The sequence below is a fragment of the Hippocampus zosterae genome, chromosome 1, assembly GCF_025434085.1.
Source record: "Hippocampus zosterae strain Florida chromosome 1, ASM2543408v3, whole genome shotgun sequence".
NCBI lineage: Eukaryota > Metazoa > Chordata > Actinopteri > Syngnathiformes > Syngnathidae > Hippocampus > Hippocampus zosterae.
Window position 1 is genome coordinate 42477813 of NC_067451.1, and position 144179 is coordinate 42621991.

Genomic DNA, 144179 nt, shown 5'->3' on the forward strand with positions numbered 1-144179 from the left:
GCCCGCACCCCGCCATTGAGACTGAACGGGGATTATTATTTTTTTTAACTCGGCCTCCGGGCCGGGGCGGGCTTCGCCCCCGGTACCTCCAGCCGCTTCTATTTACGCGCGGCGCGCTCCAACATATTCACCCCGGCCAAGAGGCCTATTCCCCGGCCCGCACCCCGCCATTGAGACTGCATGGGAATTATTATTTTTTTATCTCTCAACCTGTCCAAGAGGCCTGCTGCCCGCCGCAATCGCCGCCGGGCCGGCCCGCACCCTGCCATTGAGACTGCACGGGATTTATTATTTTTTTATCTCTCAACCTGTCCAAGAGGCCTGCTGCCCGCCGCACTCGCCGCCGGGCCGGCCCGCACCCCGCCATTGAGACTGAACGGGGATTATTATTTTTTTTAACTCAGCCTCCGGGCCGGGGCGGGCTTCGCCCCCGGTACCTCCAGCCGCTTCTATTTACGCGCGCCGCGTTCCAACATATTCACCCCGGCCAAGAGGCCTATTCCCCGGCCCGCACCCCGCCATTGAGACTGCATGGGAATTATTATTTTTTTATCTCTCAACCTGTCCAAGAGGCCTGCTGCCCGCCGCAATCGCCGCCGGGCCGGCCCGCACCCTGCCATTGAGACTGAACGGGAATTATTATTTTTTTATCTCTCAACCTGTCCAAGAGGCCTGCTGCCCGCCGCACTCGCCGCCGGGCCGGCCCGCACCCTGCCATTGAGACTGAACGGGGATTATTTATTTTTTTAACTTGGCCGCCGGGCCGGGGCGGGCATCGTCCCCGGTACCTCCAGCCGCTACTATTTCCGCGGGCCGTGTTCCAACACTATTCACCCCGACCAAGAGGCCTATTCCCCGGCCCGCACCCCGCCATTGAGACTGCACGGGAATTATTATTTTTTTATCTCTCAACCTGTCCAAGAGGCCTGCTGCCCGACGCAATCGCCGCCGGGCCGGCCCGCACCCTGCCATTGAGACTGAACGGGGATTATTTATTTTTTTAACTTGGCCGCCGGGCCGGGGCGGGCATCGCCCCCGGTACCTCCAGCCGCTACTATTTCCGCGGGCCGTGTTCCAACACTATTCACCCCGGCCAAGAGGCCTATTCCCCGGCCCGCACCCCGCCATTGAGACTGCACGGGAATTATTATTTTTTTATCTCTCAACCTGTCTAAGAGGCCTGCTGCCCGCCGCACTCGCCGCCGGGCCGGCCCGCACCCCGCCATTGAGACTGAACGGGGATTATTATTTTTTTTAACTCGGCCTCCGGGCCGGGGCGGGCTTCGCCCCCGGTACCTCCAGCCGCTTCTATTTACGCGCGCCGCGTTCCAACATATTCACCCCGGCCAAGAGGCCTATTCCCCGGCCCGCACCCCGCCATTGAGACTGCATGGGAATTATTATTTTTTTATCTCTCAACCTGTCCAAGAGGCCTGCTGCCCGCCGCAATCGCCGCCGGGCCGGCCCGCACCCCGCCATTGAGACTGAACGGGGATTATTTATTTTTTTAACTTGGCCGCAGGGGCGGGCATCGCCCCCGGTACCTCCAGCCGCTACTATTTCCGCGGGCCGCGTTCCAACATATTCACCCCGGCCAAGAGGCCTATTCCCCGGCCCGCACCCCGCCATTGAGACTGCATGGGAATTATTATTTTTTTATCTCTCAACCTGTCCAAGAGGCCTGCTGCCCGCCGCAATCGCCGCCGGGCCGGCCCGCACCCCGCCATTGAGACTGAACGGGGATTATTATTTTTTTTAACTCGGCCTCCGGGCCGGGGCGGGCTTCGCCCCCGGTACCTCCAGCCATTTACGCGCGCCGCGTTCCAACATATTCACCCCGGCCAAGAGGCCTATTCCCCGGCCCGCACCCCGCCATTGAGACTGCATGGGAATTATTATTTTTTTATCTCTCAACCTGTCCAAGAGGCCTGCTGCCCGCCGCAATCGCCGCCGGGCCGGCCCGCACCCCGCCATTGAGACTGAACGGGGATTATTTATTTTTTTAACTTGGCCGCAGGGGCGGGCATCGCCCCCGGTACCTCCAGCCGCTACTATTTCCGCGGGCCGTGTTCCAACACTATTCACCCCGGCCAAGAGGCCTATTCCCCGGCCCGCACCCCGCCATTGAGACTGCACGGGAATTATTATTTTTTTATCTCTCAACCTGTCCAAGAGGCCTGCTGCCCGCCGCACTCGCCGCCGGGCCGGCCCGCACCCCGCCATTAAGACTGAACGGGGATTATTATTTTTTTAACTCGGCCTCCGGGCCGGGGCGGGCTTCGCCCCCGGTACCTCCAGCCGCTTCTATTTACGCGCGCCGCGTTCCAACATATTCACCCCGGCCAAGAGGCCTATTCCCCGGCCCGCACCCCGCCATTGAGACTGCATGGGAATTATTACTTTTTTATCTCTCAACCTGTCCAAGAGGCCTGCTGCCCGCCGCACTCGCCGCCGGGCCGGCCCGCACCCTGCCATTGAGACTGAACGGGGATTATTTATTTTTTTTTCTTGGTCGCCGGGCCGGGGCGGGCATCGCCCCCGGTACCTCCAGCCGCTACTATTTCCGCGGGCCATGTTCCAACACTATTCACCCCGGCCAAGAGGCCTATTCCCCGGCCCGCACCCCGCCATTGAGACTGCATGGGAATTATTATTTTTTTATCTCTCAACCTGTCCAAGAGGCCTGCTGCCCGCCGCAATCGCCGCCGGGCCGGCCCGCACCCTGCCATTGAGACTGAACGGGGATTATTTATTTTTTTAACTTGGCCGCCGGGCCGGGGCGGGCATCGCCCCCGGTACCTCCAGCCGCTACTATTTCCGCGGGCCGTGTTCCAACACTATTCACCCCGGCCAAGAGGCCTATTCCCCGGCCCGCACCCCGCCATTGAGACTGCATGGGAATTATTATTTTTTTATCTCTCAACCTGTCCAAGAGGCCTGCTGCCCGCCGCAATCGCCGCCGGGCCGGCCCGCACCCTGCCATTGAGACTGAACGGGAATTATTATTTTTTTATCTCTCAACCTGTCCAAGAGGCCTGCTGCCCGCCGCACTCGCCGCCGGGCCGGCCCGCACCCTGCCATTGAGACTGAACGGGGATTATTTATTTTTTTAACTTGGCCGCCGGGCCGGGGCGGGCATCGCCCCCGGTACCTCCAGCCGCTACTATTTCCGCGGGCCGTGTTCCAACACTATTCACCCCGGCCAAGAGGCCTATTCCCCGGCCCGCACCCCGCCATTGAGACTGCATGGGAATTATTATTTTTTTATCTCTCAACCTGTCCAAGAGGCCTGCTGCCCGCCGCAATCGCCGCCGGGCCGGCCCGCACCCTGCCATTGAGACTGAACGGGATTATTTATTTTTTTAACTTGGCCGCCGGGCCGGGGCGGGCATCGCCCCCGGTACCTCCAGCCGCCACTAAACCGCGGGCCGTGTTCCAACACTATTCACCCCGGCCAAGAGGCCTATTCCCCGGCCCGCACCCCGCCATTGAGACTGCACGGGAATTATTATTTTTTTATCTCTCAACCTGTCCAAGAGGCCTGCTGCCCGCCGCACTCGCCGCCGGGCCGGCCCGCACCCCGCCATTGAGACTGAACGGGGATTATTATTTTTTTTAACTCGGCCTCCGGGCCGGGGCGGGCTTCGCCCCCGGTACCTCCAGCCGCTTCTATTTACGCGCGCCGCGTTCCAACATATTCACCCCGGCCAAGAGGCCTATTCCCCGGCCCGCACCCCGCCATTGAGACTGCATGGGAATTATTATTTTTTTATCTCTCAACCTGTCCAAGAGGCCTGCTGCCCGCCGCAATCGCCGCCGGGCCGGCCCGCACCCTGCCATTGAGACTGAACGGGATTATTTATTTTTTTAACTTGGCCGCCGGGCCGGGGCGGGCATCGGCCCCGGTACCTCCAGCCGCCACTAAACCGCGGGCCGTGTTCCAACATATTCACCCCGGCCAAGAGGCCTATTCCCCGGCCCGCACCCCGCCATTGAGACTGCATGGGAATTATTATTTTTTTATCTCTCAACCTGTCCAAGAGGCCTGCTGCCCGCCGCAATCGCCGCCGGGCCGGCCCGCACCCTGCCATTGATACTGAACGGGAATTATTATTTTTTTATCTCTCAACCTGTCCAAGAGGCCTGCTGCCCGCCGCACTCGCCGCCGGGCCGGCCCGCACCCTGCCATTGAGACTGAACGGGGATTATTTATTTTTTTAACTTGGCAGCCGGCCCGGGGCGGGCATCGCCCCCGGTACCTCCAGCCGCTACTATTTCCGCGGGCCGTGTTCCAACACTATTCACCCCGGCCAAGAGGCCTATTCCCCGGCCCGCACCCCGCCATTGAGACTGCACGGGAATTATTATTTTTTTATCTCTCAACCTGTCCAAGAGGCCTGCTGCCCGCCGCAATCGCCGCCGGGCCGGCCCGCACCCTGCCATTGAGACTGAACGGGGATTATTTATTTTTTTAACTTGGCCGCCGGGCCGGGGCGGGCATCGCCCCCGGTACCTCCAGCCGCTACTATTTCCGCGGGCCGTGTTCCAACACTATTCACCCCGGCCAAGAGGCCTATTCCCCGGCCCGCACCCCGCCATTGAGACTGCACGGGAATTATTATTTTTTTATCTCTCAACCTGTCCAAGAGGGCTGCTGCCCGCCGCACTCGCCGCCGGGCCGGCCCGCACCGCGCCATTAAGACTGAACGGGGATTATTATTTTTTTAACTCGGCCTCCGGGCCGGGGCGGGCTTCGCCCCCGGTACCTCCAGCCGCTTCTATTTACGCGCGGCGCGCTCCAACATATTCACCCCGGCCAAGAGGCCTATTCCCCGGCCCGCACCCCGCCATTGAGACTGCATGGGAATTATTATTTTTTTATCTCTCAACCTGTCCAAGAGGCCTGCTGCCCGCCGCAATCGCCGCCGGGCCGGCCCGCACCCCGCCATTGAGACTGAACGGGGATTATTTATTTTTTTAACTTGGCCGCAGGGGCGGGCATCGCCCCCGCTACCTCCAGCCGCTACTATTTCCGCGGGCCGTGTTCCAACACTATTCACCCCGGCCAAGAGGCCTATTCCCCGGCCCGCACCCCGCCATTGAGACTGCACGGGAATTATTGTTTTTTTATCTCTCAACCTGTCCAAGAGGCCTGCTGCCCGCCGCACTCGCCGCCGGGCCGGCCCGCACCCCGCCATTGAGACTGAACGGGATTATTATTTTTTTTAACTCGGCCTCCGGGCCGGGGCGGGCTTCGCCCCCGGTACCTCCAGCCGCTTCTATTTACGCGCGGCGCGCTCCAACATATTCACCCCGGCCAAGAGGCCTATTCCCCGGCCCGCACCCCGCCATTGAGACTGCATGGGAATTATTATTTTTTTATCTCTCAACCTGTCCAAGAGGCCTGCTGCCCGCCGCAATCGCCGCCGGGCCGGCCCGCACCCTGCCATTGAGACTGAACGGGAATTATTATTTTTTTATCTCTCAACCTGTCCAAGAGGCCTGCTGCCCGCCGCACTCGCCGCCGGGCCGGCCCGCACCCCGCCATTGAGACTGAACGGGGATTATTTATTTTTTTAACTTGGCCGCCGGCCCGGGGCGGGCATCGCCCCCGGTACCTCCAGCCGCTACTATTTCCGCGGGCCGTGTTCCAACACTATTCACCCCGCCAAGAGGCCTATTCCCCGGCCCGCACCCCGCCATTGAGACTGCACGGGATTTATTATTTTTTTATCTCTCAACCTGTCCAAGAGGCCTGCTGCCCGCCGCAATCGCCGCCGGGCCGGCCCGCACCCTGCCATTGAGACTGAACGGGGATTATTTATTTTTTTAACTTGGCCGCCGGGCCGGGGCGGGCATCGCCCCCGGTACCTCCAGCCGCTACTATTTCCGCGGGCCGTGTTCCAACACTATTCACCCCGGCCAAGAGTTCTATTCCCCGGCCCGCATCCCGCCATTGAGACTGCACGGGAATTATTATTTTTTTATCTCTCAACCTGTCCAAGAGGCCTGCTGCCCGCCGCACTCGCCGCCGGGCCGGCCCGCACCCCGCCATTGAGACTGAACGGGGATTATTATTTTTTTTAACTCGGCCTCCGGGCCGGGGCGGGCTTCGCCCCCGGTACCTCCAGCCGCTTCTATTTACGCGCGCCGCGTTCCAACATATTCACCCCGGCCAAGAGGCCTATTCCCCGGCCCGCACCCCGCCATTGAGACTGCATGGGAATTATTATTTTTTTATCTCTCAACCTGTCCAAGAGGCCTGCTGCCCGCCGCACTCGCCGCCGGGCCGGCCCGCACCCCGCCATTGAGACTGAACGGGGATTATTATTTTTTTTAACTCGGCCTCCGGGCCGGGGCGGGCTTCGCCCCCGGTACCTCCAGCCGCTTCTATTTACGCGCGCCGCGTTCCAACATATTCACCCCGGCCAAGAGGCCTATTCCCCGGCCCGCACCCCGCCATTGAGACTGCACGGGAATTATTATTTTTTTATCTCTCAACCTGTCCAAGAGGCCTGCTGCCCGCCGCACTCGCCGCCGGGCCGGCCCGCACCCCGCCATTAAGACTGAACGGGGATTATTATTTTTTTAACTCGGCCTCCGGGCCGGGGCGGGCTTCGCCCCCGGTACCTCCAGCCGCTTCTATTTACGCGCGCCGCGTTCCAACATATTCACCCCGGCCAAGAGGCCTATTCCCCGGCCCGCACCCCGCCATTGAGACTGCATGGGAATTATTACTTTTTTATCTCTCAACCTGTCCAAGAGGCCTGCTGCCCGCCGCACTCGCCGCCGGGCCGGCCCGCACCCTGCCATTGAGACTGAACGGGGATTATTTATTTTTTTTTCTTGGTCGCCGGGCCGGGGCGGGCATCGCCCCCGGTACCTCCAGCCGCTACTATTTCCGCGGGCCGTGTTCCAACACTATTCACCCCGGCCAAGAGGCCTATTCCCCGGCCCGCACCCCGCCATTGAGACTGCATGGGAATTATTATTTTTTTATCTCTCAACCTGTCCAAGAGGCCTGCTGCCCGCCGCAATCGCCGCCGGGCCGGCCCGCACCCTGCCATTGAGACTGAACGGGGATTATTTATTTTTTTAACTTGGCCGCCGGGCCGGGGCGGGCATCGCCCCCGGTACCTCCAGCCGCTACTATTTCCGCGGGCCGTGTTCCAACACTATTCACCCCGGCCAAGAGGCCTATTCCCCGGCCCGCACCCCGCCATTGAGACTGCATGGGAATTATTATTTTTTTATCTCTCAACCTGTCCAAGAGGCCTGCTGCCCGCCGCAATCGCCGCCGGGCCGGCCCGCACCCTGCCATTGAGACTGAACGGGAATTATTATTTTTTTATCTCTCAACCTGTCCAAGAGGCCTGCTGCCCGCCGCACTCGCCGCCGGGCCGGCCCGCACCCTGCCATTGAGACTGAACGGGGATTATTTATTTTTTTAACTTGGCCGCCGGGCCGGGGCGGGCATCGCCCCCGGTACCTCCAGCCGCTACTATTTCCGCGGGCCGTGTTCCAACACTATTCACCCCGGCCAAGAGGCCTATTCCCCGGCCCGCACCCCGCCATTGAGACTGCATGGGAATTATTATTTTTTTATCTCTCAACCTGTCCAAGAGGCCTGCTGCCCGCCGCAATCGCCGCCGGGCCGGCCCGCACCCTGCCATTGAGACTGAACGGGATTATTTATTTTTTTAACTTGGCCGCCGGGCCGGGGCGGGCATCGCCCCCGGTACCTCCAGCCGCCACTAAACCGCGGGCCGTGTTCCAACACTATTCACCCCGGCCAAGAGGCCTATTCCCCGGCCCGCACCCCGCCATTGAGACTGCACGGGAATTATTATTTTTTTATCTCTCAACCTGTCCAAGAGGCCTGCTGCCCGCCGCACTCGCCGCCGGGCCGGCCCGCACCCCGCCATTGAGACTGAACGGGGATTATTATTTTTTTTAACTCGGCCTCCGGGCCGGGGCGGGCTTCGCCCCCGGTACCTCCAGCCGCTTCTATTTACGCGCGCCGCGTTCCAACATATTCACCCCGGCCAAGAGGCCTATTCCCCGGCCCGCACCCCGCCATTGAGACTGCATGGGAATTATTATTTTTTTATCTCTCAACCTGTCCAAGAGGCCTGCTGCCCGCCGCAATCGCCGCCGGGCCGGCCCGCACCCTGCCATTGAGACTGAACGGGATTATTTATTTTTTTAACTTGGCCGCCGGGCCGGGGCGGGCATCGGCCCCGGTACCTCCAGCCGCCACTAAACCGCGGGCCGTGTTCCAACATATTCACCCCGGCCAAGAGGCCTATTCCCCGGCCCGCACCCCGCCATTGAGACTGCATGGGAATTATTATTTTTTTATCTCTCAACCTGTCCAAGAGGCCTGCTGCCCGCCGCAATCGCCGCCGGGCCGGCCCGCACCCTGCCATTGATACTGAACGGGAATTATTATTTTTTTATCTCTCAACCTGTCCAAGAGGCCTGCTGCCCGCCGCACTCGCCGCCGGGCCGGCCCGCACCCTGCCATTGAGACTGAACGGGGATTATTTATTTTTTTAACTTGGCAGCCGGCCCGGGGCGGGCATCGCCCCCGGTACCTCCAGCCGCTACTATTTCCGCGGGCCGTGTTCCAACACTATTCACCCCGGCCAAGAGGCCTATTCCCCGGCCCGCACCCCGCCATTGAGACTGCACGGGAATTATTATTTTTTTATCTCTCAACCTGTCCAAGAGGCCTGCTGCCCGCCGCAATCGCCGCCGGGCCGGCCCGCACCCTGCCATTGAGACTGAACGGGGATTATTTATTTTTTTAACTTGGCCGCCGGGCCGGGGCGGGCATCGCCCCCGGTACCTCCAGCCGCTACTATTTCCGCGGGCCGTGTTCCAACACTATTCACCCCGGCCAAGAGGCCTATTCCCCGGCCCGCACCCCGCCATTGAGACTGCACGGGAATTATTATTTTTTTATCTCTCAACCTGTCCAAGAGGGCTGCTGCCCGCCGCACTCGCCGCCGGGCCGGCCCGCACCGCGCCATTAAGACTGAACGGGGATTATTATTTTTTTAACTCGGCCTCCGGGCCGGGGCGGGCTTCGCCCCCGGTACCTCCAGCCGCTTCTATTTACGCGCGGCGCGCTCCAACATATTCACCCCGGCCAAGAGGCCTATTCCCCGGCCCGCACCCCGCCATTGAGACTGCATGGGAATTATTATTTTTTTATCTCTCAACCTGTCCAAGAGGCCTGCTGCCCGCCGCAATCGCCGCCGGGCCGGCCCGCACCCCGCCATTGAGACTGAACGGGGATTATTTATTTTTTTAACTTGGCCGCAGGGGCGGGCATCGCCCCCGCTACCTCCAGCCGCTACTATTTCCGCGGGCCGTGTTCCAACACTATTCACCCCGGCCAAGAGGCCTATTCCCCGGCCCGCACCCCGCCATTGAGACTGCACGGGAATTATTGTTTTTTTATCTCTCAACCTGTCCAAGAGGCCTGCTGCCCGCCGCACTCGCCGCCGGGCCGGCCCGCACCCCGCCATTGAGACTGAACGGGATTATTATTTTTTTTAACTCGGCCTCCGGGCCGGGGCGGGCTTCGCCCCCGGTACCTCCAGCCGCTTCTATTTACGCGCGGCGCGCTCCAACATATTCACCCCGGCCAAGAGGCCTATTCCCCGGCCCGCACCCCGCCATTGAGACTGCATGGGAATTATTATTTTTTTATCTCTCAACCTGTCCAAGAGGCCTGCTGCCCGCCGCAATCGCCGCCGGGCCGGCCCGCACCCTGCCATTGAGACTGAACGGGAATTATTATTTTTTTATCTCTCAACCTGTCCAAGAGGCCTGCTGCCCGCCGCACTCGCCGCCGGGCCGGCCCGCACCCCGCCATTGAGACTGAACGGGGATTATTTATTTTTTTAACTTGGCCGCCGGCCCGGGGCGGGCATCGCCCCCGGTACCTCCAGCCGCTACTATTTCCGCGGGCCGTGTTCCAACACTATTCACCCCGCCAAGAGGCCTATTCCCCGGCCCGCACCCCGCCATTGAGACTGCACGGGATTTATTATTTTTTTATCTCTCAACCTGTCCAAGAGGCCTGCTGCCCGCCGCAATCGCCGCCGGGCCGGCCCGCACCCTGCCATTGAGACTGAACGGGGATTATTTATTTTTTTAACTTGGCCGCCGGGCCGGGGCGGGCATCGCCCCCGGTACCTCCAGCCGCTACTATTTCCGCGGGCCGTGTTCCAACACTATTCACCCCGGCCAAGAGTTCTATTCCCCGGCCCGCATCCCGCCATTGAGACTGCACGGGAATTATTATTTTTTTATCTCTCAACCTGTCCAAGAGGCCTGCTGCCCGCCGCACTCGCCGCCGGGCCGGCCCGCACCCCGCCATTGAGACTGAACGGGGATTATTATTTTTTTTAACTCGGCCTCCGGGCCGGGGCGGGCTTCGCCCCCGGTACCTCCAGCCGCTTCTATTTACGCGCGCCGCGTTCCAACATATTCACCCCGGCCAAGAGGCCTATTCCCCGGCCCGCACCCCGCCATTGAGACTGCATGGGAATTATTATTTTTTTATCTCTCAACCTGTCCAAGAGGCCTGCTGCCCGCCGCACTCGCCGCCGGGCCGGCCCGCACCCCGCCATTGAGACTGAACGGGGATTATTATTTTTTTTAACTCGGCCTCCGGGCCGGGGCGGGCTTCGCCCCCGGTACCTCCAGCCGCTTCTATTTACGCGCGCCGCGTTCCAACATATTCACCCCGGCCAAGAGGCCTATTCCCCGGCCCGCACCCCGCCATTGAGACTGCATGGGAATTATTATTTTTTTATCTCTCAACCTGTCCAAGAGGCCTGCTGCCCGCCGCAATCGCCGCCGGGCCGGCCCGCACCCTGCCATTGAGACTGAACGGGATTATTTATTTTTTTAACTTGGCCGCCGGGCCGGGGCGGGCATCGCCCCCGGTACCTCCAGCCGCCACTAAACCGCGGGCCGTGTTCCAACACTATTCACCCCGGCCAAGAGGCCTATTCCCCGGCCCGCACCCCGCCATTGAGACTGCACGGGAATTATTATTTTTTTATCTCTCAACCTGTCCAAGAGGCCTGCTGCCCGCCGCACTCGCCGCCGGGCCGGCCCGCACCCCGCCATTGAGACTGAACGGGGATTATTATTTTTTTTAACTCGGCCTCCGGGCCGGGGCGGGCTTCGCCCCCGGTACCTCCAGCCGCTTCTATTTACGCGCGCCGCGTTCCAACATATTCACCCCGGCCAAGAGGCCTATTCCCCGGCCCGCACCCCGCCATTGAGACTGCATGGGAATTATTATTTTTTTATCTCTCAACCTGTCCAAGAGGCCTGCTGCCCGCCGCAATCGCCGCCGGGCCGGCCCGCACCCTGCCATTGAGACTGAACGGGATTATTTATTTTTTTAACTTGGCCGCCGGGCCGGGGCGGGCATCGCCCCCGGTACCTCCAGCCGCCACTAAACCGCGGGCCGTGTTCCAACACTATTCACCCCGGCCAAGAGGCCTATTCCCCGGCCCGCACCCCGCCATTGAGACTGCACGGGAATTATTATTTTTTTATCTCTCAACCTGTCCAAGAGGCCTGCTGCCCGCCGCACTCGCCGCCGGGCCGGCCCGCACCCCGCCATTGAGACTGAACGGGGATTATTATTTTTTTTAACTCGGCCTCCGGGCCGGGGCGGGCTTCGCCCCCGGTACCTCCAGCCGCTTCTATTTACGCGCACCGCGTTCCAACATATTCACCCCGGCCAAGAGGCCTATTCCCCGGCCCGCACCCCGCCATTGAGACTGCATGGGAATTATTATTTTTTTATCTCTCAACCTGTCCAAGAGGCCTGCTGCCCGCCGCAATCGCCGCCGGGCCGGCCCGCACCCCGCCATTGAGACTGAACTGGGATTATTTATTTTTTTAACTTGGCCGCAGGGGCGGGCATCGCCCCCGGTACCTCCAGCCGCTACTATTTCCGCGGGCCGTGTTCCAACACTATTCACCCCGGCCAAGAGGCCTATTCCCCGGCCCGCACCCCGCCATTGAGACTGCACGGGAATTATTATTTTTTTATCTCTCAACCTGTCCAAGAGGCCTGCTGCCCGCCGCACTCGCCGCCGGGCCGGCCCGCACCCCGCCATTGAGACTGAACGGGGATTATTATTTTTTTTAACTCGGCCTCCGGGCCGGGGCGGGCTTCGCCCCCGGTACCTCCAGCCGCTTCTATTTACGCGCGGCGCGCTCCAACATATTCACCCCGGCCAAGAGGCCTATTCCCCGGCCCGCACCCCGCCATTGAGACTGCATGGGAATTATTATTTTTTTATCTCTCAACCTGTCCAAGAGGCCTGCTGCCCGCCGCAATCGCCGCCGGGCCGGCCCGCACCCTGCCATTGAGACTGCACGGGATTTATTATTTTTTTATCTCTCAACCTGTCCAAGAGGCCTGCTGCCCGCCGCACTCGCCGCCGGGCCGGCCCGCACCCCGCCATTGAGACTGAACGGGGATTATTATTTTTTTTAACTCAGCCTCCGGGCCGGGGCGGGCTTCGCCCCCGGTACCTCCAGCCGCTTCTATTTACGCCCGCCGCGTTCCAACATATTCACCCCGGCCAAGAGGCCTATTCCCCGGCCCGCACCCCGCCATTGAGACTGCATGGGAATTATTATTTTTTTATCTCTCAACCTGTCCAAGAGGCCTGCTGCCCGCCGCACTCGCCGCCGGGCCGGCCCGCACCCTGCCATTGAGACTGAACGGGGATTATTTATTTTTTTAACTTGGCCGCCGGGCCGGGGCGGGCATCGTCCCCGGTACCTCCAGCCGCTACTATTTCCGCGGGCCGTGTTCCAACACTATTCACCCCGGCCAAGAGGCCTATTCCCCGGCCCGCACCCCGCCATTGAGACTGCACGGGAATTATTATTTTTTTATCTCTCAACCTGTCCAAGAGGCCTGCTGCCCGACGCAATCGCCGCCGGGCCGGCCCGCACCCTGCCATTGAGACTGAACGGGGATTATTTATTTTTTTAACTTGGCCGCCGGGCCGGGGCGGGCATCGCCCCCGGTACCTCCAGCCGCTACTATTTCCGCGGGCCGTGTTCCAACACTATTCACCCCGGCCAAGAGGCCTATTCCCCGGCCCGCACCCCGCCATTGAGACTGCACGGGAATTATTATTTTTTTATCTCTCAACCTGTCTAAGAGGCCTGCTGCCCGCCGCACTCGCCGCCGGGCCGGCCCGCACCCCGCCATTGAGACTGAACGGGGATTATTATTTTTTTTAACTCGGCCTCCGGGCCGGGGCTGGCTTCGCCCCCGGTACCTCCAGCCGCTTCTATTTACGCGCGCCGCGTTCCAACATATTCACCCCGGCCAAGAGGCCTATTCCCCGGCCCGCACCCCGCCATTGAGACTGCATGGGAATTATTATTTTTTTATCTCTCAACCTGTCCAAGAGGCCTGCTGCCCGCCGCAATCGCCGCCGGGCCGGCCCGCACCCCGCCATTGAGACTGAACGGGGATTATTTATTTTTTTAACTTGGCCGCAGGGGCGGGCATCGCCCCCGGTACCTCCAGCCGCTACTATTTCCGCGGGCCGCGTTCCAACATATTCACCCCGGCCAAGAGGCCTATTCCCCGGCCCGCACCCCGCCATTGAGACTGCATGGGAATTATTATTTTTTTATCTCTCAACCTGTCCAAGAGGCCTGCTGCCCGCCGCAATCGCCGCCGGGCCGGCCCGCACCCCGCCATTGAGACTGAACGGGGATTATTATTTTTTTTAACTCGGCCTCCGGGCCGGGGCGGGCTTCGCCCCCGGTACCTCCAGCCATTTACGCGCGCCGCGTTCCAACATATTCACCCCGGCCAAGAGGCCTATTCCCCGGCCCGCACCCCGCCATTGAGACTGCATGGGAATTATTATTTTTTTATCTCTCAACCTGTCCAAGAGGCCTGCTGCCCGCCGCAATCGCCGCCGGGCCGGCCCGCACCCCGCCATTGAGACTGAACGGGGATTATTTATTTTTTTAACTTGGCCGCAGGGGCGGGCATCGCCCCCGGTACCTCCAGCCGCTACTATTTCCGCGGGCCGTGTTCCAACACTATTCACCCCGGCCAAGAGGCCTATTCCCCGGCCCGCACCCCGCCATTGAGACTGCACGGGAATTATTATTTTTTTATCTCTCAACCTGTCCAAGAGGCCTGCTGCCCGCCGCACTCGCCGCCGGGCCGGCGCGCACCCCGCCATTAAGACTGAACGGGGATTATTATTTTTTTAACTCGGCCTCCGGGCCGGGGCGGGCTTCGCCCCCGGTACCTCCAGCCGCTTCTATTTACGCGCGCCGCGTTCCAACATATTCACCCCGGCCAAGAGGCCTATTCCCCGGCCCGCACCCCGCCATTGAGACTGCATGGGAATTATTACTTTTTTATCTCTCAACCTGTCCAAGAGGCCTGCTGCCCGCCGCACTCGCCGCCGGGCCGGCCCGCACCCTGCCATTGAGACTGAACGGGGATTATTTATTTTTTTTTCTTGGTCGCCGGGCCGGGGCGGGCATCGCCCCCGGTACCTCCAGCCGCTACTATTTCCGCGGGCCGTGTTCCAACACTATTCACCCCGGCCAAGAGGCCTATTCCCCGGCCCGCACCCCGCCATTGAGACTGCACGGGAATTATTATTTTTTTATCTCTCAACCTGTCCAAGAGGCCTGCTGCCCGCCGCAATCGCCGCCGGGCCGGCCCGCACCCTGCCATTGAGACTGAACGGGGATTATTTATTTTTTTAACTTGGCCGCCGGGCCGGGGCGGGCATCGCCCCCGGTACCTCCAGCCGCTACTATTTCCGCGGGCCGTGTTCCAACACTATTCACCCCGGCCAAGAGGCCTATTCCCCGGCCCGCACCCTGCCATTGAGACTGAACGGGAATTATTATTTTTTTATCTCTCAACCTGTCCAAGAGGCCTGCTGCCCGCCGCACTCGCCGCCGGGCCGGCCCGCACCCTGCCATTGAGACTGAACGGGGATTATTTATTTTTTTAACTTGGCCGCCGGGCCGGGGCGGGCATCGCCCCCGGTACCTCCAGCCGCTACTATTTCCGCGGGCCGTGTTCCAACACTATTCACCCCGGCCAAGAGGCCTATTCCCCGGCCCGCACCCCGCCATTGAGACTGCATGGGAATTATTATTTTTTTATCTCTCAACCTGTCCAAGAGGCCTGCTGCCCGCCGCAATCGCCGCCGGGCCGGCCCGCACCCTGCCATTGAGACTGAACGGGATTATTTATTTTTTTAACTTGGCCGCCGGGCCGGGGCGGGCATCGCCCCCGGTACCTCCAGCCGCTACTATTTCCGCGGGCCGTGTTCCAACACTATTCACCCCGGCCAAGAGGCCTAATCCCCGGCCCGCACCCCGCCATTGAGACTGCACGGGAATTATTATTTTTTTATCTCTCAACCTGTCCAAGAGGCTTGCTGCCCGCCGCACTCGCCGCCGGGCCGGCCCGCACCCCGCCATTGAGACTGAACGGGGATTATTATTTTTTTTAACTCGGCCTCCGGGCCGGGGCGGGCTTCGCCCCCGGTACCTCCAGCCGCTTCTATTTACGCGCGCCGCGTTCCAACATATTCACCCCGGCCAAGAGGCCTATTCCCCGGCCCGCACCCCGCCATTGAGACTGCATGGGAATTATTATTTTTTTATCTCTCAACCTGTCCAAGAGGCCTGCTGCCCGCCGCAATCGCCGCCGGGCCGGCCCGCACCCTGCCATTGATACTGAACGGGAATTATTATTTTTTTATCTCTCAACCTGTCCAAGAGGCCTGCTGCCCGCCGCAATCGCCGCCGGGCCGGCCCGCACCCTGCCATTGAGACTGAACGGGAATTATTATTTTTTTATCTCTCAACCTGTCCAAGAGGCCTGCTGCCCGCCGCACTCGCCGCCGGGCCGGCCCGCACCCTGCCATTGAGACTGAACGGGGATTATTTATTTTTTTAACTTGGCCGCCGGGCCGGGGCGGGCATTGCCCCCGGTACCTCCAGCCGCTACTATTTCCGCGGGCCGTGTTCCAACACTATTCACCCCGGCCAAGAGGCCTATTCCCCGGCCCGCACCCCGCCATTGAGACTGCATGGGAATTATTATTTTTTTATCTCTCAACCTGTCCAAGAGGCCTGCTGCCCGCCGCAATCGCCGCCGGGCCGGCCCGCACCCTGCCATTGAGACTGAACGGGGATTATTTATTTTTTTAACTTGGCCGCCGGGCCGGGGCGGGCATCGCCCCCGGTACCTCCAGCCGCTACTATTTCCGCGGGCCGTGTTCCAACACTATTCACCCCGGCCAAGAGGCCTATTCCCCGGCCCGCACCCCGCCATTGAGACTGCACGGGAATTATTATTTTTTTATCTCTCAACCTGTCCAAGAGGCCTGCTGCCCGCCGCACTCGCCGCCGGGCCGGCCCGCACCCCGCCATTGAGATTGAACGGGGATTATTATTTTTTTTAACTCGGCCTCCGGGCCGGGGCGGGCTTCGCCCCCGGTACCTCCAGCCGCTTCTATTTACGCGCGCCGCGTTCCAACATATTCACCCCGGCCAAGAGGCCTATTCCCCGGCCCGCACCCCGCCATTGAGACTGCATGGGAATTATTATTTTTTTATCTCTCAACCTGTCCAAGAGGCCTGCTGCCCGCCGCAATCGCCGCCGGGCCGGCCCGCACCCTGCCATTGAGACTGAACGGGATTATTTATTTTTTTAACTTGGCCGCCGGGCCGGGGCGGGCATCGCCCCCGGTACCTCCAGCCGCCACTATTTCCGCGGGCCGTGTTCCAACACTATTCACCCCGGCCAAGAGGCCTATTCCCCGGCCCGCACCCCGCCATTGAGACTGCACGGGAATTATTATTTTTTTATCTCTCAACCTGTCCAAGAGGCCTGCTGCCCGCCGCACTCGCCGCCGGGCCGGCCCGCACGCCGCCATTGAGACTGAACGGGGATTATTATTTTTTTTAACTCGGCCTCCGGGCCGGGGCGGGCTTCGCCCCCGGTACCTCCAGCCGCTTCTATTTACGCGCGCCGCGTTCCAACATATTCACCCCGGCCAAGAGGCCTATTCCCCGGCCCGCACCCCGCCATTGAGACTGCATGGGAATTATTATTTTTTTATCTCTCAACCTGTCCAAGAGGCCTGCTGCCCGCCGCAATCGCCGCCGGGCCGGCCCGCACCCCGCCATTGAGACTGAACGGGGATTATTTATTTTTTTAACTTGGCCGCAGGGGCGGGCATCGCCCCCGCTACCTCCAGCCGCTACTATTTCCGCGGGCCGTGTTCTAACACTATTCACCCCGGCCAAGAGGCCTATTCCCCGGCCCGCACCCCGCCATTGAGACTGCATGGGAATTATTATTTTTTTATCTCTCAACCTGTCCAAGAGGCCTGCTGCCCGCCGCAATCGCCGCCGGGCCGGCCCGCACCCTGCCATTGAGACTGAACGGGATTATTTATTTTTTTAACTTGGCCGCCGGGCCGGGGCGGGCATCGCCCCCGGTACCTCCAGCCGCTACTATTTCCGCGGGCCGTGTTCCAACACTATTCACCCCGGCCAAGAGGCCTATTCCCCGGCCCGCACCCCGCCATTGAGACTGCACGGGAATTATTATTTTTTTATCTCTCAACCTGTCCAAGAGGCCTGCTGCCCGCCGCAATCGCCGCCGGGCCGGCCCGCACCCCGCCATTGAGACTGAACGGGGATTATTATTTTTTTTAACTCGGCCTCCGGGCCGGGGCGGGCTTCGCCCCCGGTACCTCCAGCCATTTACGCGCGCCGCGTTCCAACATATTCACCCCGGCCAAGAGGCCTATTCCCCGGCCCGCACCCCGCCATTGAGACTGCATGGGAATTATTATTTTTTTATCTCTCAACCTGTCCAAGAGGCCTGCTGCCCGCCGCAATCGCCGCCGGGCCGGCCCGCACCCCGCCATTGAGACTGAACGGGGATTATTTATTTTTTTAACTTGGCCGCAGGGGCGGGCATCGCCCCCGGTACCTCCAGCCGCTACTATTTCCGCGGGCCGTGTTCCAACACTATTCACCCCGGCCAAGAGGCCTATTCCCCGGCCCGCACCCCGCCATTGAGACTGCATGGGAATTATTATTTTTTTATCTCTCAACCTGTCCAAGAGGCCTGCTGCCCGCCGCAATCGCCGCCGGGCCGGCCCGCACCCTGCCATTGAGACTGAACGGGAATTATTATTTTTTTATCTCTCAACCTGTCCAAGAGGCCTGCTGCCCGCCGCACTCGCCGCCGGGCCGGCCCGCACCCTGCCATTGAGACTGAACGGGGATTATTTATTTTTTTAACTTGGCCGCCGGGCCGGGGCGGGCATCGCCCCCGGTACCTCCAGCCGCTACTATTTCCGCGGGCCGTGTTCCAACACTATTCACCCCGGCCAAGAGGCCTATTCCCCGGCCCGCACCCCGCCATTGAGACTGCATGGGAATTATTATTTTTTTATCTCTCAACCTGTCCAAGAGGCCTGCTGCCCGCCGCAATCGCCGCCGGGCCGGCCCGCACCCTGCCATTGAGACTGAACGGGATTATTTATTTTTTTAACTTGGCCGCCGGGCCGGGGCGGGCATCGCCCCCGGTACCTCCAGCCGCTACTATTTCCGCGGGCCGTGTTCCAACACTATTCACCCCGGCCAAGAGGCCTAATCCCCGGCCCGCACCCCGCCATTGAGACTGCACGGGAATTATTATTTTTTTATCTCTCAACCTGTCCAAGAGGCTTGCTGCCCGCCGCACTCGCCGCCGGGCCGGCCCGCACCCCGCCATTGAGACTGAACGGGGATTATTATTTTTTTTAACTCGGCCTCCGGGCCGGGGCGGGCTTCGCCCCCGGTACCTCCAGCCGCTTCTATTTACGCGCGCCGCGTTCCAACATATTCACCCCGGCCAAGAGGCCTATTCCCCGGCCCACACCCCGCCATTGAGACTGCATGGGAATTATTATTTTTTTATCTCTCAACCTGTCCAAGAGGCCTGCTGCCCGCCGCAATCGCCGCCGGGCCGGCCCGCACCCTGCTTGAGACTGAACGGGATTATTTATTTTTTTAACTTGGCCGCCGGGCCGGGGCGGGCATCGCCCCCGGTACCTCCAGCCGCTACTATTTCCGCGGGCCGTGTTCCAACACTATTCACCCCGGCCAAGAGGCCTATTCCCCGGCCCGCACCCCGCCATTGAGACTGCACGGGAATTATTATTTTTTTATCTCTCAACCTGTCCAAGAGGCCTGCTGCCCGCCGCACTCGCCGCCGGGCCGGCCCGCACCCCGCCATTGAGACTGAACGGGGATTATTATTTTTTTTAACTCGGCCTCCGGGCCGGGGCGGGCTTCGCCCCCGGTACCTCCAGCCGCTTCTATTTACGCGCGGCGCGCTCCAACATATTCACCCCGGCCAAGAGGCCTATTCCCCGGCCCGCACCCCGCCATTGAGACTGCATGGGAATTATTATTTTTTTATCTCTCAACCTGTCCAAGAGGCCTGCTGCCCGCCGCAATCGCCGCCGGGCCGGCCCGCACCCTGCCATTGATACTGAACGGGAATTATTATTTTTTTATCTCTCAACCTGTCCAAGAGGCCTGCTGCCCGCCGCAATCGCCGCCGGGCCGGCCCGCACCCTGCCATTAAGACTGAACGGGAATTATTATTTTTTTATCTCTCAACCTGTCCAAGAGGCCTGCTGCCCGCCGCACTCGCCGCCGGGCCGGCCCGCACCCTGCCATTGAGACTGAACGGGGATTATTTATTTTTTTAACTTGGCCGCCGGGCCGGGGCGGGCATTGCCCCCGGTACCTCCAGCCGCTACTATTTCCGCGGGCCGTGTTCCAACACTATTCACCCCGGCCAAGAGGCCTATTCCCCGGCCCGCACCCCGCCATTGAGACTGCATGGGAATTATTATTTTTTTATCTCTCAACCTGTCCAAGAGGCCTGCTGCCCGCCGCAATCGCCGCCGGGCCGGCCCGCACCCTGCCATTGAGACTGAACGGGGATTATTTATTTTTTTAACTTGGCCGCCGGGCCGGGGCGGGCATCGCCCCCGGTACCTCCAGCCGCTACTATTTCCGCGGGCCGTGTTCCAACACTATTCACCCCGGCCAAGAGGCCTATTCCCCGGCCCGCACCCCGCCATTGAGACTGCACGGGAATTATTATTTTTTTATCTCTCAACCTGTCCAAGAGGCCTGCTGCCCGCCGCACTCGCCGCCGGGCCGGCCCGCACCCCGCCATTGAGATTGAACGGGGATTATTTTTTTTTTTAACTCGGCCTCCGGGCCGGGGCGGGCTTCGCCCCCGGTACCTCCAGCCGCTTCTATTTACGCGCGCCGCGTTCCAACATATTCACCCCGGCCAAGAGGCCTATTCCCCGGCCCGCACCCCGCCATTGAGACTGCATGGGAATTATTATTTTTTTATCTCTCAACCTGTCCAAGAGGCCTGCTGCCCGCCGCAATCGCCGCCGGGCCGGCCCGCACCCTGCCATTGAGACTGAACGGGATTATTTATTTTTTTAACTTGGCCGCCGGGCCGGGGCGGGCATCGCCCCCGGTACCTCCAGCCGCCACTATTTCCGCGGGCCGTGTTCCAACACTATTCACCCCGGCCAAGAGGCCTATTCCCCGGCCCGCACCCCGCCATTGAGACTGCACGGGAATTATTATTTTTTTATCTCTCAACCTGTCCAAGAGGCCTGCTGCCCGCCGCACTCGCCGCCGGGCCGGCCCGCACGCCGCCATTGAGACTGAACGGGGATTATTATTTTTTTTAACTCGGCCTCCGGGCCGGGGCGGGCTTCGCCCCCGGTACCTCCAGCCGCTTCTATTTACGCGCGCCGCGTTCCAACATATTCACCCCGGCCAAGAGGCCTATTCCCCGGCCCGCACCCCGCCATTGAGACTGCATGGGAATTATTATTTTTTTATCTCTCAACCTGTCCAAGAGGCCTGCTGCCCGCCGCAATCGCCGCCGGGCCGGCCCGCACCCCGCCATTGAGACTGAACGGGGATTATTTATTTTTTTAACTTGGCCGCAGGGGCGGGCATCGCCCCCGCTACCTCCAGCCGCTACTATTTCCGCGGGCCGTGTTCTAACACTATTCACCCCGGCCAAGAGGCCTATTCCCCGGCCCGCACCCCGCCATTGAGACTGCATGGGAATTATTATTTTTTTATCTCTCAACCTGTCCAAGAGGCCTGCTGCCCGCCGCAATCGCCGCCGGGCCGGCCCGCACCCTGCCATTGAGACTGAACGGGATTATTTATTTTTTTAACTTGGCCGCCGGGCCGGGGCGGGCATCGCCCCCGGTACCTCCAGCCGCTACTATTTCCGCGGGCCGTGTTCCAACACTATTCACCCCGGCCAAGAGGCCTATTCCCCGGCCCGCACCCCGCCATTGAGACTGCACGGGAATTATTATTTTTTTATCTCTCAACCTGTCCAAGAGGCCTGCTGCCCGCCGCACTCGCCGCCGGGCCGGCCCGCACCCCGCCATTGAGACTGAACGGGGATTATTATTTTTTTTAACTCGACCTCCGGGCCGGGGCGGGCTTCGCCCCCGGTACCTCCAGCCGCTTCTATTTACGCGCGCCGCGTTCCAACATATTCACCCCGGCCGAGAGGCCTATTCCCCGGCCCGCACCCCGCCATTGAGACTGCACGGGAATTATTGTTTTTTTATCTCTCAACCTGTCCAAGAGGCCTGCTGCCCGCCGCACTCGCCGCCGGGCCGGCCCGCACCCCGCCATTGAGACTGAACGGGGATTATTATTTTTTTTAACTCGGCCTCCGGGCCGGGGCGGGCTTCGCCCCCGGTACCTCCAGCCGCTTCTATTTACGCGCGGCGCGCTCCAACATATTCACCCCGGCCAAGAGGCCTATTCCCCGGCCCGCACCCCGCCATTGAGACTGCATGGGAATTATTATTTTTTTTATCTCTCAACCTGTCCAAGAGGCCTGCTGCCCGCCGCAATCGCCGCCGGGCCGGCCCGCACCCTGCCATTGATACTGAACGGGAATTATTATTTTTTTATCTCTCAACCTGTCCAAGAGGCCTGCTGCCCGCCGCACTCGCCGCCGGGCCGGCCCGCACCCTGCCATTGAGACTGAACGGGGATTATTTATTTTTTTAACTTGGCAGCCGGCCCGGGGCGGGCATCGCCCCCGGTACCTCCAGCCGCTACTATTTCCGCGGGCCGTGTTCCAACACTATTCACCCCGGCCAAGAGGCCTATTCCCCGGCCCGCACCCCGCCATTGAGACTGCACGGGAATTATTATTTTTTTATCTCTCAACCTGTCCAAGAGGCCTGCTGCCCGCCGCAATCGCCGCCGGGCCGGCCCGCACCCTGCCATTGAGACTGAACGGGGATTATTTATTTTTTTAACTTGGCCGCCGGGCCGGGGCGGGCATCGCCCCCGGTACCTCCAGCCGCTACTATTTCCGCGGGCCGTGTTCCAACACTATTCACCCCGGCCAAGAGGCCTATTCCCCGGCCCGCACCCCGCCATTGAGACTGCACGGGAATTATTATTTTTTTATCTCTCAACCTGTCCAAGAGGGCTGCTGCCCGCCGCACTCGCCGCCGGGCCGGCCCGCACCGCGCCATTAAGACTGAACGGGGATTATTATTTTTTTAACTCGGCCTCCGGGCCGGGGCGGGCTTCGAACCCGGTACCTCCAGCCGCTTCTATTTACGCGCGTCGCGCTCCAACATATTCACCCCGGCCAAGAGGCCTATTCCCCGGCCCGCACCCCGCCATTGAGACTGCATGGGAATTATTATTTTTTTATCTCTCAACCTGTCCAAGAGGCCTGCTGCCCGCCGCAATCGCCGCCGGGCCGGCCCGCACCCCGCCATTGAGACTGAACGGGGATTATTTATTTTTTTAACTTGGCCGCAGGGGCGGGCATCGCCCCCGCTACCTCCAGCCGCTACTATTTCCGCGGGCCGTGTTCCAACACTATTCACCCCGGCCAAGAGGCCTATTCCCCGGCCCGCACCCCGCCATTGAGACTGCACGGGAATTATTGTTTTTTTATCTCTCAACCTGTCCAAGAGGCCTGCTGCCCGCCGCACTCGCCGCCGGGCCGGCCCGCACCCCGCCATTGAGACTGAACGGGATTATTATTTTTTTTAACTCGGCCTCCGGGCCGGGGCGGGCTTCGCCCCCGGTACCTCCAGCCGCTTCTATTTACGCGCGGCGCGCTCCAACATATTCACCCCGGCCAAGAGGCCTATTCCCCGGCCCGCACCCCGCCATTGAGACTGCATGGGAATTATTATTTTTTTATCTCTCAACCTGTCCAAGAGGCCTGCTGCCCGCCGCAATCGCCGCCGGGCCGGCCCGCACCCTGCCATTGAGACTGAACGGGAATTATTATTTTTTTATCTCTCAACCTGTCCAAGAGGCCTGCTGCCCGCCGCACTCGCCGCCGGGCCGGCCCGCACCCCGCCATTGAGACTGAACGGGGATTATTTATTTTTTTAACTTGGCCGCCGGCCCGGGGCGGGCATCGCCCCCGGTACCTCCAGCCGCTACTATTTCCGCGGGCCGTGTTCCAACACTATTCACCCCGCCAAGAGGCCTATTCCCCGGCCCGCACCCCGCCATTGAGACTGCACGGGATTTATTATTTTTTTATCTCTCAACCTGTCCAAGAGGCCTGCTGCCCGCCGCAATCAACGCCGGGCCGGCCCGCACCCTGCCATTGAGACTGAACGGGGATTATTTATTTTTTTAACTTGGCCGCCGGGCCGGGGCGGGCATCGCCCCCGGTACCTCCAGCCGCTACTATTTCCGCGGGCCGTGTTCCAACACTATTCACCCCGGCCAAGAGTTCTATTCCCCGGCCCGCATCCCGCCATTGAGACTGCACGGGAATTATTATTTTTTTATCTCTCAACCTGTCCAAGAGGCCTGCTGCCCGCCGCACTCGCCGCCGGGCCGGCCCGCACCCCGCCATTGAGACTGAACGGGGATTATTATTTTTTTTAACTCGGCCTCCGGGCCGGGGCGGGCTTCGCCCCCGGTACCTCCAGCCGCTTCTATTTACGCGCGCCGCGTTCCAACATATTCACCCCGGCCAAGAGGCCTATTCCCCGGCCCGCACCCCGCCATTGAGACTGCATGGGAATTATTATTTTTTTATCTCTCAACCTGTCCAAGAGGCCTGCTGCCCGCCGCAATCGCCGCCGGGCCGGCCCGCACCCTGCCATTGAGACTGAACGGGGATTATTTATTTTTTTAACTTGGCCGCCGGGCCGGGGCGGGCATCGCCCCCGGTACCTCCAGCCGCTACTATTTCCGCGGGCCGTGTTCCAACACTATTCACCCCGGCCAAGAGGCCTATTCCCCGGCCCGCACCCCGCCATTGAGACTGCACGGGAATTATTATTTTTTTATCTCTCAACCTGTCCAAGAGGCCTGCTGCCCGCCGCACTCGCCGCCGGGCCGGCCCGCACCCCGCCATTGAGACTGAACGGGGATTATTATTTTTTTTAACTCGGCCTCCGGGCCGGGGCGGGCTTCGCCCCCGGTACCTCCAGCCGCTTCTATTTACGCGCGCCGCGTTCCAACATATTCACCCCGGCCAAGAGGCCTATTCCCCGGCCCGCACCCCGCCATTGAGACTGCATGGGAATTATTATTTTTTTATCTCTCAACCTGTCCAAGAGGCCTGCTGCCCGCCGCAATCGCCGCCGGGCCGGCCCGCACCCTGCCATTGAGACTGAACGGGATTATTTATTTTTTTAACTTGGCCGCCGGGCCGGGGCGGGCATCGCCCCCGGTACCTCCAGCCGCCACTAAACCGCGGGCCGTGTTCCAACACTATTCACCCCGGCCAAGAGGCCTATTCCCCGGCCCGCACCCCGCCATTGAGACTGCACGGGAATTATTATTTTTTTATCTCTCAACCTGTCCAAGAGGCCTGCTGCCCGCCGCACTCGCCGCCGGGCCGGCCCGCACCCCGCCATTGAGACTGAACGGGGATTATTATTTTTTTTAACTCGGCCTCCGGGCCGGGGCGGGCTTCGCCCCCGGTACCTCCAGCCGCTTCTATTTACGCGCGCCGCGTTCCAACATATTCACCCCGGCCAAGAGGCCTATTCCCCGGCCCGCACCCCGCCATTGAGACTGCATGGGAATTATTATTTTTTTATCTCTCAACCTGTCCAAGAGGCCTGCTGCCCGCCGCAATCGCCGCCGGGCCGGCCCGCACCCCGCCATTGAGACTGAACGGGGATTATTATTTTTTTTAACTCGGCCTCCGGGCCGGGGCGGGCTTCGCCCCCGGTACCTCCAGCCGCTTCTATTTACGCGCGGCGCGCTCCAACACTATTCACCCCGGCCAAGAGGCCTATTCCCCGGCCCGCACCCCGCCATTGAGACTGCACGGGAATTATTATTTTTTTATCTCTCAACCTGTCCAAGAGGCCTGCTGCCCGCCGCACTCGCCGCCGGGCCGGCCCGCACCCCGCCATTGAGACTGAACGGGGATTATTATTTTTTTTAACTCGGCCTCCGGGCCGGGGCGGGCTTCGCCCCCGGTACCTCCAGCCGCTTCTATTTACACGCGGCGCGCTCCAACACTATTCACCACGGCCAAGAGGCCTATTTCCCCGGCCCGCACCCCGCCATTGAGACTGCACGGGAATTATTATTTTTTTATCTCTCAACCTGTCCAAGAGGCCTGCTGCCCGCCGCACTCGCCGCCGGGCCGGCCCGCACCCCGCCATTGAGACTGAACGGGGATTATTATTTTTTTTAACTCGGCCTCCGGGCCGGGGCGGGCTTCGCCCCCGGTACCTCCAGCCGCTTCTATTTACGCGCGCCGCGTTCCAACATATTCACCCCGGCCAAGAGGCCTATTCCCCGGCCCGCACCCCGCCATTGAGACTGCATGGGAATTATTATTTTTTTATCTCTCAACCTGTCCAAGAGGCCTGCTGCCCGCCGCAATCGCCGCCGGGCCGGCCCGCACCCTGCCATTGATACTGAACGGGAATTATTATTTTTTTATCTCTCAACCTGTCCAAGAGGCCTGCTGCCCGCCGCACTCGCCGCCGGGCCGGCCCGCACCCTGCCATTGAGACTGAACGGGGATTATTATTTTTTTTAACTCGGCCTCCGGGCCGGGGCGGGCTTCGCCCCCGGTACCTCCAGCCGCTTCTATTTACGCTCGCCGCGTTCCAACATATTCACCCCGGCCAAGAGGCCTATTCCCCGGCCCGCACCCCGCCATTGAGACTGCATGGGAATTATTATTTTTTAATCTCTCAACCTGTCCAAGAGGCCTGCTGCCCGCCGCACTCGCCGCCGGGCCGGCCCGCACCCTGCCATTGAGACTGAATGGGGATTATTTATTTTTTTAACTTGGCCGCCGGGCCGGGGCGGGCATCGCCCCCGGTACCTCCAGCCGCTACTATTTCCGCGGGCCGTGTTCCAACACTATTCACCCCGGCCAAGAGGCCTATTCCCCGGCCCGCACCCCGCCATTGAGACTGCACGGGAATTATTATTTTTTTATCTCTCAACCTGTCCAAGAGGCCTGCTGCCCGCCGCACTCGCCGCCGGGCCGGCCCGCACCCCGCCATTGAGACTGAACGGGGATTATTATTTTTTTTAACTCGGCCTCCGGGCCGGGGCGGGCTTCGCCCCCGGTACCTCCAGCCGCTTCTATTTACGCGCGCCGCGTTCCAACATATTCACCCCGGCCAAGAGGCCTATTCCCCGGCCCGCACCCCGCCATTGAGACTGCATGGGAATTATTATTTTTTTATCTCTCAACCTGTCCAAGAGGCCTGCTGCCCGCCGCAATCGCCGCCGGGCCGGCCCGCACCCTGCCATTGAGACTGAACGGGATTATTTATTTTTTTAACTTGGCCGCCGGGCCGGGGCGGGCATCGCCCCCGGTACCTCCAGCCGCCACTAAACCGCGGGCCGTGTTCCAACACTATTCACCCCGGCCAAGAGGCCTATTCCCCGGCCCGCACCCCGCCATTGAGACTGCACGGGAATTATTATTTTTTTATCTCTCAACCTGTCCAAGAGGCCTGCTGCCCGCCGCACTCGCCGCCGGGCCGGCCCGCACCCCGCCATTGAGACTGAACGGGGATTATTATTTTTTTTAACTCGGCCTCCGGGCCGGGGCGGGCTTCGCCCCCGGTACCTCCAGCCGCTTCTATTTACGCGCGCCGCGTTCCAACATATTCACCCCGGCCAAGAGGCCTATTCCCCGGCCCGCACCCCGCCATTGAGACTGCATGGGAATTATTATTTTTTTATCTCTCAACCTGTCCAAGAGGCCTGCTGCCCGCCGCAATCGCCGCCGGGCCGGCCCGCACCCTGCCATTGAGACTGAACGGGATTATTTATTTTTTTAACTTGGCCGCCGGGCCGGGGCGGGCATCGCCCCCGGTACCTCCAGCCGCCACTAAACCGCGGGCCGTGTTCCAACACTATTCACCCCGGCCAAGAGGCCTATTCCCCGGCCCGCACCCCGCCATTGAGACTGCACGGGAATTATTATTTTTTTATCTCTCAACCTGTCCAAGAGGCCTGCTGCCCGCCGCACTCGCCGCCGGGCCGGCCCGCACCCCGCCATTGAGACTGAACGGGGATTATTATTTTTTTTAACTCGGCCTCCGGGCCGGGGCGGGCTTCGCCCCCGGTACCTCCAGCCGCTTCTATTTACGCGCGCCGCGTTCCAACATATTCACCCCGGCCAAGAGGCCTATTCCCCGGCCCGCACCCCGCCATTGAGACTGCATGGGAATTATTATTTTTTTATCTCTCAACCTGTCCAAGAGGCCTGCTGCCCGCCGCAATCGCCGCCGGGCCGGCCCGCACCCCGCCATTGAGACTGAACGGGGATTATTTATTTTTTTAACTTGGCCGCAGGGGCGGGCATCGCCCCCGGTACCTCCAGCCGCTACTATTTCCGCGGGCCGTGTTCCAACACTATTCACCCCGGCCAAGAGGCCTATTCCCCGGCCCGCACCCCGCCATTGAGACTGCACGGGAATTATTATTTTTTTATCTCTCAACCTGTCCAAGAGGCCTGCTGCCCGCCGCACTCGCCGCCGGGCCGGCCCGCACCCCGCCATTGAGACTGAACGGGGATTATTATTTTTTTTAACTCGGCCTCCGGGCCGGGGCGGGCTTCGCCCCCGGTACCTCCAGCCGCTTCTATTTACGCGCGGCGCGCTCCAACATATTCACCCCGGCCAAGAGGCCTATTCCCCGGCCCGCACCCCGCCATTGAGACTGCATGGGAATTATTATTTTTTTATCTCTCAACCTGTCCAACAGGCCTGCTGCCCGCCGCACTCGCCGCCGGGCCGGCCCGCACCCTGCCATTGATACTGAACGGGAATTATTATTTTTTTATCTCTCAACCTGTCCAAGAGGCCTGCTGCCCGCCGCAATCGCCGCCGGGCCGGCCCGCACCCTGCCATTGAGACTGAACGGGGATTATTTATTTTTTTAACTTGGCCGCCGGCCCGGGGCGGGCTTCGCCCCCGGTACCTCCAGCCGCTACTATTTCCGCGGGCCGTGTTCCAACACTATTCACCCCGGCCAAGAGGCCTATTCCCCGGCCCGCACCCCGCCATTGAGACTGCACGGGAATTATTATTTTTTTATCTCTCAACCTGTCCAAGAGGCCTGCTGCCCGCCGCAATCGCCGCCAGGCCGGCCCGCACCCTGCCATTGAGACTGAACGGGGATTATTTATTTTTTTAACTTGGCCGCCGGGCCGGGGCGGGCATCGCCCCCGGTACCTCCAGCCGCTACTATTTCCGCGGGCCGTGTTCCAACACTATTCACCCCGGCCAAGAGGCCTATTCCCCGGCCCGCACCCCGCCATTGAGACTGCACGGGAATTATTATTTTTTTATCTCTCAACCTGTCCAAGAGGCCTGCTGCCCGCCGCACTCGCCGCCGGGCCGGCCCGCACCCCGCCATTGAGACTGAAAGGGGGATTATTATTTTTTTTAACTCGGCCTCCGGGCCGGGGCGGGCTTCGCCCCCGGTACCTCCAGCCGCTTCTATTTACGCGCGCCGCGTTCCAACATATTCACCCCGGCCAAGAGGCCTATTCCCCGGCCCGCACCCCGCCATTGAGACTGCATGGGAATTATTATTTTTTTATCTCTCAACCTGTCCAAGAGGCCTGCTGCCCGCCGCAATCGCCGCCGGGCCGGCCCGCACCCTGCCATTGAGACTGAACGGGAATTATTATTTTTTTATCTCTCAACCTGTCCAAGAGGCCTGCTGCCCGCCGCACTCGCCGCCGGGCCGGCCCGCACCCTGCCATTGAGACTGAACGGGGATTATTTATTTTTTTAACTTGGCCGCCGGGCCGGGGCGGGCATCGCCCCCGGTACCTCCAGCCGCTACTATTTCCGCGGGCCGTGTTCCAACACTATTCACCCCGGCCAAGAGGCCTATTCCCCGGCCCGCACCCCGCCATTGAGACTGCATGGGAATTATTATTTTTTTATCTCTCAACCTGTCCAAGAGGCCTGCTGCCCGCCGCAATCGCCGCCGGGCCGGCCCGCACCCTGCCATTGAGACTGAACGGGGATTATTTATTTTTTTAACTTGGCCGCCGGGCCGGGGCGGGCATCGCCCCCGGTACCTCCAGCCGCTACTATTTCCGCGGGCCGTGTTCCAACACTATTCACCCCGGCCAAGAGGCCTATTCCCCGGCCCGCACCCCGCCATTGAGACTGCACGGGAATTATTATTTTTTTATCTCTCAACCTGTCCAAGAGGCCTGCTGCCCGCCGCACTCGCCGCCGGGCCGGCCCGCACCCTGCCATTGAGACTGAACGGGATTATTTATTTTTTTAACTTGGCCGCCGGGCCGGGGCGGGCATCGCCCCCGGTACCTCCAGCCGCTACTATTTCCGCGGGCCGTGTTCCAACACTATTCACCCCGGCCAAGAGGCCTATTCCCCGGCCCGCACCCCGCCATTGAGACTGCACGGGAATTATTATTTTTTTATCTCTCAACCTGTCCAAGAGGCCTGCTGCCCGCCGCACTCGCCGCCGGGCCGGCCCGCACCCCGCCATTGAGACTGAACGGGGATTATTATTTTTTTTAACTCGGCCTCCGGGCCGGGGCGGGCTTCGCCCCCGGTACCTCCAGCCGCTTCTATTTACGCGCGCCGCGTTCCAACATATTCACCCCGGCCAAGAGGCCTATTCCCCGGCCCGCACCCCGCCATTGAGACTGCACGGGAATTATTATTTTTTTATCTCTCAACCTGTCCAAGAGGCCTGCTGCCCGCCGCAATCGCCGCCGGGCCGGCCCGCACCCTGCCATTGAGACTGAACGGGGATTATTATTTTTTTATTTCTCAACCTGTCCAAGAGGCCTGCTGCCCGCCGCACTCGCCGCCGGGCCGGCCCGCACCCCGCCATTGAGACTGAACGGGGATTATTATTTTTTTTAACTCGGCCTCCGGGCCGGGGCGGGCTTCGCCCCCGGTACCTCCAGCCGCTTCTATTTACGCGCGCCGCGTTCCAACATATTCATCCCGGCCAAGAGGCCTCTTCCCCGGCCACACTCGTCCGCCGGGCCGGCCCGCACCCCGCCATTGAGACTGCACGGGAATTATTATTTTTTTATCTCTCAACCTGTCCAAGAGGCCTGCTGCCCGCCGCACTCGCCGCCGGGCCGGCCCGCACCCCACCATTGAGACTGAACGGGGATTATTATTTTTTTTAACTCGGCCTCCGGGCCGGGGCGGGCTTCGCCCCCGGTACCTCCAGCCGCTTCTATTTACGCGCGCCGCGTTCCAACATATTCACCCCGGCCAAGAGGCCTCTTCCCCGGCCACACTCGTCCGCCGGGCCGGCCCGCACCCCGCCATTGAGACTGCACGGGAATTATTATTTTTATATCTCTCAACCTGTCCAAGAGGCCTGCTGCCCGCCGCAATCGTCGCAGGGCCGGCCCGCACCCTGCCATTGAGACTGAACGGGATTATTTATTTTTTTAACTTGGCCGCCGGCCCGGGGCGGGCATCGCCCCCGGTACCTCCAGCCGCTACTATTTCCGCGGGCCGTGTTCCAACACTATTCACCCCGGCCAAGAGGCCTATTCCCCGGCCCGCACCCCGCCATTGAGACTGCATGGGAATTATTATTTTTTTATCTCTCAACCTGTCCAAGAGGCCTGCCGCAATCGCCGCCGGGCCGGCCCGCACCCTGCCATTGAGACTGAACGGGGATTATTTATTTTTTTAACTTGGCCGCCGGGCCGGGGCGGGCATCGCCCCCGGTACCTCCAGCCGCTACTATTTCCGCGGGCCGTGTTCCAACACTATTCACCCCGGCCAAGAGGCCTATTCCCCGGCCCGCACCCCGCCATTGAGACTGCATGGGAATTATTATTGTTTTATCTCTCAACCTGTCCAAGAGGCCTGCTGCCCGCCGCAATCGCCGCCGGGCCGGCCCGCACCCTGCCATTGAGACTGAACGGGGATTATTTATTTTTTTAACTTGGCCGCCGGGCCGGGGCGGGCATCGCCCCCGGTACCTCCAGCCGCTACTATTTCCGCGGGCCGTGTTCCAACACTATTCACCCCGGCCAAGAGGCCTATTTCCCCGGCCCGCACCCCGCCATTGAGACTGCACGGGAATTATTATTTTTTTATCTCTCAACCTGTCCAAGAGGCCTGCTGCCCGCCGCACTCGCCGCCGGGCCGGCCCGCACCCCGCCATTGAGACTGAACGGGGATTATTATTTTTTTTAACTCGGCCTCCGGGCCGGGGCGGGCTTCGCCCCCGGTACCTCCAGCCGCTTCTATTTACGCGCGCCGCGTTCCAACATATTCACCCCGGCCAAGAGGCCTATTCCCCGGCCCGCACCCCGCCATTGAGACTGCATGGGAATTATTATTTTTTTATCTCTCAACCTGTCCAAGAGGCCTGCTGCCCGCCGCAATCGCCGCCGGGCCGGCCCGCACCCTGCCATTGAGACTGAACGGGATTATTTATTTTTTTAACTTGGCCGCCGGGCCGGGGCGGGCATCGCCCCCGGTACCTCCAGCCGCCACTAAACCGCGGGCCGTGTTCCAACACTATTCACCCCGGCCAAGAGGCCTATTCCCCGGCCCGCACCCCGCCATTGAGACTGCACGGGAATTATTATTTTTTTATCTCTCAACCTGTCCAAGAGGCCTGCTGCCCGCCGCACTCGCCGCCGGGCCGGCCCGCACCCCGCCATTGAGACTGAACGGGGATTATTATTTTTTTTAACTCAGCCTCCGGGCCGGGGCGGGCTTCGCCCCCGGTACCTCCAGCCGCTTCTATTTACGCGCGGCGCGCTCCAACATATTCACCCCGGCCAAGAGGCCTATTCCCCGGCCCGCACCCCGCCATTGAGACTGCATGGGAATTATTATTTTTTTATCTCTCAACCTGTCCAAGAGGCCTGCTGCCCGCCGCAATCGCCGCCGGGCCGGCCCGCACCCTGCCATTGATACTGAACGGGAATTATTATTTTTTTATCTCTCAACCTGTCCAAGAGGCCTGCTGCCCGCCGCACTCGCCGCCGGGCCGGCCCGCACCCTGCCATTGAGACTGAACGGGGATTATTATTTTTTTTAACTCGGCCTCCGGGCCGGGGCGGGCTTCGCCCCCGGTACCTCCAGCCGCTTCTATTTACGCGCGCCGCGTTCCAACATATTCACCCCGGCCAAGAGGCCTATTCCCCGGCCCGCACCCCGCCATTGAGACTGCATGGGAATTATTATTTTTTTATCTCTCAACCTGTCCAAGAGGCCTGCTGCCCGCCGCAATCGCCGCCGGGCCGGCCCGCACCCCGCCATTGACTCTGCATGGGAATTATTATTTTTTTATCTCTCAACCTGTCCAAGAGGCCTGCTGCCCGCCGCAATCGCCGCCGGGCCGGCCCGCACCCCGCCATTGAGATTGAACGGGGATTATTATTTTTTTTAACTCGGCCTCCGGGCCGGGGCGGGCTTCGCCCCCGGTACCTCCAGCCGCTTCTATTTACGCGCGCCGCGTTCCAACATATTCACCCCGGCCAAGAGGCCTATTCCCCGGCCCGCACCCCGCCATTGAGACTGCATGGGAATTATTATTTTTTTATCTCTCAACCTGTCCAAGAGGCCTGCTGCCCGCCGCAATCGCCGCCGGGCCGGCCCGCACCCTGCCATTGAGACTGAACGGGATTATTTATTTTTTTAACTTGGCCGCCGGGCCGGGCGGGCATCGCCCCCGGTACCTCCAGCCGCCACTATTTCCGCGGGCCGTGTTCCAACACTATTCACCCCGGCCAAGAGGCCTATTCCCCGGCCCGCACCCCGCCATTGAGACTGCACGGGAATTATTATTTTTTTATCTCTCAACCTGTCCAAGAGGCCTGCTGCCCGCCGCACTCGCCGCCGGGCCGGCCCGCACGCCGCCATTGAGACTGAACGGGGATTATTATTTTTTTTAACTCGGCCTCCGGGCCGGGGCGGGCTTCGCCCCCGGTACCTCCAGCCGCTTCTATTTACGCGCGCCGCGTTCCAACATATTCACCCCGGCCAAGAGGCCTATTCCCCGGCCCGCACCCCGCCATTGAGACTGCATGGGAATTATTATTTTTTTATCTCTCAACCTGTCCAAGAGGCCTGCTGCCCGCCGCAATCGCCGCCGGGCCGGCCCGCACCCCGCCATTGAGACTGAACGGGGATTATTTATTTTTTTAACTTGGCCGCAGGGGCGGGCATCGCCCCCGGTACCTCCAGCCGCTACTATTTCCGCGGGCCGAGTTCCAACACTATTCACCCCGGCCAAGAGGCCTATTCCCCGGCCCGCACCCCGCCATTGAGACTGCACGGGAATTATTATTTTTTTATCTCTCAACCTGTCCAAGAGGCCTGCTGCCCGCCGCACTCGCCGCCGGGCCGGCCCGCACCCCGCCATTGAGACTGAACGGGGATTATTATTTTTTTTAACTCGGCCTCCGGGCCGGGGCGGGCTTCGCCCCCGGTACCTCCAGCCGCTTCTATTTACGCGCGCCGCGTTCCAACATATTCACCCCGGCCAAGAGGCCTATTCCCCGGCCCGCACCCCGCCATTGAGACTGCATGGGAATTATTATTTTTTTATCTCTCAACCTGTCCAAGAGGCCTGCTGCCCGCCGCAATCGCCGCCGGGCCGGCCCGCACCCTGCCATTGAGACTGAACGGGATTATTTATTTTTTTAACTTGGCCGCCGGGCCGGGGCGGGCATCGCCCCCGGTACCTCCAGCCGCCACTATTTCCGCGGGCCGTGTTCCAACACTATTCACCCCGGCCAAGAGGCCTATTCCCCGGCCCGCACCCCGCCATTGAGACTGCACGGGAATTATTATTTTTTTATCTCTCAACCTGTCCAAGAGGCCTGCTGCCCGCCGCACTCGCCGCCGGGCCGGCCCGCACGCCGCCATTGAGACTGAACGGGGATTATTATTTTTTTTAACTCGGCCTCCGGGCCGGGGCGGGCTTCGCCCCCGGTACCTCCAGCCGCTTCTATTTACGCTCGCCGCGTTCCAACATATTCACCCCGGCCAAGAGGCCTATTCCCCGGCCCGCACCCCGCCATTGAGACTGCATGGGAATTATTATTTTTTTTATCTCTCAACCTGTCCAAGAGGCCTGCTGCCCGCCGCAATCGCCGCCGGGCCGGCCCGCACCCCGCCATTGAGACTGAACGGGGATTATTTATTTTTTTAACTTGGCCGCAGGGGCGGGCATCGCCCCCGGTACCTCCAGCCGCTACTATTTCCGCGGGCCGTGTTCCAACACTATTCACCCCGGCCAAGAGGCCTATTCCCCGGCCCGCACCCTGCCATTGAGACTGAACGGGGATTATTTATTTTTTTAACTTGGCCGCCGGCCCGGGGCGGGCATCGCCCCGGTACCTCCAGCCGCTACTATTTCCGCGGGCCGTGTTCCAACACTATTCACCCCGGCCAAGAGGCCTATTCCCCGGCCCGCACCCCGCCATTGAGACTGCATGGGAATTATTATTTTTTTATCTCTCAACCTGTCCAAGAGGCCTGCTGCCCGCCGCAATCGCCGCCGGGCCGGCCCGCACCCTGCCATTGAGACTGAACGGGAATTATTATTTTTTTATCTCTCAACCTGTCCAAGAGGCCTGCTGCCCGCCGCACTCGCCGCCGGGCCGGCCCGCACCCTGCCATTGAGACTGAACGGGGATTATTTATTTTTTTAACTTGGCCGCCGGGCCGGGGCGGGCATCGCCCCCGGTACCTCCAGCCGCTACTATTTCCGCGGGCCGTGTTCCAACACTATTCACCCCGGCCAAGAGGCCTATTCCCCGGCCCGCACCCCGCCATTGAGACTGCATGGGAATTATTATTTTTTTATCTCTCAACCTGTCCAAGAGGCCTGCTGCCCGCCGCAATCGCCGCCGGGCCGGCCCGCACAATGCCATTGAGACTGAACGGGGATTATTTATTTTTTTAACTTGGCCGCCGGGCCGGGGCGGGCATCGCCCCCGGTACCTCCAGCCGCTACTATTTCCGCGGGCCGTGTTCCAACACTATTCACCCCGGCCAAGAGGCCTATTCCCCGGCCCGCACCCCGCCATTGAGACTACACGGGAATTATTATTTTTTTATCTCTCAACCTGTCCAAGAGGCCTGCTGCCCGCCGCACTCGCCGCCGGGCCGGCCCGCACCCCGCCATTGAGACTGAACGGGGATTATTATTTTTTTTAACTCGGCCTCCGGGCCGGGGCGGGCTTCGCCCCCGGTACCTCCAGCCGCTTCTATTTACGCGCGCCGCGTTCCAACATATTCACCCCGGCCAAGAGGCCTATTCCCCGGCCCGCACCCCGCCATTGAGACTGCATGGGAATTATTATTTTTTTATCTCTCAACCTGTCCAAGAGGCCTGCTGCCCGCTGCAATCGCCGCCGGGCCGGCCCGCACCCTGCCATTGAGACTGAACGGGATTATTTATTTTTTTAACTTGGCCGCCGGGCCGGGGCGGGCATCGCCCCCGGTACCTCCAGCCGCTACTATTTCCGCGGGCCGTGTTCCAACACTATTCACCCCGGCCAAGAGGCCTATTCCCCGGCCCGCACCCCGCCATTGAGACTGCATGGGAATTATTATTTTTTTATCTCTCAACCTGTCCAAGAGGCCTGCTGCCCGCCGCAATCGCCGCCGGGCCGGCCCGCACCCTGCCATTGAGACTGAACGGGAATTATTATTTTTTTATCTCTCAACCTGTCCAAGAGGCCTGCTGCCCGCCGCAATCGCCGCCGGGTCGGCCCGCACCCTGCCATTGAGACTGAACGGGAATTATTATTTTTTTATTTCTCAACCTGTCCAAGAGGCCTGCTGCCCGCCGCACTCGCCGCCGGGCCGGCCCGCACCCCGCCATTGAGACTGAACGGGGATTATTATTTTTTTTAACTCGGCCTCCGGGCCGGGGCGGGCTTCGCCCCCGGTACCTCCAGCCGCTTCTATTTACGCGCGCCGCGTTCCAACATATTCATCCCGGCCAAGAGGCCTCTTCCCCGGCCACACTCGTCCGCCGGGCCGGCCCGCACCCCGCCATTGAGACTGAACGGGATTATTTATTTTTTTAACTTGGCCGCCGGGCCGGGGCGGGCATCGCCCCCGGTACCTCCAGCCGCTACTATTTCCGCGGGCCGTGTTCCAACACTATTCACCCCGGCCAAGAGGCCTATTCCCCGGCCCGCACCCCGCCATTGAGACTGCACGGGAATTATTATTTTTTTATCTCTCAACCTGTCCAAGAGGCCTGCTGCCCGCCGCACTCGCCGCCGGGCCGGCCCGCACCCCGCCATTGAGACTGAACGGGGATTATTATTTTTTTTAACTCGGCCTCCGGGCCGGGGCGGGCTTCGCCCCCGGTACCTCCAGCCGCTTCTATTTACGCGCGCCGCGTTCCAACATATTCATCCCGGCCAAGAGGCCTCTTCCCCGGCCACACTCGTCCGCCGGGCCGGCCCGCACCCCGCCATTGAGACTGCACGGGAATTATTATTTTTTTATCTCTCAACCTGTCCAAGAGGCCTGCTGCCCGCCGCACTCGCCGCCGGGCCGGCCCGCACCCCACCATTGAGACTGAACGGGGATTATTATTTTTTTTAACTCGGCCTCCGGGCCGGGGCGGGCTTCGCCCCCGGTACCTCCAGCCGCTTCTATTTACGCGCGCCGCGTTCCAACATATTCACCCCGGCCAAGAGGCCTCTTCCCCGGCCACACTCGTCCGCCGGGCCGGCCCGCACCCCGCCATTGAGACTGCACGGGAATTATTATTTTTATATCTCTCAACCTGTCCAAGAGGCCTGCTGCCCGCCGCAATCGCCGCAGGGCCGGCCCGCACCCTGCCATTGAGACTGAACGGGATTATTTATTTTTTTAACTTGGCCGCCGGCCCGGGGCGGGCATCGCCCCCGGTACCTCCAGCCGCTACTATTTCCGCGGGCCGTGTTCCAACACTATTCACCCCGGCCAAGAGGCCTATTCCCCGGCCCGCACCCCGCCATTGAGACTGCATGGGAATTATTATTTTTTTATCTCTCAACCTGTCCAAGAGGCCTGCCGCAATCGCCGCCGGGCCGGCCCGCACCCTGCCATTGAGACTGAACGGGGATTATTTATTTTTTTAACTTGGCCGCCGGGCCGGGGCGGGCATCGCCCCCGGTACCTCCAGCCGCTACTATTTCCGCGGGCCGTGTTCCAACACTATTCACCCCGGCCAAGAGGCCTATTCCCCGGCCCGCACCCCGCCATTGAGACTGCATGGGAATTATTATTTTTTTATCTCTCAACCTGTCCAAGAGGCCTGCTGCCCGCCGCAATCGCCGCCGGGCCGGCCCGCACCCTGCCATTGAGACTGAACGGGGATTATTTATTTTTTTAACTTGGCCGCCGGGCCGGGGCGGGCATCGCCCCCGGTACCTCCAGCCGCTACTATTTCCGCGGGCCGTGTTCCAACACTATTCACCCCGGCCAAGAGGCCTATTCCCCGGCCCGCACCCCGCCATTGAGACTGCACGGGAATTATTATTTTTTTATCTCTCAACCTGTCCAAGAGGCCTGCTGCCCGCCGCACTCGCCGCCGGGCCGGCCCGCACCCCGCCATTGAGACTGAACGGGGATTATTATTTTTTTTAACTCGGCCTCCGGGCCGGGGCGGGCTTCGCCCCCGGTACCTCCAGCCGCTTCTATTTACGCGCGCCGCGTTCCAACATATTCACCCCGGCCAAGAGGCCTATTCCCCGGCCCGCACCCCGCCATTGAGACTGCATGGGAATTATTATTTTTTTATCTCTCAACCTGTCCAAGAGGCCTGCTGCCCGCCGCAATCGCCGCCGGGCCGGCCCGCACCCTGCCATTGAGACTGAACGGGAATTATTATTTTTTTATCTCTCAACCTGTCCAAGAGGCCTGCTGCCCGCCGCACTCGCCGCCGGGCCGGCCCGCACCCTGCCATTGAGACTGAACGGGGATTATTTATTTTTTTAACTTGGCCGCCGGCTCGGGGCGGGCATCGCCCCCGGTACCTCCAGCCGCTACTATTTCCGCGGGCCGTGTTCCAACACTATTCACCCCGGCCAAGAGGCCTATTCCCCGGCCCGCACCCCGCCATTGAGACTGCACGGGAATTATTATTTTTTTATCTCTCAACCTGTCCAAGAGGCCTGCTGCCCGCCGCAATCGCCGCCGGGCCGGCCCGCACCCTGCCATTGAGACTGAACGGGATTATTTATTTTTTTAACTTGGCCGCCGGCCCGGGGCGGGCATCGCCCCCGGTACCTCCAGCCGCTACTATTTCCGCGGGCCGTGTTCCAACACTATTCACCCCGGCCAAGAGGCCTATTCCCCGGCCCGCACCCCGCCATTGAGACTGCATGGGAATTATTATTTTTTTATCTCTCAACCTGTCCAAGAGGCCTGCTGCCCGCCGCAATCGCCGCCGGGCCGGCCCGCACCCTGCCATTGAGACTGAACGGGAATTATTATTTTTTTATCTCTCAACCTGTCCAAGAGGCCTGCTGCCCGCCGCACTCGCCGCCGGGCCGGCCCGCACCCTGCCATTGAGACTGAACGGGGATTATTTATTTTTTTAACTTGGCCGCCGGGCCGGGGCGGGCATCGCCCCCGGTACCTCCAGCCGCTACTATTTCCGCGGGCCGTGTTCCAACACTATTCACCCCGGCCAATAGGCCTATTCCCCGGCCCGCACCCTGCCATTGAGACTGAACGGGAATTATTATTTTTTTATCTCTCAACCTGTCCAAGAGGCCTGCTGCCCGCCGCAATCGCCGCCGGGTCGGCCCGCACCCTGCCATTGAGACTGAACGGGAATTATTATTTTTTTATTTCTCAACCTGTCCAAGAGGCCTGCTGCCCGCCGCACTCGCCGCCGGGCCGGCCCGCACCCCGCCATTGAGACTGAACGGGGATTATTATTTTTTTTAACTCGGCCTCCGGGCCGGGGCGGGCTTCGCCCCCGGTACCTCCAGCCGCTTCTATTTACGCGCGCCGCGTTCCAACATATTCATCCCGGCCAAGAGGCCTCTTCCCCGGCCACACTCGTCCGCCGGGCCGGCCCGCACCCCGCCATTGAGACTGAACGGGATTATTTATTTTTTTAACTTGGCCGCCGGGCCGGGGCGGGCATCGCCCCCGGTACCTCCAGCCGCTACTATTTCCGCGGGCCGTGTTCCAACACTATTCACCCCGGCCAAGAGGCCTATTCCCCGGCCCGCACCCCGCCATTGAGACTGCACGGGAATTATTATTTTTTTATCTCTCAACCTGTCCAAGAGGCCTGCTGCCCGCCGCACTCGCCGCCGGGCCGGCCCGCACCCCGCCATTGAGACTGAACGGGGATTATTATTTTTTTTAACTCGGCCTCCGGGCCGGGGCGGGCTTCGCCCCCGGTACCTCCAGCCGCTTCTATTTACGCGCGCCGCGTTCCAACATATTCATCCCGGCCAAGAGGCCTCTTCCCCGGCCACACTCGTCCGCCGGGCCGGCCCGCACCCCGCCATTGAGACTGCACGGGAATTATTATTTTTTTATCTCTCAACCTGTCCAAGAGGCCTGCTGCCCGCCGCACTCGCCGCCGGGCCGGCCCGCACCCCACCATTGAGACTGAACGGGGATTATTATTTTTTTTAACTCGGCCTCCGGGCCGGGGCGGGCTTCGCCCCCGGTACCTCCAGCCGCTTCTATTTACGCGCGCCGCGTTCCAACATATTCACCCCGGCCAAGAGGCCTCTTCCCCGGCCACACTCGTCCGCCGGGCCGGCCCGCACCCCGCCATTGAGACTGCACGGGAATTATTATTTTTATATCTCTCAACCTGTCCAAGAGGCCTGCTGCCCGCCGCAATCGCCGCAGGGCCGGCCCGCACCCTGCCATTGAGACTGAACGGGATTATTTATTTTTTTAACTTGGCCGCCGGCCCGGGGCGGGCATCGCCCCCGGTACCTCCAGCCGCTACTATTTCCGCGGGCCGTGTTCCAACACTATTCACCCCGGCCAAGAGGCCTATTCCCCGGCCCGCACCCCGCCATTGAGACTGCATGGGAATTATTATTTTTTTATCTCTCAACCTGTCCAAGAGGCCTGCTGCCCGCCGCAATCGCCGCCGGGCCGGCCCGCACCCTGCCATTGAGACTGAACGGGGATTATTTATTTTTTTAACTTGGCCGCCGGGCCGGGGCGGGCATCGCCCCCGGTACCTCCAGCCGCTACTATTTCCGCGGGCCGTGTTCCAACACTATTCACCCCGGCCAAGAGGCCTATTCCCCGGCCCGCACCCCGCCATTGAGACTGCATGGGAATTATTATTTTTTTATCTCTCAACCTGTCCAAGAGGCCTGCTGCCCGCCGCAATCGCCGCCGGGCCGGCCCGCACCCTGCCATTGAGACTGAACGGGGATTATTTATTTTTTTAACTTGGCCGCCGGGCCGGGGCGGGCATCGCCCCCGGTACCTCCAGCCGCTACTATTTCCGCGGGCCGTGTTCCAACACTATTCACCCCGGCCAAGAGGCCTATTCCCCGGCCCGCACCCCGCCATTGAGACTGCACGGGAATTATTATTTTTTTATCTCTCAACCTGTCCAAGAGGCCTGCTGCCCGCCGCACTCGCCGCCGGGCCGGCCCGCACCCCGCCATTGAGACTGAACGGGGATTATTATTTTTTTTAACTCGGCCTCCGGGCCGGGGCGGGCTTCGCCCCCGGTACCTCCAGCCGCTTCTATTTACGCGCGCCGCGTTCCAACATATTCACCCCGGCCAAGAGGCCTATTCCCCGGCCCGCACCCCGCCATTGAGACTGCATGGGAATTATTATTTTTTTATCTCTCAACCTGTCCAAGAGGCCTGCTGCCCGCCGCAATCGCCGCCGGGCCGGCCCGCACCCTGCCATTGAGACTGAACGGGAATTATTATTTTTTTATCTCTCAACCTGTCCAAGAGGCCTGCTGCCCGCCGCACTCGCCGCCGGGCCGGCCCGCACCCTGCCATTGAGACTGAACGGGGATTATTTATTTTTTTAACTTGGCCGCCGGCTCGGGGCGGGCATCGCCCCCGGTACCTCCAGCCGCTACTATTTCCGCGGGCCGTGTTCCAACACTATTCACCCCGGCCAAGAGGCCTATTCCCCGGCCCGCACCCCGCCATTGAGACTGCACGGGAATTATTATTTTTTTATCTCTCAACCTGTCCAAGAGGCCTGCTGCCCGCCGCAATCGCCGCCGGGCCGGCCCGCACCCTGCCATTGAGACTGAACGGGATTATTTATTTTTTTAACTTGGCCGCCGGCCCGGGGCGGGCATCGCCCCCGGTACCTCCAGCCGCTACTATTTCCGCGGGCCGTGTTCCAACACTATTCACCCCGGCCAAGAGGCCTATTCCCCGGCCCGCACCCCGCCATTGAGACTGCATGGGAATTATTATTTTTTTATCTCTCAACCTGTCCAAGAGGCCTGCTGCCCGCCGCAATCGCCGCCGGGCCGGCCCGCACCCTGCCATTGAGACTGAACGGGAATTATTATTTTTTTATCTCTCAACCTGTCCAAGAGGCCTGCTGCCCGCCGCACTCGCCGCCGGGCCGGCCCGCACCCTGCCATTGAGACTGAACGGGGATTATTTATTTTTTTAACTTGGCCGCCGGGCCGGGGCGGGCATCGCCCCCGGTACCTCCAGCCGCTACTATTTCCGCGGGCCGTGTTCCAACACTATTCACCCCGGCCAATAGGCCTATTCCCCGGCCCGCACCCCGCCATTGAGACTGCATGGGAATTATTATTTTTTTATCTCTCAACCTGTCCAAGAGGCCTGCTGCCCGCCGCAATCGCCGCCGGGCCGGCCCGCACCCTGCCATTGAGACTGAACGGGAATTATTATTTTTTTATCTCTCAACCTGTCCAAGAGGCCTGGTGCCCGCCGCACTCGCCGCCGGGCCGGCCCGCACCCTGCCATTGAGACTGAACGGGGATTATTTATTTTTTTAACTTGGCCGCCGGGCCGGGGCGGGCATCGCCCCCGGTACCTCCAGCCGCTACTATTTCCGCGGGCCGTGTTCCAACACTATTCACCCCGACCAAGAGGCCTATTCCCCGGCCCGCACCCCGCCATTGAGACTGCATGGGAATTATTATTTTTTTATCTCTCAACCTGTCCAAGAGGCCTGCTGCCCGCCGCAATCGCCGCCGGGCCGGCCCGCACCCTGCCATTGAGACTGAACGGGGATTATTTATTTTTTTAACTTGGCCGCCGGGCCGGGGCGGGCATCGCCCCCGGTACCTCCAGCCGCTACTATTTCCGCGGGCCGTGTTCCAACACTATTCACCCCGGCCAAGAGGCCTATTCCCCGGCCCGCACCCCGCCATTGAGACTGCACGGGAATTATTATTTTTTTATCTCTCAACCTGTCCAAGAGGCCTGCTGCCCGCCGCAATCGCCGCCGGGCCGGCCCGCACCCCGCCATTGAGACTGAACGGGGATTATTTATTTTTTTAACTTGGCCGCAGGGGCGGGCATCGCCCCCGGTACCTCCAGCCGCTACTATTTCCGCGGGCCGTGTTCCAACACTATTCACCCCGGCCAAGAGGCCTATTCCCCGGCCCGCACCCCGCCATTGAGACTGCACGGGAATTATTATTTTTTTATCTCTCAACCTGTCCAAGAGGCCTGCTGCCCGCCGCACTCGCCGCCGGGCCGGCCCGCACCCCGCCATTAAGACTGAACGGGGATTATTATTTTTTTAACTCGGCCTCCGGGCCGGGGCGGGCTTCGCCCCCGGTACCTCCAGCCGCTTCTATTTACGCGCGCCGCGTTCCAACATATTCACCCCGGCCAAGAGGCCTATTCCCCGGCCCGCACCCCGCCATTGAGACTGCATGGGAATTATTATTTTTTTTTTATCTCTCAACCTGTCCAAGAGGCCTGCTGCCCGCCGCAATCGCCGCCGGGCCGGCCCGCACCCTGCCATTGAGACTGAACGGGAATTATTATTTTTTTATCTCTCAACCTGTCCAAGAGGCCTGCTGCCCGCCGCACTCGCCGCCGGGCCGGCCCGCACCCTGCCATTGAGACTGAACGGGGATTATTTATTTTTTTAACTTGGCCGCCGGGCCGGGGCGGGCATCGCCCCCGGTACCTCCAGCCGCTACTATTTCCGCGGGCCGTGTTCCAACACTATTCACCCCGGCCAAGAGGCCTATTCCCCGGCCCGCACCCCGCCATTGAGACTGCACGGGAATTATTATTTTTTTATCTCTCAACCTGTCCAAGAGGCCTGCTGCCCGCCGCACTCGCCGCCGGGCCGGCCCGCACCCCGCCATTGAGACTGAACGGGGATTATTATTTTTTTTAACTCGGCCTCCGGGCCGGGGCGGGCTTCGCCCCCGGTACCTCCAGTCGCTTCTATTTACGCGCGCCGCGTTCCAACATATTCACCCCGGCCAAGAGGCCTATTCCCCGGCCCGCACCCCGCCATTGAGACTGCATGGGAATTATTATTTTTTTATCTCTCAACCTGTCCAAGAGGCCTGCTGCCCGCCGCAATCGCCGCCAGGCCGGCCCGCACCCCGCCATTGAGACTGAACGGGGATTATTTATTTTTTTAACTTGGCCGCAGGGGCGGGCATCGCCCCCGGTACCTCCAGCCGCTACTATTTCCGCGGGCCGTGTTCCAACACTATTCACCCCGGCCAAGAGGCCTATTCCCCGGCCCGCACCCCGCCATTGAGACTGCACGGGAATTATTATTTTTTTATCTCTCAACCTGTCCAAGAGGCCTGCTGCCCGCCGCACTCGCCGCCGGGCCGGCCCGCACCCCGCCATTAAGACTGAACGGGGATTATTATTTTTTTAACTCGGCCTCCGGGCCGGGGCGGGCTTCGCCCCCGGTACCTCCAGCCGCTTCTATTTACGCGCGCCGCGTTCCAACATATTCACCCCGGCCAAGAGGCCTATTCCCCGGCCCGCACCCCGCCATTGAGACTGCATGGGAATTATTATTTTTTTATCTCTCAACCTGTCCAAGAGGCCTGCTGCCCGCCGCAATCGCCGCCGGGCCGGCCCGCACCCTTCCATTGAGACTGAACGGGAATTATTATTTTTTTATCTCTCAACCTGTCCAAGAGGCCTGCTGCCCGCCGCACTCGCCGCCGGGCCAGCCCGCACCCTGCCATTGAGACTGAACGGGGATTATTTATTTTTTTAACTTGGCCGCCGGGCCGGGGCGGGCATTGCCCCCGGTACCTCCAGCCGCTACTATTTCCGCGGGCCGTGTTCCAACACTATTCACCCCGGCCAAGAGGCCTATTCCCCGGCCCGCACCCCGCCATTGAGACTGCATGGGAATTATTATTTTTTAATCTCTCAACCTGTCCAAGAGGCCTGCTGCCCGCCGCAATCGCCGCCGGGCCGGCCCGCACCCTGCCATTGAGACTGAACGGGGATTATTTATTTTTTTAACTTGGCCGCCGGGCCGGGGCGGGCATCGCCCCCGGTACCTCCAGCCGCTACTATTTCCGCGGGCCGTGTTCCAACACTATTCACCCCGGCCAAGAGGCCTATTCCCCGGCCCGCACCCCGCCATTGAGACTGCACGGGAATTATTATTTTTTTATCTCTCAACCTGTCCAAGAGGCCTGCTGCCCGCCGCACTCGCCGCCGGGCCGGCCCGCACCCCGCCATTGAGATTGAACGGGGATTATTATTTTTTTTAACTCGGCCTCCGGGCCGGGGCGGGCTTCGCCCCCGGTACCTCCAGCCGCTTCTATTTACGCGCGCCGCGTTCCAACATATTCACCCCGGCCAAGAGGCCTATTCCCCGGCCCGCACCCCGCCATTGAGACTGCATGGGAATTATTATTTTTTTATCTCTCAACCTGTCCAAGAGGCCTGCTGCCCGCCGCAATCGCCGCCGGGCCGGCCCGCACCCTTCCATTGAGACTGAACGGGAATTATTATTTTTTTATCTCTCAACCTGTCCAAGAGGCCTGCTGCCCGCCGCACTCGCCGCCGGGCCAGCCCGCACCCTGCCATTGAGACTGAACGGGGATTATTTATTTTTTTAACTTGGCCGCCGGGCCGGGGCGGGCATTGCCCCCGGTACCTCCAGCCGCTACTATTTCCGCGGGCCGTGTTCCAACACTATTCACCCCGGCCAAGAGGCCTATTCCCCGGCCCGCACCCCGCCATTGAGACTGCATGGGAATTATTATTTTTTAATCTCTCAACCTGTCCAAGAGGCCTGCTGCCCGCCGCAATCGCCGCCGGGCCGGCCCGCACCCTGCCATTGAGACTGAACGGGGATTATTTATTTTTTTAACTTGGCCGCCGGGCCGGGGCGGGCATCGCCCCCGGTACCTCCAGCCGCTACTATTTCCGCGGGCCGTGTTCCAACACTATTCACCCCGGCCAAGAGGCCTATTCCCCGGCCCGCACCCCGCCATTGAGACTGCACGGGAATTATTATTTTTTTATCTCTCAACCTGTCCAAGAGGCCTGCTGCCCGCCGCACTCGCCGCCGGGCCGGCCCGCACCCCGCCATTGAGATTGAACGGGGATTATTATTTTTTTTAACTCGGCCTCCGGGCCGGGGCGGGCTTCGCCCCCGGTACCTCCAGCCGCTTCTATTTACGCGCGCCGCGTTCCAACATATTCACCCCGGCCAAGAGGCCTATTCCCCGGCCCGCACCCCGCCATTGAGACTGCATGGGAATTATTATTTTTTTATCTCTCAACCTGTCCAAGAGGCCTGCTGCCCGCCGCAATCGCCGCCGGGCCGGCCCGCACCCTGCCATTGAGACTGAACGGGATTATTTATTTTTTTAACTTGGCCGCCGGGCCGGTGCGGGCATCGCCCCCGGTACCTCCAGCCGCCACTATTTCCGCGGGCCGTGTTCCAACACTATTCACCCCGGCCAAGAGGCCTATTCCCCGGCCCGCACCCCGCCATTGAGACTGCACGGGAATTATTATTTTTTTATCTCTCAACCTGTCCAAGAGGCCTGCTGCCCGCCGCACTCGCCGCCGGGCCGGCCCGCACGCCGCCATTGAGACTGAACGGGGATTATTATTTTTTTTAACTCGGCCTCCGGGCCGGGGCGGGCTTCGCCCCCGGTACCTCCAGCCGCTTCTATTTACACGCGCCGCGTTCCAACATATTCACCCCGGCCAAGAGGCCTATTCCCCGGCCCGCACCCCGCCATTGAGACTGCATGGGAATTATTATTTTTTTATCTCTCAACCTGTCCAAGAGGCCTGCTGCCCGCCGCAATCGCCGCCGGGCCGGCCCGCACCCCGCCATTGAGACTGAACGGGGATTATTTATTTTTTTAACTTGGCCGCAGGGGCGGGCATCGCCCCCGCTACCTCCAGCCGCTACTATTTCCGCGGGCCGTGTTCTAACACTATTCACCCCGGCCAAGAGGCCTATTCCCCGGCCCGCACCCCGCCATTGAGACTGCATGGGAATTATTATTTTTTTATCTCTCAACCTGTCCAAGAGGCCTGCTGCCCGCCGCAATCGCCGCCGGGCCGGCCCGCACCCTTCCATTGAGACTGAACGGGAATTATTATTTTTTTATCTCTCAACCTGTCCAAGAGGCCTGCTGCCCGCCGCACTCGCCGCCGGGCCAGCCCGCACCCTGCCATTGAGACTGAACGGGGATTATTTATTTTTTTAACTTGGCCGCCGGGCCGGGGCGGGCATTGCCCCCGGTACCTCCAGCCGCTACTATTTCCGCGGGCCGTGTTCCAACACTATTCACCCCGGCCAAGAGGCCTATTCCCCGGCCCGCACCCCGCCATTGAGACTGCATGGGAATTATTATTTTTTTATCTCTCAACCTGTCCAAGAGGCCTGCTGCCCGCCGCAATCGCCGCCGGGCCGGCCCGCACCCTGCCATTGAGACTGAACGGGGATTATTTATTTTTTTAACTTGGCCGCCGGGCCGGGGCGGGCATCGCCCCCGGTACCTCCAGCCGCTACTATTTCCGCGGGCCGTGTTCCAACACTATTCACCCCGGCCAAGAGGCCTATTCCCCGGCCCGCACCCCGCCATTGAGACTGCACGGGAATTATTATTTTTTTATCTCTCAACCTGTCCAAGAGGCCTGCTGCCCGCCGCACTCGCCGCCGGGCCGGCCCGCACCCCGCCATTGAGATTGAACGGGGATTATTATTTTTTTTAACTCGGCCTCCGGGCCGGGGCGGGCTTCGCCCCCGGTACCTCCAGCCGCTTCTATTTACGCGCGCCGCGTTCCAACATATTCACCCCGGCCAAGAGGCCTATTCCCCGGCCCGCACCCCGCCATTGAGACTGCATGGGAATTATTATTTTTTTATCTCTCAACCTGTCCAAGAGGCCTGCTGCCCGCCGCAATCGCCGCCGGGCCGGCCCGCACCCTGCCATTGAGACTGAACGGGATTATTTATTTTTTTAACTTGGCCGCCGGGCCGGGGCGGGCATCGCCCCCGGTACCTCCAGCCGCCACTATTTCCGCGGGCCGTGTTCCAACACTATTCACCCCGGCCAAGAGGCCTATTCCCCGGCCCGCACCCCGCCATTGAGACTGCACGGGAATTATTATTTTTTTATCTCTCAACCTGTCCAAGAGGCCTGCTGCCCGCCGCACTCGCCGCCGGGCCGGCCCGCACGCCGCCATTGAGACTGAACGGGGATTATTATTTTTTTTAACTCGGCCTCCGGGCCGGGGCGGGCTTCGCCCCCGGTACCTCCAGCCGCTTCTATTTACGCGCGCCGCGTTCCAACATATTCACCCCGGCCAAGAGGCCTATTCCCCGGCCCGCACCCCGCCATTGAGACTGCATGGGAATTATTATTTTTTTATCTCTCAACCTGTCCAAGAGGCCTGCTGCCCGCCGCAATCGCCGCCGGGCCGGCCCGCACCCCGCCATTGAGACTGAACGGGGATTATTTATTTTTTTAACTTGGCCGCAGGGGCGGGCATCGCCCCCGCTACCTCCAGCCGCTACTATTTCCGCGGGCCGTGTTCTAACACTATTCACCCCGGCCAAGAGGCCTATTCCCCGGCCCGCACCCCGCCATTGAGACTGCATGGGAATTATTATTTTTTTATCTCTCAACCTGTCCAAGAGGCCTGCTGCCCGCCGCAATCGCCGCCGGGCCGGCCCGCACCCTGCCATTGAGACTGAACGGGATTATTTATTTTTTTAACTTGGCCGCCGGGCCGGGGCGGGCATCGCCCCCGGTACCTCCAGCCGCTACTATTTCCGCGGGCCGTGTTCCAACACTATTCACCCCGGCCAAGAGGCCTATTCCCCGGCCCGCACCCCGCCATTGAGACTGCACGGGAATTATTATTTTTTTATCTCTCAACCTGTCCAAGAGGCCTGCTGCCCGCCGCACTCGCCGCCGGGCCGGCCCGCACCCCGCCATTGAGACTGAACGGGGATTATTATTTTTTTTAACTCGGCCTCCGGGCCGGGGCGGGCTTCGCCCCCGGTACCTCCAGCCGCTTCTATTTACGCGCGCCGCGTTCCAACATATTCACCCCGGCCAAGAGGCCTATTCCCCGGCCCGCACCCCGCCATTGAGACTGCACGGGAATTATTGTTTTTTTATCTCTCAACCTGTCCAAGAGGCCTGCTGCCCGCCGCACTCGCCGCCGGGCCGGCCCGCACCCCGCCATTGAGACTGAACGGGGATTATTATTTTTTTTAACTCGGCCTCCGGGCCGGGGCGGGCTTCGCCCCCGGTACCTCCAGCCGCTTCTATTTACGCGCGGCGCGCTCCAACATATTCACCCCGGCCAAGAGGCCTATTCCCCGGCCCGCACCCCGCCATTGAGACTGCATGGGAATTATTATTTTTTTATCTCTCAACCTGTCCAAGAGGCCTGCTGCCCGCCGCAATCGCCGCCGGGCCGGCCCGCACCCTGCCATTGAGACTGAACGGGAATTATTATTTTTTTATCTCTCAACCTGTCCAAGAGGCCTGCTGCCCGCCGCACTCGCCGCCGGGCCGGCCCGCACCCCGCCATTGAGACTGAACGGGGATTATTTATTTTTTTAACTTGGCCGCCGGCCCGGGGCGGGCATCGCCCCCGGTACCTCCAGCCGCTACTATTTCCGCGGGCCGTGTTCCAACACTATTCACCCCGCCAAGAGGCCTATTCCCCGGCCCGCACCCCGCCATTGAGACTGCACGGGATTTATTATTTTTTTATCTCTCAACCTGTCCAAGAGGCCTGCTGCCCGCCGCAATCGCCGCCGGGCCGGCCCGCACCCTGCCATTGAGACTGAACGGGGATTATTTATTTTTTTAACTTGGCCGCCGGGCCGGGGCGGGCATCGCCCCCGGTACCTCCAGCCGCTACTATTTCCGCGGGCCGTGTTCCAACACTATTCACCCCGGCCAAGAGTTCTATTCCCCGGCCCGCATCCCGCCATTGAGACTGCACGGGAATTATTATTTTTTTATCTCTCAACCTGTCCAAGAGGCCTGCTGCCCGCCGCACTCGCCGCCGGGCCGGCCCGCACCCCGCCATTGAGACTGAACGGGGATTATTATTTTTTTTAACTCGGCCTCCGGGCCGGGGCGGGCTTCGCCCCCGGTACCTCCAGCCGCTTCTATTTACGCGCGCCGCGTTCCAACATATTCACCCCGGCCAAGAGGCCTATTCCCCGGCCCGCACCCCGCCATTGAGACTGCATGGGAATTATTATTTTTTTATCTCTCAACCTGTCCAAGAGGCCTGCTGCCCGCCGCAATCGCCGCCGGGCCGGCCCGCACCCTGCCATTGAGACTGAACGGGGATTATTTATTTTTTTAACTTGGCCGCCGGGCCGGGGCGGGCATCGCCCCCGGTACCTCCAGCCGCTACTATTTCCGCGGGCCGTGTTCCAACACTATTCACCCCGGCCAAGAGGCCTATTCCCCGGCCCGCACCCCGCCATTGAGACTGCACGGGAATTATTATTTTTTTATCTCTCAACCTGTCCAAGAGGCCTGCTGCCCGCCGCACTCGCCGCCGGGCCGGCCCGCACCCCGCCATTGAGACTGAACGGGGATTATTATTTTTTTTAACTCGGCCTCCGGGCCGGGGCGGGCTTCGCCCCCGGTACCTCCAGCCGCTTCTATTTACGAGCGCCGCGTTCCAACATATTCACCCCGGCCAAGAGGCCTATTCCCCGGCCCGCACCCCGCCATTGAGACTGCATGGGAATTATTATTTTTTTATCTCTCAACCTGTCCAAGAGGCCTGCTGCCCGCCGCAATCGCCGCCGGGCCGGCCCGCACCCTGCCATTGAGACTGAACGGGATTATTTATTTTTTTAACTTGGCCGCCGGGCCGGGGCGGGCATCGCCCCCGGTACCTCCAGCCGCCACTAAACCGCGGGCCGTGTTCCAACACTATTCACCCCGGCCAAGAGGCCTATTCCCCGGCCCGCACCCCGCCATTGAGACTGCACGGGAATTATTATTTTTTTATCTCTCAACCTGTCCAAGAGGCCTGCTGCCCGCCGCACTCGCCGCCGGGCCGGCCCGCACCCCGCCATTGAGACTGAACGGGGATTATTATTTTTTTTAACTCGGCCTCCGGGCCGGGGCGGGCTTCGCCCCCGGTACCTCCAGCCGCTTCTATTTACGCGCGGCGCGCTCCAACATATTCACCCCGGCCAAGAGGCCTATTCCCCGGCCCGCACCCCGCCATTGAGACTGCATGGGAATTATTATTTTTTTATCTCTCAACCTGTCCAAGAGGCCTGCTGCCCGCCGCAATCGCCGCCGGGCCGGCCCGCACCCTGCCATTGAGACTGAACGGGAATTATTATTTTTTTATCTCTCAACCTGTCCAAGAGGCCTGCTGCCCGCCGCACTCGCCGCCGGGCCGGCCCGCACCCCGCCATTGAGACTGAACGGGGATTATTTATTTTTTTAACTTGGCCGCCGGCCCGGGGCGGGCATCGCCCCCGGTACCTCCAGCCGCTACTATTTCCGCGGGCCGTGTTCCAACACTATTCACCCCGCCAAGAGGCCTATTCCCCGGCCCGCACCCCGCCATTGAGACTGCACGGGATTTATTATTTTTTTATCTCTCAACCTGTCCAAGAGGCCTGCTGCCCGCCGCAATCGCCGCCGGGCCGGCCCGCACCCTGCCATTGAGACTGAACGGGGATTATTTATTTTTTTAACTTGGCCGCCGGGCCGGGGCGGGCATCGCCCCCGGTACCTCCAGCCGCTACTATTTCCGCGGGCCGTGTTCCAACACTATTCACCCCGGCCAAGAGTTCTATTCCCCGGCCCGCATCCCGCCATTGAGACTGCACGGGAATTATTATTTTTTTATCTCTCAACCTGTCCAAGAGGCCTGCTGCCCGCCGCACTCGCCGCCGGGCCGGCCCGCACCCCGCCATTGAGACTGAACGGGGATTATTATTTTTTTTAACTCGGCCTCCGGGCCGGGGCGGGCTTCGCCCCCGGTACCTCCAGCCGCTTCTATTTACGCGCGCCGCGTTCCAACATATTCACCCCGGCCAAGAGGCCTATTCCCCGGCCCGCACCCCGCCATTGAGACTGCATGGGAATTATTATTTTTTTATCTCTCAACCTGTCCAAGAGGCCTGCTGCCCGCCGCAATCGCCGCCGGGCCGGCCCGCACCCTGCCATTGAGACTGAACGGGGATTATTTATTTTTTTAACTTGGCCGCCGGGCCGGGGCGGGCATCGCCCCCGGTACCTCCAGCCGCTACTATTTCCGCGGGCCGTGTTCCAACACTATTCACCCCGGCCAAGAGGCCTATTCCCCGGCCCGCACCCCGCCATTGAGACTGCACGGGAATTATTATTTTTTTATCTCTCAACCTGTCCAAGAGGCCTGCTGCCCGCCGCACTCGCCGCCGGGCCGGCCCGCACCCCGCCATTGAGACTGAACGGGGATTATTATTTTTTTTAACTCGGCCTCCGGGCCGGGGCGGGCTTCGCCCCCGGTACCTCCAGCCGCTTCTATTTACGCGCGCCGCGTTCCAACATATTCACCCCGGCCAAGAGGCCTATTCCCCGGCCCGCACCCCGCCATTGAGACTGCATGGGAATTATTATTTTTTTATCTCTCAACCTGTCCAAGAGGCCTGCTGCCCGCCGCAATCGCCGCCGGGCCGGCCCGCACCCTGCCATTGAGACTGAACGGGATTATTTATTTTTTTAACTTGGCCGCCGGGCCGGGGCGGGCATCGCCCCCGGTACCTCCAGCCGCCACTAAACCGCGGGCCGTGTTCCAACACTATTCACCCCGGCCAAGAGGCCTATTCCCCGGCCCGCACCCCGCCATTGAGACTGCACGGGAATTATTATTTTTTTATCTCTCAACCTGTCCAAGAGGCCTGCTGCCCGCCGCACTCGCCGCCGGGCCGGCCCGCACCCCGCCATTGAGACTGAACGGGGATTATTATTTTTTTTAACTCGGCCTCCGGGCCGGGGCGGGCTTCGCCCCCGGTACCTCCAGCCGCTTCTATTTACGCGCACCGCGTTCCAACATATTCACCCCGGCCAAGAGGCCTATTCCCCGGCCCGCACCCCGCCATTGAGACTGCATGGGAATTATTATTTTTTTATCTCTCAACCTGTCCAAGAGGCCTGCTGCCCGCCGCAATCGCCGCCGGGCCGGCCCGCACCCCGCCATTGAGACTGAACTGGGATTATTTATTTTTTTAACTTGGCCGCAGGGGCGGGCATCGCCCCCGGTACCTCCAGCCGCTACTATTTCCGCGGGCCGTGTTCCAACACTATTCACCCCGGCCAAGAGGCCTATTCCCCGGCCCGCACCCCGCCATTGAGACTGCACGGGAATTATTATTTTTTTATCTCCCAACCTGTCCAAGAGGCCTGCTGCCCGCCGCACTCGCCGCCGGGCCGGCCCGCACCCCGCCATTGAGACTGAACGGGGATTATTATTTTTTTTAACTCGGCCTCCGGGCCGGGGCGGGCTTCGCCCCCGGTACCTCCAGCCGCTTCTATTTACGCGCGGCGCGCTCCAACATATTCACCCCGGCCAAGAGGCCTATTCCCCGGCCCGCACCCCGCCATTGAGACTGCATGGGAATTATTATTTTTTTATCTCTCAACCTGTCCAAGAGGCCTGCTGCCCGCCGCAATCGCCGCCGGGCCGGCCCGCACCCTGCCATTGAGACTGAACGGGAATTATTATTTTTTTATCTCTCAACCTGTCCAAGAGGCCTGCTGCCCGCCGCACTCGCCGCCGGGCCGGCCCGCACCCTGCCATTGAGACTGAACGGGGATTATTTATTTTTTTAACTTGGCCGCCGGCCCGGGGCGGGCATCGCCCCCGGTACCTCCAGCCGCTACTATTTCCGCGGGCCGTGTTCCAACACTATTCACCCCGGCCAAGAGGCCTATTCCCCGGCCCGCACCCCGCCATTGAGACTGCACGGGATTTATTATTTTTTTATCTCTCAACCTGTCCAAGAGGCCTGCTGCCCGCCGCAATCGCCGCCGGGCCGGCCCGCACCCTGCCATTGAGACTGAACGGGGATTATTTATTTTTTTAACTTGGCCGCCGGGCCGGGGCGGGCATCGCCCCCGGTACCTCCAGCCGCTACTATTTCCGCGGGCCGTGTTCCAACACTATTCACCCCGGCCAAGAGGCCTATTCCCCGGCCCGCACCCCGCCATTGAGACTGCACGGGAATTATTATTTTTTTATCTCTCAACCTGTCCAAGAGGCCTGCTGCCCGCCGCACTCGCCGCCGGGCCGGCCCGCACCCCGCCATTGAGACTGAACGGGGATTATTATTTTTTTAACTCGGCCTCCGGGCCGGGGCGGGCTTCGCCCCCGGTACCTCCAGCCGCTTCTATTTACGCGCGGCGCGCTCCAACATATTCACCCCGGCCAAGAGGCCTATTCCCCGGCCCGCACCCCGCCATTGAGACTGCATGGGAATTATTATTTTTTTATCTCTCAACCTGTCCAAGAGGCCTGCTGCCCGCCGCAATCGCCGCCGGGCCGGCCCGCACCCCGCCATTGAGACTGAACGGGGATTATTTATTTTTTTAACTTGGCCGCAGGGGCGGGCATCGCCCCCGCTACCTCCAGCCGCTACTATTTCCGCGGGCCGTGTTCCAACACTATTCACCCCGGCCAAGAGGCCTATTCCCCGGCCCGCACCCCGCCATTGAGACTGCACGGGAATTATTGTTTTTTTATCTCTCAACCTGTCCAAGAAGCCTGCTGCCCGCCGCACTCGCCGCCGGGCCGGCCCGCACCCCGCCATTGAGACTGAACGGGGATTATTATTTTTTTTAACTCGGCCTCCGGGCCGGGGCGGGCTTCGCCCCCGGTACCTCCAGCCGCTTCTATTTACGCGCGGCGCGCTCCAACATATTCACCCCGGGCAAGAGGCCTATTCCCCGGCCCGCACCCCGCCATTGAGACTGCATGGGAATTATTATTTTTTTATCTCTCAACCTGTCCAAGAGGCCTGCTGCCCGCCGCAATCGCCGCCGGGCCGGCCCGCACCCTGCCATTGAGACTGAACGGGAATTATTATTTTTTTATCTCTCAACCTGTCCAAGAGGCCTGCTGCCCGCCGCACTCGCCGCCGGGCCGGCCCGCACCCCGCCATTGAGACTGAACGGGGATTATTTATTTTTTTAACTTGGCCGCCGGCCCGGGGCGGGCATCGCCCCCGGTACCTCCAGCCGCTACTATTTCCGCGGGCCGTGTTCCAACACTATTCACCCCGCCAAGAGGCCTATTCCCCGGCCCGCACCCCGCCATTGAGACTGCACGGGATTTATTATTTTTTTATCTCTCAACCTGTCCAAGAGGCCTGCTGCCCGCCGCAATCGCCGCCGGGCCGGCCCGCACCCTGCCATTGAGACTGAACGGGGATTATTTATTTTTTTAACTTGGCCGCCGGGCCGGGGCGGGCATCGCCCCCGGTACCTCCAGCCGCTACTATTTCCGCGGGCCGTGTTCCAACACTATTCACCCCGGCCAAGAGTTCTATTCCCCGGCCCGCATCCCGCCATTGAGACTGCACGGGAATTATTATTTTTTTATCTCTCAACCTGTCCAAGAGGCCTGCTGCCCGCCGCACTCGCCGCCGGGCCGGCCCGCACCCCGCCATTGAGACTGAACGGGGATTATTATTTTTTTTAACTCGGCCTCCGGGCCGGGGCGGGCTTCGCCCCCGGTACCTCCAGCCGCTTCTATTTACGCGCGCCGCGTTCCAACATATTCACCCCGGCCAAGAGGCCTATTCCCCGGCCCGCACCCCGCCATTGAGACTGCATGGGAATTATTATTTTTTTATCTCTCAACCTGTCCAAGAGGCCTGCTGCCCGCCGCAATCGCCGCCGGGCCGGCCCGCACCCTGCCATTGAGACTGAACGGGGATTATTTATTTTTTTAACTTGGCCGCCGGGCCGGGGCGGGCATCGCCCCCGGTACCTCCAGCCGCTACTATTTCCGCGGGCCGTGTTCCAACACTATTCACCCCGGCCAAGAGGCCTATTCCCCGGCCCGCACCCCGCCATTGAGACTGCACGGGAATTATTATTTTTTTATCTCTCAACCTGTCCAAGAGGCCTGCTGCCCGCCGCACTCGCCGCCGGGCCGGCCCGCACCCCGCCATTGAGACTGAACGGGGATTATTATTTTTTTTAACTCGGCCTCCGGGCCGGGGCGGGCTTCGCCCCCGGTACCTCCAGCCGCTTCTATTTACGCGCGCCGCGTTCCAACATATTCACCCCGGCCAAGAGGCCTATTCCCCGGCCCGCACCCCGCCATTGAGACTGCATGGGAATTATTATTTTTTTATCTCTCAACCTGTCCAAGAGGCCTGCTGCCCGCCGCAATCGCCGCCGGGCCGGCCCGCACCCTGCCATTGAGACTGAACGGGATTATTTATTTTTTTAACTTGGCCGCCGGGCCGGGGCGGGCATCGCCCCCGGTACCTCCAGCCGCCACTAAACCGCGGGCCGTGTTCCAACACTATTCACCCCGGCCAAGAGGCCTATTCCCCGGCCCGCACCCCGCCATTGAGACTGCACGGGAATTATTATTTTTTTATCTCTCAACCTGTCCAAGAGGCCTGCTGCCCGCCGCACTCGCCGCCGGGCCGGCCCGCACCCCGCCATTGAGACTGAACGGGGATTATTATTTTTTTTAACTCGGCCTCCGGGCCGGGGCGGGCTTCGCCCCCGGTACCTCCAGCCGCTTCTATTTACGCGCGCCGCGTTCCAACATATTCACCCCGGCCAAGAGGCCTATTCCCCGGCCCGCACCCCGCCATTGAGACTGCATGGGAATTATTATTTTTTTATCTCTCAACCTGTCCAAGAGGCCTGCTGCCCGCCGCAATCGCCGCAGGGCCGGCCCGCACCCTGCCATTGAGACTGAACGGGATTATTTATTTTTTTAACTTGGCCGCCGGGCCGGGGCGGGCATCGCCCCCGGTACCTCCAGCCGCCACTAAACCGCGGGCCGTGTTCCAACACTATTCACCCCGGCCAAGAGGCCTATTCCCCGGCCCGCACCCCGCCATTGAGACTGCACGGGAATTATTATTTTTTTATCTCTCAACCTGTCCAAGAGGCCTGCTGCCCGCCGCACTCGCCGCCGGGCCGGCCCGCACCCCGCCATTGAGACTGAACGGGGATTATTATTTTTTTTAACTCGGCCTCCGGGCCGGGGCGGGCTTCGCCCCCGGTACCTCCAGCCGCTTCTATTTACGCGCACCGCGTTCCAACATATTCACCCCGGCCAAGAGGCCTATTCCCCGGCCCGCACCCCGCCATTGAGACTGCATGGGAATTATTATTTTTTTATCTCTCAACCTGTCCAAGAGGCCTGCTGCCCGCCGCAATCGCCGCCGGGCCGGCCCGCACCCCGCCATTGAGACTGAACTGGGATTATTTATTTTTTTAACTTGGCCGCAGGGGCGGGCATCGCCCCCGGTACCTCCAGCCGCTACTATTTCCGCGGGCCGTGTTCCAACACTATTCACCCCGGCCAAGAGGCCTATTCCCCGGCCCGCACCCCGCCATTGAGACTGCACGGGAATTATTATTTTTTTATCTCTCAACCTGTCCAAGAGGCCTGCTGCCCGCCGCACTCGCCGCCGGGCCGGCCCGCACCCCGCCATTGAGACTGAACGGGGATTATTATTTTTTTTAACTCGGCCTCCGGGCCGGGGCGGGCTTCGCCCCCGGTACCTCCAGCCGCTTCTATTTACGCGCGGCGCGCTCCAACATATTCACCCCGGCCAAGAGGCCTATTCCCCGGCCCGCACCCCGCCATTGAGACTGCATGGGAATTATTATTTTTTTATCTCTCAACCTGTCCAAGAGGCCTGCTGCCCGCCGCAATCGCCGCCGGGCCGGCCCGCACCCTGCCATTGAGACTGAACGGGAATTATTATTTTTTTATCTCTCAACCTGTCCAAGAGGCCTGCTGCCCGCCGCACTCGCCGCCGGGCCGGCCCGCACCCTGCCATTGAGACTGAACGGGGATTATTTATTTTTTTAACTTGGCCGCCGGCCCGGGGCGGGCATCGCCCCCGGTACCTCCAGCCGCTACTATTTCCGCGGGCCGTGTTCCAACACTATTCACCCCGGCCAAGAGGCCTATTCCCCGGCCCGCACCCCGCCATTGAGACTGCACGGGATTTATTATTTTTTTATCTCTCAACCTGTCCAAGAGGCCTGCTGCCCGCCGCAATCGCCGCCGGGCCGGCCCGCACCCTGCCATTGAGACTGAACGGGGATTATTTATTTTTTTAACTTGGCCGCCGGGCCGGGGCGGGCATCGCCCCCGGTACCTCCAGCCGCTACTATTTCCGCGGGCCGTGTTCCAACACTATTCACCCCGGCCAAGAGTTCTATTCCCCGGCCCGCATCCCGCCATTGAGACTGCACGGGAATTATTATTTTTTTATCTCTCAACCTGTCCAAGAGGCCTGCTGCCCGCCGCACTCGCCGCCGGGCCGGCCCGCACCCCGCCATTGAGACTGAACGGGGATTATTATTTTTTTTAACTCGGCCTCCGGGCCGGGGCGGGCTTCGCCCCCGGTACCTCCAGCCGCTTCTATTTACGCGCGCCGCGTTCCAACATATTCACCCCGGCCAAGAGGCCTATTCCCCGGCCCGCACCCCGCCATTGAGACTGCATGGGAATTATTATTTTTTTATCTCTCAACCTGTCCAAGAGGCCTGCTGCCCGCCGCAATCGCCGCCGGGCCGGCCCGCACCCTGCCATTGAGACTGAACGGGAATTATTATTTTTTTATCTCTCAACCTGTCCAAGAGGCCTGCTGCCCGCCGCACTCGCCACGGGCCGGCCCGCACCCTGCCATTGAGACTGAACGGGGATTATTTATTTTTTTAACTTGGCCGCCGGGCCGGGGCGGGCATCGCCCCCGGTACCTCCAGCCGCTACTATTTCCGCGGGCCGTGTTCCAACACTATTCACCCCGGCCAAGAGGCCTATTCCCCGGCCCGCACCCCGCCATTGAGACTGCATGGGAATTATTATTTTTTTATCTCTCAACCTGTCCAAGAGGCCTGCTGCCCGCCGCAATCGCCGCCGGGCCGGCCCGCACCCTGCCATTGAGACTGAACGGGGATTATTTATTTTTTTAACTTGGCCGCCGGGCCGGGGCGGGCATCGCCCCCGGTACCTCCAGCCGCTACTATTTCCGCGGGCCGTGTTCCAACACTATTCACCCCGGCCAAGAGGCCTATTCCCCGGCCCGCACCCCGCCATTGAGACTGCACGGGAATTATTATTTTTTTATCTCTCAACCTGTCCAAGAGGCCTGCTGCCCGCCGCACTCGCCGCCGGGCCGGCCCGCACCCCGCCATTGAGACTGAACGGGGATTATTATTTTTTTTAACTCAGCCTCCGGGCCGGGGCGGGCTTCGCCCCCGGTACCTCCAGCCGCTTCTATTTACGCGCGCCGCGTTCCAACATATTCACCCCGGCCAAGAGGCCTATTCCCCGGCCCGCACCCCGCCATTGAGACTGCATGGGAATTATTATTTTTTTATCTCTCAACCTGTCCAAGAGGCCTGCTGCCCGCCGCAATCGCCGCCGGGCCGGCCCGCACCCTGCCATTGAGACTGAACGGGATTATTTATTTTTTTAACTTGGCCGCCGGGCCGGGGCGGGCATCGCCCCCGGTACCTCCAGCCGCCACTAAACCGCGGGCCGTGTTCCAACACTATTCACCCCGGCCAAGAGGCCTATTCCCCGGCCCGCACCCCGCCATTGAGACTGCACGGGAATTATTATTTTTTTATCTCTCAACCTGTCCAAGAGGCCTGCTGCCCGCCGCACTCGCCGCCGGGCCGGCCCGCACCCCGCCATTGAGACTGAACGGGGATTATTATTTTTTTTAACTCGGCCTCCGGGCCGGGGCGGGCTTCGCCCCCGGTACCTCCAGCCGCTTCTATTTACGCGCGCCGCGTTCCAACATATTCACCCCGGCCAAGAGGCCTATTCCCCGGCCCGCACCCCGCCATTGAGACTGCATGGGAATTATTATTTTTTTATCTCTCAACCTGTCCAAGAGGCCTGCTGCCCGCCGCAATCGCCGCCGGGCCGGCCCGCACCCTGCCATTGAGACTGAACGGGATTATTTATTTTTTTAACTTGGCCGCCGGGCCGGGGCGGGCATCGCCCCCGGTACCTCCAGCCGCCACTAAACCGCGGGCCGTGTTCCAACACTATTCACCCCGGCCAAGAGGCCTATTCCCCGGCCCGCACCCCGCCATTGAGACTGCACGGGAATTATTATTTTTTTATCTCTCAACCTGTCCAAGAGGCCTGCTGCCCGCCGCACTCGCCGCCGGGCCGGCCCGCACCCCGCCATTGAGACTGAACGGGGATTATTATTTTTTTTAACTCGGCCTCCGGGCCGGGGCGGGCTTCGCCCCCGGTACCTCCAGCCGCTTCTATTTACGCGCGCCGCGTTCCAACATATTCACCCCGGCCAAGAGGCCTATTCCCCGGCCCGCACCCCGCCATTGAGACTGCATGGGAATTATTATTTTTTTATCTCTCAACCTGTCCAAGAGGCCTGCTGCCCGCCGCAATCGCCGCCGGGCCGGCCCGCACCCCGCCATTGAGACTGAACTGGGATTATTTATTTTTTTAACTTGGCCGCAGGGGCGGGCATCGCCCCCGGTACCTCCAGCCGCTACTATTTCCGCGGGCCGTGTTCCAACACTATTCACCCCGGCCAAGAGGCCTATTCCCCGGCCCGCACCCCGCCATTGAGACTGCACGGGAATTATTATTTTTTTATCTCTCAACCTGTCCAAGAGGCCTGCTGCCCGCCGCACTCGCCGCCGGGCCGGCCCGCACCCCGCCATTGAGACTGAACGGGGATTATTATTTTTTTTAACTCGGCCTCCGGGCCGGGGCGGGCTTCGCCCCCGGTACCTCCAGCCGCTTCTATTTACGCGCGGCGCGCTCCAACATATTCACCCCGGCCAAGAGGCCTATTCCCCGGCCCGCACCCCGCCATTGAGACTGCATGGGAATTATTATTTTTTTATCTCTCAACCTGTCCAAGAGGCCTGCTGCCCGCCGCAATCGCCGCCGGGCCGGCCCGCACCCTGCCATTGATACTGAACGGGAATTATTATTTTTTTATCTCTCAACCTGTCCAAGAGGCCTGCTGCCCGCCGCACTCGCCGCCGGGCCGGCCCGCACCCTGCCATTGAGACTGAACGGGGATTATTATTTTTTTTAACTCGGCCTCCGGGCCGGGGCGGGCTTCGCCCCCGGTACCTCCAGCCGCTTCTATTTACGCGCGCCGCGTTCCAACATATTCACCCCGGCCAAGAGGCCTATTCCCCGGCCCGCACCCCGCCATTGAGACTGCATGGGAATTATTATTTTTTTATCTCTCAACCTGTCCAAGAGGCCTGCTGCCCGCCGCACTCGCCGCCGGGCCGGCCCGCACCCTGCCATTGAGACTGAACGGGGATTATTTATTTTTTTAACTTGGCCGCCGGGCCGGGGCGGGCATCGCCCCCGGTACCTCCAGCTGCTACTATTTCCGCGGGCCGTGTTCCAACACTATTCACCCCGGCCAAGAGGCCTATTCCCCGGCCCGCACCCCGCCATTGAGACTGCATGGGAATTATTATTTTTTTATCTCTCAACCTGTCCAAGAGGCCTGCTGCCCGCCGCAATCGCCGCCGGGCCGGCCCGCACCCTGCCATTGAGACTGAACGGGGATTATTTATTTTTTTAACTTGGCCGCCGGGCCGGGGCGGGCATCGCCCCCGGTACCTCCAGCCGCTACTATTTCCGCGGGCCGTGTTCCAACACTATTCACCCCGGCCAAGAGGCCTATTTCCCCGGCCCGCACCCCGCCATTGAGACTGCACGGGAATTATTATTTTTTTATCTCTCAACCTGACCAAGAGGCCTGCTGCCCGCCGCACTCGCCGCCGGGCCGGCCCGCACCCCGCCATTGAGACTGAACGGGGATTATTATTTTTTTTAACTCGGCCTCCGGGCCGGGGCGGGCTTCGCCCCCGGTACCTCCAGCCGCTTCTATTTACGCGCGCCGCGTTCCAACATATTCACCCCGGCCAAGAGGCCTATTCCCCGGCCCGCACCCCGCCATTGAGACTGCATGGGAATTATTATTTTTTTATCTCTCAACCTGTCCAAGAGGCCTGCTGCCCGCCGCAATCGCCGCCGGGCCGGCCCGCACCCTGCCATTGAGACTGAACGGGATTATTTATTTTTTTAACTTGGCCGCCGGGCCGGGGCGGGCATCGCCCCCGGTACCTCCAGCCGCTACTATTTCCGCGGGCCGTGTTCCAACACTATTCACCCCGGCCCAGAGGCCTATTCCCCGGCCCGCACCCCGCCATTGAGACTGCACGGGAATTATTATTTTTTTATCTCTCAACCTGTCCAAGAGGCCTGCTGCCCGCCGCACTCGCCGCCGGGCCGGCCCGCACCCCGCCATTGAGACTGAACGGGGATTATTATTTTTTTTAACTCGGCCTCCGGGCCGGGGCGGGCTTCGCCCCCGGTACCTCCAGCCGCTTCTATTTACGCGCGCCGCGTTCCAACATATTCACCCCGGCCAAGAGGCCTATTCCCCGGCCCGCACCCCGCCATTGAGACTGCATGGGAATTATTATTTTTTTATCTCTCAACCTGTCCAAGAGGCCTGCTGCCCGCCGCAATCGCCGCCGGGCCGGCCCGCACCCCGCCATTGAGACTGAACGGGGATTATTTATTTTTTTAACTTGGCCGCAGGGGCGGGCATCGCCCCCGGTACCTCCAGCCGCTACTATTTCCGCGGGCCGTGTTCCAACACTATTCACCCCGGCCAAGAGGCCTATTCCCCGGCCCGCACCCCGCCATTGAGACTGCACGGGAATTATTATTTTTTTATCTCTCAACCTGTCCAAGAGGCCTGCTGCCCGCCGCACTCGCCGCCGGGCCGGCCCGCACCCCGCCATTGAGACTGAACGGGGATTATTATTTTTTTTAACTCGGCCTCCGGGCCGGGGCGGGCTTCGCCCCCGGTACCTCCAGCCGCTTCTATTTACGCGCGGCGCGCTCCAACATATTCACCCCGGCCAAGAGGCCTATTCCCCGGCCCGCACCCCGCCATTGAGACTGCATGGGAATTATTATTTTTTTATCTCTCAACCTGTCCAAGAGGCCTGCTGCCCGCCGCAATCGCCGCCGGGCCGGCCCGCACCCTGCCATTGATACTGAACGGGAATTATTATTTTTTTATCTCTCAACCTGTCCAAGAGGCCTGCTGCCCGCCGCACTCGCCGCCGGGCCGGCCCGCACCCTGCCATTGAGACTGAACGGGGATTATTTATTTTTTTAACTTGGCCGCCGGCCCTGGGCGGGCTTCGCCCCCGGTACCTCCAGCCGCTACTATTTCCGCGGGCCGTGTTCCAACACTATTCACCCCGGCCAAGAGGCCTATTCCCCGGCCCGCACCCCGCCATTGAGACTGCACGGGAATTATTATTTTTTTATCTCTCAACCTGTCCAAGAGGCCTGCTGCCCGCCGCAATCGCCGCCGGGCCGGCCGCACCCTGCCATTGAGACTGAACGGGAATTATTATTTTTTTATCTCTCAACCTGTCCAAGAGGCCTGCTGCCCGCCGCACTCGCCGCCGGGCCGGCCCGCACCCTGCCATTGAGACTGAACGGGGATTATTTATTTTTTTAACTTGGCCGCCGGGCCGGGGCGGGCATCGCCCCCGGTACCTCCAGCCGCTTCTATTTACGCGCGCCGCGTTCCAACATATTCACCCCGGCCAAGAGGCCTATTCCCCGGCCCGCACCCCGCCATTGAGACTGCATGGGAATTATTATTTTTTTATCTCTCAACCTGTCCAAGAGGCCTGCTGCCCGCCGCAATCGCCGCCGGGCCGGCCCGCACCCTGCCATTGAGACTGAACGGGGATTATTTATTTTTTTAACTTGGCCGCCGGGCCGGGGCGGGCATCGCCCCCGGTCCCTCCAGCCGCTACTATTTCCGCGGGCCGTGTTCCAACACTATTCACCCCGGCCAAGAGGCCTATTCCCCGGCCCGCACCCCGCCATTGAGACTGCACGGGAATTATTATTTTTTTATCTCTCAACCTGTCCAAGAGGCCTGCTGCCCGCCGCACTCGCCGCCGGGCCGGCCCGCACCCTGCCATTGAGACTGAACGGGATTATTTATTTTTTTAACTTGGCCGCCGGGCCGGGGCGGGCATCGCCCCCGGTACCTCCAGCCGCTACTATTTCCGCGGGCCGTGTTCCAACACTATTCACCCCGGCCAAGAGGCCTATTCCCCGGCCCGCACCCCGCCATTGAGACTGCATGGGAATTATTATTTTTTTATCTCTCAACCTGTCCAAGAGGCCTGCTGCCCGCCGCAATCGCCGCCGGGCCGGCCCGCACCCTGCCATTGAGACTGAACGGGATTATTTATTTTTTTAACTTGGCCGCCGGGCCGGGGCGGGCATCGCCCCCGGTACCTCCAGCCGCTACTATTTCCGCGGGCCGTGTTCCAACACTATTCACCCCGGCCAAGAGGCCTATTCCCCGGCCCGCACCCCGCCATTGAGACTGCACGGGAATTATTATTTTTTTATCTCTCAACCTGTCCAAGAGGCCTGCTGCCCGCTGCACTCGCCGCCGGGCCGGCCCGCACCCCGCCATTGAGACTGAACGGGGATTATTATTTTTTTTAACTCGGCCTCCGGGCCGGGGCGGGCTTCGCCCCCGGTACCTCCAGCCGCTTCTATTTACGCGCGCCGCGTTCCAACATATTCACCCCGGCCAAGAGGCCTATTCCCCGGCCCGCACCCCGCCATTGAGACTGCACGGGAATTATTATTTTTTTATCTCTCAACCTGTCCAAGAGGCCTGCTGCCCGCCGCACTCGCCGCCGGGCCGGCCCGCACCCCGCCATTGAGACTGAACGGGGATTATTATTTTTTTTAACTCGGCCTCCGGGCCGGGGCGGGCTTCGCCCCCGGTACCTCCAGCCGCTTCTATTTACGCGCGCCGCGTTCCAACATATTCATCCCGGCCAAGAGGCCTCTTCCCCGGCCACACTCGTCCGCCGGGCCGGCCCGCACCCCGCCATTGAGACTGCACGGGAATTATTATTTTTTTATCTCTCAACCTGTCCAAGAGGCCTGCTGCCCGCCGCACTCGCTGCCGGGCCGGCCCGCACCCCACCATTGAGACTGAACGGGGATTATTATTTTTTTTAACTCGGCCTCCGGGCCGGGGCGGGCTTCGCCCCCGGTACCTCCAGCCGCTTCTATTTACGCGCGCCGCGTTCCAACATATTCACCCCGGCCAAGAGGCCTCTTCCCCGGCCACACTCGTCCGCCGGGCGGCCCGCACCCCGCCATTGAGACTGCACGGGAATTATTATTTTTATATCTCTCAACCTGTCCAAGAGGCCTGCTGCCCGCCGCAATCGTCGCAGGGCCGGCCCGCACCCTGCCATTGAGACTGAACGGGATTATTTATTTTTTTAACTTGGCCGCCGGCCCGGGGTGGGCATCGCCCCCGGTACCTCCAGCCGCTACTATTTCCGCGGGCCGTGTTCCAACACTATTCACCCCGGCCAAGAGGCCTATTCCCCGGCCCGCACCCCGCCATTGAGACTGCATGGGAATTATTATTTTTTTATCTCTCAACCTGTCCAAGAGGCCTGCCGCAATCGCCGCCGGGCCGGCCCGCACCCTGCCATTGAGACTGAACGGGGATTATTTATTTTTTTAACTTGGCCGCCGGGCCGGGGCGGGCATCGCCCCCGGTACCTCCAGCCGCTACTATTTCCGCGGGCCGTGTTCCAACACTATTCACCCCGGCCAAGAGGCCTATTCCCCGGCCCGCACCCCGCCATTGAGACTGCATGGGAATTATTATTTTTTTATCTCTCAACCTGTCCAAGAGGCCTGCTGCCCGCCGCAATCGCCGCCGGGCCGGCCCGCACCCTGCCATTGAGACTGAACGGGGATTATTTATTTTTTTAACTTGGCCGCCGGGCCGGGGCGGGCATCGCCCCCGGTACCTCCAGCCGCTACTATTTCCGCGGGCCGTGTTCCAACACTATTCACCCCGGCCAAGAGGCCTATTTCCCCGGCCCGCACCCCGCCATTGAGACTGCACGGGAATTATTATTTTTTTATCTCTCAACCTGTCCAAGAGGCCTGCTGCCCGCCGCACTCGCCGCCGGGCCGGCCCGCACCCCGCCATTGAGACTGAACGGGGATTATTATTTTTTTTAACTCGGCCTCCGGGCCGGGGCGGGCTTCGCCCCCGGTACCTCCAGCCGCTTCTATTTACGCGCGCCGCGTTCCAACATATTCACCCCGGCCAAGAGGCCTATTCCCCGGCCCGCACCCCGCCATTGAGACTGCATGGGAATTATTATTTTTTTATCTCTCAACCTGTCCAAGAGGCCTGCTGCCCGCCGCAATCGCCGCCGGGCCGGCCCGCACCCTGCCATTGAGACTGAACGGGAATTATTATTTTTTTATCTCTCAACCTGTCCAAGAGGCCTGCTGCCCGCCGCACTCGCCGCCGGGCCGGCCCGCACCCTGCCATTGAGACTGAACGGGGATTATTTATTTTTTTAACTTGGCCGCCGGGCCGGGGCGGGCATCGCCCCCGGTACCTCCAGCCGCTACTATTTCCGCGGGCCGTGTTCCAACACTATTCACCCCGGCCAAGAGGCCTATTCCCCGGCCCGCACCCCGCCATTGAGACTGCATGGGAATTATTATTTTTTTATCTCTCAACCTGTCCAAGAGGCCTGCTGCCCGCCGCAATCGCCGCCGGGCCGGCCCGCACCCTGCCATTGAGACTGAACGGGGATTATTTATTTTTTTAACTTGGCCGCCGGGCCGGGGCGGGCATCGCCCCCGGTACCTCCAGCCGCTACTATTTCCGCGGGCCGTGTTCCAACACTATTCACCCCGGCCAAGAGGCCTATTCCCCTGCCCGCACCCCGCCATTGAGACTGCACGGGAATTATTATTTTTTTATCTCTCAACCTGTCCAAGAGGCCTGCTGCCCGCCGCACTCGCCGCCGGGCCGGCCCGCACCCCGCCATTGAGACTGAACGGGGATTATTATTTTTTTTAACTCGGCCTCCGGGCCGGGGCGGGCTTCGCCCCCGGTACCTCCGGCCGCTTCTATTTACGCGCGCCGCGTTCCAACATATTCACCCCGGCCAAGAGGCCTATTCCCCGGCCCGCACCCCGCCATTGAGACTGCATGGGAATTATTATTTTTTTATCTCTCAACCTGTCCAAGAGGCCTGCTGCCCGCCGCAATCGCCGCCGGGCCGGCCCGCACCCCGCCATTGAGACTGAACGGGGATTATTTATTTTTTTAACTTGGCCGCAGGGGCGGGCATCGCCCCCGGTACCTCCAGCCGCTACTATTTCCGCGGGCCGTGTTCCAACACTATTCACCCCGGCCAAGAGGCCTATTCCCCGGCCCGCACCCCGCCATTGAGACTGCACGGGAATTATTATTTTTTTATCTCTCAACCTGTCCAAGAGGCCTGCTGCCCGCCGCACTCGCCGCCGGGCCGGCCCGCACCCCGCCATTGAGACTGAACGGGGATTATTATTTTTTTTAACTCGGCCTCCGGGCCGGGGCGGGCTTCGCCCCCGGTACCTCCAGCCGCTTCTATTTACGCGCGCCGCGTTCCAACATATTCACCCCGGCCAAGAGGCCTATTCCCCGGCCCGCACCCCGCCATTGAGACTGCATGGGAATTATTATTTTTTTATCTCTCAACCTGTCCAAGAGGCCTGCTGCCCGCCGCAATCGCCGCCGGGCCGGCCCGCACCCTGCCATTGAGACTGAACGGGAATTATTATTTTTTTTATCTCTCAACCTGTCCAAGAGGCCTGCTGCCCGCCGCACTCGCCGCCGGGCCGGCCCGCACCCTGCCATTGAGACTGAACGGGGATTATTTATTTTTTTAACTTGGCCGCCGGGCCGGGGCGGGCATCGCCCCCGGTACCTCCAGCCGCTACTATTTCCGCGGGCCGTGTTCCAACACTATTCACCCCGGCCAAGAGGCCTATTCCCCGGCCCGCACCCCGCCATTGAGACTGCATGGGAATTATTATTTTTTTATCTCTCAACCTGTCCAAGAGGCCTGCTGCCCGCCGCAATCGCCGCCGGGCCGGCCCGCACCCTGCCATTGAGACTGAACGGGGATTATTTATTTTTTTAACTTGGCCGCCGGGCCGGGGCGGGCATCGCCCCCGGTACCTCCAGCCGCTACTATTTCCGCGGGCCGTGTTCCAACACTATTCACCCCGGCCAAGAGGCCTATTCCCCGGCCCGCACCCCGCCATTGAGACTGCACGGGAATTATTATTTTTTTATCTCTCAACCTGTCCAAGAGGCCTGCTGCCCGCCGCACTCGCCGCCGGGCCGGCCCGCACCCCGCCATTGAGACTGAACGGGGATTATTATTTTTTTTAACTCGGCCTCCGGGCCGGGGCGGGCTTCGCCCCCGGTACCTCCAGCCGCTTCTATTTACGCGCGCCGCGTTCCAACATATTCACCCCGGCCAAGAGGCCTATTCCCCGGCCCGCACCCCGCCATTGAGACTGCATGGGAATTATTATTTTTTTATCTCTCAACCTGTCCAAGAGGCCTGCTGCCCGCCGCAATCGCCGCCGGGCCGGCCCGCACCCTGCCATTGAGACTGAACGGGAATTATTATTTTTTTATCTCTCAACCTGTCCAAGAGGCCTGCTGCCCGCCGCACTCGCCGCCGGGCCGGCCCGCACCCTGCCATTGAGACTGAACGGGGATTATTTATTTTTTTAACTTGGCCGCCGGGCCGGGGCGGGCATCGCCCCCGGTACCTCCAGCCGCTACTATTTCCGCGGGCCGTGTTCCAACACTATTCACCCCGGCCAAGAGGCCTATTCCCCGGCCCGCACCCCGCCATTGAGACTGCATGGGAATTATTATTTTTTTATCTCTCAACCTGTCGAAGAGGCCTGCTGCCCGCCGCAATCGCCGCCGGGCCGGCCCGCACCCCGCCATTGAGACTGAACGGGGATTATTTATTTTTTTAACTTGGCCGCAGGGGCGGGCATCGCCCCCGGTACCTCCAGCCGCTACTATTTCCGCGGGCCGTGTTCCAACACTATTCACCCCGGCCAAGAGGCCTATTCGCCGGCCCGCACCCCGCCATTGAGACTGCACGGGAATTATTATTTTTTTATCTCTCAACCTGTCCAAGAGGCCTGCTGCCCGCCGCACTCGCCGCCGGGCCGGCCCGCAACCCGCCATTGAGACTGAACGGGGATTATTATTTTTTTTAACTCGGCCTCCGGGCCGGGGCGGGCTTCGCCCCCGGTACCTCCAGCCGCTTCTATTTACGCGCGCCGCGTTCCAACATATTCACCCCGGCCAAGAGGCCTATTCCCCGGCCCGCACCCCGCCATTGAGACTGCACGGGAATTATTATTTTTTTATCTCTCAACCTGTCCAAGAGGCCTGCTGCCCGCCGCACTCGCCGCCGGGCCGGCCCGCACCCCGCCATTGAGACTGAACGGGGATTATTATTTTTTTTAACTCGGCCTCCGGGCCGGGGCGGGCTTCGCCCCCGGTACCTCCAGCCGCTTCTATTTACGCGCGCCGCGTTCCAACATATTCACCCCGGCCAAGAGGCCTATTCCCCGGCCCGCACCCCGCCATTGAGACTGCATGGGAATTATTATTTTTTTATCTCTCAACCTGTCCAAGAGGCCTGCTGCCCGCCGCAATCGCCGCCGGGCCGGCCCGCACCCTGCCATTGAGACTGAACGGGATTATTTATTTTTTTAACTTGGCCGCCGGGCCGGGGCGGGCATCGCCCCCGGTACCTCCAGCCGCCACTAAACCGCGGGCCGTGTTCCAACACTATTCACCCCGGCCAAGAGGCCTATTCCCCGGCCCGCACCCCGCCATTGAGACTGCACGGGAATTATTATTTTTTTATCTCTCAACCTGTCCAAGAGGCCTGCTGCCCGCCGCACTCGCCGCCGGGCCGGCCCGCACCCCGCCATTGAGACTGAACGGGGATTATTATTTTTTTTAACTCGGCCTCCGGGCCGGGGCGGGCTTCGCCCCCGGTACCTCCAGCCGCTTCTATTTACGCGCGCCGCGTTCCAACATATTCACCCCGGCCAAGAGGCCTATTCCCCGGCCCGCACCCCGCCATTGAGACTGCATGGGAATTATTATTTTTTTATCTCTCAACCTGTCCAAGAGGCCTGCTGCCCGCCGCAATCGCCGCCGGGCCGGCCCGCACCCCGCCATTGAGACTGAACGGGGATTATTTATTTTTTTAACTTGGCCGCAGGGGCGGGCATCGCCCCCGGTACCTCCAGCCGCTACTATTTCCGCGGGCCGTGTTCCAACACTATTCACCCCGGCCAAGAGGCCTATTCCCCGGCCCGCACCCCGCCATTGAGACTGCACGGGAATTATTATTTTTTTATCTCTCAACCTGTCCAAGAGGCCTGCTGCCCGCCGCACTCGCCGCCGGGCCGGCCCGCACCCCGCCATTGAGACTGAACGGGGATTATTATTTTTTTTAACTCGGCCTCCGGGCCGGGGCGGGCTTCGCCCCCGGTACCTCCAGCCGCTTCTATTTACGCGCGGCGCGCTCCAACATATTCACCCCGGCCAAGAGGCCTATTCCCCGGCCCGCACCCCGCCATTGAGACTGCATGGGAATTATTATTTTTTTATCTCTCAACCTGTCCAAGAGGCCTGCTGCCCGCCGCAATCGCCGCCGGGCCGGCCCGCACCCTGCCATTGATACTGAACGGGAATTATTATTTTTTTATCTCTCAACCTGTCCAAGAGGCCTGCTGCCCGCCGCACTCGCCGCCGGGCCGGCCCGCACCCTGCCATTGAGACTGAACGGGGATTATTATTTTTTTTAACTCGGCCTCCGGGCCGGGGCGGGCTTCGCCCCCGGTACCTCCAGCCGCTTCTATTTACGCGCGCCGCGTTCCAACATATTCACCCCGGCCAAGAGGCCTATTCCCCGGCCCGCACCCCGCCATTGAGACTGCATGGGAATTATTATTTTTTAATCTCTCAACCTGTCCAAGAGGCCTGCTGCCCGCCGCACTCGCCGCCGGGCCGGCCCGCACCCTGCCATTGAGACTGAACGGGGATTATTTATTTTTTTAACTTGGCCGCCGGGCCGGGGCGGGCATCGCCCCCGGTACCTCCAGCCGCTACTATTTCCGCGGGCCGTGTTCCAACACTATTCACCCCGGCCAAGAGGCCTATTCCCCGGCCCGCACCCCGCCATTGAGACTGCATGGGAATTATTATTTTTTTATCTCTCAACCTGTCCAAGAGGCCTGCTGCCCGCCGCAATCGCCGCCGGGCCGGCCCGCACCCTGCCATTGAGACTGAACGGGGATTATTTATTTTTTTAACTTGGCCGCCGGGCCGGGGCGGGCATCGCCCCCGGTACCTCCAGCCGCTACTATTTCCGCGGGCCGTGTTCCAACACTATTCACCCCGGCCAAGAGGCCTATTCCCCGGCCCGCACCCCGCCATTGAGACTGCACGGGAATTATTATTTTTTTATCTCTCAACCTGTCCAAGAGGCCTGCTGCCCGCCGCACTCGCCGCCGGGCCGGCCCGCACCCCGCCATTAAGACTGAACGGGGATTATTATTTTTTTAACTCGGCCTCCGGGCCGGGGCGGGCTTCGCCCCCGGTACCTCCAGCCGCTTCTATTTACGCGCGCCGCGTTCCAACATATTCACCCCGGCCAAGAGGCCTATTCCCCGGCCCGCACCCCGCCATTGAGACTGCACGGGAATTATTATTTTTTTATCTCTCAACCTGTCCAAGAGGCCTGCTGCCCGCCGCACTCGCCGCCGGGAAGGCCCGCACCCCGCCATTGAGACTGCACGGGAATTATTATTTTTTTATCTCTCAACCTGTCCAAGAGGCCTCTTCACTGGCCACACTCGTCCGCCGGGCCGGCCCGCACCCCGCCATTGAGACTGCACGGGAATTATTATTTTTTTTATCTCTCAACCTGTCCAAGAGGCCTGCTGCCCGCCGCACTCGCCGCCGGGCCGGCCCGCACCCCGCCATTGAGACTGCACGGGGATTATTTATTTTTTTAACTTGGCCGCCGGGCCGGGGCGGGCATCGCCCCCGGTACCTCCAGCCGCTACTATTTCCGCGGGCCGCGTTCCAACACTATTCACCCCGGCCAAGAGGCCTATTCCCCGGCCCGCACCCCGCCATTGAGACTGCACGGGAATTATTATTTTTTTTATCTCTCAACCTGTCCAAGAGGCCTGCTGCCCGCCGCACTCGCCGCCGGGCCGGCCCGCACCCCGCCATTGAGACTGCACGGGAATTATTATTTTTTTATCTCTCAACCTGTCCAAGAGGCCTGCTGCCCGCCGCACTCGCCGCCGGGCAGGCCCGCACCCTGCCATTGAGACTGAACGGGGATTATTCATTTTTTTAACTTGGCCGCCGGGCCGGGGCGGGCATCACCCCCGGTACCTCCAGCCACTACTATTTCCGCGGGCCGCGTTCCAACACTATTCACCCCGGCCAAGAGGCCTATTCCCCGGCCCGCACCCCGCCATTGAGACTGCACGGGAATTATTATTTTTTTATCTCTCAACCTGTCCAAGAGGCCTGCTGCCCGCCGCACTCGCCGCCGGGCCGGCCCGCACCCCGCCATTGAGACTGCACGGGAATTATTATTTTTTTATCTCTCAACCTGTCCAAGAGGCCTGCTGCCCGCCGCACTCGCCGCCGGGCCGGCCCGCACCCCGCCATTGAGACTGCATGGGAATTATTATTTTTTTATCTCTCAATCTGTCCAAGAGGCCTGCTGCCCGCCGCAATCGCCGCCGGGCCGGCCCGCACCCTGCCATTGAGACTGAACGGGGATTATTTATTTTTTTAACTTGGCCGCCGGCCCGGGGCGGGCATCGCCCCCGGTACCTCCAGCCGCTACTATTTCCGCGGGCCGTGTTCCAACACTATTCACCCCGGCCAAGAGGCCTATTCCCCGGCCCGCACCCCGCCATTGAGACTGCATGGGAATTATTATTTTTTTATCTCTCAACCTGTCCAAGAGGCCTGCTGCCCGCCGCACTAGCCGCCGGGCCGGCACGCACCCCGCCATTGAGACTGAACGGGGATTATTATTTTTTTTAACTCGGCCGCCGGTCCGGGGCGGGCTTCGCCCCCGGTACCACCAGCCGCTACTATTTCCGCGGGCCGCGTTCCAACACTATTAACCCCGGCCAAGAGGCCTCTTCCTCGGCCACACTCGGCCACCGGGCCGGCCCGCACCCCGCCATTGAGACTGCACGGGAATTATTATTTTTTTATCTCTCAACCTGTCCAAGAGGCCTGCTGCCCGCCGCACTCGCCGCCGGGCCGGCCCGCACCCCGCCATTAAGACTGCATGGGAATTATTTTTTTTTTATCTCTCAACCTGTCCAAGAGGCCTGCTGCCCGCCGCAATCGCCGCCGGGCCAGGCCGCACCCTGCCATTGAGACTGAACGGGGATTATTTATTTTTTTAACTTGGCCGCCGGGCCGGGGCGGGCATCGCCCCCGGTACCTCCAGCCGCTACTATTTCCGCGGGCCGCGTTCCAACACTATTCACCGCGGCCAAGAGGCCTCTTCCCCGGCCACACTCGTCCGCCGGGCCGGCACGCACCCCGCCATTGAGACTGAACGGGGATTATTTTTTTTTTAACTCGGCCGCCGGGCCGGGCATCGCCCCCGGTACCTCCAGCCGCTAATATTTCCGCGGGCCGCGTTCCAACACTATTCACCCCGGCCAAGAGGCCTATTCCCCGGGCACACTTGGCCGCCGGGCCGGCCCGCACCCCGCCATTGAGACTGAACGGGGATTATTTATTTTTTTAACTTGGCCGCCGGGCCGGAGCGGGCATCGCCCCCGGTACCTCCAGCCGCTACTATTTCCGCGGGCCGCGTTCCAACACTATTCACCCCGGCCAAGAGGCCTATTCCCCGGCCCGCACCCCGCCATTGAGACTGCACGGGAATTATTATTTTTTTATCTCTCAACCTGTCCAAGAGGCCTGCTGCCCGCCGGACTCGCCGCCGGGCCGGCCCGCACCCCGCCATTGAGACTGAACGGGGATTATTATTTTTTTTAACTTGGCCTCCGGGCCGGGGCGGGCATCGCCCCCGGTACCTCCAGCCGCTACTATTTCCGCGGGCCTCCAACACTATTCACCCCGGCCAAGAGGCCTCTTCACTGGCCACACTCGTCCGCCGGGCCGGCCTGCACCCCGCCATTGAGACTGCACGGGAATTATTATTTTTTTATCTCTCAACCTGTCCAAGAGGCCTGCTGCCCGCCGCACTCGCCGCCGGGCCGGCCCGCACCCCGCCATTGAGACTGCATGGGAATTATTATTTTTTTATCTCTCAATCTGTCCAAGAGGCCTGCTGCCCGCCGCAATCGCCGCCGGGCCGGCCCGCACCCTGCCATTGAGACTGAACGGGGATTATTTATTTTTTTAACTTGGCCGCCGGGCCGGGGCGGGCATCGCCCCCGGTACCTCCAGCCGCTACTATTTCCGCGGGCCGCGTTCCAACACTATTCACCCCGGCCAAGAGGCCTCTTCACTGGCCACACTCGTCCGCCGGGCCGGCCCGCACCCCGCAATTGAGACTGCACGGGAATTATTATTTTTTTATCTCTCAACCTGTCCAAGAGGCCTGCTGCCCGCCGCACTCGCCGCCGGGCCGGCCCGCACCCCGCCATTGAGACTGCATGGGAATTATTATTTTTTTATCTCTCAACCTGTCCAAGAGGCCTGCTGCCCGCCGCAATCGCCGCCGGGCCAGCCCGCACCCTGCCATTGAGACTGAACGGGGATTATTTATTTTTTTAACTTGGCCGCCGGGCCGGGGCGGGCATTGCCCCCGGTCCCTCCAGCCGCTACTATTTCCGCGGGCCGCGTTCCAACACTATTCACCCTGGCCAAGAGGCCGATTCCCCGGCCCGCACCCCGCCATTGAGACTGAACGGGGATTATTATTTTTTTTAACTCGGCCGCCGGGCCGGGGCGGGCTTCGCCCCTGGTACCTCCAGCCGCTACTATTTCCGCGGGCCGCGTTCCAACACTATTAACCCCGGCCAAGAGGGCTCTTCCCCGGCCACACTCGGCCACTGGGCCGGCCCGCACCCTGCCATTGAGACTGAACGGGATTATTTATTTTTTTAACTTGGCCGCCGGGCCGGGGCTGGCTTCGCCCCCGGTACCTCCAGCCGCTACTATTTCCGCGGGCCGCGTTCCAACACTATTCACCCCGGCCAAGAGGCCTCTTCCCCGGCCACACTCGTCCGCCGGGCCGGCCCGCACCCCGCCATTGAGACTGAACGGGGATTATTATTTTTTTTAACTCGGCCGCCGGGCCGGGGCGGGCTTCGCCCCCGGTACCTCCAGCCGCTACTATTTCCGCGCGCCGCGTTCCAACATATTCACCCCGGCCAAGAGGCCTCTTCCCCGGCCACACTCGGCCACCGGGCCGGCCCGCACCCTGCCATTGAGACTGAACGGGATTATTTTTTTTTTAACTTGGCCGCCGGGCCGGGGCGGGCTTCGCCCCCGGTACCTCCAGCAGCTACTATTTCCGCGGGCCGCGTTCCAACACTATTCACCCCGGCCAAGAGGCCTCTTCCCCGGCCACACTCGTCCGCCGGGCCGGCCCGCACCCCGCCATTGAGACTGAACGGGGATTATTATTTTTTTTAACTCGGCCGCCGGGCCGCGGCGGGCTTCGCCCCCGGTACCTCCAGCCGCTACTATTTCCGCGGGCCGCGTTCCAACACTATTAACCCCGGCCAAGAGTCCTCTTCCCCGGCCACACTCGGCCATCGGGCCGACCTGCACCCTGCCATTGAGACTGAACGGGGATTATTATTTTTTTTAACTCGGCCGCCGGGCCGCGGCGGGCTTCGCCCCCGGTACCTCCAGCCGCTACGATTTCCGCGGGCCGCGTTCCAACACTATTCACCCCGGCCAAGAGGCCTCTTCACTGGCCACACTCGTCCGCCGGGTCGGCCCGCACCCCGCCATTGAGACTGCACGGTAATTATTATTTTTTTATCTCTCAACCTGTCCAAGAGGCCTGCTGCCCGCCGCAATTGCCGCCGGGCCGGCACGCACCCCGCCATTGAGACTGAACGGGGATTATTATTTTTTTTAACTCGGCCGCCGGGCCGGGGCGGGCTTCGTCCCCGGTACCTCCAGCCGCTACTATTTCCGCGGGCCGCGTTCCAACACTATTAACCCCGGCCAAGAGGCCTCTTCCCCGGTCAGACTCGACCACCGGGCCGGCCCGCACCCTGCCATTGAGACTGAACGGGGATTTTTTTTTTTTTAACTTGGCCTCCGGGCCGGGGCGGGCATCGCCCCCGGTACCTCCAGCCGCTACTATTTCCGCGGGCCGCGTTCCAACACTATTCACCCCGGCCAAGAGGCCTCTTCAATGGCCACACTCGTCCGCCGGGCCGGCCCGCACCCCGCCATTGAGACTGCACGGGAATTATTATTTTTTTATCTCTCAACCTGTCCAAGAGGCCTGCTGCCCGCCGCACTCGCCGCCGGGCCGGCCCGCACCCCGCCATTGAGACTGCTTGGGAATTATTATTTTTTTATCTCTCAATCCGTCCAAGAGGCCTGCTGCCCGCCGCAATCGCCGCCGGGCCGGCCCGCACCCTGCCATTGAGACTGAACGGGGATTATTTATTTTTTTAACTTGGCCGCCGGGCCGGGGCGGGCATCGCCCCCGGTACTTCCAGCCGCTACTATTTCCGCGGGCCGCGTTCCAACACTATTCACCCCGGCCAAGAGGCCTCTTCCCCGGCCACACTCGGCCACCGGGCCGGCCCGCACCCTGCCATTGAGACTGAACGGGATTATTTATTTTTTTAACTTGGCCGCCGGGCCGGGGCGGGCTTCGCCCCCGGTACCTCCAGCCGCTACTATTTCCGCGGGCCGCGTTCCAACACTATTCACCCCGGCCAAGAGGCCTCTTCCCCGGACACACTCGGCCGCCGGGCCGGCCCGCACCCCGCCATTGAGACTGCATGGGGATTATTATTTTTTTTAACTCGGCCCCCGGTACCTCCAGCCGCTACTATTTCCGCGGGCCGCGTTCCAACACTATTCACCCCGGCCAAGAGGCCTCTTCCCCGGCCACACTCTGCCGCCTGGCCGGCCCGCACCCCGCCATTGAGACTGAACGGGGATTATTATTTTTTTTTATTCAGCCGCCGGGCCGGGGCGGGCTTCGCCCCCGGTACCTCCAGCCGCTACTATTTCCGCGTGCCGCGTTCCAACACTATTCACCCCGGCCAAGAGGCCTCTTCCCCGGCCACACTCGGCCGCCGGGCCGGCCCGCACCCCGCCATTGAGACTGAACGGGGATTATTATTTTTTTATCTCTCAACCTGTCCAAGAGGCCTGCTGCCCGCCGCACTCGGCGGTCGAGTGCAGCCTGCTCCCTGCCATTGAGACTGAACGGGGATTATTATTTTTTTTAACTCGGCCGCCGGGCCGGGGCGGGCTTCGCCCCCGGTACCTCCAGCCGCTACTATTTCCGCGGGCTGCGTTCCAACACTATTAACCCCGGCCAAGAGGCCTCTTCCCCGGCCACACTCGGCCGCCGGGCCTGCCCGCACCCAACCATTGAGACTGAACGGGGATTATTATTTTTTTTAACTCGGCCGCCGGGCCGGGTCGGGCTTAGTCCCCGGTACCTCCAGCCGCTACTATTTCCGCGGGCCGCGTTCCAACACTATTAACCCCGGCCAAGAGGCCTCTTCCCCGGCCACACTTGGCCGCCGGGCTGGCCCGCACCCCACCATTGAGACTGAACGGGGATTATTATTTTTTTTAATTCGGCCGCCGGGCCGGGGCGGGCTTCGCCTCCGGTACCTCCAGCCGCTACTATTTCCGCGGGCCGCGTTCCAACACTAGTCACCCCGGCCAAGAGGCCTCTTCGCCGGCCACACTCTGCCGCCGGGCCGGCCCGCACACCGCCATTGAGACTGAACGGGGATTATTATTTTTTTTAACTCGGCCTCCGGGCCGGGCGGGCTTCGCCCCCGGTACCTCCAGCCGCTACTATTTCTGCGGGCCGCGTTACAACACTATTCACCGCGGCCAAGAGGCCTCTTCCCCGGCCACACTCGGCCGCCGGGCCGGCCCGCACCCCGCCATTGAGACTGCACGGGGATTATTATTTTTTTATCTCTCAACCTGTCCAAGAGGCCTGCTGCCCGCCGCACTCGGCGGCCGAGTGGAGCCTGCTGCCCGCCATTGAGACTGAACGGGGATTATTATTTTTTTTAACTCGGCCGCCGGGCCGGGGCGGGCTTCGCCCCCGGTACCTCCAACCGCTACTATTTCCGCGGGCCGCGTTCCAACACTATTCACCCCGGCCAAGAGGCCTCTTCCCCGGCCACACTCGGCCGCCGGGCCGGCCCGCACCCCGCCATTGAGACTGCACGGGGATTATTATTTTTTTATCTCTCAACCTGTCCAAGAGGCCTGCTGCCCGCCGCACTCGGTGGCCGAGTGCAGCCTGCTCCCCGCCATTGAGACTGAACGGGGATTATTATTTTTTTATCTCTCAACCTGTCCAAGAGGCCTGCTGCCCGCTGCACTCGGAGGCCGAGTGCGGCCTGCTCCCCGCCATTGAGACTGGACGGGGATTTTATTTTTTTATCTCTCAACCTGTCCAAGAGGCCTGCTCCCCGGCCGCACTCCGCCGCCGGGTCGGCCCTCACCCCGCCATTGAGACTGAACGGGGATTATTATTTTTTTATCTCTCAACCTGTCCAAGGGGCCTGCTCCCCGGCCGCACTCGCCGACCGCACTCGGCGGCCGGCCGCACTCCGCCGCCGGGCCGGCCCGCACCCCGCCATTGAGACTGCACGGGGATTATTATTTTTTTATCTCTCAACCTGTCCAAGAGGACCTGCTGCCCGCCGCACTCGGCGGCCGAGTGCGGCCTGCTCCCCGCCATTGAGACTGAGCGGGGATTATTATTTTTTTATCTCTCAACCTGTCCAAGGGGCCTGCTCCCCGGCCGCACTCCGCGGCCGCACTCCGCGGCCGGCCGCACTTAGCCGCCGGGCCGGCCCTCACCCCGCCGTTGAGACTGAACTGGGATTATTATTTTTTTATCTCTCAACCTGTCCAAGAGGCCTGCTCCCCGCCATTGAAACTGAACGGGGATTATTATTTTTTTGTCTCTAAACCTGTCCAAGAGGCCTGCTGCCCGCCGCACTCGGCGCCCGAGTGCGGCCTGCTTCCCGCCATTGAGACGGAACGGGGATTATTATTTTTTTATATCTCAACCGGTCCAAGGGGCCTGCTCCCCGGGCGCACTCGGCGGCCGCACTCGGCAACTAGTAAGCCTCAAAATGATCTTGCTAGTGAACTAGTAGGCGTTTTGCGGCTTACATGTCAACTAGTAAGCTTCAAAATGATCTTACTAGTACACTAGTGGGCATTTTGCGGCTTACATGTGAATTAGTAAGCCTCAAAATGATCTTACTAGTGAACTAGTGGGCGTTTTGCGGCTTACAAGTCAACTAGTAAGCCTCAAAATGATCTTACTAGTGAACTAGTGAGCGTTTTGCAGCTTACATGTCAACTAGTAAGCCTCAAAATGCTCTTACTAGTGAACTAGTGGGCGTTTTTCAACTTACATGTCAACTAGTAAGCCTCAAAATGATCTTACTGGTAAACTAGTGGGCGTTTTGTGGCTTACATGTTCACTAGTAAGCGTCAAAATTACCTTACTAGTGAACTAGTGGGCGTTTTGCGGCTTACATGTCAACTAGTAAGCCTCAAAATGATCTTACTAGTGAACTAGTAGGCGTTTTGCGGCATACATGTCAACTAGTAAGCCTCAAAATGATCTTACTAGTGAACTAGTCGGTGTTTGGCGGCTTACATGTCAACTAGTAAGCCTCAAAATGATCTTACTAGTCAACTAGTGGGCGTTTTGTGGCTTACATGTCAACTAGTAAGCCTCAAAATGATCTTACTAGTGAACTAATGGGCACATTTATGGCCTTGTATGTTCACTAGTAAGCGTCAAAATGATCTTACTAGTGAACTAGTGGGCACATTTATGGCCTTACATGTTCACTAGTAAGCGTCAAAATGATCTTACTAGTGAACTAGTGGGCGTTTTGTGGCTTACATGTAAACTAGTAAGCCTCAAAATTATCTTACTAGTGAACTAGTGGGCACATTTATGGCCATACAGGTTCACTAGTAAGCGTCAAAATTATCTTACTAGTGAACTAGTGGGTGTTTTGCGGCTTACATGTCAACTAGTAAGCCTCAAAATGATCTTACTAGTGAACTAGTGAGCGTTTTGTGGCTTGCATGTTCACTAGTAAGCCTCAAAATGATCTTACTAGTGAACTAGTGGGCGTTTTGCGGCTTACATGTCAACTAGTGAGCCTCAAAATGATCTTACTAGTGAACTAGTGGGCGTTTTGCGGCTTACATGTCAACTAGTAAGCCTCAAAATGATCTTACTAGTTAACTAGTGGGCGTTTTGTGGCTTACATGTTCACTAGTAAGCCTCAAAATGACCTTACTAGTAAACTAGTGGGCACGTTTATGGCCTTACATGTTCACTAGTAAGCGTGAAAATGATCTTACTAGTGAACTAGTGGGCGTTTTGCACCTTCCATGTCAACTAGTAAGCCTCAAAATGATCTTACAAGTGAGCTAGTGGGCGTTTTGCGGCTTACATGTCAACTAGTAAGCCTCAAAATGATCTTACTAGTGAACTAGTGGGTTCTTTTGTGGCTTACATGTTCAGTAGTAAGCGTCACAATGACCTTACTTGTGAACTAGTGAGCGTTTTGCGGCTTACATGTCAAAAAATAAGCCTCAAAATGATCTTAATAGTGAACTAGTGGGCGTTTTGTGGTTTACATGTTAACTAGTAAGCATCAAAATGACCTTACTAGTGAACTAGTGGGCGTTTTGTGGCTTACATGTTCACTAGTAAGCGTCAAAATGACCATACTAGTGAATTAGTGAGCGTTTTGTGGCTTACATGTCAACTAGTAAGCCTCAAAATGATCTTACTAGTTAACTAGTGGGCGTTTTGTGTCTTACATGTTCACTAGTAAGCCTCAAAATGACCTTACTAGTGAACTAGTGGGCCCATTTATGGCCTTACATGTTCACTAGGAAGCGTCAAAATGATCTTACTAGTGAACTAGTGAGCACGTTTATGGCCTTACATGTTCACTAGTAAGCGTGAAAATGATCTTACTAGTGAACTAGTGGGCGTTTTACGGCTTACATGTCAACTAGTAAACCTCAAAATGATCTTACGAGTGAGCTAGTGGGCGTTTTGCGGCTTACATGTCAACTAGTAAGCCTCAAAATGATCTTACTAGTGAACTAGTGGGTTCTTTTGTGGCTTACATGTTCACTAGTAAGCGTCACAATGACCTTACTTGTGAACTAGTGAGCGTTTTGTAGCTTACATGTTCACTAGTAAGCGTCAAAATGATCTTACGAGTGAACTAGTGGGCGTTTTGCGGCTTCCATGTTAACTAGTAAGTGTCAAAATGACCTTACTAGTGAACTAGTGGGCGTTTTGTGGCTTACATGTCAACAAATAAGCCTCAAAATGATCTTACTAGTGAACTAATGGGCACATTTATGGCCTTACGTGTTCACTAGTAAGCGTCAAAATGATCTTACTAGTGAACTAGTGGGCACGTTTATGGCCTTACATGTTCACTAGTAAGCGTGAAAATGATCTTACTAGTGAACTAGTGGGCGTTTTGCGCCTTACATGTCAACTTGTAAGCCTCAAAATGATCTTACGAGTGAGCTAGTGGGCGTTTTGCGGCTTACATGTCAACTAGTAAGCCTCAAAATGATCTTACTAGTGAACTAGTGGGTTCTTTTGTGGCTTACATGTTCACTAGTAAGCGTCACAATGACCTTACTTGTGAACTAGTGAGCGTTTTGTGGCTTACATGTTCACTAGTAAGCGTCAAAATGATCTTACTAGTGAACTAGTGGGCGTTTTGTGGCTTACATGTTCATTAGTAAGCCTCAAAATGATCTTACTAGTGAACTAGTGGGCGTTTTGTGGCTTACATGTCAAATAGTAAGCCTCAAAATGATCTTACTAGTGAACTAGTGGGCACATTTATGGCCTTACGTGTTCACTAGTAAGCGTCAAAATGATCTTACTAGGAAACTAGTGGGCGTTTTACGGCTTACATCTTCACTCGTAAGCCTCAAAATGACCTTATAGGGAACTAGTGGGCACATTTATGGCCTTACGTGTTCACTAGTAAGCCTCAAAATGATCTTACTAGTGAACTAGTGGGCGTTTTGTGGCTTACATGTCAACTAGTAAGCCTCAAAATGATCTTACGAGTGAACTAGTGGGCGTTTTGCGCCTTACATGTTCACTAGTAAGCGTCAAAATGATCTTACTAGTGAACTAGTGGGTTCTTTTGTGGCTTACATGTTCACTAGTAAGCGTCACAATGACCTTACTTGTGAACTAGTGAGCGTTCTGTGGCTTACATGTTCACTAGTAAGCGTCAAAATGATCTTACGAGTGAACTAGTGGGCGTTTTGCGGCTTACATGTCAACAAGTAAGCCTCAAAATGATCTTACTAATGAACTAGTGGGCGTTTTGTGGCTTACATGTTCACTAGTAAGCGTCAAAATGACCTTACTAGTGAATTAGTGAGCGTTTTGTGGCTTACATCTCAACTAGTAAGCCTCAAAATGATCTTACTAGTGAACTAGTGGGCGTTTTGTGGCTTACATGTTCACTAGAAAGCCTCAAAATGATCTTACTAGTGAACTACAACACAAAACCAACAGAACATACAGACAACTACAACGCAAAATACGAAAACTCAACACCACGCCCATAACCATCACAGAACAACAAGTCAAACAAGCACTACAACGCTCCAAAAGCAACAACTCCACAGGCCCAGACAACATAAACATCAGACATCTGAAACACCTAGGCCCCAAAGCAATAACACTACTCACACACACTTACAACACATCACTCAACACCAACACCATCCCCGCAATATGGAAGACTGCAAAAATAATCCCAATACCAAAACCCAACAAAAACCACGCACTCGGCCCATCTTACAGACCAATAGCACTACTCAGCCCAATAGCCAAAACAATGGAAAAGGTAATACTACCCTTCATTACCAACAACACTCAACTACCCTCTCACCAACACGGCTTCCGAAAACAACACTCCACAACCACAGCACTACACCACATACACAACATCATAGCCACAGGTTTCAATCAACAAAAACCACCACAACGAACAGTTGCCATAGCCCTAGACATGTCCAAAGCCTTTGACACGGTAAACCTACACACACTCACAAACAAACTCAACAACACTAACACCCCAAACATCATCATCAAATACATCTTCAACTACATAAGGGGACGCAGACAATACACTCAATACCGGGGGGAAACATCAGAACATAGAAACACGAAAACGGGGGTAACACAGGGGGGAGTACTTTCACCAACACTATTCAACATATACATGGCAGACTTACCACAACCACCTCCAAATGTACACACAGTTACATATGCAGACGACATCACCATTCTATCCACACATGTCAAACCACAACAGGCACAACAACAAGTACAAAAATATCTCCACGACATATACAACTGGACAAAACAGAACCAACTCACACTCAACGCAGACAAAACCACCACCACTCTGTTCACACCGGATCCGGCAGAATACAGCAACAGGCTCACTTTACAAATAGATAACACCACCCTACCCACAGTCCGCGAACCCAAAATACTGGGATTAACATGGGACCCCAAACTCACCTTCTCAAAACACACACAACACACTCTAACCCGCGCCAAGCAATCAAACAAAATACTTAAAGCCTTAACAACCACTCACTGGGGAAAATCCAAAGAAACTATACTCACCACATACAAAGCAACCACACTCACACGCCTCGAATACGCAAACACTATATGGTCACCAACACTATCGGACACAAACAAGACAAAACTCCAGACCACACAGAACACCGCACTCAGAATAGCAACAGGATGCACACAAGACACAAACATACAACACTTGCATGAGGAAACAAAAACTCTCCCACTGAACACCCATCTAAAACTACACGCATCGCAAATCAGACAAAAAGCCCAACACCCAACCCACCCACTACACCCACTCACTCAACAACCACCACCACCCAGACAAAAGAAACAAACAATCTTCCACAACAACAACTACACACACAACAAAGACACAGCACCACAGGACACCAACAACGACACCATAAAACAGAACATGAAAGACATACACACCCACTTTGTACAAACACACTTGGACACCAGACAACACAACAAAGTAATACATGCACCAGCACCAGAAATAGACCCATCAGAGCAAGACCTACCACACAGAACCAGACAACTCCTAGCACAACTCCGAACCAACAAATCACCAGCCCTCCACTCCTACCTACACAACATTACACCGGACACACACCCAACACCACCCTGTGCGCTATGCGGCACGCAAGTGCACGACACACAACACCTGTTCACCTGCACAAACATACCCACCACACTGACTCCGGAGGACCTCTGGCGAAACCCAAGCGGAGTGGCGGCCCTGCTCGCCCGCTGGGCGGCGGAGGGGGGTCTGGGGATCCGGGAGACGGAGTGAGGGCCCGGTCCCCCAATGTCGGGGCACGGGTGGGGTCGACAACAACAACAACAACAACATAAAAAAAGACTTCCCCTTTAAATATTCCTGCTGCATAATATATCTCCTTTCCTTTCGTAAAGGATGGTCAGAACCTTTCCTAAGCATTATTAAAATTTAGACGATCTTTGCTCCAGGTGCTACCGGCTCATCTCACTCGGTTAGGATAGGAAAGGAAAGTTCCTATGCCAAAATGATAATCCAAAAAGGGCCCCTGTTGGTGGATAATCAGGCCATGGGAGGTGTGAGTAAATTGTGAGGGGGTGTTGGCTGGAGCTAGAAATAATTTTGGTGTCTTGTCCCTGCAGTAGGTTCATTGAAAGAGCAACCAGTGTTTTCACCACCATGGTCGGATCTTACTCTGGAGGGTAACCCATACAGGCAGGTGGCTTGGACAAAATATTTCAACACTGTCAAAGCTGTGTTGTCTGTGCTCCAGTTGAAGGTACGTTATTAGCCTGGAATTCCCATCAATGCCGGCATGTGTCACAAACACCCACCTGTAAAACAAACATGAAAAGAATAATGATTAAATACAAGAAAACAATCAAGTTTCATATCTTGTTTGAAATATCATCTCGGTAGAGAAGGTATTGCTGTGCACTTAAGACTACATGGAGGCAATTTGGAGTTTGTGTAACTTGGATATACAAATGATAAAATTCAATTTAATCTGTGCTGTCCATACAATATGGCTTTCTAATGCTCCCACGAGTACAAATATAAGATGATCCCTTATTACCGAATGAGACGCATATGCCCATCTATGTGCCATAAACTATTGGGGAATGGCACAGTATGTTCTTCTAGCCACAGTCTGGCTCCATCTCTGGGCTGCAGCAGCTGGCTCAATACGGTTGAGGATTTCTCGAACTCTTTTTCTTTGTACTACAATACCATCAGCACGCAGGTATGCCCTCATCATCTGCAACAGGTTCATAAAACAACACAATAAAGAAAGTACACTTTCACAATGAATATAATGATATATACAGTACATGAAGGGACAAGAGTATGTAGCAGAACACTTGCTTCCGAGCCTGATCTGGGAAATTGGCTGTGCAATCTTCTGACATGCTCTTCCAGGTCAACATCATGAATGGGAGTAAATCTATTTCTGGCTGAAATCTGAAAAAACTTCATTTTTTTATGCAGGTATGAAGAGGAACAACACAACATCTCAGTGATGGCTCTCACTGTAAAGCCCTGAGTGGGGAGCAGTTCAATTTGATCACTTGTAATGTCAAGTGCTGGTCTTCCTCGTCTACCTAAAGTATGGAAATAAAAGGATTAAGGAATTCAAGCAAACGAATCACTACGTGTTTTTTATATACTGTATACAGTACAGGCATATAGACACAGATGTACATAAAAGTATATGCAGCTTCAAAACCACGAGCAGCTATTTTCTCTAACCATTTTACTCAAGAAAAAAATAATTCAAACTTATAATTGAATAACTAAAAGATCACTAGTTATTGCTTAAAAGTGTACAGCCATCGCGTTACTTAATAGTCTACTGATTTGCAGGAAAACCACTGGTATAAAACGACGTTTGACAGAATCAGAATCAGAATCATCTTTATTGGCCAAGTATGTAGAACACACAAGGAATTTGTCTCCGGTATAACACGCTGCACTAGTATCATCGTAAACAACAAAATCATTGAACCATTTTAGAGTAACCACTAGTTTTGAAGTACCATTTTGTGGTGCAAGAAGAGTGACTGTCAGTGACTGTTTAAGGAGTTAATGGCTAGAGGGAAGAAGCTGTTTAAGTGTCTACTGGATTTGGTGCGCATGGATCTGTAGCGTCTGCCTGAGGGGAGTGGCTGAAAAAGGTGGTGGGCAGGGTGCGGGGGATCCAGGAGGATTTTCCGTGCCCTTGTCTTGATTCTTGCAGTGTGCAAGTCCTCAAGAGTGGGTAGGGCGGTGCCAACGATTTTTTCTGCCGTCCTAACTGTCCGTTGAAGTCGGATTTTGTCCTTTTTTGTGGCGGCCCCAAACCAAACCGTGATGGAAGAACACAGGATTGATTCGATGACTGCAGTGTAGAACTGTCGTAGCACCTCCTGTGGCAGGCCATGCTTCCTCAGCAGCCTCAGGAAGTACATCCGCTGCCGGGCCCTTTTCAGGATGGAGATGGTGTTGACTTCCCACTTCATGTCCTGGGAGACTGTGATTCCCAGGAACTTGAAGGTCTCGACGGTTGACACAGGGCAGTTGGATAGTGTGAGGGGCAACTGAGGAGAAGAATGTTTCCTGAAGTCCACGATCATCTCTACAGTTTTGAGCGTGTTCAGCCCGAGGTTGTGTCGGCCGCACCAAAGCTCCAGCTGCTCCACTTGTTGGCGGTACGCAGACTCGTCGCCGTCTTTGATGAGACCGATGACCGTGGTGTCGTCTGCGAACTTTATGAGTTTGACAGCTGGATCTGTTGAGGTGCAATCGTTTGTGTAGAGAGAGAAGAGCAGTGGCGAGAGGACACATCCCTGTGGGGCACCAGTGCTGGTAGTGCGTATTGATGATGTTGTTGCTCCCAGTCTCACCTGTTGTGTCCGTCCCATCAGGAAGCTGAGGATCCACTGGCAGATCGTAGGGGACACTCCGAGGTGGAGTAGTTTGGGGGTGAGGAGTTCCGGGATGATGGTGTTGAACGCAGAGCTGAAATCCACAAACAGAATCCTTGCGTAGGTCCCTGTGCTGTCGAGGTGCTCGAGGATGTAGTGCAGGCCTATGTTGACTGCGTCTTCCACAGACCTGTTTGCCCGGTAGGCAAACTGGAGAGGGTCCAGCAGGGGTCCAGTGACGTTCTTTAGGTGATTCAGCACAAGGCGTTCAAAGGACTTCATGACCACAGACGTCAGGGCGACAGGCCTGTAGTCGTTCAGTTCCGATGTTGCCGATTTCTTGGGAACTGGGATGATGGTAGACTGTTTGAAGCAGGATGGGACCTCACACAGCTCCAGGGATCTGTTGAAGATTTGTGTGAAGACCGGAGCCAGCTGGTCAGCGCAGACTTTCAGGCAGGAGGGGGACACTTTGTCGGGCCCCGGAGCTTTCTTGATCTTTTGCTGCTTGAAGAGCCGTCTCACGTCCTGTTCGTGGATCTGTAGTGGAGAAAAAGAGGGTGGGGGGCTAGGTAGAGTGGTTTCTGGTAGAGGTGGGTGTGTGTGGGAAATGGGGGTGTCCTTTGATAGAAGGTAAGTCACAGCAAGTCGTCAGTAAAACCCGTGTGTAGTTCGAATAAAAATACATACGAAAAACCAATGACAAAAAATGGTAGCCATTTTACCTGTGTGCAAACGATGTGCCACATGGGAACAAACACGTCCACCATTAGGAGTGGGTCCCGCAATGATGACAGATCGGAGATCTATTGGACTTTGAATCAAACTTTGAATAGTATCAGCGCTAAACTGGTCACTAACTCTTCTTAAATTAGCAATTGAAATGTTTATCGCGCGTGCTTCACTTTCACCGGCAGACCCTTGATGACAGGCACTCTCTATTGCCCTGCACCTTCGCCGAATACGTCTCAGGACACTGTCCGCCATTGTTGTTTTAAAAAACTAAGTGGGCACAGAATTTCCAAAATCATGAGCCCTGACTGGTGGGATGACACTATTTTGAAACGTACAGCCAATAGGATACCGTTACATGTTTTCGTAATCATCCTTATTTGCATTTAATGCAAGTACAGTGTAATGTTACTAGCACTACAAGTGGGCACATTTATGGCCTTACATGTTCACTAGTAAGCGTCAAAATCATCTTACCAGTGAACTAGTGGGCACATTTATGGCCTTAAATGTTCAGTAGTAAGCGTCAAAATAATCTTATTAGTGAACTAGTGGGCGTTTTGCGGCTTACATGTTCACTAGTAAGCGTCAAAATGACATTACTAGTGAACTAGTGAGCGTTTTGTGGCTTACATGTTCACTAGTAAGCGTCAAAATGACCTTACTAGTAAACTAGTGAGCGTTTTGTGGCTTACATGTTCACTAGTAAGCGTCAAAATGATCTTACTAGTGAACTATTGGGCGTTTTGTGGCTTACATGTTCACTAGTAAGCCTCAAAATGATCTTACTAGTGAACTAGTAGGCGATGTGTGGCTTACATGTCAACTAGTAAGCCTCAAAATGAACTTACTAGTGAACTAGTGGGCACATTTATGGCCTTACATGTTCACTAGTAAGCGTCAAAATGATCTTACTAGTGAACTAGTGGGCGTTTTGTGGCTTACATGTTCACTAGTAAGCGTCAAAATGACCTTACTAGTGAACTAGTGGGCGTTTTGTGGCTTACATGTTCACTAGTAAGCGTCAAAATGATCTTACTAGTGAACGAGTGTGCGTTTTGTGGCTGACATGTTCATAAATAAGCGTCAAAATGATCTTACTAGGGAACTAGTGGGCGTTTTGTGGCTTACATGTTCACTAGTAAGCGTCAAAATGACCTTACTAGTGAACCAGTGAGCGTTTTGTGGCTTACATGTTCACTAGTAAGCGTCAAAATGACCTTACTAGTGAACTAGTGAGCGTTTTGTGGCTTACATGTTCACTAGTAAGCGTCAAAATGATCTTACTAGTGAACTAGTGGGCGTTCTGTGGCTTACATGTTCACTAGAGGCCTCAAAATTATCTTACTAGTGAACTAGCGGGCGTTTTGTGGCTTACATGTCAACTAGTAAGCCTCAAAATGATCTTACTAGTGAACTAGTGGGCACATTTATGGCCTTACATGTTCACTAGTAAGCGTCAAAATGACCTTACTAGTGAACTAGTGGGCAATATGGAATAAATACTCAAAGGGCTTGCCAGGCAAGCCCATTGAGTATTTAAAGGGTTCAAAGGGCTTGCCTGGCAAGCCCTTTGAGTATTTATTCATCCGTGATGGTATTGTAGACCAATGAGAGCACGTCCGACAGACACGTGGACTTCGGGCGGCCAATCATGATGCATTTCGAGCCAAGCCCCAACAAAAACGGAGGAGAAAACTTTCAGACGCTTTGAAAGCTTTTGGGGTACATATTACTCTTGTTGTTACACAAAATTTTGTTTTACGATTATTTTAGGCGGTAACGTTATGGTGTAAATGTCAAATACGTGGTCAATTTATCAAGATGAAGCCTGCTTAAAAATTTGCTCCAACAATTTTGGAGATGTGTCTGACTTTGACAGCAATGGCGGCAGTTCAACGCTGACAGTCGCAGTCGGGTGCAGATTTATTTCGGCAGGACTTTCTAAAATCTGCCGTTTGCTCTGACAGTTCTCTGTCTGACAGTCACATTTTGTCTTATTACTCACAAGCTAATTGACATTTAAAAAAAGAGTTAATGTTTGGAACACGATTTTGCTCTTACTGTTTGCTGCCTTAGTTCGTTTGAAATATTCGCTTCCTGCATTACATGAAGTACATTTTTTAATATTCACAAGACTGTAACTGTGCATTATAAATAATGTCACATTTGCACTATGTTTTACTGGATCTACAACTAAACTAGGTCCTCGTTTCTGGGAGAGTCCACAGCACCTCCTGTATCACAACCATTCTGCCAGCACACCTTCAGCAGCACGATGTTTCTAACGGGAGCTGGAGGGTGATCAGCTTCATTGAAGAACAGGAGGAGGAGAGGCACAACGTTTGTCATTTGTGATATGTTTTTAGACTTTTCTCCTAACTAAAAAAACTATGTTTTGTTAATTTCTTGATATAGTTCTTGTATTTAAATATTTTAACAATCAAATATTTTTCAACTGTGTTTTAGATATGAATTCTATGAAATAAATCAGTGAAGCCCCATTCAAATTCTACTCTATCTAATCTGCTCGATCACACTGCTGTCAACCTGCTGTACCTCCAAACTCCTTGGCTTACTCGCAGTTGGAGGGTTCCCCCCGAACGGGTGGACAAATCAAGGAACCAATCCCTGCACCCCGAACGGGGTGCCCTTACGGACGTTTTTTTTTTTTTTTTCGGCTAACCGCCCCCTGAACCTGGCAGGGTGGCGGGCGGACCTTTTGCTCCAGGCGGGGGACATAGAGACAAATCCGGGGCCCACACAGACACTCTCACGCACGCAACAAACACACACACAACAAACTACCTGGACATGCGACATTTGCACACAACAGATTACAAGAAGACAGACATCCTTCAGATGCAACCACCACACACCACACTGGGTACACAAACATTGCACAAACATAAACACTAGACAATACAACATAACATGGAAATGCAGACTACATCCCAAAACACCACCACGAACAACAACACCTCGTAGGACACCAACAGGCAGCAGAGCACAAACAGACCAAAACAACACACTCGCCTCACCAACACTACCCTCAAACGCAACACGGACAGACAACTCCAACAGAGATACAACAAACACAAGACCACCCCCCCAAACCTGGACCTGCAATAGCTGCAATAGAATCATCACACGCAGACAAACCTCACTCAGATGCAACTCAACACACCCACACTGGATACACAGACATTGCTCCGGCATCACCACCCGCCAATACACAAACACGTGGACATGCAGAACACACACGCAAACAACAAACACCCCAACACCACAACCCCCGAACAACCCATAAAGAACAACACCCACCAACAAAAACAACAATCACACACTGACCATACTACAAATAAACATCAACGGCATCCAAAACAAGAAAACAGAACTAGAAGAACTCGCCTCACAACAGCACGCAGACATCATCACCATACAAGAAACCAAACTAGAAAAACAACACAACACACCTCGTCTCACCAACTACACCAGCATTAGGAAAGACAGAGAACACAAGGGAGGAGGAGGACTGCTCACATACATTCACAAATCAGTCACATTCACTCCCATGAACATCCCCAACAACATTAACACCAACACTACAGAAATTCAAACCGTAAAGATTCACATAACCAACCACAAAAGACTACACATATGCAACATGTATATACCCCCCAGAGATACCACCCGACCAGACCACGCCACAGAAGACACAGACATCACCAACACCTTCCAATACATAAACTCGCTGAACAACACCATTCTAACCGCAGACATCAACGCTCACTCAACACAATGGCACTCTCCCTACGACGACCACAGAGGCACCCACATTGCAGACATACTACAAAACTCCCAACAAATCACTCTAAACACAAACACACCCACCAGAAAACCTACAAACATCAACCAACAACCAACATCACCGGACATCACAACAGCCAGCAACAGCATCACAAACAGAACAACATGGACCACAATACACGCACTCAGTTCAGACCACCTTCCTATCAAAATCACACACAACACGCGTGCTCCTTTCCGCCTACAACAACACCTTCAAACTTACACAAATTACAGGAAAGCAGACTGGGAAGGATACACCTCTGAAATAGAATCAGCACTGGAGAACATAACCATACCTGACAACATCCACACAGCCAACACCATGCTCACAAACCTCATACTTACAGCAGACAAACACCACATACCCCACGGAAAAATAAAAAGCAAATCACTTCTCCTACCACAACACATCAGAACACTCATCAGCCAAAGAAACGACATCAGACAACAAAACCACCAAGACCCACGCATCACAGACCTAAACAAAGAAATAGACACACAAATCCAAAAACACAAACAAGAGCTATGGAAAGAACACTTAACGGATGCATGGAACCACAGACACAAACAACACATACTCTGGAACACAGTAACAAGACTATCAAACAAAGAACAAAAAGCACCAGAAAACACCACAATACAGTTCGGACAACACACGGCAATATCCAACAAACAGAAAGCACGAGCATTCAACAAACAATTCACCAACATAATACAACACAAAACCAACAGAACATACAGACAACTACAACGCAAAATACGAAAACTCAACACCACGCCCATAACCCTCACAGAACAACAAGTCAAACAAGCACTACAATGCTCCAAAAGCAACAACTCCACAGGCCCAGACAACATAAACATCAGACATCTGAAACACCTAGGCCCCAAAGCAATAACACTACTCACACACACTTACAACACATCACTCAACACCAACACCATCCCCGCAATATGGAAGACTGCAAAAATAATCCCAATACCAAAACCCAACAAAAACCACGCACTCGGCCCATCTTACAGACCAATAGCACTACTCAGCCCAATAGCCAAAACAATGGAAAAGGTAATACTACCCTTCATTACCAACAACACTCAACTACCCTCTCACCAACACGGCTTCCGAAAACAACACTCCACAACCACAGCACTACACCACATACACAACATCATAGCCAAAGGTTTCAATCAACAAAAACCACCACAACGAACAGTTGCCATAGCCCTAGACATGTCCAAAGCCTTTGACACGGTAAACCTACACACACTCACAAACAAACTCAACAACACTAACACCCCAAACATCATCATCAAATACATCTTCAACTACATAAGGGGACGCAGACAATACACTCAATACCGGGGGGAAACATCAGAACATAGAAACACGAAAACGGGGGTACCACAGGGGGGAGTACTTTCACCAACACTATTCAACATATACATGGCAGACTTACCACAACCACCTCCAAATGTACACACAGTTACATATGCAGACGACATCACCATTCTATCCACACATGTCAAACCACAACAGGCACAACAACAAGTACAAAAATATCTCCACGACATATACAACTGGACAAAACAGAACCAACTCACACTCAACGCAGACAAAACCACCACCACTCTGTTCACACCGGATCCGGCAGAATACAGCAACAGGCTCACTTTACAAATAGATAACACCACCCTACCCACAGTCCGCGAACCCAAAATACTGGGATTAACATGGGACCCCAAACTCACCTTCTCAAAACACACACAACACACTCTAACCCGCGCCAAGCAATCAAACAAAATACTTAAAGCCTTAACAACCACTCACTGGGGAAAATCCAAAGAAACTATACTCACCACATACAAAGCAACCACACTCACACGCCTCGAATACGCAAACACTATATGGTCACCAACACTATCGGACACAAACAAGACAAAACTCCAGACCACACAGAACACAGCACTCAGAATAGCAACAGGATGCACACAAGACACAAACATACAACACTTGCATGAGGAAACAAAAACTCTCCCACTGAACATCCATCTAAAACTACACGCATCGCAAATCAGACAAAAAGCCCAACACCCAACCCACCCACTACACCCACTCACTCAACAACCACCACCACCCAGACAAAAGAAACAAACAATCTTCCACAACAACAACTACACACACAACAAAGACACAGCACCACAGGACACCAACAACGACACCATAAAACAGAACATGAAAGACATACACACCCACTTTGTACAAACACACACTTGGACACCAGACAACACAACAAAGTAATACATGCACCAGCACCAGAAATAGACCCATCAGAGCAAGACCTACCACACAGAACCAGACAACTCCTAGCACAACTCCGAACCAACAAATCACCAGCCCTCCACTCCTACCTACACAACATTACACCGGACACACACCCAACACCACTCTGTGCGCTATGCGGCACGCAAGTGCACGACACACAACACCTGTTCACATGCACAAACATACCCACCACACTGACTCCGGAGGACCTCTGGCGAAACCCAAGCGGAGTGGCGGCCCTGCTCGCCCGCTGGGCGGAGGAGGGGGGTCTGGGGATCCGGGAGACGGAGTGAGGGCCCGGTCCCCCAATGTCGGGGCACGGGTGGGGTCGACAACAACAACAACAACAACATAAAAAAAGACTTCCCCTTTAAATATTCCTGCTGCATAATATATCTCCTTTCCTTTCGTAAAGGATGGTCAGAACCTTTCCTAAGCATTATTAAAATTTAGACGATCTTTGCTCCAGGTGCTACCGGCTCATCTCACTCGGTTAGGATAGGAAAGGAAAGTTCCTATGCCAAAATGATAATCCAAAAAGGGCCCCTGTTGGTGGATAATCAGGCCATGGGAGGTGTGAGTAAATTGTGAGGGGGTGTTGGCTGGAGCTAGAAATAATTTTGGTGTCTTGTCCCTGCAGTAGGTTCATTAAAAGAGCAACCAGTGTTTTCACCACCATGGTCGGATCTTACTCTGGAGGGTAACCCATACAGGCAGGTGGCTTGGACAAAATATTTCAACACTGTCAAAGCTGTGTTGTCTGTGCTCCAGTTGAAGGTACGTTATTAGCCTGGAATTCCCATCAATGCCGGCATGTGTCACAAACACCCACCTGTAAAACAAACATGAAAAGAATAATGATTAAATACAAGAAAACAATCAAGTTTCATATCTTGTTTGAAATATCATCTCGGTAGAGAAGGTATTGCTGTGCACTTAAGACTACATGGAGGCAATTTGGAGTTTGTGTAACTTGGATATACAAATGATAAAATTCAATTTAATCTGTGCTGTCCATACAATATGGCTTTCTAATGCTCCCACGAGTACAAATATAAGATGATCCCTTATTACCGAATGAGACGCATATGCCCATCTATGTGCCATAAACTATTGGGGAATGGCACATAGTATGTTCTTCTAGCCACAGTCTGGCTCCATCTCTGGGCTGCAGCAGCTGGCTCAATACGGTTGAGGATTTCTTGAACTCTTTTTCTTTGTACTACAATACCATCAGCACGCAGGTATGCCCTCATCATCTGCAACAGGTTCATAAAACAACACAATAAAGAAAGTACACTTTCACAATGAATATAATGATATATACATGAAGGGACAAGAGTATGTAGCAGAACACTTGCTTCCGAGCCTGATCTGGGAAATTGGCTGTGCAATCTTCTGACATGCTCTTCCAGGTCAACATCATGAATGGGAGTAAATCTATTTCTGGCTGAAATCTGAAAAAACTTCATTTTTTTATGCAGGTATGAAGAGGAACAACACAACATCTCAGTGATGGCTCTCACTGTAAAGCCCTGAGTGGGGAGCAGTTGAATTTGATCACTTGTAATGTCAAGTGCTGGTCTTCCTCGTCTACCTAAAGTATGGAAATAAAAGGATTAAGGAATTCAAGCAAACGAATCACTACGTGTTTTTTATATACTGTATACAGTACAGGCATATAGACACAGATGTACAGAAAAGTATATGCAGCTTCAAAACCACGAGCAGCTATTTTCTCTAACCATTTTACTCAAGAAAAAAATAATTCAAACTTATAATTGAATAACTAAAAGATCACTAGTTATTGCTTAAAAGTGTACAGCCATCGCGTTACTTAATAGTCTACTTATTTGCAGGAAAACCACTGGTATAAAACGACGTTTGACAGGGTGATAGAAGGTAAGTCACAGCAAGTCGTCAGTAAAACCCGTGTGTAGTTCGAATAAAAATACATACGAAAAACCAATGACAAAAAATGGTAGCCATTTTACCTGTGTGCAAACGATGTGCCACATGGGAACAAACACGTCCACCATTAGGAGTGGGTCCCGCAATGATGACAGATCGGAGATCTATTGGACTTTGAATCAAACTTTGAATAGTATCAGCGCTAAACTGGTCACTAACTCTTCTTAAATTAGCAATTGAAATGTTTATCGCGCGTGCTTCACTTTCACCGGCAGACCCTTGATGACAGGCACTCTCTATTGCCCTGCACCTTCGCCGAATACGTCTCAGGACACTGTCCGCCATTGTTGTTTTAAAAAACTAAGTGGGCACAGAATTTCCAAAATCATGAGCCCTGACTGGTGGGATGACACTATTTTGAAACGTACAGCCAATAGGATACCGTTACATGTTTTCGTAATCATCCTTATTTGCATTTAATGCAAGTACAGTGTAATGTCACTAGCACTACAAGTGGGCACATTTATGGCCTTGCATGTTCACTAGTAAGCGTCAAAATCATCTTACCAGTGAACTAGTGGGCACATTTATGGCCTTAAATGTTCAGTAGTAAGCGTCAAAATTATCTTATTATGGATGGATGGATGGATAGTGAACTAGTGAGCGTTTTGTGGCTTACATGTTCACTAGTAAGCGTCAAAATGACCTTACTAGTAAACTAGTGAGCGTTTTGTGGCTTACATGTTCACTAGTAAGCGTCAAAATGATCTTACTAGTGAACTATTGGGCGTTTTGTGGCTTACATGTTCACTAGTAAGCCTCAAAATGATCTTACTAGTGAACTAGTAGGCGATGTGTGGCTTACATGTCAACTAGTAAGCCTCAAAATGAACTTACTAGTGAACTAGTGGGCACATTTATGGCCTTACATGTTCACTAGTAAGCGTCAAAATGATCTTACTAGTGAACTAGTGGGCGTTTTGTGGCTTACATGTTCACTAGTAAGCGTCAAAATGACCTTACTAGTGAACTAGTGGGCGTTTTGTGGCTTACATGTTCACTAGTAAGCGTCAAAATGATCTTACTAGTGAACGAGTGAGCGTTTTGTGGCTGACATGTTCATAAATAAGCGTCAAAATGATCTTACTAGGGAACTAGTGGGCGTTTTGTGGCTTACATGTTCACTAGAAAGCGTCAAAATTACCTTACTAGTGAACCAGTGAGCGTTTTGTGGCTTACATGTTCACTAGTAAGCGTCAAAATGACCTTACTAGTGAACTAGTGAGCGTTTTGTGGCTTACATGTTCACTAGTAAGCGTCAAAATGATCTTACTAGTGAACTAGTGGGCGTTCTGTGGCTTACATGTTCACTAGAAGCCTCAAAATTATCTTACTAGTGAACTAGCGGGCGTTTTGTGGCTTACATGTCAACTAGTAAGCCTCAAAATGATCTTACTAGTGAACTAGTGGGCACATTTATGGCCTTACATGTTCACTAGTAAGCGTCAAAATGACCTTACTAGTGAACTAGTGGGCAATATGGAATAAATACTCAAAGGGCTTGCCAGGCAAGCCCATTGAGTATTTAAAGGGTTCAAAGGGCTTGCCTGGTAAGCCCTTTGAGTATTTATTCATCCGTGATGGTATTGTAGACCAATGAGAGCACGTCCGACAGACACGTGGACTTCGGGCGGCCAATCATGATGCATTTCGAGCCAAGCCCCAACAAAAACGGAGGAGAAAACTTTCAGACGCTTTGAAAGCTTTTGGGGTACATATTACTCTTGTTGTTACACAAAATTTTGTTTTACGATTATTTTAGGCGGTAACGTTATGGTGTAAATGTCAAATACGTGGTCAATTTATCAAGATGAAGCCTGCTTAAAAATTTGCTCCAACAATTTTGGAGATGTGTCTGACTTTGACAGCAATGGCGGCAGTTCAACGCTGACAGTCTCAGTCGGGTGCAGATTTATTTCGGCAGGACTTTCTAAAATCTGCCGTTTGCTCTGACAGTTCTCTGTCTGACAGTCACATTTTGTCTTATTACTCACAAGCTAATTGACATTTAAAAAAAGAGTTAATGTTTGGAACACGATTTTGCTCTTACTGTTTGCTGCCTTAGTTCGTTTGAAATATTCGCTTCCTGCATTACATGAACTACATTTTTTAATATTCACAAGACTGTAACTGTGCATTATAAATAATGTCACATTTGCACTGTTTTACTGGATCTACAACTAAACTAGGTCCTCGTTTCTGGGAGAGTCCACAGCACCTCCTGTATCACAACCATTCTGCCGGCACACCTTCAGCAGCACAATGTTTCTAACGGGAGCTGGAGGGTGATCAGCTTCATTGAAGAACAGGAGGAGGAGAGGCACAACGTTTGTCATTTGTGATATGTTTTTAGACTTTTCTCCTAACTAAAAAAACTATGTTTTGTTAATTTCTTGATATAGTTCTTGTATTTAAATATTTTAACAATCAAATATTTTTCAACTGTGTTTTAGATATGAATTGTATGAAATAAATCAGTGAAGCCCCATTCAAATTCTACTCTATCTAATCTGCTCAATCACACTGCTGTCAACCTGCTGTACCTCCAAACTCCTTGGCTTACTCGCAGTTGGAGGGTTCCCCCCGAACGGGGGGACAAATCAAGGAACCAATCCCTGCACTCCGAACGGGGTGCCCTTACGGCCGTTTTTTTTTTTTCGGCTAACCGCCCCCTGAACCTGGCAGGGTGGCGGGCGGACCTTTTGCTCCAGGCCTGGGACATAGAGACAAATCCGGGGCCCACACAGACACTCTCACGCACGCAACAAACACACACACAACAAACTACCTGGACATGCGACATTTGCACACAACAGATTACAAGAAGACAGACATCCTTCAGATGCAACCACCACACACCACACTGGGTACACAAACATTGCACAAACATAAACACTAGACACACCCCCCCAAACCTGGACCTGCAATAGCTGCAATAGAATCATCACACGCAGACAAACCTCACTCAGATGCAACTCAACACACCCACACTGGATACACAGACATTGCTCCGGCATCACCACCCGCCAATACACAAACACGTGGACATGCAGAACACACACGCAAACAACAAACACCCCAACACCACAACCCCCGAACAACCCACAAAGAACAACACCCACCAACAAAAACAACAAACACACACTGACCATACTACAAATAAACATCAACGGCATCCAAAACAAGAAAACAGAACTAGAAGAACTCGCCTCACAACAGCACGCAGACATCATCACCATACAAGAAACCAAACTAGAAAAACAACACAACACACCTCGTCTCACCAACTACACCAGCATTAGGAAAGACAGAGAACACAAGGGAGGAGGAGGACTGCTCACATACATTCACAAATCAGTCACATTCACTCCCATGAACATCCCCAACAACATTAACACCAACACTACAGAAATTCAAACCGTAAAGATTCACATAACCAACCACAAAAGACTACACATATGCAACATGTATATACCCCCCAGAGATACCACCCGACCAGACCACGCCACAGAAGACACAGACATCACCAACACCTTCCAATACATAAACTCGCTGAACAACACCATTCTAACCGCAGACATCAACGCTCACTCAACACAATGGCACTCTCCCTACGACGACCACAGAGGCACCCTCATTGCAGACATACTACAGAACTCCCAACAAATCACTCTAAACGCAAACACACCTACCAGAAAACCTACAAACATCAACCAACAACCAACATCACCGGACATCACAACAGCCAGCAACAGCATCACAAACAGAACAACATGGACCACAATACACGCACTCAGTTCAGACCACCTTCCTATCAAAATCACACACAACACGCGTGCTCCTTTCCGCCTACAACAACACCTTCAAACTTACACAAATTACAGGAAAGCAGACTGGGAAGGATACACCTCTGAAATAGAATCAGCACTGGAGAACATAACCATACCTGACAACATCCACACAGCCAACACCATGCTCACAAACCTCATACTTACAGCAGACAAACACCACATACCCCACGGAAAAATAAAAAGCAAATCACTTCTCCTACCACAACACATCAGAACACTCATCAGCCAAAGAAACGACATCAGACAACAAAACCACCAAGACCCACGCATCACAGACCTAAACAAAGAAATAGACACACAAATCCAAAAACACAAACAAGAGCTATGGAAAGAACACTTAACGGATGCATGGAACCACAGACACAAACAACACATACTCTGGAACACAGTAACAAGACTATCAAACAAAGAACAAAAAGCACCAGAAAACACCACAATACAGTTCGGACAACACACGGCAATATCCAACAAACAGAAAGCACAAGCATTCAACAAACAATTCACCAACATAATACAACACAAAACCAACAGAACATACAGACAACTACAACGCAAAATACGAAAACTCAACACCACGCCCATAACCATCACAGAACAACAAGTCAAACAAGCACTACAACGCTCCAAAAGCAACAACTCCACAGGCCCAGACAACATAAACATCAGACATCTGAAACACCTAGGCCCCAAAGCAATAACACTACTCACACACACTTACAACACATCACTCAACACCAACACCATCCCCGCAATATGGAAGACTGCAAAAATAATCCCAATACCAAAACCCAACAAAAACCACGCACTCGGCCCATCTTACAGACCAATAGCACTACTCAGCCCAATAGCCAAAACAATGGAAAAGGTAATACTACCCTTCATTACCAACAACACTCAACTACCCTCTCACCAACACGGCTTCCGAAAACAACACTCCACAACCACAGCACTACACCACATACACAACATCATAGCCAAAGGTTTCAATCAACAAAAACCACCACAACGAACAGTTGCCATAGCCCTAGACATGTCCAAAGCCTTTGACACGGTAAACCTACACACACTCACAAACAAACTCAACAACACTAACACCCCAAACATCATCATCAAATACATCTTCAACTACATAAGGGGACGCAGACAATACACTCAATACCGGGGGGAAACATCAGAACATAGAAACACGAAAACGGGGGTACCACAGGGGGGAGTACTTTCACCAACACTATTCAACATATACATGGCAGACTTACCACAACCACCTCCAAATGTACACACAGTTACATATGCAGACGACATCACCATTCTATCCACACATGTCAAACCACAACAGGCACAACAACAAGTACAAAAATATCTCCACGACATATACAACTGGACAAAACAGAACCAACTCACACTCAACGCAGACAAAACCACCACCACTCTGTTCACACCGGATCCGGCAGAATACAGCAACAGGCTCACTTTACAAATAGATAACACCACCCTACCCACAGTCCGCGAACCCAAAATACTGGGATTAACATGGGACCCCAAACTCACCTTCTCAAAACACACACAACACACTCTAACCCGCGCCAAGCAATCAAACAAAATACTTAAAGCCTTAACAACCACTCACTGGGGAAAATCCAAAGAAACTATACTCACCACATACAAAGCAACCACACTCACACGCCTCGAATACGCAAACACTATATGGTCACCAACACTATCGGACACAAACAAGACAAAACTCCAGACCACACAGAACACAGCACTCAGAATAGCAACAGGATGCACACAAGACACAAACATACAACACTTGCATGAGGAAACAAAAACTCTCCCACTGAACATCCATCTAAAACTACACGCATCGCAAATCAGACAAAAAGCCCAACACCCAACCCACCCACTACACCCACTCACTCAACAACCACCACCACCCAGACAAAAGAAACAAACAATCTTCCACAACAACAACTACACACACAACAAAGACACAGCACCACAGGACACCAACAACGACACCATAAAACAGAACATGAAAGACATACACACCCACTTTGTACAAACACACTTGGACACCAGACAACACAACAAAGTAATACATGCACCAGCACCAGAAATAGACCCATCAGAGCAAGACCTACCACACAGAACCAGACAACTCCTAGCACAACTCCGAACCAACAAATCACCAGCCCTCCACTCCTACCTACACAACATTACACCGGACACACACCCAACACCACTCTGTGCGCTATGCGGCACGCAAGTGCACGACACACAACACCTGTTCACCTGCACAAACATACCCACCACACTGACTCCGGAGGACCTCTGGCGAAACCCAAGCGGAGTGGCGGCCCTGCTCGCCCGCTGGGCGGAGGAGGGGGGTCTGGGGATCCGGGAGACGGAGTGAGGGCCCGGTCCCCCAATGTCGGGGCACGGGTGGGGTCGACAACAACAACAACAACAACATAAAAAAAGACTTCCCCTTTAAATATTCCTGCTGCATAATATATCTCCTTTCCTTTCGTAAAGGATGGTCAGAACCTTTCCTAAGCATTATTAAAATTTAGACGATCTTTGCTCCAGGTGCTACCGGCTCATCTCACTCGGTTAGGATAGGAAAGGAAAGTTCCTATGCCAAAATGATAATCCAAAAAGGGCCCCTGTTGGTGGATAATCAGGCCATGGGAGGTGTGAGTAAATTGTGAGGGGGTGTTGGCTGGAGCTAGAAATAATTTTGGTGTCTTGTCCCTGCAGTAGGTTCATTAAAAGAGCAACCAGTGTTTTCACCACCATGGTCGGATCTTACTCTGGAGGGTAACCCATACAGGCAGGTGGCTTGGACAAAATATTTCAACACTGTCAAAGCTGTGTTGTCTGTGCTCCAGTTGAAGGTACGTTATTAGCCTGGAATTCCCATCAATGCCGGCATGTGTCACAAACACCCACCTGTAAAACAAACATGAAAAGAATAATGATTAAATACAAGAAAACAATCAAGTTTCATATCTTGTTTGAAATATCATCTCGGTAGAGAAGGTATTGCTGTGCACTTAAGACTACATGGAGGCAATTTGGAGTTTGTGTAACTTGGATATACAAATGATAAAATTCAATTTAATCTGTGCTGTCCATACAATATGGCTTTCTAATGCTCCCACGAGTACAAATATAAGATGATCCCTTATTACCGAATGAGACGCATATGCCCATCTATGTGCCATAAACTATTGGGGAATGGCACATAGTATGTTCTTCTAGCCACAGTCTGGCTCCATCTCTGGGCTGCAGCAGCTGGCTCAATACGGTTGAGGATTTCTCGAACTCTTTTTCTTTGTACTACAATACCATCAGCACGCAGGTATGCCCTCATCATCTGCAACAGGTTCATAAAACAACACAATAAAGAAAGTACACTTTCACAATGAATATAATGATATATACATGAAGGGACAAGAGTATGTAGCAGAACACTTGCTTCCGAGCCTGATCTGGGAAATTGGCTGTGCAATCTTCTGACATGCTCTTCCAGGTCAACATCATGAATGGGAGTAAATCTATTTCTGGCTGAAATCTGAAAAAACTTCATTTTTTTATGCAGGTATGAAGAGGAACAACACAACATCTCAGTGATGGCTCTCACTGTAAAGCCCTGAGTGGGGAGCAGTTGAATTTGATCACTTGTAATGTCAAGTGCTGGTCTTCCTCGTCTACCTAAAGTATGGAAATAAAAGGATTAAGGAATTCAAGCAAACGAATCACTACGTGTTTTTTATATACTGTATACAGTACAGGCATATAGACACAGATGTACATAAAAGTATATGCAGCTTCAAAACCACGAGCAGCTATTTTCTCTAACCATTTTACTCAAGAAAAAAATAATTCAAACTTATAATTGAATAACTAAAAGATCACTAGTTATTGCTTAAAAGTGTACAGCCATCGCGTTACTTAATAGTCTACTGATTTGCAGGAAAACCACTGGTATAAAACGACGTTTGACAGGGTGATAGAAGGTAAGTCACAGCAAGTCGTCAGTAAAACCCGTGTGTAGTTCGAATAAAAATACATACGAAAAACCAATGACAAAAAATGGTAGCCATTTTACCTGTGTGCAAACGATGTGCCACATGGGAACAAACACGTCCACCATTAGGAGTGGGTCCCGCAATGATGACAGATCGGAGATCTATTGGACTTTGAATCAAACTTTGAATAGTATCAGCGCTAAACTGGTCACTAACTCTTCTTAAATTAGCAATTGAAATGTTTATCGCGCGTGCTTCACTTTCACCGGCAGACCCTTGATGACAGGCACTCTCTATTGCCCTGCACCTTCGCCGAATACGTCTCAGGACACTGTCCGCCATTGTTGTTTTAAAAAACTAAGTGGGCACAGAATTTCCAAAATCATGAGCCCTGACTGGTGGGATGACACTATTTTGAAACGTACAGCCAATAGGATACCGTTACATGTTTTCGTAATCATCCTTATTTGCATTTAATGCAAGTACAGTGTAATGTCACTAGCACTACAAGTGGGCACATTTATGGCCTTGCATGTTCACTAGTAAGCGTCAAAATCATCTTACCAGTGAACTAGTGGGCACATTTATGGCCTTAAATGTTCAGTAGTAAGCGTCAAAATTATCTTATTATGGATGGATGGATGGATAGTGAACTAGTGAGCGTTTTGTGGCTTACATGTTCACTAGTAAGCGTCAAAATGACCTTACTAGTAAACTAGTGAGCGTTTTGTGGCTTCCATGTTCACTAGTAAGCGTCAAAATGATCTTACTAGTGAACTATTGGGCGTTTTGTGGCTTACATGTTCACTAGTAAGCCTCAAAATGATCTTACTAGTGAACTAGTAGGCGATGTGTGGCTTACATGTCAACTAGTAAGCCTCAAAATGAACTTACTAGTGAACTAGTGGGCACATTTATGGCCTTACATGTTCACTAGTAAGCGTCAAAATGATCTTACTAGTGAACTAGTGGGCGTTTTGTGGCTTACATGTTCACTAGTAAGCGTCAAAATGACCTTACTAGTGAACTAGTGGGCGTTTTGTGGCTTACATGTTCACTAGTAAGCGTCAAAATGATCTTACTAGTGAACTAGTGGGCACATTTATGGCCTTACATGTTCACTAGTAAGCGTCAAAATTACCTTACTAGTGAACCAGTGAGCGTTTTGTGGCTTACATGTTCACTAGTAAGCGTCAAAATGACCTTACTAGTGAACTAGTGAGCGTTTTGTGGCTTACATGTTCACTAGTAAGCGTCAAAATGATCTTACTAGTGAACTAGTGGGCGTTCTGTGGCTTACATGTTCACTAGAAGCCTCAAAATTATCTTACTAGTGAACTAGCGGGCGTTTTGTGGCTTACATGTCAACTAGTAAGCCTCAAAATGATCTTACTAGTGAACTAGTGGGCACATTTATGGCCTTACATGTTCACTAGTAAGCGTCAAAATGACCTTACTAGTGAACTAGTGGGCAATATGGAATAAATACTCAAAGGGCTTGCCAGGCAAGCCCTTTGAGTATTTATTCATCCGTGATGGTATTGTAGACCAATGAGAGCACGTCCGACAGACACGTGGACTTCGGGCGGCCAATCATGATGCATTTCGAGCCAAGCCCCAACAAAAACGGAGGAGAAAACTTTCAGACGCTTTGAAAGCTTTTGGGGTACATATTACTCTTGTTGTTACACAAAATTTTGTTTTACGATTATTTTAGGCGGTAACGTTATGGTGTAAATGTCAAATACGTGGTCAATTTATCAAGATGAAGCCTGCTTAAAAATTTGCTCCAACAATTTTGGAGATGTGTCTGACTTTGACAGCAATGGCGGCAGTTCAACGCTGACAGTCGCAGTCGGGTGCAGATTTATTTCGGCAGGACTTTCTAAAATCTGCCGTTTGCTCTGACAGTTCTCTGTCTGACAGTCACATTTTGTCTTATTACTCACAAGCTAATTGACATTTAAAAAAAGAGTTAATGTTTGGAACACGATTTTGCTCTTACTGTTTGCTGCCTTAGTTCGTTTGAAATATTCGCTTCCTGCATTACATGAAGTACATTTTTTAATATTCACAAGACTGTAACTGTGCATTATAAATAATGTCACATTTGCACTATGTTTTACTGGATCTACAACTAAACTAGGTCCTCGTTTCTGGGAGAGTCCACAGCACCTCCTGTATCACAACCATTCTGCCGGCACACCTTCAGCAGCACAATGTTTCTAACGGGAGCTGGAGGGTGATCAGCTTCATTGAAGAACAGGAGGAGGAGAGGCACAACGTTTGTCATTTGTGATATGTTTTTAGACTTTTCTCCTAACTAAAAAAACTATGTTTTGTTAATTTCTTGATATAGTTCTTGTATTTAAATATTTTAACAATCAAATATTTTTCAACTGTGTTTTAGATATGAATTGTATGAAATAAATCAGTGAAGCCCCATTCAAATTCTACTCTATCTAATCTGCTCGATCACACTGCTGTCAACCTGCTGTACCTCCAAACTCCTTGGCTTACTCGCAGTTGGAGGGTTCCCCCCGAACGGGGGGACAAATCAAGGAACCAATCCCTGCACCCCGAACGGGGTGCCCTTACGGCCGTTTTTTTTTTTTTCGGCTAACCGCCCCCTGAACCTGGCAGGGTGGCGGGCGGACCTTTTGCTCCAGGCCTGGGACATAGAGACAAATCCGGGGCCCACACAGACACTCTCACGCACGCAACAAACACACACACAACAAACTACCTGGACATGCGACATTTGCACACAACAGATTACAAGAAGACAGACATCCTTCAGATGCAACCACCACACACCACACTGGGTACACAAACATTGCACAAACATAAACACTAGACACACACCCCCAAACCTGGACCTGCAATAGCTGCAATAGAATCATCACACGCAGACAAACCTCACTCAGATGCAACTCAACACACCCACACTGGATACACAGACATTGCTCCGGCATCACCACCCGCCAATACACAAACACGTGGACATGCAGAACACACACGCAAACAACAAACACCCCAACACCACAACCCCCGAACAACCCACAAAGAACAACACCCACCAACAAAAACAACAAACACACACTGACCATACTACAAATAAACATCAACGGCATCCAAAACAAGAAAACAGAACTAGAAGAACTCGCCTCACAACAGCACGCAGACATCATCACCATACAAGAAACCAAACTAGAAAAACAACACAACACACCTCGTCTCACCAACTACACCAGCATTAGGAAAGACAGAGAACACAAGGGAGGAGGAGGACTGCTCACATACATTCACAAATCAGTCACATTCACTCCCATGAACATCCCCAACAACATTAACACCAACACTACAGAAATTCAAACCGTAAAGATTCACATAACCAACCACAAAGGACTACACATATGCAACATGTATATACCCCCCAGAGATACCACCCGACCAGACCACGCCACAGAAGACACAGACATCACCAACAACTTCCAATACATAAACTCGCTGAACAACACCATTCTAACCGCAGACATCAACGCTCACTCAACACAATGGCACTCTCCCTACGACGACCACAGAGGCACCCTCATTGCAGACATACTACAGAACTCCCAACAAATCACTCTAAACGCAAACACACCTACCAGAAAACCTACAAACATCAACCAACAACCAACATCACCGGACATCACAACAGCCAGCAACAGCATCACAAACAGAACAACATGGACCACAATACACGCACTCAGTTCAGACCACCTTCCTATCAAAATCACACACAACACGCGTGCTCCTTTCCGCCTACAACAACACCTTCAAACTTACACAAATTACAGGAAAGCAGACTGGGAAGGATACACCTCTGAAATAGAATCAGCACTGGAGAACATAACCATACCTGACAACATCCACACAGCCAACACCATGCTCACAAACCTCATACTTACAGCAGACAAACACCACATACCCCACGGAAAAATAAAAAGCAAATCACTTCTCCTACCACAACACATCAGAACACTCATCAGCCAAAGAAACGACATCAGACAACAAAACCACCAAGACCCACGCATCACAGACCTAAACAAAGAAATAGACACACAAATCCAAAAACACAAACAAGAGCTATGGAAAGAACACTTAACGGATGCATGGAACCACAGACACAAACAACATACTCTGGAACACAGTAACAAGACTATCTAACAAAGAACAAAAAGCACCAGAAAACACCACAATACAGTTCGGACAACACACGGCAATATCCAACAAACAGAAAGCACAAGCATTCAACAAACAATTCACCAACATAATACAACACAAAACCAACAGAACATACAGACAACTACAACGCAAAATACGAAAACTCAACACCACGCCCATAACCATCACAGAACAACAAGTCAAACAAGCACTACAACGCTCCAAAAGCAACAACTCCACAGGCCCAGACAACATAAACATCAGACATCTGAAACACCTAGGCCCCAAAGCAATAACACTACTCACACACACTTACAACACATCACTCAACACCAACACCATCCACGCAATATGGAAGACTGCAAAAATAATCCCAATACCAAAACCCAACAAAAACCACGCACTCGGCCCATCTTACAGACCAATAGCACTACTCAGCCCAATAGCCAAAACAATGGAAAAGGTAATACTACCCTTCATTACCAACAACACTCAACTACCCTCTCACCAACACGGCTTCCGAAAACAACACTCCACAACCACAGCACTACACCACATACACAACATCATAGCCACAGGTTTCAATCAACAAAAACCACCACAACGAACAGTTGCCATAGCCCTAGACATGTCCAAAGCCTTTGACACGGTAAACCTACACACACTCACAAACTCAACAACACTAACACCCCAAACATCATCATCAAATACATCTTCAACTACATAAGGGGACGCAGACAATACACTCAATACCGGGGGGAAACATCAGAACATAGAAACACGAAAACGGGGGTACCACAGGGGGCAGTACTTTCACCAACACTATTCAACATATACATGGCAGACATACCACAACCACCTCCAAATGTACACACAGTTACATATGCAGACGACATCACCATTCTATCCACACATGTCAAACCACAACAGGCACAACAACAAGTACAAAAATATCTCCACGACATATACAACTGGACAAAACAGAACCAACTCACACTCAACGCAGACAAAACCACCACCACTCTGTTCACACCGGATCCGGCAGAATACAGCAACAGGCTCACTTTACAAATAGATAACACCACCCTACCCACAGTCCGCGAACCCAAAATACTGGGATTAACATGGGACCCCAAACTCACCTTCTCAAAACACACACAACACACTCTAACCCGCGCCAAGCAATCAAACAAAATACTTAAAGCCTTAACAACCACTCACTGGGGAAAATCCAAAGAAACTATACTCACCACATACAAAGCAACCACACTCACACGCCTCAAATACGCAAACACTATATGGTCACCAACACTATCGGACACAAACAAGACAAAACTCCAGACCACACAGAACACAGCACTCAGAATAGCAACAGGATGCACACAAGACACAAACATACAACACTTGCATGAGGAAACAAAAACTCTCCCACTGAACATCCATCTAAAACTACACGCATCGCAAATCAGACAAAAAGCCCAACACCCAACCCACCCACTACACCCACTCACTCAACAACCACCACCACCCAGACAAAAGAAACAAACAATCTTCCACAACAACAACTACACACACAACAAAGACACAGCACCACAGGACACCAACAACGACAGCATAAAACAGAACATGAAAGACATACACACCCACTTTGTACAAACACACTTGGACACCAGACAACACAACAAAGTAATACATGCACCAGCACCAGAAATAGACCCATCGGAGCAAGACCTACCACACAGAACCAGACAACTCCTAGCACAACTCCGAACCAACAAATCACCAGCCCTCCACTCCTACCTACACAACATTACACCGGACACACACCCAACACCACTCTGTGCGCTATGCGGCACGCAAGTGCACGACACACAACACCTGTTCACCTGCACAAACATACCCACCACACTGACTCCGGAGGACCTCTGGCGAAACCCAAGCGGAGTGGCGGCCCTGCTCGCCCGCTGGGCGGAGGAGGGGGGTCTGGGGATCCGGGAGACGGAGTGAGGGCCCGGTCCCCCAATGTCGGGGCACGGGTGGGGTCGACAACAACAACAACAACAACATAAAAAAAGACTTCCCCTTTAAATATTCCTGCTGCATAATATATCTCCTTTCCTTTCGTAAAGGATGGTCAGAACCTTTCCTAAGCATTATTAAAATTTAGACGATCTTTGCTCCAGGTGCTACCGGCTCATCTCACTCGGTTAGGATAGGAAAGGAAAGTTCCTATGCCAAAATGATAATCCAAAAAGGGCCCCTGTTGGTGGATAATCAGGCCATGGGAGGTGTGAGTAAATTGTGAGGGGGTGTTGGCTGGAGCTAGAAATAATTTTGGTGTCTTGTCCCTGCAGTAGGTTCATTAAAAGAGCAACCAGTGTTTTCACCACCATGGTCGGATCTTACTCTGGAGGGTAACCCATACAGGCAGGTGGCTTGGACAAAATATTTCAACACTGTCAAAGCTGTGTTGTCTGTGCTCCAGTTGAAGGTACGTTATTAGCCTGGAATTCCCATCAATGCCGGCATGTGTCACAAACACCCACCTGTAAAACAAACATGAAAAGAATAATGATTAAATACAAGAAAACAATCAAGTTTCATATCTTGTTTGAAATATCATCTCGGTAGAGAAGGTATTGCTGTGCACTTAAGACTACATGGAGGCAATTTGGAGTTTGTGTAACTTGGATATACAAATGATAAAATTCAATTTAATCTGTGCTGTCCATACAATATGGCTTTCTAATGCTCCCACGAGTACAAATATAAGATGATCCCTTATTACCGAATGAGACGCATATGCCCATCTATGTGCCATAAACTATTGGGGAATGGCACATAGTATGTTCTTCTAGCCACAGTCTGGCTCCATCTCTGGGCTGCAGCAGCTGGCTCAATACGGTTGAGGATTTCTCGAACTCTTTTTCTTTGTAATACAATACCATCAGCACGCAGGTATGCCCTCATCATCTGCAACAGGTTCATAAAACAACACAATAAAGAAAGTACACTTTCACAATGAATATAATGATATATACATGAAGGGACAAGAGTATGTAGCAGAACACTTGCTTCCGAGCCTGATCTGGGAAATTGGCTGTGCAGTCTTCTGACATGCTCTTCCAGGTCAATATCATGAATGGGAGTAAATCTATTTCTGGCTGAAATCTGAAAAAACTTCATTTTTTTATGCAGGTATGAAGAGGAACAACACAACATCTCAGTGATGGCTCTCACTGTAAAGCCCTGAGTGGGGAGCAGTTCAATTTGATCCCTTGTAATGTCAAGTGCTGGTCTTCCTCGTCTACCTAAAGTATGGAAATAAAAGGATTAAGGAATTCAAGCAAACGAATCACTACGTGTTTTTTATATACTGTATACAGTACAGGCATATAGACACAGATGTACATAAAAGTATATGCAGCTTCAAAACCACGAGCAGCTATTTTCTCTAACCATTTTACTCAAGAAAAAAATAATTCAAACTTATAATTGAATAACTAAAAGATCACTAGTTATTGCTTAAAAGTGTACAGCCATCGCGTTACTTAATAGTCTACTGATTTGCAGGAAAACCACTGGTATAAAACGACGTTTGACAGGGTGATAGAAGGTAAGTCACAGCAAGTCGTCAGTAAAACCCGTGTGTAGTTCGAATAAAAATACATACGAAAAACCAATGACAAAAAATGGTAGCCATTTTACCTGTGTGCAAACGATGTGCCACATGGGAACAAACACGTCCACCATTAGGAGTGGGTCCCGCAATGATGACAGATCGGAGATCTATTGGACTTTGAATCAAACTTTGAATAGTATCAGCGCTAAACTGGTCACTAACTCTTCTTAAATTAGCAATTGAAATGTTTATCGCGCGTGCTTCACTTTCACCGGCAGACCCTTGATGACAGGCACTCTCTATTGCCCTGCACCTTCGCCGAATACGTCTCAGGACACTGTCCGCCATTGTTGTTTTAAAAAACTAAGTGGGCACAGAATTTCCAAAATCATGAGCCCTGACTGGTGGGATGACACTATTTTGAAACGTACAGCCAATAGGATACCGTTACATGTTTTCGTAATCATCCTTATTTGCATTTAATGCAAGTACAGTGTAATGTCACTAGCACTACAAGTGGGCACATTTATGGCCTTGCATGTTCACTAGTAAGCGTCAAAATCATCTTACCAGTGAACTAGTGGGCACATTTATGGCCTTAAATGTTCAGTAGTAAGCGTCAAAATTATCTTATTATGGATGGATGGATGGATAGTGAACTAGTGAGCGTTTTGTGGCTTACATGTTCACTAGTAAGCGTCAAAATGACCTTACTAGTAAACTAGTGAGCGTTTTGTGGCTTCCATGTTCACTAGTAAGCGTCAAAATGATCTTACTAGTGAACTATTGGGCGTTTTGTGGCTTACATGTTCACTAGTAAGCCTCAAAATGATCTTACTAGTGAACTAGTAGGCGATGTGTGGCTTACATGTCAACTAGTAAGCCTCAAAATGAACTTACTAGTGAACTAGTGGGCACATTTATGGCCTTACATGTTCACTAGTAAGCGTCAAAATGATCTTACTAGTGAACTAGTGGGCGTTTTGTGGCTTACATGTTCACTAGTAAGCGTCAAAATGACCTTACTAGTGAACTAGTGGGCGTTTTGTGGCTTACATGTTCACTAGTAAGCGTCAAAATGATCTTACTAGTGAACGAGTGAGCGTTTTGTGGCTGACATGTTCATAAATAAGCGTCAAAATGATCTTACTAGGGAACTAGTGGGCGTTTTGTGGCTTACATGTTCACTAGTAAGCGTCAAAATTACCTTACTAGTGAACCAGTGAGCGTTTTGTGGCTTACATGTTCACTAGTAAGCGTCAAAATGACCTTACTAGTGAACTAGTGAGCGTTTTGTGGCTTACATGTTCACTAGTAAGCGTCAAAATGATCTTACTAGTAAGCGTCAAAATGATCTTACTAGTGAACTAGTGGGCGTTCTGTGGCTTACATGTTCACTAGAAGCCTCAAAATTATCTTACTAGTGAACTAGCGGGCGTTTTGTGGCTTACATGTCAACTAGTAAGCCTCAAAATGATCTTACTAGTGAACTAGTGGGCACATTTATGGCCTTACATGTTCACTAGTATGCGTCAAAATGACCTTACTAGTGAACTAGTGGGCAATATGGAATAAATACTCAAAGGGCTTGCCAGGCAAGCCCATTGAGTATTTAAAGGGTTCAAAGGGCTTGCCTGGCAAGCCCTTTGAGTATTTATTCATCCGTGATGGTATTGTAGACCAATGAGAGCACGTCCGACAGACACGTGGACTTCGGGCGGCCAATCATGATGCATTTCGAGCCAAGCCCCAACAAAAACGGAGGAGAAAACTTTCAGACGCTTTGAAAGCTTTTGGGGTACATATTACTCTTGTTGTTACACAAAATTTTGTTTTACGATTATTTTAGGCGGTAACGTTATGGTGTAAATGTCAAATACGTGGTCAATTTATCAAGATGAAGCCTGCTTAAAAATTTGCTCCAACAATTTTGGAGATGTGTCTGACTTTGACAGCAATGGCGGCAGTTCAACGCTGACAGTCGCAGTCGGGTGCAGATTTATTTCGGCAGGACTTTCTAAAATCTGCCGTTTGCTCTGACAGTTCTCTGTCTGACAGTCACATTTTGTCTTATTACTCACAAGCTAATTGACATTTAAAAAAAGAGTTAATGTTTGGAACACGATTTTGCTCTTACTGTTTGCTGCCTTAGTTCGTTTGAAATATTCGCTTCCTGCATTACATGAAGTACATTTTTTAATATTCACAAGACTGTAACTGTGCATTATAAATAATGTCACATTTGCACTATGTTTTACTGGATCTACAACTAAACTAGGTCCTCGTTTCTGGGAGAGTCCACAGCACCTCCTGTATCACAACCATTCTGCCGGCACACCTTCAGCAGCACAATGTTTCTAACGGGAGCTGGAGGGTGATCAGCTTCATTGAAGAACAGGAGGAGGAGAGGCACAACGTTTGTCATTTGTGATATGTTTTTAGACTTTTCTCCTAACTAAAAAAACTATGTTTTGTTAATTTCTTGATATAGTTCTTGTATTTAAATATTTTAACAATCAAATATTTTTCAACTGTGTTTTAGATATGAATTGTATGAAATAAATCAGTGAAGCCCCATTCAAATTCTACTCTATCTAATCTGCTCGATCACACTGCTGTCAACCTGCTGTACCTCCAAACTCCTTGGCTTACTCGCAGTTGGAGGGTTCCCCCCGAACGGGGGGACAAATCAAGGAACCAATCCCTGCACCCCGAACGGGGTGCCCTTACGGCCGTTTTTTTTTTTTTCGGCTAACCGCCCCCTGAACCTGGCAGGGTGGCGGGCGGACCTTTTGCTCCAGGCCTGGGACATAGAGACAAATCCGGGGCCCACACAGACACTCTCACGCACGCAACAAACACACACACAACAAACTACCTGGACATGCGACATTTGCACACAACAGATTACAAGAAGACAGACATCCTTCAGATGCAACCACCACACACCACACTGGGTACACAAACATTGCACAAACATAAACACTAGACACACACCCCCAAACCTGGACCTGCAATAGCTGCAATAGAATCATCACACGCAGACAAACCTCACTCAGATGCAACTCAACACACCCACACTGGATACACAGACATTGCTCCGGCATCACCACCCGCCAATACACAAACACGTGGACATGCAGAACACACACGCAAACAACAAACACCCCAACACCACAACCCCCGAACAACCCACAAAGAACAACACCCACCAACAAAAACAACAAACACACACTGACCATACTACAAATAAACATCAACGGCATCCAAAACAAGAAAACAGAACTAGAAGAACTCGCCTCACAACAGCACGCAGACATCATCACCATACAAGAAACCAAACTAGAAAAACAACACAACACACCTCGTCTCACCAACTACACCAGCATTAGGAAAGACAGAGAACACAAGGGAGGAGGAGGACTGCTCACATACATTCACAAATCAGTCACATTCACTCCCATGAACATCCCCAACAACATTAACACCAACACTACAGAAATTCAAACCGTAAAGATTCACATAACCAACCACAAAGGACTACACATATGCAACATGTATATACCCCCCAGAGATACCACCCGACCAGACCACGCCACAGAAGACACAGACATCACCAACAACTTCCAATACATAAACTCGCTGAACAACACCATTCTAACCGCAGACATCAACGCTCACTCAACACAATGGCACTCTCCCTACGACGACCACAGAGGCACCCTCATTGCAGACATACTACAGAACTCCCAACAAATCACTCTAAACGCAAACACACCTACCAGAAAACCTACAAACATCAACCAACAACCAACATCACCGGACATCACAACAGCCAGCAACAGCATCACAAACAGAACAACATGGACCACAATACACGCACTCAGTTCAGACCACCTTCCTATCAAAATCACACACAACACGCGTGCTCCTTTCCGCCTACAACAACACCTTCAAACTTACACAAATTACAGGAAAGCAGACTGGGAAGGATACACCTCTGAAATAGAATCAGCACTGGAGAACATAACCATACCTGACAACATCCACACAGCCAACACCATGCTCACAAACCTCATACTTACAGCAGACAAACACCACATACCCCACGGAAAAATAAAAAGCAAATCACTTCTCCTACCACAACACATCAGAACACTCATCAGCCAAAGAAACGACATCAGACAACAAAACCACCAAGACCCACGCATCACAGACCTAAACAAAGAAATAGACACACAAATCCAAAAACACAAACAAGAGCTATGGAAAGAACACTTAACGGATGCATGGAACCACAGACACAAACAACACATACTCTGGAACACAGTAACAAGACTATCAAACAAAGAACAAAAAGCACCAGAAAACACCACAATACAGTTCAGACAACACACGGCAATATCCAACAAACAGAAAGCACGAGCATTCAACAAACAATTCACCAACATAATACAACACAAAACCAACAGAACATACAGACAACTACAACGCAAAATACGAAAACTCAACACCACGCCCATAACTATCACAGAACAACAAGTCAAACAAGCACTACAACGCTCCAAAAGCAACAACTCCACAGGCCCAGACAACATAAACATCAGACATCTGAAACACCTAGGCCCCAAAGCAATAACACTACTCACACACACTTACAACACATCACTCAACACCAACACCATCCCCGCAATATGGAAGACTGCAAAAATAATCCCAATACCAAAACCCAACAAAAAACACGCACTCGGCCCATCTTACAGACCAATAGCACTACTCAGCCCAATAGCCAAAACAATGGAAAAGGTAATACTACCCTTCATTACCAACAACACTCAACTACCCTCTCACCAACACGGCTTCCGAAAACAACACTCCACAACCACAGCACTACACCACATACACAACATCATAGCCACAGGTTTCAATCAACAAAAACCACCACAACGAACAGTTGCCATAGCCCTAGACATGTCCAAAGCCTTTGACACGGTAAACCTACACACACTCACAAACAAACTCAACAACACTAACACCCCAAACATCATCATCAAATACATCTTCAACTACATAAGGGGACGCAGACAATACACTCAATACCGGGGGGAAACATCAGAACATAGAAACACGAAAACGGGGGTACCACAGGGGGGAGTACTTTCACCAACACTATTCAACATATACATGGCAGACTTACCACAACCACCTCCAAATGTACACACAGTTACATATGCAGACGACATCACCATTCTATCCACACATGTCAAACCACAACAGGCACAACAACAAGTACAAAAATATCTCCACGACATATACAACTGGACAAAACAGAACCAACTCACACTCAACGCAGACAAAACCACCACCACTCTGTTCACACCGGATCCGGCAGAATACAGCAACAGGCTCACTTTACAAATAGATAACACCACCCTACCCACAGTCCGCGAACCCAAAATACTGGGATTAACATGGGACCCCAAACTCACCTTCTCAAAACACACACAACACACTCTAACCCGCGCCAAGCAATCAAACAAAATACTTAAAGCCTTAACAACCACTCACTGGGGAAAATCCAAAGAAACTATACTCACCACATACAAAGCAACCACACTCACAGGCCTCGAATACGCAAACACTATATGGTCACCAACACTATCGGACACAAACAAGACAAAACTCCAGACCACACAGAACACCGCACTCAGAATAGCAACAGGATGCACACAAGACACAAACATACAACACTTGCATGAGGAAACAAAAACTCTCCCACTGAACACCCATCTAAAACTACACGCATCGCAAATCAGACAAAAAGCCCAACACCCAACCCACCCACTACACCCACTCACTCAACAACCACCACCACCCAGACAAAAGAAACAAACAATCTTCCACAACAACAACTACACACACAACAAAGACACAGCACCACAGGACACCAACAACGACACCATAAAACAGAACATGAAAGACATACACACCCACTTTGTACAAACACACTTGGACACCAGACAACACAACAAAGTAATACATGCACCAGCACCAGAAATAGACCCATCAGAGCAAGACCTACCACACAGAACCAGACAACTCCTAGCACAACTCCGAACCAACAAATCACCAGCCCTCCACTCCTACCTACACAACATTACACCGGACACACACCCAACACCACTCTGTGCGCTATGCGGCACGCAAGTGCACGACACACAACACCTGTTCACCTGCACAAACATACCCACCACACTGACTCCGGAGGACCTCTGGCGAAACCCAAGCGGAGTGGCGGCCCTGCTCGCCCGCTGGGCGGAGGAGGGGGGTCTGGGGATCCGGGAGACGGAGTGAGGGCCCGGTCCCCCAATGTCGGGGCACGGGTGGGGTCGACAACAACAACAACAACAACATAAAAAAAGACTTCCCCTTTAAATATTCCTGCTGCATAATATATCTCCTTTCCTTTCGTAAAGGATGGTCAGAACCTTTCCTAAGCATTATTAAAATTTAGACGATCTTTGCTCCAGGTGCTACCGGCTCATCTCACTCGGTTAGGATAGGAAAGGAAAGTTCCTATGCCAAAATGATAATCCAAAAAGGGCCCCTGTTGGTGGATAATCAGGCCATGGGAGGTGTGAGTAAATTGTGAGGGGGTGTTGGCTGGAGCTAGAAATAATTTTGGTGTCTTGTCCCTGCAGTAGGTTCATTAAAAGAGCAACCAGTGTTTTCACCACCATGGTCGGATCTTACTCTGGAAGTAACCCATACAGGCAGGTGGCTTGGACAAAATATTTCAACACTGTCAAAGCTGTGTTGTCTGTGCTCCAGTTGAAGGTACGTTATTAGCCTGGAATTCCCATCAATGCCGGCATGTGTCACAAACACCCACCTGTAAAACAAACATGAAAAGAATAATGATTAAATACAAGAAAACAATCAAGTTTCATATCTTGTTTGAAATATCATCTCGGTAGAGAAGGTATTGCTGTGCACTTAAGACTACATGGAGGCAATTTGGAGTTTGTGTAACTTGGATATACAAATGATAAAATTCAATTTAATCTGTGCTGTCCATACAATATGGCTTTCTAATGCTCCCACGAGTACAAATATAAGATGATCCCTTATTACCGAATGAGACGCATATGCCCATCTATGTGCCATAAACTATTGGGGAATGGCACATAGTATGTTCTTCTAGCCACAGTCTGGCTCCATCTCTGGGCTGCAGCAGCTGGCTCAATACGGTTGAGGATTTCTCGAACTCTTTTTCTTTGTACTACAATACCATCAGCACGCAGGTATGCCCTCATCATCTGCAACAGGTTCATAAAACAACACAATAAAGAAAGTACACTTTCACAATGAATATAATGATATATACATGAAGGGACAAGAGTATGTAGCAGAACACTTGCTTCCGAGCCTGATCTGGGAAATTGGCTGTGCAATCTTCTGACATGCTCTTCCAGGTCAACATCATGAATGGGAGTAAATCTATTTCTGGCTGAAATCTGAAAAAACTTCATTTTTTTATGCAGGTATGAAGAGGAACAACACAACATCTCAGTGATGGCTCTCACTGTAAAGCCCTGAGTGGGGAGCAGTTCAATTTGATCACTTGTAATGTCAAGTGCTGGTCTTCCTCGTCTACCTAAAGTATGGAAATAAAAGGATTAAGGAATTCAAGCAAACGAATCACTACGTGTTTTTTATATACTGTATACAGTACAGGCATATAGACACAGATGTACATAAAAGTATATGCAGCTTCAAAACCACGAGCAGCTATTTTCTCTAACCATTTTACTCAAGAAAAAAATAATTCAAACTTATAATTGAATAACTAAAAGATCACTAGTTATTGCTTAAAAGTGTACAGCCATCGCGTTACTTAATAGTCTACTGATTTGCAGGAAAACCACTGGTATAAAACGACGTTTGACAGGGTGATAGAAGGTAAGTCACAGCAAGTCGTCAGTAAAACCCGTGTGTAGTTCGAATAAAAATACATACGAAAAACCAATGACAAAAAATGGTAGCCATTTTACCTGTGTGCAAACGATGTGCCACATGGGAACAAACACGTCCACCATTAGGAGTGGGTCCCGCAATGATGACAGATCGGAGATCTATTGGACTTTGAATCAAACTTTGAATAGTATCAGCGCTAAACTGGTCACTAACTCTTCTTAAATTAGCAATTGAAATGTTTATCGCGCGTGCTTCACTTTCACCGGCAGACCCTTGATGACAGGCACTCTCTATTGCCCTGCACCTTCGCCGAATACGTCTCAGGACACTGTCCGCCATTGTTGTTTTAAAAAACTAAGTGGGCACAGAATTTCCAAAATCATGAGCCCTGACTGGTGGGATGACACTATTTTGAAACGTACAGCCAATAGGATACCGTTACATGTTTTCGTAATCATCCTTATTTGCATTTAATGCAAGTACAGTGTAATGTCACTAGCACTACAAGTGGGCACATTTATGGCCTTGCATGTTCACTAGTAAGCGTCAAAATCATCTTACCAGTGAACTAGTGGGCACATTTATGGCCTTAAATGTTCAGTAGTAAGCGTCAAAATTATCTTATTATGGATGGATGGATGGATAGTGAACTAGTGAGCGTTTTGTGGCTTACATGTTCACTAGTAAGCGTCAAAATGACCTTACTAGTAAACTAGTGAGCGTTTTGTGGCTTACATGTTCACTAGTAAGCGTCAAAATGATCTTACTAGTGAACTATTGGGCGTTTTGTGGCTTACATGTTCACTAGTAAGCCTCAAAATGATCTTACTAGTGAACTAGTAGGCGATGTGTGGCTTACATGTCAACTAGTAAGCCTCAAAATGAACTTACTAGTGAACTAGTGGGCACATTTATGGCCTTACATGTTCACTAGTAAGCGTCAAAATGATCTTACTAGTGAACTAGTGGGCGTTTTGTGGCTTACATGTTCACTAGTAAGCGTCAAAATGACCTTACTAGTGAACTAGTGGGCGTTTTGTGGCTTACATGTTCACTAGTAAGCGTCAAAATGATCTTACTAGTGAACGAGTGAGCGTTTTGTGGCTGACATGTTCATAAATAAGCGTCAAAATGATCTTACTAGGGAACTAGTGGGCGTTTTGTGGCTTACATGTTCACTAGTAAGCGTCAAAATTACCTTACTAGTGAACCAGTGAGCGTTTTGTGGCTTACATGTTCACTAGTAAGCGTCAAAATGACCTTACTAGTGAACTAGTGAGCGTTTTGTGGCTTACATGTTCACTAGTAAGCGTCAAAATGATCTTACTAGTGAACTAGTGGGCGTTCTGTGGCTTACATGTTCATTAGAAGCCTCAAAATTATCTTACTAGTGAACTAGCGGGCGTTTTGTGGCTTACATGTCAACTAGTAAGCCTCAAAATGATCTTACTAGTGAACTAGTGGGCACATTTATGGCCTTACATGTTCACTAGTAAGCGTCAAAATGACCTTACTAGTGAACTAGTGGGCAATACTCAATGGGCTTGCCAGGCAAGCCCATTGAGTATTTAAAGGGTTCAAAGGGCTTGCCTGGCAAGCCCTTTGAGTATTTATTCATCCGTGATGGTATTGTAGACCAATGAGAGCACGTCCGACAGACACGTGGACTTCGGGCGGCCAATCATGATGCATTTCGAGCCAAGCCCCAACAAAAACGGAGGAGAAAACTTTCAGACGCTTTGAAAGCTTTTGGGGTACATATTACTCTTGTTGTTACACAAAATTTTGTTTTACGATTATTTTAGGCGGTAACGTTATGGTGTAAATGTCAAATACGTGGTCAATTTATCAAGATGAAGCCTGCTTAAAAATTTGCTCCAACAATTTTGGAGATGTGTGTGACTTTGACAGCAATGGCGGCAGTTCAACGCTAACAGTCGCAGTCGGGTGCAGATTTATTTCGGCAGGACTTTCTAAAATCTACCGTTTGCTCTGACAGTTCTCTGTCTGACAGTCACATTTTGTCTTATTACTCACAAGCTAATTGACATTTAAAAAAAGAGTTAATGTTTGGAACACGATTTTGCTCTTACTGTTTGCTGCCTTAGTTCGTTTGAAATATTCGCTTCCTGCATTACATGAAGTACATTTTTTAATATTCACAAGACTGTAACTGTGCATTATAAATAATGTCACATTTGCACTATGTTTTACTGGATCTACAACTAAACTAGGTCCTCGTTTCTGGGAGAGTCCACAGCACCTCCTGTATCACAACCATTCTGCCGGCACACCTTCAGCAGCACGATGTTTCTAACGGGAGCTGGAGGGTGATCAGCTTCATTGAAGAACAGGAGGAGGAGAGGCACAACGTTTGTCATTTGTGATATGTTTTTAGACTTTTCTCCTAACTAAAAAAACTATGTTTTGTTAATTTCTTGATATAGTTCTTGTATTTAAATATTTTAACAATCAAATATTTTTCAACTGTGTTTTAGATATGAATTGTATGAAATAAATCAGTGAAGCCCCATTCAAATTCTACTCTATCTAATCTGCTCGATCACACTGCTGTCAACCTGCTGTACCTCCAAACTCCTTGGCTTACTCGCAGTTGGAGGGTTCCCCCCGAACGGGGGGACAAATCAAGGAACCAATCCCTGCACCCCGAACGGGGTGCCCTTACGGCCGTTTTTTTTTTTTTTCGGCTAACCGCCCCCTGAACCTGGCAGGGTGGCGGGCGGACCTTTTGCTCCAGGCGGGGGACATAGAGACAAATCCGGGGCCCACACAGACACTCTCACGCACGCAACAAACACACACACAACAAACTACCTGGACATGCGACATTTGCACACAACAGATTACAAGAAGACAGACATCCTTCAGATGCAACCACCACACACCACACTGGGTACACAAACATTGCACAAACATAAACACTAGACAATACAACATAACATGGAAATGCAGACTACATCCCAAAACACCACCACGAACAACTACACCTCGTAGGACACCAACAGGCAGCAGAGCACAAACAGACCAAAACAACACACTCGCCTCACCAACACTACCCTCAAACGCAACACGGACAGACAAAACCAACAGAGATACAACAAACACAAGACCACCCCCCCAAACCTGGACCTGCAATAGCTGCAATAGAATCATCACACGCAGACAAACCTCACTCAGATGCAACTCAACACACCCACACTGGATACACAGACATTGCTCCGGCATCACCACCCGCCAATACACAAACACGTGGACATGCAGAACACACACGCAAACAACAAACACCCCAACACCACAACCCCCGAACAACCCACAAAGAACAACACCCACCAACAAAAACAACAAACACACACTGACCATACTACAAATAAACATCAACGGCATCCAAAACAAGAAAACAGAACTAGAAGAACTCGCCTCACAACAGCACGCAGACATCATCACCATACAAGAAACCAAACTAGAAAAACAACACAACACACCTCGTCTCACCAACTACACCAGCATTAGGAAAGACAGAGAACACAAGGGAGGAGGAGGACTGCTCACATACATTCACAAATCAGTCACATTCACTCCCATGAACATCCCCAACAACATTAACACCAACACTACAGAAATTCAAACCGTAAAGATTCACATAACCAACCACAAAAGACTACACATATGCAACATGTATATACCCCCCAGAGATACCACCCGACCAGACCACGCCACAGAAGACACAGACATCACCAACACCTTCCAATACATAAACTCGCTGAACAACACCATTCTAACCGCAGACATCAACGCTCACTCAACACAATGGCACTCTCCCTACGACGACCACAGAGGCACCCTCATTGCAGACATACTACAGAACTCCCAACAAATCACTCTAAACGCAAACACACCTACCAGAAAACCTACAAACATCAACCAACAACCAACATCACCGGACATCACAACAGCCAGCAACAGCATCACAAACAGAACAACATGGACCACAATACACGCACTCAGTTCAGACCACCTTCCTATCAAAATCACACACAACACGCGTGCTCCTTTCCGCCTACAACAACACCTTCAAACTTACACAAATTACAGGAAAGCAGACTGGGAAGGATACACCTCTGAAATAGAATCAGCACTGGAGAACTTAACCATACCTGACAACATCCACACAGCCAACACCATGCTCACAAACCTCATACTTACAGCAGACAAACACCACATACCCCACGGAAAAATAAAAAGCAAATCACTTCTCCTACCACAACACATCAGAACACTCATCAGCCAAAGAAACGACATCAGACAACAAAACCACCAAGACCCACGCATCACAGACCTAAACAAAGAAATAGACAAACAAATCCAAAAACACAAACAAGAGCTATGGAAAGAACACTTAACGGATGCATGGAACCACAGACACAAACAATACATACTCTGGAACACAGTAACAAGACTATCTAACAAAGAACAAAAAGCACCAGAAAACACCACAATACAGTTCGGACAACACACGGCAATATCCAACAAACAGAAAGCACGAGCATTCAACAAACAATTCACCAACATAATACAACACAAAACCAACAGAACATACAGACAACTACAACGCAAAATACGAAAACTCAACACCACGCCCATAACCATCACAGAACAACAAGTCAAACAAGCACTACAACGCTCCAAAAGCAACAACTCCACAGGCCCAGACAACATAAACATCAGACATCTGAAACACCTAGGCCCCAAAGCAATAACACTACTCACACACACTTACAACACATCACTCAACACCAACACCATCCCCGCAATATGGAAGACTGCAAAAATAATCCCAATACCAAAACCCAACAAAAACCACGCACTCGGCCCATCCTACAGACCAATAGCACTACTCAGCCCAATAGCCAAAACAATGGAAAAGGTAATACTACCCTTCATTACCAACAACACTCAACTACCCTCTCACCAACACGGCTTCCGAAAACAACACTCCACAACCACAGCACTACACCACATACACAACATCATAGCCACAGGTTTCAATCAACAAAAACCACCACAACGAACAGTTGCCATAGCCCTAGACATGTCCAAAGCCTTTGACACGGTAAACCTACACACACTCACAAACAAACTCAACAACACTAACACCCCAAACATCATCATCAAATACATCTTCAACTACATAAGGGGACGCAGACAATACACTCAATACCGGGGGGAAACATCAGAACACAGAAACACGAAAACGGGAGTACCACAGGGGGGAGTACTTTCACCAACACTATTCAACATATACATGGCAGACTTACCACAACCACCTCCAAATGTACACACAGTTACATATGCAGACGACATCACCATTCTATCCACACATGTCAAACCACAACAGGCACAACAACAAGTACAAAAATATCTCCACGACATATACAACTGGACAAAACAGAACCAACTCACACTCAACGCAGACAAAACCACCACCACTCTGTTCACACCGGATCCGGCAGAATACAGCAACAGACTCACTTTACAAATAGATAACACCACCCTACCCACAGTCCGCGAACGCAAAATACTGGGATTAACATGGGACCCCAAACTCACCTTCTCAAAACACACACAACACACTCTAACCCGCGCCAAGCATTCAAACAAAATACTTAAAGCCTTAACAACCACTCACTGGGGAAAATCCAAAGAAACTATACTCACCACATACAAAGCAACCACACTCACACGCCTCGAATACGCAAACACTATATGGTCACCAACACTATCGGACACAAACAAGACAAAACTCCAGACCACACAGAACACCGCACTCAGAATAGCAACAGGATGCACACAAGACACAAACATACAACACTTGCATGAGGAAACAAAAACTCTCCCACTGAACACCCATCTAAAACTACACACATCGCAAATCAGACAAAAAGCCCAACACCCAACCCACCCACTCAACAACCACCACCACCCAGACAAAAGAAACAAACAATCTTCCACAACAACAACTACACACACAACAAAGACACAGCACCACAGGACACCAACAACGACACCATAAAACAGAACATGAAAGACATACACACCCACTTTGTACAAACACACTTGGACACCAGACAACACAACAAAGTAATACATGCACCAGCACCAGAAATAGACCCATCAGAGCAAGACCTACCACACAGAACCAGACAACTCCTAGCACAACTCCGAACCAACAAATCACCAGCCCTCCACTCCTACCTACACAACATTACACCGGACACACACCCAACACCACTCTGTGCGCTATGCGGCACGCAAGTGCACGACACACAACACCTGTTCACCTGCACAAACATACCCACCACACTGACTCCGGAGGACCTCTGGCGAAACCCAAGCGGAGTGGCGGCCCTGCTCGCCCGCTGGGCGGCGGAGGGGGGTCTGGGGATCCGGGAGACGGAGTGAGGGCCCGGTCCCCCAATGTCGGGGCACGGGTGGGGTCGACAACAACAACAACAACATCAACCTGCTGTAAATAATGCCTCCATTCATGATTGTAGAAACCCCAGAACGGTAAACATGTGATTATTTTATTTTAAAATATAAGAAGCCTATGTTTTGCAATTGTGCTCATTTTCATTGTATTGCACGACAAATATAATAGATGAGCCGGTTTGGGGACATCATCAACCAAGCTGCTGCTCCAATTGCAATGCGATATATTGTCCTGCTCTCCTAAATTCGCATCTACACCACAAATTATAACATCCTAACTGATTTAGCAACAACTGAAAATTCACATCATTATTTAGGGAGTTGCATAACTGTTGCATTATATGGTGCCCTATTCATTTTATTTAGTATAGCATACATATATAAAAGTGGAAAGATACTGCAGAGCTGTGCCATTACTCTTTATCTCTGTGTACATAATAAATAAACATCACCTACAGATACATTGGTAAAAATTGCTTGATTCCTTCTGTATACTGTAGATATTACGCAAATGGCGGTAAATAATTGTGAAAGCTCAGAATCAGGTTTTAAAGGGTTAATTCTTTGCTGGGTGGAGCTCTTATCATGGAGCCAATAGGAGGTGTCCTCGGGTGGTGTCCGTCCCTCATTCAGCTCGGGTCCTCCACCAGAGGCCAGGAAGCCCGAGGGCCCCGCGCAGTACCCCCGCCTCTCCAAGCACCGCACACCTCCGGACCGAGATGTCCGACGCTGGTCCCGGGATCTGTCGCAACCACCCATCCAGTCCGGGGGTCACTGCCCCGAGCGCCCCGACCACCACAGGCACGACCGCCACCCCCACCCCCCAGGCCCTCCCCAGCCCCTCCCCGAGCCCCTGGTACCCCCCGAGCCCCCCATGCTCCCCCCTCCCGATGCCTCCACCACCTGGGACCGCCACATCCACCACAACGGCCCTCCTCCGCCCCCCATCCACGACCACGACATCTGGCTGGCTCGCCACCACCATCCCGCCAGTCTGGATCCGGAAGTCCCACAGGATCCCCGCTCCGCCACCCTCCACCACCCTCGGAGGTGCCCCCCACTCCGACCCCGGGGCCCCCAGTCCACACTCCGCACAGATGCCTCGGCAGACCACGCCAGCCACCTGGCCATGGCGCTCCACGCAGGCCCCCCCTGCCAGCATCCCACACCCCGCAGCCACGTGCCGGATCGTCCCAGGCGCCTCCCCGCACAACCCACACCCCGGGTCCTGTCCGGCGCGGCACATCCGGGCCTCGACGGCTCCGGCGCCCAAGGCCCGCTCCTGAGCAGCCAGGATGAGCGCCCCTGCGCTGTCCCCCAGGCCAGTCCCCTCCAGCCACCGATAGGACTTCTTGAGATCAGCCACCTCAGCCACGGTCCGGTGGCACATCCCGCGTAGGGGCCCGCCCCACCACGATGGTCCCCCCCCCAGCGCCCGTCCCTCCGCTCCCCACTTGGGGCAAAAAATGAGCACATAACACCATCCAGTGTGGGTCCTTGGGCAAGAGCCTTCACGCTAATGCGTACCTCATACAATGATGAGAGACAATAAAATGAATGACATGCCAGCTCAGACGTCGCCCGGCCAAACAAGGTCTGCGTCAGGTGCTGGGGAACCAGAGCACCTTGATGAAAAATGGAGCAGAGATGGGCAAGATGCAATAACATGGCTCTGTTGGAATGCTACTACTCAAGCAAGCCTAGTCAGAGAGGTTACATGGAGAGAATGTGGGCTAAATGGTTACTTCGAAACCCACAGTCACGGGTGGCCATGAAACAACTCGTAACTCAGTGTTCCAACATCCACAAACGGCAACTGCTGTCACAACTTGAGATTGATGAGGTACAACGCAGGTTCCATGGTGAGGGGCCCCAGGCTGCCAGATCAGAGGAGGAGTTCATACCAGAGTGAATGCAGATGATGAGATTGGGAGGCCAGCCCCAATGAATGAAATGCTGAGCGAGGCAGCAACTGACCTGAAAGCTAAGATCATGGCAAGAATGAAAGCTGGGAAACCTAGAATCCGATTACAACGGCTATGTGAAGTACCACCTGAAAGTCTCTTGGAAAGTGTGAATTCAGCACTGAGGGCGATCCTTACCGTAACGATCACGGAAATGAACTGATATACGCTTCAGCATCAGTGATCCTTGAGATGCTTGGCTATAAGAGCAACCATGGAAGCCATGAGATACATTACCGACCATGGAAAAGACGGTTGGAGGCTAAGATCAAGGCGGCTCGGAAAGATGTGAGTCAATTGACTGAGGTCCAGAGAGGTGTGATGAAAAGGCCGATCCTGAGAGGTACATCCAGATGACCATATATGAAGCACTCGAAACAAAGGCTCCAAGCCTTGTCCAGCCGCCTAAAGCGGTACACGAAAGAGAATGAGGCCAGACGAATAAACAGGCTGTTTGCAACACAACCTGCGAAAGTGTACGCTCAGTGGCAGGGTCCTAACAACAGAGCTGATCCACCAAGACTGGAAACTGAAAGGTACTGGAGAGGCAGATGGGAGAAGGAGGTTGCACATAACAGCAGTGCACAATGGCTGGTCACCCAAAGAGAGGAGCACAGACACCTCCCTGAACAGAACCCAATTACCATAACAGTGGCAGACATAAAGGAAATAGTCTCAAATATGAAGAACTGGACAGCACCAGGCCCGGACATGGTCCACACTTACTGGCTAAAGAGACTCACAGCACTCCATGAGCGCCCAGCAGCACAAATGAACCAGCTGCCTAGGGATGGGACTCACCCAGGATGGCTAACCGAAGGGCGAACGATCCTTATCATGAAAGATCCCTCAAAGGGTGCAGTCGCATCCAACTATCGGCCAATAACCTGTCCCTCCACAATTTTGGAAGCTCATGTTGCGGCTAAGATAAGTGCACACATGGATCAATACATGAGCGAAGCACGGAAGGGCATTGGTAGAGATACCAGGGGAGCCAAACATCAGCTCCTGGTTGACAGAACAGTCGCACAAGACTGCAGGTCCCGATGTACCAACCTGTGCACAGCCTGGATTGATTAAAAGAAAGCCTATGACTCGATGCCACATACATGGATCACTGAATGCTTGGATGTGTATAAGGTGAACAGGACCCTAAGAGCCTTCGTTGCGAACTTGATGAGGATGTGGAAAACCACACTTGAAGCCAATGGCAAGCCACTTACCCAAGTGTCCATCAAATGTGGCATATACCAAGGTGATGCACTCTCCCCATTGCTGTTCTGCATAGGACTGAACTCCCTAAGCCAAGTAATCACCAAGACAGGCTATGGATACAGCCTCAGAAATGAAGCTACGATCAGTCACCTCCTCTACATGGATGACATAAAGCTGTATGCTAAGAGTGAAAGGGACATAGACTCCCTGATCCACACAACCAGGATCTACAGCAGCGACATCGGGATGTGATAGTCGGATGGTGACTAAGAGAGGAACGGTAGTCCGGACTGAAGGGGTCTCACTCCCCGAAGGAACAATAGCAGACATTGAGGACAGCTACAAGTACCTCGGTGTACCACAAGCCAATGGCAACCTTGAACTGGCAACAAGGAAAGCGGCTGGGGACTAGTGAGTGTGAGAGCCACTGTCCAGGATGAAACATCCAAGCTCCATGAATACATCAAGGAGAAGGCTCCAACGGATGACGTACTCAGAGAATGTCTCAGACAATGGGCAACAGAGGATGAGGCGCTGGAAGAGGGACCATCATCGGAGGACAAGCCCCTACACGGGATGTACCATCGGACCATAACTGAAGTGGCCGATCTCAAGAATTCCCATCAGTGGCTAGAGAGGGCTGGCCTGAAGGACAGTACAGAGGCACTCATCCTGGCTGCTCAGGAGCAGGCCCTGAGCACTAGAGCCATTGAGGCCCAGATATACCACACCAGACAAGACCCAAGGTGTAGGTTGTGCAAAGAGGCACCTGAGACGATCTAACACATAACTGCAGGGTGTAAGGTGCTGGCAGGGAAAGCCTATATGGAACGCCATAACCAGGTGGCTGGCATAGTCTACCGAAACATCTGTGCGGAGTACGGACTGGAAACCCCAAGGTCAAAATGGGAACCACCTCCGAAGGTGGTGGAGAATGACAGAGCGAAGATCCTATGGGACTTCCAGATCCAGACTGACAAGATGGTAATGGCGAACCAACCAGATATCCTGATGATAGATAAAGGGCAGAGGAAAGCCGTTGTAGTGGATGTAGCGGTCCCAAGTGCTGGAAACATCAGAAAGAAGGAACACGAGAAACTCGAGAAATCCCAAGGGCTCAGAGAGGAGCTGGAGAGAGCCTGGAAGGTAAAGGGGACAGTCGTGCCTGTGGTGGTCGGAGAACTCGGGGCAGTGACCCCCAAACTAGATGATGAGTGGTTGCAACAGATCCCGGGAACAACATCGGACATATCAGTCCAGAAATGTGCAGTGCTGGGAACGGCAAGGATACTGCGCAGAACCCTCAAGCTTCCTGGCCTCTGGTAGAGGACCCCAGCTGAATGAGGGATGGACACCACCTGAGGGTTGAGACGAGGATTTTTTTTTATAGATATACAGTAGATACACATTCACTCCCATGAACATCCCCAACAACATTAACACCAACACTACAGAAATTCAAACCGTAAAGATTCACATAACCAACCACAAAAGACTACACATATGCAACATGTATATACCCCCCAGAGATACCACGCCACAGAAGACACAGACATCACCAACACCTTCCAATACATAAACTCGCTGAACAACACCATTCTAACCGCAGACATCAACGCTCACTCAACACAATGGCACTCTCCCTACGACGACCACAGAGGCACCCACATTGCAGACATACTACAAAACTCCCAACAAATCACTCTAAACGCAAACACACCCACCAGAAAACCTACAAACATCAACCAACAACCAACATCACCGGACATCACAACAGCCAGCAACAGCATCACAAACAGAACAACATGGACCACAATACACGCACTCAGTTCAGACCACCTTCCTATCAAAATCACACACAACACGCGTGCTCCTTTCCGCCTACAACAACACCTTCAAACTTACACAAATTACAGGAAAGCAGACTGGGAAGGATACACCTCTGAAATAGAATCAGCACTGGAGAACATAACCATACCTGACAACATCCACACAGCCAACACCATGCTCACAAACCTCATACTTACAGCAGACAAACACCACATACCCCACGGAAAAATAAAAAGCAAATCACTTCTCCTACCACAACACATCAGAACACTCATCAGCCAAAGAAACGACATCAGACAACAAAACCACCAAGACCCACGCATCACAGACCTAAACAAAGAAATAGACACACAAATCCAAAAACACAAACAAGAGCTATGGAAAGAACACTTAACGGATGCATGGAACCACAGACACAAACAATACATACTCTGGAACACAGTAACAAGACTATCAAACAAAGAACAAAAAGCACCAGAAAACACCACAATACAGTTCGGACAACACACGGCAATATCCAACAAACAGAAAGCACGAGCATTCAACAAACAATTCACCAACATAATACAACACAAAACCAACAGAACATACAGACAACTACAACGCAAAATACGAAAACTCAACACCACGCCCATAACCATCACAGAACAACAAGTCAAACAAGCACTACAACGCTCCAAAAGCAACAACTCCACAGGCCCAGACAACATAAACATCAGACATCTGAAACACCTAGGCCCCAAAGCAATAACACTACTCACACACACTTACAACACATCACTCAACACCAACACCATCCCCGCAATATGGAAGACTGCAAAAATAATCCCAATACCAAAACCCAACAAAAACCACGCACTCGGCCCATCTTACAGACCAATAGCACTACTCAGCCCAATAGCCAAAACAATGGAAAAGGTAATACTACCCTTCATTACCAACAACACTCAACTACCCTCTCACCAACACGGCTTCCGAAAACAACACTCCACAACCACAGCACTACACCACATACACAACATCATAGCCACAGGTTTCAATCAACAAAAACCACCACAACGAACAGTTGCCATAGCCCTAGACATGTCCAAAGCCTTTGACACGGTAAACCTACACACACTCACAAACAAACTCAACAACACTAACACCCCAAACATCATCATCAAATACATCTTCAACTACATAAGGGGACGCAGACAATACACTCAATACCGGGGGGAAACATCAGAACATAGAAACACGAAAACGGGGGTACCACAGGGGGGAGTACTTTCACCAACACTATTCAACATATACATGGCAGACTTACCACAACCACCTCCAAATGTACACACAGTTACATATGCAGACGACATCACCATTCTATCCACACATGTCAAACCACAACAGGCACAACAACAAGTACAAAAATATCTCCACGACATATACAACTGGACAAAACAGAACCAACTCACACTCAACGCAGACAAAACCACCACCACTCTGTTCACACCGGATCCGGCAGAATACAGCAACAGGCTCACTTTACAAATAGATAACACCACCCTACCCACAGTCCGCGAACCCAAAATACTGGGATTAACATGGGACCCCAAACTCACCTTCTCAAAACACACACAACACACTCTAACCCGCGCCAAGCAATCAAACAAAATACTTAAAGCCTTAACAACCACTCACTGGGGAAAATCCAAAGAAACTATACTCACCACATACAAAGCAACCACACTCACACGCCTCGAATACGCAAACACTATATGGTCACCAACACTATCGGACACAAACAAGACAAAACTCCAGACCACACAGAACACCGCACTCAGAATAGCAACAGGATGCACACAAGACACAAACATACAACACTTGCATGAGGAAACAAAAACTCTCCCACTGAACATCCATCTAAAACTACACGCATCGCAAATCAGACAAAAAGCCCAACACCCAACCCACCCACTACACCCACTCACTCAACAACCACCACCACCCAGACAAAAGAAACAAACAATCTTCCACAACAACAACTACACACACAACAAAGACACAGCACCACAGGACACCAACAACGACACCATAAAACAGAACATGAAAGACATACACACCCACTTTGTACAAACACACTTGGACACCAGACAACACAACAAAGTAATACATGCACCAGCACCAGAAATAGACCCATCAGAGCAAGACCTACCACACAGAACCAGACAACTCCTAGCACAACTCCGAACCAACAAATCACCAGCCCTCCACTCCTACCTACACAACATTACACCGGACACACACCCAACACCACTCTGTGCGCTATGCGGCACGCAAGTGCACGACACACAACACCTGTTCACCTGCACAAACATACCCACCACACTGACTCCGGAGGACCTCTGGCGAAACCCAAGCGGAGTGGCGGCCCTGCTCGCCCGCTGGGCGGCGGAGGGGGGTCTGGGGATCCGGGAGACGGAGTGAGGGCCCGGTCCCCCAATGTCGGGGCACGGGTGGGGTCGACAACAACAACAACAACAACAACATAAAAAAAGACTCCCCCTTTAAATATTCCTGCTGCATAATATATCTCCTTTCCTTTCGTAAAGGATGGTCAGAACCTTTCCTAAGCATTATTAAAATTTAGACGATCTTTGCTCCAGGTGCTACCGGCTCATCTCACTCGGTTAGGATAGGAAAGGAAAGTTCCTATGCCAAAATGATAATCCAAAAAGGGCCCCTGTTGGTGGATAATCAGGCCATGGGAGGTGTGAGTAAATTGTGAGGGGGTGTTGGCTGGAGCTAGAAATAATTTTGGTGTCTTGTCCCTGCAGTAGGTTCATTAAAAGAGCAACCAGTGTTTTCACCACCATGGTCGGATCTTACTCTGGAGGGTAACCCATACAGGCAGGTGGCTTGGACAAAATATTTCAACACTGTCAAAGCTGTGTTGTCTGTGCTCCAGTTGAAGGTACGTTATTAGCCTGGAATTCCCATCAATGCCGGCATGTGTCACAAACACCCACCTGTAAAACAAACATGAAAAGAATAATGATTAAATACAAGAAAACAATCAAGTTTCATATCTTGTTTGAAATATCATCTCGGTAGAGAAGGTATTGCTGTGCACTTAAGACTACATGGAGGCAATTTGGAGTTTGTGTAACTTGGATATACAAATGATAAAATTCAATTTAATCTGTGCTGTCCATACAATATGGCTTTCTAATGCTCCCACGAGTACAAATATAAGATGATCCCTTATTACCGAATGAGACGCATATGCCCATCTATGTGCCATAAACTATTGGGGAATGGCACATAGTATGTTCTTCTAGCCACAGTCTGGCTCCATCTCTGGGCTGCAGCAGCTGGCTCAATACGGTTGAGGATTTCTCGAACTCTTTTTCTTTGTACTACAATACCATCAGCACGCAGGTATGCCCTCATCATCTGCAACAGGTTCATAAAACAACACAATAAAGAAAGTACACTTTCACAATGAATATAATGATATATACATGAAGGGACAAGAGTATGTAGCAGAACACTTGCTTCCGAGCCTGATCTGGGAAATTGGCTGTGCAATCTTCTGACATGCTCTTCCAGGTCAACATCATGAATGGGAGTAAATCTATTTCTGGCTGAAATCTGAAAAAACTTCATTTTTTTTTGCAGGTATGAAGAGGAACAACCCAACATCCCCGTGATGGCTCTCACTGTAAAGCCCTGAGTGGGGAGCAGTTCAATTTGATCACTTGTTATGTCAAGTGCTGGTCTTCCTCGTCTACCTAAAGTATGGAAATAAAAGGATTAAGGAATTCAAGCAAACGAATCACTACGTGTTTTTTATATACTGTATACAGTACAGGCATATAGACACAGATGTACATAAAAGTATATGCAGCTTCAAAACCACGAGCAGCTATTTTCTCTAACCATTTTACTCAAGAAAAAAATAATTCAAACTTATAATTGAATAACTAAAAGATCACTAGTTATTGCTTAAAAGTGTACAGCCATCGCGTTACTTAATAGTCTACTGATTTGCAGGAAAACCACTGGTATAAAACGACATTTGACAGGGTGATAGAAGGTAAGTCACAGCAAGTCGTCAGTAAAACCCGTGTGTAGTTGGAATAAAAATACATACGAAAAACCAATGACAAAAAATGGTAGCCATTTTACCTGTGTGCAAACGATGTGCCACATGGGAACAAACACGTCCACCATTAGGAGTGGGTCCCGCAATGATGACAGATCGGAGATCTATTGGACTTTGAATCAAACTTTGAATAGTATCAGCGCTAAACTGGTCACTAACTCTTCTTAAATTAGCAATTGAAATGTTTATCGCGCGTGCTTCACTTTCACCGGCAGACCCTTGATGACAGGCACTCTCTATTGCCCTGCACCTTCGCCGAATACGTCTCAGGACACTGTCCGCCATTGTTGTTTTAAAAAACTAAGTGGGCACAGAATTTCCAAAATCATGAGCCCTGACTGGTGGGATGACACTATTTTGAAACGTACAGTCAATAGGATACCGTTACATGTTTTCGTAATCATCCTTATTTGCATTTAATGCAAGTACAGTGTAATGTCACTAGCACTACAAGTGGGCACATTTATGGCCTTACATGTTCACTAGTAAGCGTCAAAATGACCTTACTAGTGAACTAGTGAGAGTTTTGTGGCTTACATGTTCACTAGTAAGCGTCAAAATGACCTTACTAGTAAACTAGTGAGCGTTTTGTGGCTTACATGTTCACTAGTAAGCCTCAAAATGAACTTACTAGTGAACTAGTGGGCACATTTATGGCCTTACATGTTCACTAGTAAGCGTCAAAATGATCTTACTAGTGAACTAGTGGGCGTTTTGCGGCTTACATGTTCACTAGTAAGCGTCAAAATGACCTTACTAGTGAACTAGTGAGCGTTTTGTGGCTTACATGTTCACTAGTAAGCGTCAAAATGACCTTACTAGTAAACTAGTGAGCGTTTTGTGGCTTACATGTTCACTAGTAAGCGTCAAAATGATCTTACTAGTGAACTATTGGGCGTTTTGTGGCTTACATGTTCACTAGTAAGCCTCAAAATGATCTTACTAGTGAACTAGTAGGCGATGTGTGGCTTACATGTCAACTAGTAAGCCTCAAAATGAACTTACTAGTGAACTAGTGGGCACATTTATGGCCTTACATGTTCACTAGTAAGCGTCAAAATGATCTTACTAGTGAACTAGTGGGCGTTTTGTGGCTTACATGTTCACTAGTAAGCGTCAAAATGACCTTACTAGTGAACTAGTGGGCGTTTTGTGGCTTACATGTTCACTAGTAAGCGTCAAAATGATCTTACTAGTGAACGAGTGAGCGTTTTGTGGCTGACATGTTCATAAATAAGTGTCAAAATGATCTTACTAGGGAACTAGTGGGCGTTTTGTGGCTTACATGTTCACTAGTAAGCGTCAAAATTACCTTACTAGTGAACCAGTGAGCGTTTTGTGGCTTACATGTTCACTAGTAAGCGTCAAAATGACCTTACTAGTGAACTAGTGAGCGTTTTGTGGCTTACATGTTCACTAGTAAGCGTCAAAATGATCTTACTAGTGAACTAGTGGGCGTTCTGTGGCTTACATGTTCACTAGAAGCCTCAAAATTATCTTACTAGTGAACTAGCGGGCGTTTTGTGGCTTACATGTCAACTAGTAAGCCTCAAAATGATCTTACTAGTGAACATTTATGTTCTCAACACACTCAACACACCCACACTGGATACACAGACATTGCTCCGGCATCACCACCCGCCAATACACAAACACGTGGACATGCAGAACACACACGCAAACAACAAACACCCCAACACCACAACCCCCGAACAACCCACAAAGAACAACACCCACCAACAAAAACAACAAACACACACTGACCATACTACAAATAAACATCAACGGCATCCAAAACAAGAAAACAGAACTAGAAGAACTCGCCTCACAACAGCACGCAGACATCATCACCATACAAGAAACCAAACTAGAAAAACAACACAACACACCTCGTCTCACCAACTACACCAGCATTAGGAAAGACAGAGAACACAAGGGAGGAGGAGGACTGCTCACATACATTCACAAATCAGTCACATTCACTCCCATGAACATCCCCAACAACATTAACACCAACACTACAGAAATTCAAACCGTAAAGATTCACATAACCAACCACAAAAGACTACACATATGCAACATGTATATACCCCCCAGAGATACCACCCGACCAGACCACGCCACAGAAGACACAGACATCACCAACACCTTCCAATACATAAACTCGCTGAACAACACCATTCTAACCGCAGACATCAACGCTCACTCAACACAATGGCACTCTCCCTACGACGACCACAGAGGCACCCTCATTGCAGACATACTACAGAACTCCCAACAAATCACTCTAAACGCAAACACACCTACCAGAAAGCCTACAAACATCAACCAACAACCAACATCACCGGACATCACAACAGCCAGCAACAGCATCACAAACAGAACAACATGGACCACAATACACGCACTCAGTTCAGACCACCTTCCTAACAAAATCACACACAACACGCGTGCTCCTTTCCGCCTACAACAACACCTTCAAACTTACACAAATTACAGGAAAGCAGACTGGGAAGGATACACCTCTGAAATAGAATCAGCACTGGAGAACATAACCATACCTGACAACATCCACACAGCCAACACCATGCTCACAAACCTCATACTTACAGCAGACAAACACCACATACCCCACGGAAAAATAAAAAGCAAATCACTTCTCCTACCACAACACATCAGAACACTCATCAGCCAAAGAAACGACATCAGACAACAAAACCACCAAGACCCACGCATCACAGACCTAAACAAAGAAATAGACACACAAATCCAAAAACACAAACAAGAGCTATGGAAAGAACACTTAACGGATGCATGGAACCACAGACACAAACAACACATACTCTGGAACACAGTAACAAGACTATCAAACAAAGAACAAAAAGCACCAGAAAACACCACAATACAGTTCGGACAACACACGGCAATATCCAACAAACAGAAAGCACGAGCATTCAACAAACAATTCACCAACATAATACAACACAAAACCAACAGAACATACAGACAACTACAACGCAAAATACGAAAACTCAACACCACGCCCATAACCATCACAGAACAACAAGTCAAACAAGCACTACAACGCTCCAAAAGCAACAACTCCACAGGCCCAGACAACATAAACATCAGACATCTGAAACACCTAGGCCCCAAAGCAATAACACTACTCACACACACTTACAACACATCACTCAACACCAACACCATCCCCGCAATATGGAAGACTGCAAAAATAATCCCAATACCAAAACCCAACAAAAACCACGCACTCGGCCCATCCTACAGACCAATAGCACTACTCAGCCCAATAGCCAAAACAATGGAAAAGGTAATACTACCCTTCATTACCAACAACACTCAACTACCCTCTCACCAACACGGCTTCCGAAAACAACACTCCACAACCACAGCACTACACCACATACACAACATCATAGCCACAGGTTTCAATCAACAACGAACAGTTGCCATAGCCCTAGACATGTCCAAAGCCTTTGACACGGTAAACCTACACACACTCACAAACAAACTCAACAACACTAACACCCCAAACATCATCATCAAATACATCTTCAACTACATAAGGGGATGCAGACAATACACTCAATACCGGGGGGAAACATCAGAACATAGAAACACGAAAACGGGGGTACCACAGGGGGGAGTACTTTCACCAACACTATTCAACATATACATGGCAGACTTACCACAAAAGCCCAACACCCAACCCACCCACTACACCCACTCACTCAACAACCACCACCACCCAGACAAAAGAAACAAACAATCTTCCACAACAACAACTACACACACAACAAAGACACAGCACCACAGGACACCAACAACGACACCATAAAACAGAACATGAAAGACATACACACCCACTTTGTACAAACACACTTGGACACCAGACAACACAACAAAGTAATACATGCACCAGCACCAGAAATAGACCCATCAGAGCAAGACCTACCACACAGAACCAGACAACTCCTAGCACAACTCCGAACCAACAAATCACCAGCCCTCCACTCCTACCTACACAACATTACACCGGACACACACCCAACACCACTCTGTGCGCTATGCGGCACGCAAGTGCACGACACACAACACCTGTTCACCTGCACAAACATACCCACCACACTGACTCCGGAGGACCTCTGGCGAAACCCAAGCGGAGTGGCGGCCCTGCTCGCCCGCTGGGCGGCGGAGGGGGGTCTGGGGATCCGGGAGACGGAGTGAGGGCCCGGTCCCCCAATGTCGGGGCACGGGTGGGGTCGACAACAACAACAACAACAACAACATAAAAAAAGACTCCCCCTTTAAATATTCCTGCTGCATAATATATCTCCTTTCCTTTCGTAAAGGATGGTCAGAACCTTTCCTAAGCATTATTAAAATTTAGACGATCTTTGCTCCAGGTGCTACCGGCTCATCTCACTCGGTTAGGATAGGAAAGGAAAGTTCCTATGCCAAAATGATAATCCAAAAAGGGCCCCTGTTGGTGGATAATCAGGCCATGGGAGGTGTGAGTAAATTGTGAGGGGGTGTTGGCTGGAGCTAGAAATAATTTTGGTGTCTTGTCCCTGCAGTAGGTTCATTAAAAGAGCAACCAGTGTTTTCACCACCATGGTCGGATCTTACTCTGGAGGGTAACCCATACAGGCAGGTGGCTTGGACAAAATATTTCAACACTGTCAAAGATGTGTTGTCTGTGCTCCAGTTGAAGGTACGTTATTAGCCTGGAATTCCCATCAATGCCGGCATGTGTCACAAACACCCACCTGTAAAACAAACATGAAAAGAATAATGATTAAATACAAGAAAACAATCAAGTTTCATATCTTGTTTGAAATATCATCTCGGTAGAGAAGGTATTGCTGTGCACTTAAGACTACATGGAGGCAATTTGGAGTTTGTGTAACTTGGATATACAAATGATAAAATTCAATTTAATCTGTGCTGTCCATACAATATGGCTTTCTAATGCTCCCACGAGTACAAATATAAGATGATCCCTTATTACCGAATGAGACGCATATGCCCATCTATGTGCCATAAACTATTGGGGAATGGCACATAGTATGTTCTTCTAGTCACAGTCTGGCTCCATCTCTGGGCTGCAGCAGCTGGCTCAATACGGTTGAGGATTTCTCGAACTCTTTTTCTTTGTACTACAATACCATCAGCACGCAGGTATGCCCTCATCATCTGCAACAGGTTCATAAAACAACACAATAAAGAAAGTACACTTTCACAATGAATATAATGATTTATACATGAAGGGACAAGAGTATGTAGCAGAACACTTGCTTTCGAGCCTGATCTGGGAAATTGGCTGTGCAATCTTCTGACATGCTCCTCCAGGTCAACATCATGAATGGGAGTAAATCTATTTCTGGCTGAAATCTGAAAAAAACGTCATTTTTTTTATGCAGGTATGAAGAGGAACAACCCAACATCCCCGTGATGGCTCTCACTGTAAAGCCCTGAGTGGGGAGCAGTTCAATTTGATCACTTGTAATGTCAAGTGCTGGTCTTCCTCGTCTACCTAAAGTATGGAAATAAAAGGATTAAGGAATTCAAGCAAACGAATCACTACGTGTTTTTTATATACTGTATACAGTACAGGCATATAGACACAGATGTACATAAAAGTATATGCAGCTTCAAAACCACGAGCAGCTATTTTCTCTAACCATTTTACTCAAGAAAAAAATAATTCAAACTTATAATTGAATAACTAAAAGATCACTAGTTATTGCTTAAAAGTGTACAGCCATCGCGTTACTTAATAGTCTACTGATTTGCAGGAAAACCACTGGTATAAAACGACGTTTGACAGGGTGATAGAAGGTAAGTCACAGCAAGTCGTCAGTAAAACCCGTGTGTAGTTCGAATAAAAATACATACGAAAAACCAATGACAAAAAATGGTAGCCATTTTACCTGTGTGCAAACGATGTGCCACATGGGAACAAACACGTCCACCATTAGGAGTGGGTCCCGCAATGATGACAGATCGGAGATCTATTGGACTTTGAATCAAACTTTGAATAGTATCAGCGCTAAACTGGTCACTAACTCTTCTTAAATTAGCAATTGAAATGTTTATCGCTTGTGCTTCACTTTCACCGGCAGACCCTTGATGACAGGCACTCTCTATTGCCCTGCACCTTCGCCGAATACGTCTCAGGACACTGCCCGCCATTGTTGTTTTAAAAAACTAAGTGGGCACAGAATTTCCAAAATCATGAGCCCTGACTGGTGGGATGACACTATTTTGAAACGTACAGCCAATAGGATACCGTTACATGTTTTCGTAATCATCCTTATTTGCATTTAATGCAAGTACAGTGTAATGTCACTAGCACTACAAGTGGGCACATTTATGGCCTTACATGTTCACTAGTAAGCGTCAAAATGACCTTACTAGTGAACTAGTGAGAGTTTTGTGGCTTACATGTTCACTAGTAAGCGTCAAAATGACCTTACTAGTAAACTAGTGAGCGTTTTGTGGCTTACATGTTCACTAGTAAGCGTCAAAATGATCTTACTAGTGAACTATTGGGCGTTTTGTGGCTTACATGTTCACTAGTAAGCCTCAAAATGATCTTACTAGTGAACTCGTAGGCGATGTGTGGCTTACATGTCAACTAGTAAGCCTCAAAATGAACTTACTAGTGAACTAGTGGGCACATTTATGGCCTTACATGTTCACTAGTAAGCGTCAAAATTACCTTACTAGTGAACCAGTGAGCGTTTTGTGGCTTACATGTTCACTAGTAAGCGTCAAAATGACCTTACTAGTGAACCAGTGAGCGTTTTGTGGCTTACATGTTCACTAGTAAGCGTCAAAATGACCTTACTAGTGAACTAGTGAGAGTTTTGTGGCTTACATGTTCACTAGTAAGCGTCAAAATGACCTTACTAGTAAACTAGTGAGCGTTTTGTGGCTTACATGTTCACTAGTAAGCGTCAAAATGATCTTACTAGTGAACTATTGGGCATTTTGTGGCTTACATGTTCACTAGTAAGCCTCAAAATGATCTTACTAGTGAACTAGTAGGCGATGTGTGGCTTACATGTCAACTAGTAAGCCTCAAAATGAACTTACTAGTGAACTAGTGGGCACATTTATGGCCTTACATGTTCACTAGTAAGCGTCAAAATTACCTTACTAGAGAACCAGTGAGCGTTTTGTGGCTTACATGTTCACTAGTAAGCGTCAAAATGATCTTACTAGTGAACTAGTGGGCACATTTATGGCCTTACATGTTCACTAGTAAGCGTCAAAATGACCTTACTAGTGAACTAGTGGGCAATATGGAATAAATACTCAAAGGGCTTGCCAGGCAAGCCCATTGAGTATTTAAAGGGTTCAGGCAAGCCCTTTGAGTATTTATTCATCCGTGATGGTATTGTAGACCAATGAGAGCACGTCCGACAGACACGTGGACTTCGGGCGGCCAATCATGATGCATTTCGAGCCAAGCCCCAACAAAAACGGAGGAGAAAACTTTCAGACGCTTTGAAAGCTTTTGGGGTACATATTACTCTTGTTGTTACACAAAATTTTGTTTTACGATTATTTTAGGCGGTAACGTTATGGTGTAAATGTCAAATACGTGGTCAATTTATCAAGATGAAGCCTGCTTAAAAATTTGCTCCAACAATTTTGGAGATGTGTCTGACTTTGACAGCAATGGCGGCAGTTCAACGCTGACAGTCACAGTCGGGTGCAGATTTATTTCGGCAGGACTTTCTAAAATCTGCCGTTTGCTCTGACAGTTCTCTGTCTGACAGTCACATTTTGTCTTATTACTCACAAGCTAATTGACATTTAAAAAAAGAGTTAATGTTTGGAACACGATTTTGCTCTTACTGTTTGCTGCCTTAGTTCGTTTGAAATATTCGCTTCCTGCATTACATGAAGTACATTTTTTAATATTCACAAGACTGTAACTGTGCATTATAAATAATGTCACATTTGCACTATGTTTTACTGGATCTACAACTAAACTAGGTCCTCGTTTCTGGGAGAGTCCACAGCACCTCCTGTATCACAACCATTCTGCCGGCACACCTTCAGCAGCACGATGTTTCTAACGGGAGCTGCAGGGTGATCAGCTTCATTGAAGAACAGGAGGAGGAGAGGCACAACGTTTGTCATTTGTGATATGTTTTTAGACTTTTCTCCTAACTAAAAAAACTATGTTTTGTTAATTTCTTGATATAGTTCTTGTATTTAAATATTTTAACAATCAAATATTTTTCAACTGTGTTTTAGATATGAATTGTATGAAATAAATCAGT